The 144,179-nt window shown below is 35.7% G+C and overlaps 1 protein-coding gene and 1 pseudogene across 5 annotated transcripts; one reads left to right on the top strand and one right to left on the bottom strand.

Moving 5' to 3' along the window:
- Positions 1–23,170: 23,170 nt before the first annotated feature.
- N4BP2 (NEDD4 binding protein 2) lies at positions 23,171–100,650 on the bottom strand. 4 transcript variants are annotated; one of them, XM_081061640.1, is made up of 18 exons: positions 100,151–100,517; positions 81,447–81,784; positions 76,279–77,416; positions 73,349–73,473; positions 69,770–69,858; positions 65,719–65,795; positions 61,364–61,519; positions 57,360–59,731; positions 56,646–56,731; positions 56,072–56,117; positions 54,220–54,404; positions 51,108–51,226; positions 44,656–44,791; positions 39,414–39,602; positions 38,278–38,446; positions 33,519–33,642; positions 32,195–32,270; positions 23,171–23,685 (listed from the first exon to the last, which is right to left on the bottom strand). In XM_081061640.1, the coding sequence occupies exons 2-17, from the start codon at positions 81,673–81,675 to the stop codon at positions 32,225–32,227; spliced, it is 5,286 nt and encodes a 1,761-aa protein (XP_080917766.1). In that variant the 5' UTR covers positions 81,676–81,784; positions 100,151–100,517; the 3' UTR covers positions 23,171–23,685; positions 32,195–32,224. The 4 variants fall into 4 exon arrangements, with proteins under 4 accessions (XP_080917766.1, XP_080917767.1, XP_080917768.1 ...); XM_081061641.1 differs by lacking the exon at positions 23,171–23,685 and adding an exon at positions 79,031–79,123 and having other exon boundaries at positions 28,854–32,270; XM_081061642.1 differs by lacking the exons at positions 23,171–23,685; positions 81,447–81,784 and adding an exon at positions 79,031–79,123 and having other exon boundaries at positions 28,854–32,270; positions 100,151–100,535.
- LOC308499142 (large ribosomal subunit protein uL11-like) lies at positions 97,393–98,100 on the top strand (annotated as a pseudogene). Its single transcript has 2 exons — positions 97,393–97,406; positions 97,614–98,100. The product of its transcript is annotated as a large ribosomal subunit protein uL11-like (transcript).
- Positions 100,651–144,179: the final 43,529 nt, after the last annotated feature.

Below are 144,179 nucleotides of genomic sequence, written 5' to 3' on the forward strand. Positions count from 1 at the left end.
GCTAGGTACCACCTTCTCCATTTGCAGAGGAGAAAACAGAGGCACAGAGAGAACTTACACATTTTGTTCAAGATCACACAGGGAAAAAATGGTTCAGCTGGATTCCATAGTCCATCTTTAAATTTCTTTATGATGGTAGCCAGGTGAATTTTGCCAATGTCATTGGTATCCTTGACTACAGAATACAACTATACATTTAAATATTATTAAGTCTCTCACACGAGGTGGGTACCCCCAACATCCCAAGTCTGTTGGCCTGATCCTGAATTGCACATGGCTGGCTCATTGACAAAAACTGATTTTAAATTTCACAAGCTGCCAATATTCTCACCCAAAAAAAACAAATATTTCCATTTGCACTTTTAGAAAACAGGTCTTTGACCTCTTTTGTCTTTTTTTTCTAAGATGCCTCCCATTTCCTGCTTTAATGTATAGGCACGAATTTTAAACACATTCATTTTTAGTTGCTGTTTTTATCAGTTATTGCCACTATACAAATAAGCAAGAGGAATTTCACCCATTACTGAATAGCTGTACTGAAAATGTGAAAGACATATGTAAAAATGGCTTTCATATGTACTCCTGAATAAAGTTCTGGAAGCTGTTACAGACATATACCAATTTATAGAAAAGACATGACACCATCTTCTGAAAAATCACACAAGATTAGAATTGATATGGCTTATCAGTTCATAATCTGAACAGATGGGTTTCTTAAATGAATAAAATACATTTTATACGAACATATAACCAATACAAGGAAGTTGAAAATAAGGTGACCAGTAGTGTTTTAATTATACAGCAGTTTAAATATTTTTTGCACAAATACTCAGAATATGTGTAGATTTTTGGCTTTGAATGAATGTAGTTTTTCAGGGATTTTTTTTGATGTTATGTTTGTTTGTTTTTAAGATTTCATTCACAGTATTAAAAATGGTTAAGAAAATCAGCGGGGACTTCTTAAAGCTCAACAGAAAATAGCATACTCCTTAAGCTAGTGCTTACTTCAATAGAAAATTTATGTCTGACTTTCTGGCAAATCAAGAATAATTTGGCCATAGCTTTAGGAAGCCAGATGCAGATTACCGATTCCTTCTTCCTTACCAATAACTTCATGTCTTGGAAATACCCACTTGCTCAAATAACAAATGTTGACTCAACTAAGTAAAATTATGAATTCCATTCACTTTATTACTGATACAACCTTCATAGAGAGAACTAGCTTGAAACATCTGTGTGAACATTTGTACTTATTTATAAATTGCAATTAGGCCCATAGGTATTAAAGCAAAACAAAACATGTTATTCAGTTGAGACTTGACACCAGTTGGCATTGCTTATTAGGAAAAACAGTTATGGGCTCAGTGAAAGAGAGACAGGTAGGGCAATAGAGGCAACCACTTTCTTTTAGAAGGCACTGATTTCATTTATGTGTTGCTGGTGGCTCTGTGCTAAGAAGCAGGCAATTTCAGCTCACTATAAATCAAAAAATATTTAATGACATGAGAACATGCTCACAACATACTGACAAGTGTAGAAAAGCAGGATACAAAATTTGAATTTGAATTCAACTTGTTATATACGTATATGTAAATGCCTCTGGGTAACAAGACATGAATGATTTTTATGTTTTTCTTTTTCTGTATTTCCCAAATTATCTATTTTTAATTAAATTTATTGAGGAAATAATGGTTAATAACATTATATAAATTTCAGCTGTACAAAATTATAAGTAGATGGCTATATGTTCTATTGTGTGCTCACCACCCAAAGTCTAGTTTCCTTCCATACCACATATTTGGCCCCCTTTACCTAATTCTCCCTCCCCCTCTCCTCTTCTCCTATTTGGTAACCACCATTCTGTTGTCTGTATCTACTGTGTTTCCCAAAAAATAAGACCTAACCGGAAAATAAGCCCTAGTATGATTTTTCAGGATGACATCCCCTGAACATAAGCCCTAATGCGTCTTTTGGAGCAAAATTTAATATAAGACCCGGTCTTATTTTCGGGAAACATGGTATGAATTTGTTTTGTTAGTTCATTTGTTACTTTTTTGTTTTATATTCCACATATGAAAGAAATCATACAGTTTTTGTCCTTTTCTACCTGATTTATTTTACTTACCATAATATCCTCAAGATCCATCCATGTTGTCAGAAAGAATAAAATACCTAGAAATAAACTTAAAGCACGTGAAGGACTTGTACACTAAAAACTATAATATGTTGAAAGAAATTGAAGAAGACACAAAGAAATAGAAAGATATTCCATGTTGATGGATTGGAAGAATTAACATTGTTAAAATGGCCATACTACCTAAAGCAACCTACAGATTCAATGCAATTCCTAAAATCCCAATGGCATTTTTCACAAGAGCAAAAAAATCCTCAAATTTGTATGAAACCACAAAAGATCCCAAATAGCCAAAGCGATATTGAGAAAAAAGAACAAAGCCAGAGGTATCATACTCCCTGATTTCAAACTATACTACAAAGCTGTCAAAGTAATCAAAACAGTATGGTACTGGCAGAAAAACACACAGAGAGAACAATGGAACATAATTGAGAGCCCGGAAATAAATCATACATATATGGGTAAATAATTTATGACAAAGGAGCCAAAAATACACAAGGGAGAAAGGAAAGTCTCTGCAATAAATGGTGTTGGGAAAACTGGACAGTCACATGCAAAAGAATGAAACTAGACCACTATCTTATACCATATACAAAAATTAATTCAAAATGGATTAAAGACATAAATGTAAGACCTGAAACAATAAAATACAAAACACATAGAAGAAAACATAAGCACTAAGCTTCTGGACATTGATCTCAGAGATGTTTTTATGAATTTGACTGAAAAGGCAAGGGAAACAAAAGCAAAAATAAACGAATGAGACTTATTCGAGACTTATTCGTTTAGTATATGAAACTAAAACGCTTCTGTACTGCAAAAGAAACCAAGTTTTCTATTGTAAACATCTATTATTTATCTGAGCCAGATGGAATAACTATTCTTTTTTTTTAAGTACATTGAGGAAGACTACATAAGTTTTCTCCATAAACCCATGTCACTACATCAGTTGCAATATGATTTGTGCAATAACCAGTGATTTTGTAGCAGTTGATTTCGAGGAGAATTACTGAACCACAGCTGAAGCTTGCAAAGTCATCTTCCTCATAATTGAGCCTCTACAGGATCACAATTAGATGATTACAACCAGGTGCAAATTCCACTTCCATATAGACCCCAAAACGAGATTCCAGAGGTTTTTGCGTTCAACCTTAGAAGTCCTGTCTTAATTTTCCCTTAAAATGGAAATCATATCTGGGAGAGATATCCTAGGCTATCTAGTAGGCTTATCTTCTCATGGGAAAGATAAAGGAGTACTCAAAAATAAAAGAGTGAGGTTTCCGGGAAACTTATTCAGTGTCTGAACTGAAAAAAAAAGAGGTAGTGGGAAATGCTTCATGCTTATTAGAGGAAAACATGTTTGTGACAAGTGCAGTCAACGATTGCAAGATTTGGTTTCAAATTAAACTTGCTGTTTTCTTGTTATTATTATTATTACATAAATTATTATAACTGTGCAGTTTTTAATCATTTAGGAGAAAGGGGAATATTTTTGTAAATGCTCCTTAATAAGAGCTTTCTGTTTAAATGACACTGAAAATTATACATAAAATTTCAAGATTAGTCATAAACAAATATCTATTTTTTTACTCTTTTAACCACATAAATCTTTTATAAAGTAAAATTTCTATTAAAACACTTTTCCCAAATACAAATTTTAAGTTTCCAAATTTTTATCAAAAACAAAATGGTTTTTTTTTATGATTTTGAGCAAAACTATCTCTATGGTGTTTATTATTCAAAATATAAAATATTGTTTTTACTCTCCATAATTCCTGTCTTTTAAATAAAAATAATGAGATTGTTTTAAATGGCTTGGGAAGAAAAACATTAAATTACTAAATTTTCCTTTAACTTTGAATTTTTATTTTTCAGATTCAATTTACAACTTACAAACTATTTTTATGTGTATTATCAGATATGATCCTCACAAGATCACTGCAAAATATCAATAACCAGTTATATTATTATTTTCAGCAACCTCATTTTATAAATTAGAAAACTAAAATTCAAAAAGGTTAAACAATTTATATAAACCACACAGCCAGTGAATGCAAGAGCTCTCTAGATGAATTTACCTCACTAGCATTTTTCCTACCAGAAAATAAACTACTTTTCTCAATTGATTCATTAAAATATGACAAGAGGTACACATTGAAGAGAGACATGCAAAAAAATTGAGAAAATCTATTATTTTAAAAGGGTCATAGATTTATTAATATAAAGAGTAAGATACAAACCTAAAGTATCTATACAATAAAATTCTAATTTCATGTGAAAATATTTATTCATATGTCTGAAAGACTACAAATAATTATATCAAATAATAATAGTAATTGTCTCTGAATGGTGAAATTAGAAATAATTTTTTCAGTTATTTTTCTTTATTATTTTGCACTCTGCAAATTTTTAACCATCAGTAATGATTAATGTCTAAAAATCAGAAACATAAACATTACAAGGTATTTTTAATAAAGTGCTATAAACACAGTTTATTTTCTTCAGTGATTCTCTAATACATTTTGTTTCGCTTCAGTTTTTTGGTTTGCTGGGAATTTTTTATTTAAAAAAAGGCAGATGTGGTTTCGATGTAAAAAAAAAAAAAAGAAAGAAAGAAAGAAATGTAATGTGAAATCACAGTGCTGTATTTTGAGGACTTGGTTCTCTAGTTTAGCCCATGTAGCAATCTGGGGCAGGTTTTGAGAACCTAACCTGAAAAACCTGTGGTTTTCTTTGTTTCCGCTATAAGTCCCAATGTTTAACTGTTAATTTGGAGGACTACCTTCCCTACTGCCATTTCTTCTTCCTTGCTAAAAGAACCTCTATTGGGGGATGGGCAGTGTCTTGAATCGGGATAAATCATGCTGTCCATTCTAAGATAGTGAAAGAGAATCTTCTGGTTTCTGCCTTCCCAACTTCTCTTGCAACTATGGGTACCCATGTGACCCAGTTCTAATCAATGAAATGCTCAAGAATGTCTTCCTGAGTGTTCCTGGGAAAGGCCTCACCAGTTATATCAGGGAGACATGATCAGAAAGCACCTGCCTTCCTTTCATGCTTTGGGTGTTATTATATGAGAAAGTGATGCTTTGAGAGCTACAGCAGCCATCTTAGGACAAGTGGGAAAACCAAGAAAACTGCCAAGATGTAGAGCCAGAAGCCTGACATTGTTGACCCACTCACCACCTCTTAATTTTTATCATGTGAGATAATTAAATCCTGTATTACGTAAGCCACAGTTAATTATTCTAATTACTAGTTGAAACTGAACATCTTCTAACAATGTAATAACAAATAACGAAAATCTGAAGTTGAAGCTATCAGCATCTCACAAAATGTAAAACACTTAACGAATACCCAACCCAAATGGCCAATAGTATAGAATGTCATATAGAAGTGGTTAGGTATAGGACAGCCGGATGGCTCAGTTGGTTAGAGCATGAGTTCTCAACAACAAGGTTGCCGGTTCAATTCCTGCATGGGATGGTGGGTTGTGCCCCCTGCAACTAAGATGGAAAATGGCAATGGCAACTGGAGCTGAGCTGAGCCCTCCACAGCTAGACTGAAAGACAATGACTTGACTTGGAGCTGATGGAAAAATACACTGTTCCCCAATATTCCCCATAAAAATTTTTTTTTTTTTTTAAAAAGTGGTTAGTTATACACAATATTGTATGCAAATATATCTCAATAAAGCTGGAAGATGAAAAGAAATATTTGGGTAGATTATTTTACTGGGATATTACATGATCCTTTAAAAATAATATTTAGAAAGACCACGTGGCCACACGAGAAGTTCACGATGTGTATCTTTCATGTAAGATAACGTGAAAGAAAAAAAAGATTTGGGATTGTATATGTACTGTGATTACATTTGTGATTACAGTTCCAAAGACTGAGGAAACAAACCCAAACCACTAACAGGAATTGTCTTATGGGCTGATAGGATTGCCAATAGACTGTTTCCATCTGTTCCTCTATTTTCTAAATATTGGGCCTCATAGGTTACAATCTTTACATTAAAAAATATAAAATAAAGTAATTCATAGTGACAGGCAATATAAATCCCTGGAAGAATTTAAATCAAATATAAGAACCTGTTCGGCTCCCTATTGCCAAAATCAAACTTCCCAGCTTGGCTTTCAAAGCCCTTGAAAGTCAGCATGGGCTCTGCCTACCTTTCTAGCCCAATCTCCCACCACACATCCTGTTCCAGCCACAGCGAACAGTCTTTTGTGAGTTTGTGTGTGTTCTTGCCTCAACCTGAAAAGTCTTTCCTTGTGTGCAAGGTAAACATTGCTAGCTGTGACAGACACTGATGGTTATTCTCCAAATCCCTTTCCTCAGTAGTAAAAAACAATTTTCAACTGAACACAGTGCAGCCCTGTTTAAAACCTGTAACTACGCATCAATTCTTTCTTTCAGCTGGATGTAGTCATGTGATTTTGTTCAGGCTACTGAGGTGTACGCAACCTCTAGGCAATCTTTAGGAATGTCCTTAGTAGGAAGAGGCGCTCTCTTCTTTGTCTTTTCCTTCTCAGATGCTTATGTTTGAGCAGCCAATTTGGACCATGAAATGAAAGCCGCTGAGTTGAGCTTAGGGGAGCAAGAGAGCAGAAGGCTGGGTCCTTGCTGATTGCACTGCTGTCACACCAGCCCTGCAGCACCTACCTCTGGGTTTCATCTGCATGCAAGAGAAAAATAGACTTCTATCTTGCATATCCCACCATTGTTTTGGGTTTCCTGTCACACACAATCTAACCTAATCCTAACTGATATATTAATTTAAAAGATAAGCTAATCGTAAAAGAAGAGAGAAGGGGCTAATATTATGGTGAGAAGCCACCGCCACCAATGACTGATGGGAGGGAGGGGAGATGGTCAAGATTTGGCCAAAGAAGTTTTAAGAATAAAGATGACTAATATGAAATATTGAGTCACTTATTGTTCTCTGTTACAGTGTAATTCTCTAATGTTATCACCAAATCTCTGTAAAAATCTAATATGCACAGTAGTCTAGAGTGAGCAAGTTTTTTGCAAAATCAAGGAAAAGAGGTCAACACAGAGTAAAACAGTAGCAGAAGTGAAACACCAAAAGGCTGTACATTCAGTGGAAGCTGGAAATCAGAATTTATAATAAGCATAAGCTTCTCCCCAAGCCCAGGAAAATGAGTATAAACGCTGTATTTCCCACTCAAAATGGAATGATGTTTAGAGCCAATTTTGTACACATATTAGCATATTGTAATGTATATTTACATATATTTACATATCGTTTTTCTTTATATCAGAAATAGTCATACTAAACATATTGTTTTGCAATTTATTTTTGTTTTCTTTTTTTTTAATTTATTGGGGTGGCAATTGTGAGTGGAATTACATAGATTTCAGGTGTACAATTCTGTATTCCATCATCTACAAATCCCATTGTGTGTTCACCACCCAGAGTCAGTTCTCCTTCCATCACCATATATTTGATCCCCCTTACCCTCATCTCCCTCCCCCACCTCCCTCACCCTCTGGTAACCACTAAACTATTGTCTGCGTCTATGAGTTTTTCTCATTTGTTTGTCTTGTTCTTTTGTTGTTTTTGGTTTATATACCACATATCAGTGAAATCATAGGGTTCTCTGCTTTTTCTGTCTGACTTATTTCGCTTAGCATTATACTCTCAAGATCCATCCATGTTGTCACAAATGTTCCTATATCACCTTTTCTTACCGCTGAATAGTATTCCATAGTGTATATATACCACAACTTCTTTATCCATTCATCTATTGAAGGACATTTTGGTTGTTTCCATGTCTTGGCCACCGTAAACAAAGCTGCAATGAACATTGGAGCACACGTGTCTTTATGTACAAATGTTTTCAAATTTTTTGAGGAGAGGGATTGCTGGGTCATATGGTATTTCTATTCGTAATTTTTTGAGGAACCTCCACAATGCCTTCCATAACATCTCCACCAGTCTGCATTCCCACCAACAGTGTATGAGGGTTCATTTTTCTCTACAGCCTCTCCAACACTTGTTACTATTTGTCTTGTTGATGATAGCCATTCTGACAACTGGTGTGAGGTGATATTTCATTGTGGTTTCCATTTGCATTTCTCTGATGATTAGTGATGTTGAGCATTTTTTCATGTCTATTTGCCATTTGTATGTCCTCTTTGGAGAAATGTCTCTTCAGGTCCTCTGCCCATTTTTAATTGGGTTGTTTGTTTTCTTGTTGTTGAGCTTCATGAGTTCCTTGTATATTTTAGATATTAGCCCCTTATTGGAGGCACTGTTTGTAAAAATCTTCTCCCTTTCACTTGGTTGTCTCTTTATTTTGTCGATGGTTTTTTAGCTGTGCATAAGCTTTTAAGTTGCATGTAGTCCCATTCGTTTATTTTAGCTTTTACTTCCATTGCCTTTGGAGTCAAATTCATAAAATGCTCTTTGAACCCAAGGTCCATAAGTTTAGTACCTATGTTTTCTTCTATACAGTTTATTGTGTCAGGTCTCATACTTAAGTCTTTGATCCATTTTGAATTAATTTTGGTACATAGTGACAGATAGCAGTCCAGTTTCATTCTTTTGCACGTGGCTATCCAATTCTCCCTATCCAAGCACCATTTATTGAAGAGGCTGTCTTTCCTTCATTGTATATTTTTAGCTTCTTTGTCAAAAATTATCTGTCCATATTTATGTGGTTTTATTTCTGGGTTCTCAATTCTATTCCATTGGTCTATGTGTCTGTTTTTCTACCAATACCATGCTGTTTTGATTATTGTAGCCCTGTAGCACAAGCTAAAGTCAGGGAGTGTGATACCTCCAGTATTGTTCTTTTTTCTTAAGATTGCTTTGGCTATAGGGGTCTTTTGTGGTTCCAAACAAATTTTTGTTTTCTTTTAACCAGTCACTATGCCATGGATCTTTCCAAATAAACTCATTCTTTACTAACAGCATAGTAGTCCATCATATGGAAGTACCATAACTAATTTAACTAACCCATAATGATGAAAATACACTCTTTTGTTATTGCAAATAATGCTATACTTGTACCAAACAATGTGACACTTGAATGCAATTATGCATGAGCTATTAAGTATTCCAGTGGAATAAATGACAGGAAAAGACTTTGCAGGGTTTCAGAATAGGTATATTTTTTTATCATAGTAGATGTTACCAAATTATTTCAGAGAAGTCAGTGATGTATAAGAGTGTCTATTGGCCTGTACTCTTACCACACTGGATGTTATAAATCTTTTCAGTTTTTGTCAGCTGAAAAGTGGTATCATGCTAATTAATTATTAGGGAGATTCAGCATCCTTTCACATATTTACTGGTCATTTGTATTTCTTCTCTGAAATGCATATTTATATCTTGTGCTTGTTTTTCTACTGAATTTTTTTATTGTTTTCATGTTGTTTTAGAAAAATTGTTTAGATATTAGAGATATCAATAATCTGTCTACATACATTTTACAAAAAGTATCTCTAGGTCTGTCATTTGTCTTTTAATTTTGTTTATAGTGTCTTTTGCCATGCCCAAGGTTTTTTATTTTAAAGATGGCTCGGAAAGACTTTACACTTTAAAATGTAAACAATATTTTGCTATATTTTAGGATTTGTCATTCTTTCAAAATTATATGGCAAAAACACAGTAGTTAAGAGTTGTCTCTAGCACCAACCTGCCTGAGTTCAAATCTTAAAAGTTATTTATCTTCTGTGTGCCTTGATTTCCTCAACTGTTAATGGGGATAATATAAGCATCTATACCTCACAGGGCTGTTGGGAGGATTAAATGAGTTAGTACATGCCAGGTGCTTGGAACACTCCTTGTGGCACAGAAAGTTTCTATAAACATTAGTTACTGTTATTTTACTGTTTCTTAATGACTGTAGTTTTCCAAAATGTTTTAATATCTTATATGACCCATAAATAAACACTCCAGAAATGCATCTAATCCTTATAAATGGTCTTTACCCTTCTGCCACTTGCCCATATCATAAAACTAAAACTGCAACTAAAGACAGACAGAAAACTGAAGACTGCAAATGAGAAGGGCAGGGTGCCACACAGCAAATCAAACAGAAGTACCACCTGCAAAAATTCAACAAGTTATAAGCAAATAGAAGAGCACTAGGTAGGAATTATGTTTCAAATGTGTGTCTTGCCCGTGGGGCTCTTGAACACCAGCTGCACCAAACTGTCTTATCCTATCTGAGGCAAATGTGACATTCATATTCAGAGGCAGCTGCTTTCCTATATGTTTACCAAGTCTCAGGGACAACAAGTGTTCAAACCTCTCAAAAACTTTGTTTAGTCCTGGGCAACTTCGTGTTGTTATTTAGAGAGCGTGATCATTGCCTTTACTGAGCTTTGGAGCTGGAAGACCAAGATAGTGCATAGTTTTTTTAATGATAAAGTGTGCCTATTTTTTTTAATAATCACTGAAATCTACGCAAAAGGCACATGCTACCCTGGATACTGTTAGTTCTTATAATTCTTTAATCTCTTTCATATCTCTGAGTATATTTTTTGTGCTTAAAGCTGAAGGTGTTTTTCTTTTCTTTTTCTTGCTGAGTCTTGCAAGAGTTTTCTCTATACCATTTATATTTCTCGAGGAACAACTGTTGTGTTTACTTACCAAATCTTGTTATGTTTTATTTCTTAATTCATTCATTTCTGATTTTATCTTTCATTTGTATTGACACTGACAGGTGACAAGAAAGATAAAAACTGCTTTTAGATTGTACTCATTTCTGAGCAAACAATTCATCCCCCTGTGACTTTCTTTTATTTATTTTGTTGTTTGTTTTCTGGTTGCTTAAGTAACGTCTTTTTCTTTTTGTTTACTCTCATTCATAATAAAAGCATTTAGTTGTGGCAATTTTATTTGAATTTCAAAGGACAGGGTGATCCTGGCAGACGTCTAGGCTATACATGATTTATAAAAGTAGAATTATCTCTCAAAATAAGGCCTGTGTGCCAGATGACTGTGGAGAAAATGGTAGAATTTAGAAGTGGGAGCAGACTTAAGGAGAGCCAAAGTCCTACACTCTACAAACGAGGGCTCTGAAGACCAAGGAGATGATTTGTCTGATATTATAAAGTCTGATATCCTTTCACTGAGTCTGTGCTGTATCTGAGCAAGAAGTCTTAAAAAGCAAAGCAACGAAGAACTGTCTCTTTCCCTCCCTTCCTTCTCTTTTTTTAATACCAGATAACCCAGTATCACACAAAGAACCTAATTAACTATTTCCTTTCATTATCCACCCAAATTTGAAATAGCGTGTGAATTCTGTTTTCAACATTAAGCTTCTGCTAGGCACTGCCCCAGGCGTCCTCCTCCCCTCAAGGTTGGAAATGGAAGGAAAATTCTGGAAGGCAAAAGAACAAGGCCAACTATTGGTGACATCTGCTTTGACAGTGAATTCTATTTGCAAGCACAGGAAACTTGAGGAATTAAAGTTAACTCAGTAAAAAAATGATACGCCACAACTATTTGGGCCTTTATTATGATTCCCGTCCTCATATTTTCTCCCATTCACCATAGAGTAATTTAATTGCCTTAATTCCTACAGTTCTTAACTGGAGCTGGGGAAAGGTGAGGACATACCTGTGAGAATCACATTGGGCGATTTTTTGTTGAACTTACACGCTCTCTACTCCTTGAGAGATAAACAACATTCTAATCAAAGAATAGGGGAGATAACAAAAGATGAAAAGGAATCTAGGAATCCAGTGTTAGAAGTAATTAGATGGTAGAAGAGGGTAAAGAGGATCAAGTATATGGTAATGGAAGAACTGACTCTGGGTGGTAAGCACACATCATTATGTGATATATAAATGATGTATTACAGAATTGTACATTTGAAACCTATGTAATTTTACTAACCATTGTCACCCCAATAAATTTAATTTTAAAAAAAGAAATGGGGACAGATGTTCATCATATGACTAACAATGAAAAATTTGATCAGCATGAATGATCAACAGGAAAATAAATTACATTACAATAATCCATATTATGGAGTATTTTTATAACTACTATAATTACTTTTAATAACATGAGAAAAGGTGCACATTTTAGCTTTCATTGTAAACTGCATGATACAAAAAATATATATGTAAAATATGACCTCCACTATTTAAATGTTTTATTTATATGTATAGCAAAGAGGTTGGACAGGAAAATCAAATATTAGCAGATTGTTTTGAATGGGCTTAATAGAGGGTTTTTTAATTCTTTTCACTTTATACTTTTTCTTTTTTGTATTCTCAGTGTTGTTCTTACTCGCATTATTGCTTTTACAATCAGAAATACATCAAGAAAAGTTTATGGGTCAAAACTTCCAACCTCTACCTTCTATTTTTTGTAATCAGTTCTGGAGAAAGAAAAACAAGAGAAGGAAGACTGGTAGGAAGAGAAGGGAAAGGAAAGGAAGGGGAGAGGAGACAAAGGGAGGAGAGGAGAAAGTTGTAACTCAGAGAAAAGGAAATATTGCGGGTTCACCCGTAGGGGTGATATTCAAAACATTTAATGAGAGTCGGCCTTGGCTTCATGCAGTGAGAACACAGTTTGACGGTAACTAACTAGTGCAATCACACTGGTGTAGGCCCGCTCAGCACCCGCCTGTTTTCAAGCTCACATGACACGAGAAGGCGTTGCTGGGAATATCCTACCACTTTGAGTCTTTGACTACATTGTTTCCTTGCACAGAACCTTTCCATCCATCTCCATCTGTCAAAACCATGCTTAGGTACTTTGTCTTCCATGAAGCCTTTCCTGGCTGCCCCAGTCAAAATAAACTTCTTTCTCTGTCTCCTTATAGCCTTTCCTCCATACCTCGGATGTAGTTTTTATCATAAATGCTGCTTCATATTATAGCAATTAGGTGTCCTATTGTCTGTCCTGCTATTTCATAAATCCTGAGGGCAGGGACTGCATCCCCACAGGACCTCGCATGGTAGAAATCACATTTGAGTCCTCATCCAGCTGTATAAAAAGCAAGGACTCTTTGTCAAAGTGGGGTACTTTCCAGAAAGTCCATGTGGTTAGGGCAACCAATTATCTTTTTCAACTTTGGTTTGCCAACCTGCTCACATCCAGGATCTGAGCAATTTACTGAGGTGTGCAAACAGGTTTCCTAAACCAACCCCTCTGAGGACACAAGGGGCTCAAAGGGGGAGTTCACCTGATTGCAAGGGATGTCCTCTATGGATGGTGAGAATAGAACTAGATATAGGTAGACCTTCCTTTGTTCTGGCATGAGGGCTGGGGAAGCCAATAGGTATCATCAGGGAGGTGTCAACTGGGCATACTCTCAGAGATACCTACAGGACATACTGGGTGATGGTTTTGCAGAGAGACAAAAAAGTTCTTAGCTTTGGAATATCATCGATTCAATATGATCATTCATTCATTTCATCAAAACATTAATCCTACCATGGTCAGGCCATGTGCTGGATATTGGGAGATTATAACATATGTTGTTGGAAAGGTTGCAGTGACATGGTCACTCTCACAGACTTACACACACAGAGCTGGGTTAAATTGATCCAAACCCACTATATTCGTTTGCTACAGCTGCATAACAAAGTACCACATACTGGGTGACTTAAAAGACAGAAAATTATCGTCTCACGGTTCTGGAGAGTGGAAGTCTAAGATCAACGTGTCAGCAGGGTTGGTGCCTTCTGAGGGCTGTGAGGGCAGCATCTGTTCCAGGCCACTCTCCTTGGTATAATTATAGATCGTCATCTTCTCCTCTTCACATCATCTCTCCTCTATGTATATGCAAATTCCTCTTTTTCATAAGGACACCAGTGTATTTGAATTAGGGCCCACCCAAGTGACCCCATTTTAACTTGGTTACCTCTGTAAAGACCCTACTTCCAAATAAGATCACATTGTGAGCTACTTGGGGTTAAGACTTCAGCATCAATTTTGGGAGGACACAATTCAACTCATAACACCTGCCTATATCTTAGGAGGTAATCCAAAGCTAAACCTATATGTCATCAGACAACTTTGAACTGCTTCTCTGGCCATGTTGCCTGGGAACTGCCACTCAGCATTAGCCCTGAGAGCAAAGGCAGCAGAGATACCAATAACAACAGCAGTAGGTAAGGTAAAGATGGCATGCCCATCCTGCCAAAGGGGTTGGCAGCCTTCTCCTGGAGCTCAGCTCCTATTTTCCTGTCCTAGTCTAGTTCCTGTCCGCAGAGATAAACCTATAGCAAACCCTGACTTGATAGCATGTTCTGGCACCTCACTGTGCAGGGGCTTGCCAAGGGCAGAAAATAGCCTGAGAAAAGTGGAAGCCAGTCCTTTAAATATGCACCCCAGCAAGACAGGCGAAACATATCTAAATGTTTCTACGAAATCCCAATATAACTGATAAAATCATTAACCTGGACACCACTAAATAAAATATGCCCATCATCTTTTACGAAAAAATTAAAACTGAATTATCAAACAAGTTCCAACAAGTAATTAAATCTCTCAATTATAAAAATATATATTTCATATCACTTATTCCCTGTTCTCAATCCCTTTCTAATATACCAAAGGGGAACTACAGTAGAAAAGACATCATTAAACAAAATGAGGATATTCGAAATACAGTTGCACGTGACACACAATCTCAATTATTTAAGTTAATGCATAATTTGATATAGCTATGGAATAGGAAATGATCGCCTTTTGTAGCATCTGGCCAAAAAGATATAGCTGAAAAAAACATATGTAGTTAATAACTTCCCATTAGAGCACAAAAATGTATGAGGTCTGCTGAACTCATGCATGTATCCTTATCAGAAGTCTATCTAGCTGATTTTGTTTTCTTTTTAATCTCTAATACCACAATGAATACTTACATTGAGATGGTAAGTGTATATAAGTGTGCATAGTGAATAAGTGGGAAAAAAATTTAAGATTAATGATTGTGGGTGGATTAAAGACTCCAAGTAATCTAGTTGCTAAAATTTGATGTAAAAAAGATACAGGGGTTCCCTTTAAATCCCAAAGTTATCTGGTTAGCATTCTGAACCTCATGAGAAATGTGAACCAAACAAAAAATACATAAAGTATTACTCTCTTGATGAAATTGTGCAGGGTTCAGGGGCTAATTTCTGACATCTAGTGGTAAAGTTGTAATAAGGTCCTCACATATATGACTCAATTCTGAATTACTGCTAGCATTGGGCAGAGAAGCCATCTCTAAAAGACTAAAAAAGTAAACAGTTACCCACTGTTTACCTTTAGAGTAGAATTACTCTGTCTTCTGAACATGATAATTTCAGAGGGCATTGGTCTGTTTGACCCTGAGTGGTTCCAGAACATTAGTGAATTTCTTCGCTAACTTTGCTTAAACACTGATTTCAAGCCTTATGCAAGTAAGCCTTATCCAAGTACTCCAGACAAAGCAATAGTCCTCAGGTTTGCATTCAGACTCTTTTGTCTTCCTCTCCCCAACCTCTTCAGAGCTCTAGTGAATAGGAGAAAAACCCAAAACAAGCAAGCAAGGAGAGGCAAGAAAGGTATGAATAATTTGGTGCCCATGTAAGTGCTAACAAGTGCAGATACATCACTTAATCATACATAATAAAGTATTTCCCAAAACAAAAAGCAATACTGATATACCAAGAGGAATGTGACATTTAGATATGTGAAAGTAACCCTTCCACTACCATTTATAATTAATTAGACTTAAAAATTTGAAACCATAAAGTAGATGTCACTATTCAGACACTAGTCCCACAGGTCAGACATACACCACTGAACATTGCCAATATGATATCCTTTTAAAAATAATAGCAAAGCAAATGCAAAATTTGGGAGAAACATCCTCATCCCAGAAGCGCACCACATGAGCTAGCAAAGGCGGGGAAGCGTGCGAGTTCCGCCGGCAGCCACACCCACTCAGGCCCCTACTTCTCCTAGATCTTATCCTGCACGACCTTCCTGGTCATGGGATTCGGCGACGAGGACTAGATAAAGTGCTTCTGAGGCTGGTTCCTGCTCATGACCACGCAGCTTGAAGCCAGGGTCACCACAGTCAAAACGCCAAAGCTGGGTTTGTTTTTAATCTAATGTGACAGTCTCTGTCTTTTGATAGGAAAATTGAGCTCATTTACATTTAATATAATCACTAATATTGATTTATTCCTTCTCTCTTGCTTATGATTGCTATTGAAGTTCATTAATTTCCCTTTAATTTATATTTACTACTATGATCAAGAATAATTTATTCCCTTTTCACATTAATTTCAAAATGGTATTATGCTTTCCCATTTCCACTAGTGGTTGTCTTATTTTTAGCAGGCATCATCAAACACATTTTATTACTTGTCTATGAAAAGATATTATTTCCCCTCCATGTTAGTTTATTTCCTGATACTTTCCCTCCACCTCAATAATACTTTTAGAATGCTTTTCCTTTCCACACCCCTTCCCTCAACCCCACCTCCTGGGTTTTGCTGAGAAATTTTGCAGCTTTTGCTTCCAGGCTTTCATTAGGTAAGGCTCATTTATCTTAAGAAGAGTCTTTATTTTAACACCTATAATACACATTCCCAGTCAGTCCATCATTATCCATGTACATTACAAGGCTCATTGTTCACTCACCACTTTTTCCTTTCTACTTCTTCTCCTTGAGATCTCGGTTCTCATTAATTTGTTGTTTGAGTCCACTTAGTTTTGTCAGATGGAGTATATCAGTGATACATTCTTGGAACCCTTACATTTCTGCATCCCTTCCACCCTGGCAGGTGAACGATGCTAGCTTGGAAAGACACCTCTTAGGTCACATTCCTTTTCTCTCACTAGGTATACATATTATTCCAATGTCTGATGCCAGTCTGATCCTTCTCCCTTTGTAAATAATTTCTTCTTCCTGTCTAGAAACATAAGATTTTTCTCTTCAACTCTGGGATTCAGGAATTATGTCAGAACATGTTTAAGTATGTGCCTTTTCTCATCAATCCTGCCTAGAACTTAGTGAGCACTTTTAACTGCAAATACAAATTTTCATTTAGCTATTAAATTTGTCTTTTCCTTTGTAATTCATTCTAGAACTCATATTACTCACATATTAGATCTCCCGGATCTGTCCTCCCTTCTTCCAGCAGTTAAAGTATCCATTTAAGAATTTGAAAGGTATGTTCTTTTCCTAGTAATATCGGATCATCACACATCAGCTAAATTATCTCATTATAGCATCTGGTACTAGAAAACAGCCTAAAGTGAAATATCATACATATATTTTGCACACTAGATAATTCACTCTATCAAGTATGACATTTTCTACTATATTTTAAAATATGCACTATTAATTGTGTCTATTAAAAATATTCTAAAAGCAATACACATTTAAAAAAAAAAATCTGTTCAGACAATGAAAGTAAAATCTCCTTCTTCTATCTCTGACTCCCCTGATCCCTAAGGTGATCTGCTCTTCAGTTTCTTATAGTACCTGTCAGAAAATCTTCCTGTGTAACAGGGACAAAACTGATCACTGTGGGAGTATTCATAGTTTATTTACATCTTCCTACCTACTAACAAAAAGTTCTGATGTTTACACGCTGTCCCCTTCCCACCTCCTACATTCCTGCCTCCCCCTGCCTTATTATGCAGATAGGATAAATGGGGTGGGAGTGGGACTATTAAGTGAAAAACCAAAGAAGTTGAGGTAAGAAATTTATATCTAAAAGGCCCAGCCCTATTCACTACAGAGAGAGGGGAAAACAGAAATGGAAAGAAAAAGGGAGGGTTGGTAGATGAGGCCTAGCAGAGATATCATGGAGGGTTTTGGTGAATGGAAGAGAGTAAGAAATATGGAGTCAGAGGCTTTGGAGTATCTACAGGATATGAGAGTGGAAAAGAGAAAGACTAAGTGGGAATGCAGAGTTAAAGGGGTGTTCATACAAGCTACCATGTTTCCCCAAAAATAAGACCTAGCTGGACGATCAGCTCTAATGCGTCTTTTGGAGCAAAAATTAATATAAGATGTGGTCTTATATTATATAAGACCTGTTCTTATATTATAGTAAAATAAGACCGGGTCTTATATTAATTTTTGCTCCGAAAGACACATTAGATCTGATAGTCCAGCTAGGTCTTATTTTCAGGGATACACGGTATATTTTATATAACTTGTGTTATTCAAAAAATACAAGTGTTTCATATAAGGCCTTTGAGGAATACAAATAAAGATTAGAATTACTCTGTCTTCTGAACATGATACTCTCTGAGGCTATCTTTGGGGCCCAGGATCTTCACTCTATGTGTGGGTCTGCATTTGTGTGTGTGTGTGTGTGTGTGTGTGTGTGTGTGTGTGTACACAGAGAAAGAGATGTATAGCTTATAAGTGGATTTATCTATCTAAATATATATATATATTCTTTTTTAAAAACACAAATGGGATCGTACTGCAAGTACCCTTGTGTACCTTGCTTCTTTTCCCCTTAAACATATAGATTGATCTATTTATATCCTGCCTACTAAAAAGATTTGAGTTCGTTTATAATGAAAGCACAGGCATGTGATCTTAAATTATTAACATGACTCCAAGGACAGGAACCCAGAAATGTAAGGGCCAAGGGATAAACTATATTCAGAAGTTCTAGCAAATAATTTGATTGCATGAGTGTAATAAAAAATTAATAAGATACTTTAAAAATAGATTCCTAAGTTACCAAACGCCAGGCATTATTTTTGGAAGGAAGAAGTTAATTTTACCCAAGAAAAGACAGAACAATGAAAAAAAAAACTTAGCCCAGAGCTTTTTTAAGAAGACAGTGAGCACTTCTTACATGACAGCTCCATCCACTTTGGAGTTATCACAGAGATTTAGGAGAGTGCCATCCATTCCCAACTGTTTATCTAAACAGGGAAACTGAGATAATCCAAAATAGTTGGTGTAATTTAAGGTCTCTGGTCCTGCTCCCCACACAAGAAGGCAGGATATGGTGAGGCCAAAAAGGAACAACGGAGCCATAGATAGGCGACTCATTCCACTATATTCTCGATGCCGGCTGGTCGAGACACGAAAGCAAACATCCGCCAGTACCCCAACGAGGGATCTTCCTGCACCCCAGCCACACTGGCGGCTCGCAAGACACAGGAAGTAGGATCAAGCCATGTAATCCGCTTGCTAACCGCACTTGCTAGCTGCAATCTGCCAGCCACTTCTCTACCAACCAACCCACCCCCTAGCGTAGCCACAGCAGTTATATTAGTGGCTAATGGCTCACAGGTAACAGCTGACGACCACCCAGGCACAGCGGATGGCCATCTGATTACAGCTGACGGCCACCTAATAACCGAGCCAGCACCTTTCCACGTGAGGCCGAGAGCCTGGAGACTGCTCTCTGGGACTCTGTCCCCACACTGGGTAACTTTTTAAGCGTACTTCATTGGTTTCCATATATTCAGATGGATCAATGAACAGGAAGGAAGTGACTTGAAACAACAGTGAAGTGCCACCACAGAATTGTTTCGGGAAGACCTAAGAAACTCCATTTCCCACAGTCCTGTCAGCTACTACTGATGACTCCATCCATCGCCTACCTCCAGTAGGTACAAAATAGTAGATTAAGACAGAATAATTCTTATAAGTCTTTCCTCAGAGTGGGGCTGTGTTGAGTCAAGTCCTATCAGTGTGAAGGATGGGGACCATGAAAATTTTTTAAATTATTTTTGACATTTTGGTCTTTCATCTGACTGTCCATATCAAATGTTCCCAAACATTACCCAAAATCATTGTTTATGATCAAATACTCTGGTCCTTATGTCTAGTGGCACTTTGAGTCTTTTATGCCATTGTACTGCTTGAGTATCAAGAGGATATTATGAAAAATGGGGATTGTCTCTAGGACCACAGCTAAACAAATAAAGCATAAACAACCTGCCTTGTGTGTTTTAAAAAGATTAATCTTTTTTCCCCCACCCAGGGACTTTGTCACAGTATGACTGTGTTACCTTACTTGAAAAGCAGTACCCAAACACTTTATTTTAAATAGATTCACATTAACAACACAATTTTTTAGATTCTTTAGGGTTAATGTTAGTTTCTAAGTCAGCTTCCAGTTGTGTTTCATTTCCTTCACCTGCATTTTATTTGATGTTTGTCTCAAGAGAGGAAAAAGGAAAGCAAATATGAATTGTACTATTTGTAGTAAATCTTTGGGATTTATTGGTAAATTTATTTCAGGGTAGGGTGTTAGAAAAACTTTGTGTCTTAGGCTGAAGGTCTAAGTGATTAAAACATTTGACTTAATGATGACAGTTTGTTCACTCTTTCAAATGAAATTGCTTTGAAAACAAATCAAGAGCAGCTCTCCTTTCCTCCACTAAAGTGTTCAGGTGTGACATGCTCAGATGACCCAGCTGGATTCCAGCTGGAGCAGTATGCTACCCTTATGTTCCAGTGCTTGGTTTGTTCCTTTCTTGTATCCACCAAAGTGGACACAAACATCCACATGATCCCAAAGACATACCTAGTTAATTCTTGCTGATAGGAATCCAGAAACTTTGAAAATGGATGGTTTGCAATTACTGCCAAATAAAAAAAAAAGGGGGGGGAGGCGGAGAATTCTGATTTAGTTAAAAAAAATTTTTTTTTAATTCATCATTACTTTCAGCAGACTGACTTTCAATATTCCTCTCCACTCCATTACCTGTCACCTTCCTGGGCAATACATACACATAAATGGATGATCCAGAAACTTGGTATCAATTCTGAGACCTTCTCTACTCTTATAACCATCAACCACAAATCAAACTCTGTTGGGAACAAATATCTACATCCTAATATCTTGAAATTCTGAAATTCTCTCCCTTCCTACGATCCCTCTCCCTTCCACTTTCCCTTTCCCTCACGCTTTCTGAATCGGGTCTTTATCTTCACGACCCCTTCACTATTCACCCCCATATCTCCAGTCTATCAGCGTCCTCTGGATTCCACTTGACCTCTTACCCAGTCTGCATCTCAATCTTATATACACAGCACCCAAAATTCCTTCTCACTTCCCACACTGACCCTCTACCATACCTGTTTGCCACTCATTGCTTAACCCAAATGATGTCCCTGTTTCTCCTCCGACTCCTGAGAATTGCTGGAGAAAAATTGTTTAGGATACAGATCTCAGTCTAAAATGTGCTTCTGCTATTTATTAGCTGGAAAAGTTTGGGCAAGTGACATACTCTCTCTGAACATCTGTTCCCTAATTTGTAAAATAGGGTATATCCATTAGGGTACTTTCAGCTGTAACAGAAAACCCAACCAAAGGTAACTTAATTGTCTCCTATAACATGGTGGCTTAAGATTGGTTCCATGGTAAATTGAGTGGCTCAGTGACGTCATCAAGAGGAAAGGTTCTTTCCTTTTTTTGCTCCACCATCCTTATCACATGGGCCTTAGTTTTATCTTTTCATAGTGACAACGTTGGCAACTGCAATTCCAGGCATTACATGCAGACGCAAAGTCTTGGGGGAAGAAGGGTGCACTTCCTCTCAGGCTCTTCTCTGTATCAGGGAGAAAACTTTTCCTATAACGCTCATAGCAGAATTTTAAAGGCCCTGAGGCTTGGTCATATAGCCACCCTTTAACCTGTCACTGGGAAAGGGAAATGGGGCTGCCATCATTGCCTTTTTGACCAATCACACTTCACCCTCTTGGGCTAGATTGGGGTCAGTCTATCCTGGGCACAATGCCACCAGATACCTGAACGGTTGTGATAAGAATTCGTGTTGGGTAGGCCAGAAACTATGTCATGTGGGTAATAAAACCTACTACACAGGGTGGTTATAAACATTATATTGCATATATTTGCAAAGTACCTAGTGGTCCCTGGCACATGGTAGGAATGATGGTTTATAAATATGCCAACAAATTTTTTGACCCTCTTTCCTTCAAACAATAGAGCTAATTTTTATGGTCTAAACGTAGTGGCTTGCTCCTAACAAATAGAATTTGGCAGAAATAATAGTGTGAGAACTTCCCACGAGGTGATCAAAGGCACTGCAGGTCCTGTTCTGCTCTCATGGATTGCCCATTCAGGAAAGCTGCCATGTTGTAGGGACACTCAAGCAACCTGTGGCAAAGCCTAACATAGGGAGAACTTGAGGATTCCCACCAACAACCAGCACCAACTTACAAGCCATGCAAGTGAACCGCCACCTTGGAAGAGGATTCCCCAGCCCCAGTCAAGCCTTCAAACGACTGATACCCCAGGGAGTCTTGGCAGCAACCTCATGAAACCTCCAACCCAGAACCCCCCAGGCAGGTCACTCCCAAGGACAATAAACGTTTGGTGTTGTTTTAAGCCACTAAATTTGGAGGTTTTTACATAGCAATAGATAACTAATACAAATTTTGGTACCAAGAGGGGGTTCTACTCTAACACAAACTTAAAAATGTGGGAGTAGCTTTGGAACTTGGCAGTGGAGAGAAGCTGGAAGAACCTTGAGGACAGAAGTAGTAATAGACTTGAAAACACTGTTGAAGCCTGACAGCCTTTGAGGAGACTGCCAGGGAGGGCAATTAAGGGTCATTAGTTTACTATGACAGCCCAGGGAAAATGTATCTTGGTTTTCTCCTTGATAAATCGTTGTCTGAGCTTCTTAGACTGTTGCCGAGGGCGTATGCATCATGGTTCAACGCACAGGCTTTGGAGCCTGATTACCTTGATTTGAATCCTGGTTTCATCACCTCTTCTCTGTGTAATCGTGGGCATTGCTTAACCTTTGTGCCTCAATTTTCATCACTGGATTGTTCTGATTAAATGTTACTCAATGGAAACTTACAATGGTACCTATTTTTTTCTGTGTCCCTTGGCAGAGTTGATTACAGCTGAGGACCTGCAAACCAGGGTTGGGGTAGAAGGCAAGGAAGGCTACCTTGAACAGCTAAGAAAGGGGTAAGGTCTTTGTGGTGGGCTACCCCAGTAGGGTAGCATTTCTTAACATAGCCCACCTAAATCATCTGGGGTATTAATTTAAAATGCAGGGCCCAACCTTCTGAGATTGATTCAGGAAGTCTAAAGGAGGGCAGAAATCTGTATTTTATTTATTTTTTTTGCAGAATTTTATGGTTTTATTAAAACACAATTTGCACACAAGCTGTCTATTCATTTTCTTCACTGCGCAGCTGGGCATTGGGATTGGTGAGTCTGATGACTAGTGGGCTGCTCCTTCCATAATGGCTTTGGTGCTTTTTGAGGAGACGATGTGAGCAGTCTCAGCACAGTGAGGTTTGTTGCACATGAGCAGCACTTCAAGCTCCCTTGACGTTGTAGACCAGGAACTTCTGAAAGCCATTGGGCAGCACGTGCTTTGTTTTCTTGTTACTCCCGTAACCAATGGTGGGCTTCATGATCTGCCCTTGACTCTTCTGTGCACCCTCCTGTCAATGCCTCTGGATTTCCACCAGTTACGCTTTATTTGGACATATCGGTCTGACTAGTGCCGGATAAACTTCTTGGTCCTCTTTTTGACAATCTTGGGCTTCGCAAGTGGTCTGAGGGCAGCCATGTTACTGAGTAGGAGATGAGTGCCACCTCTGTAGGCAGCGCAGAGGAAGAGCAAAAATTTATATTTTAACTGAGAATTTTGTAGATTCCTCTGTACACTAGAATTTGAGAAACATTACTCTGAGGAAAGGGAATCTAGGCAAATGGTCCAAATATTAATCTCTTTGAACCCCACTATCTTATCTTTAAAATTAAGGCAAAGTTTTCTATTCTTCTCGACAATGTGTCTATTTTTTATTTCAATATACAAATAAAGTACATTAAATAATATGTATTTGCCATTTAGTAAAATTAATGCTCCTGAAAGATATGCTGCATTTGTCCTGGACTTGTAGTACCCCCTGGCATACCTCTACATACACCAGTTGACATGCAAACCTTTTGTGATACATACATCAACCAATTTTATATCTAGTACTTGGTTTGACAAGTACCATGAGTGTCATAAATACAGACACTTGATAATTCACTCTCTAACTCCACTTTCTTCTAATGAGCTACTGTACAGTCTGAAAAGTTTAAAACCACATTTTCTAGAACCATCTTGCAAGGTAAAAATCTAGATACAAATAGTTTTTACCAATTAGATACACTCTTGGGAGGCAGAATTAAGTTGAAAGCCATCTATCTACTGCTCTGGCTCATTATTCTAAAAAGTCATTATGGAGAGGTCAGGTTTTTCTGCGACACTTTTCTGGTGTCTGGTCACCAGCTCTGGGTATGCTGAGAGAGAGTTGTGGTGATGGTGCCTAGGTGTCCATCTGATTCCTCACCTTTTAGTTATGGCAGAGATGGCAGCTATTGTGACAGGTTAACTCTGTCTGCAGTGTCCTGGAAATCATTTCCAGAACCAAGTCTAGCATCCACTTCTCCAAATCTTCTACCAACTTTTAAAAAATACTTTTTACAATAAATATTTTCAAAAATAGACATTATAAAGTAATGAACCCCTAACTTCAACATTTACCAGCTTAGGCCAATCTTATTTCATAAATACCCCCACCCATTTCATCTTATTTTCAAGTAAATCCCAGACATCGTATCATTTTATGTAAATATTTCAGGATGTAGATATTTTTCAAAAAGTAAAAACTTAAAAAATATAACCACTGTGAGATAATAGAAAATATATATTGGGCCTCTGCCCCCTATCCCCCCACCCACCATTCCTGACAGAGCTTCTGAAACCATTGTAATTTCCTAAGTGTTAAGAACACTAGAAGCATCTCTTGTTCTAATATTTGTCTTTGACACCATCTCTGGCACAGGATTCCTAAAACCCCTGTAAATTCCTAAGTGGTAAGAGCAGTAGGAGCCTCTTTTATTCTACTGAGGTAACTCTGGGTGGGCCTCTGAATGGGAGCTGGTCACCAGGGACAAAGCCTGTAATTTTCAGCCTCACTCTCCATCCTCCAGAGAGAGGAGAAGGGCTAGCAATGGAATTAATAATTGATTATGCCTCCGTGAGGAATCCTCCATAAAACCCCAATAGTATGGGCTCATACCATAAAGCTCCTAGAAGAAAACATAGGAGGTAAACTCCTTCACATCCGTTGTGGCAATGATTTTTTAGATATGATACCAAAAGCACAAGCAACAAAAGCAAAAAATCAACAAGTGGGACCATATCAAACTAAAAAGCTTCTGCACAGCAAAGGAAACAATCAACAAAATTAAATGGCAACCTATGAAATGGAAATATCTACAAATTATATATCCGATAAGGGGTTAATATCCAAAATATACAAGGAACTCACACAACTCAACAGCAAAAACAAACAAACAACACCACAAAAAACCCACACAAAAAAACCCCAAGCAATCCAATTTAAAAAATGAGCAGAGGACTTGAATAGACATTTCTCCAAAGACATACAAATGGCTAAGCATATGAAAAAGAGCTCAACATCTCTAATCATCAGGAATGCAATCAAAACCACAATGAGGTATCACCTCACATCCATTAGAATGGCTATTATCAAAAAGGTAAGAGATAACAAATGCTGGCAAGCTTATGGAGAAAAGAGAACCCTGGTACACTGCTGGTGGGAATGTGAATTGGTGTAGCCACTATGGAAAACAGTAGAGGTTCCTCAAAAAATTAAAAAAAGAATTACCGTATGACCCAGCAAACCCACTTCTGGTTATTGATCCAAAGGAAACAAAATCAGTATCTCAAAGAGGTATCTGCACTCCCATATTTATTGCAACATTATTCACAATAGCCAATACGTGGAAACAACCTAAGTGTCCATCAATGGATTAAAAACAAAAATGTGGTGCGTATATATACAGTGGAATATTATTCAGCCATAAAAAGAAGAAAATCTTGCCATTTTCAACAACACAGATGAACCTTGAAGACATTATGCTTAGTGAAGTAAGTCAGAGAAAGACAAATATTGTATGATGTCACTTATATGTGGAAATAAAAATACTGAACTCATAGAAACAGAGAGTAAAATGGTGGTTGCCAGGGGCTGAGGGGTAGAGGAAATGGGGCTAATCAAAGGGTACATACTTTCTGTTATAAGATGAGTAAGTTCCAGGAATCTAAGGTACAGCATGCTGACTAGTTAATAATATCGTATTGTATACTTAAAAGTTGCTATAGGAGTAGAGCTTTAATGTTCTCACCATAACAAGATGATAATTATGTGAAGTGAAGGATATGTTAACTAATTTTACTGTGGTAAACATTTCACAATATATACATGTATCAAATCATCACATTGTACACCTTAAACTTATGCAATATTATATGTCAATTATATCTCAATAAATCTGGAAAATGAAATAACTCCACCACTTCATTTCTTTACTCACCCCACCTCCATACCCTGCAGGTGCTGAATCTGACCAGAAATAGAACTGCCAATTGATCACGTTCTCTGTTATTTCTCTATCCCAAAATATAGTCCTTCCTTGTGTTAAGGGATTTATTTACATTTTGTTAACTTATTTAATATTAAAATGTTAATAGTTAATTAGCTATTAAAACTCCAACAAACTCAATTTAAAATGAGATTACTTGGCTCCAGAACTTATGAAAGGTATGATTGTATAGTTATATATGTATAAAAGCTATGCATTTGAAGTGTTTAAACTTCTTCCTACAGAAAATCATTTAAACATTTCAATCAGGAGAGCAAAGTTCAAATTTACTACCTCCAAAAAGAATTACTGATGCCCTCCCTCCCGACCTGGTGCTTCCAGTTCTTTCCTATGCTGTTTCTAGTTCTTCAGTCACATATACATATTTACATATCCCTACCCTGGTTTACCTAGCTTTAAATAACTTATACCAAGTACTGAGATATTACACATTGGTGTGATTAATAAATGTTTAAGAAAACAGAAAAGCAATAATGCAAATATATTAACTAAACAGTATCACTAGAACTAATATACCTAATCTAGTTGCCACAACTGAGTTATCAGATCAAAAGTGATTCCATTAGCAGTTAAGTCATCAACTGGAAGCCCATTCCATGAGCCATGTCTTAGTAATATCAGTTGAATTTTTAAGTTAAAATATATACAACTGTGATTACCTTTTTATTATTCCTAGCACATAGTAGTCATCAACACAGGTCTGTTGAAGAAATATATCAAGAACTAATTTTTACATTATTTGCATTCAGTGATCAAAAACGACGTGGCAGAGACTGCTATTCATTCCCCTACTATCCATTCTCTTTTCTCCAAGAGAAAGCCCAAATTTTAGCTGAACAGATGGCAGTCTGAAATAGACAATTTCCCAGCCTCTCTTGCAACTACATGTGACCACGTGACTAAGTTATGGCCAATAAGATATAAGAATTGTCCTATGGCAGCTTCCAAAAATCTTCTATAAAAGATTGCTGGTTCTTGCCTATGGCTCCCTTCTTTGTACTTCCTCCAAGAGAAGGCAGATGTGATGGTTAGAACTCTAGCCACCCACCCTAGGTTAGGAAAATGAGGCCTACACCTTGAGTAGGATACAGTGAGTGGTGAGCTAAACGGACCTCAGATCCCCCAAAAATTCATGTAAAAGAGCATGCCCATCCGTCCTAGACTTTATATCTCTGGAATTTTATATTGAGAGAAATAAACTTTTGTCTTTGCTTTTGGGAAAACCCACACCAGCTTCTTTTGGATAAAGGAGGAAGGCAGATTTATAAATGACAGATTTTCATAGACAAATACTGTGGAGCCACATCTATTTCAGTTGGGAATAACAGGATATTACCTTTTTTAAGTAATTACTCTTATTCTTATGACAGATGCAGTTGCTCTATACTAGGAGTCAGAGAATCAAGGTTCCTCTGTCACTAACAAATCCATCAACTTCTCTAAGCCTTTATAAGATCCCTATGTATTATAAGACTCTCTTTAATCTTAAAATAAAACATATATGAACGGGTTCTATAGTATAAATCACTATACACCAAATAGGTGACAAGAATAATTATAAAATACCTGTGGATAGAAACTCTGTCTTACATTGTATCTCCAGTAACAAGTATTCAATAAATATTTGTTAAAAAAATATTTTTAAGTCCTTGCTAAATGAGTGAATTATTCTACTTTGGAGTTAAAGTTCAAAGGTCTTTAATATTAACTAAAGTATTGTTTGAGTCCCTTAGAGACACAACTCTTAATTTGACAGCAGTCAAAAGATATAAGGGTGAATGTCAACTACAATTTCATATACATATATGTGAAATATATATAATGAAATATATATATGAAATATATAATGAAATATTTATATGAAATACATAATGAAATATATATGAAATATGTGTATATATATTTACAAGAAGCAGAGTACAGCATTAGGAATAGAAACTGGAAATGTAATGGCTGTGTGCGATGTCAGAGGGGTAGGGTGGGGGAGGGGGGCTGTCACTGTGTGAGGGATATAAATGATAAATGTCTAACTATTACATTATTTTGTGCACCTGAAACTGATAAAAAAAAAATGTGGAAAAAAAAGTTACAAGGGTATGGGGAGATAAACCTAGCTAATCCATTTATCTGATTCAAAAGAGGACCCCTACTTGCTACAGCAAAATAATTCAACCTAGAATAAAAGTTGTGGTACAGAAATGAAATGTTAATTTCCCACTGAAATTACAAAGTTATCCATAAAATATATTTTAATATTTAAACCACTAACCCTACACATCAAATGAAGGACCTCCTCACACTGGACGGTGGCTAAAGTATTTTATTAAATTAAGCATGTACTTTGCAAATGGTTTCATAAGAAATTTTTTAAAGCAAAGTTATAAAACATTTTCAATAAAAAAGTATAGTTAACAGCAAAATTACATTTTCTTTATAGTACACATAAAAACTTTTGTTTCTCATATACCATCTGAAAATTTTATTATTTATTCTCCAACTGAAAACTGCAATGTTGTATTTTAATGAGAAGTCTCACGGCTAATTCAGTCATTTGTTAACAACAGGTTCATCATTTGGACCATAAAAGTCAACTGCTCAACTTTAAGGAAAATAATAAAATTTGTCATCATATAATGTGAAAGTCCTAAAAGGCTCTTTGGGATGTAGATGTTCTCTAGTCTTGTTTCTCTATTAAATTCTATAGAGTCATTAAATAATACTGTAAACTTGAATTATATTATTAAAATAAGCACCATTAACATACATTCTACATAAACTTTACCTTTTAAATGACACTTTTTTTTGCCACACATTTAAATTTGTTTAACATGTAAATAAAAATAAGCAATATTTAACCACCACACAGAAAAATTATCAAACTTCACTTCATCGCACAATGGAAAAGCATTTAGCAAAAAGCACTTGGAAAAAGCAGCACACATTATTTTTGTGTCTTTTTTATACATTTTGTCATTTTCTTAAATGAGAGCACAGTTAAAACATTGTCAGAGCAATTTCCTGAGTTTCAAAGTTTCCAATTTCTAGCTCAGAAATAACCAATCTTGCTATTATTATGTGTCCTTTTTCTAAGTATATAAAACACTTGAATTTAAAAAGAAAAAGAACAAAATTCTACCATATAATATGTCCTATATTTAAAGGTCGTAGAATTGCAAATAGTATGGAAACACTAATAAATTGAAAAGAACCTCAATTTGAAAATAATATAATTGAGATATATGAACAGCTAATAAGTATAAGACAACATGCTTCCATTTCTCAGTTTCAAAAAAGGAAATGTATGGACTGAAAATACTGTTAAGAGTCCTCTCTGTCCAACACCACATCCCCTGTGGTTTCACATTAGTTCTCTTTTATCCCCTGGTACACATTGGTAGGAAACTATTGAAAGATATACATGTTACAAAAACATTCCAAACTACACAAGAGTTACACTTTTCAAATATGAATACTTTTTCAAAGAGCCATTCTAATGAGTCATGTATTAGCACAAATATACCAACATCTGAAAATGGAAAATCCCCACACTAACTTTACTTTTGACACATATAGGGTTTAGAAATGGGCAGAAGAGAAAAAAATCTGATAATCACCAAACTATGTTTCCCTGTGGCACATAAGATTTAGAAATGGGAAAAACAAGAAAGCAATAATTATAGAATTTTCTTTCATAATCATGTGTTGCTTAAAGTATGCTAGGTGGTGGGGCAGGTGGCAATTTCAGATTAAACAACTTCATAAAAATACATATAATGCTTAAAATGTGCCTATATATTTATGAATGATGATTAAGAAATACCCGAGATTTACCAAAATAGAGCATAAAATTAAAGTTGATACAATAAAAAACATAGCTTTTTTTATTTGGTTTCTGCCCTCAAAAATACCTCACCTCTTGTTCTTGTTGACTGCTCCCACATTAATCATAATTATAATACTGAAATAAGTCTAGCTACAGTGCTCAAAAGCAATGTTTTTTTATAAACTGGGTGAGGAACTATAAAAACACAAAAAATGAATACGCAGCTGCACACACTCGATTAACTCCAGGTTTTAGTGCTGTTAGTCACATTTCTTACATATTAATTTATACATAAAAATATCTTGTATCATTAACTAGTAGTAGTTTTGTAAGTTGTTCAACAGAATTGTTTTATTTTTAATGTATACAACTCTTCTACACATTACCAAAAAACGTATGTTAATCTGTTGGCATTTTTTTTCTTCTTTATAACAAATTCTTACAATCTGAAGAATGTGCATAATACTTCAATACCAGTCAGTAACCATTTTTAAACAATAAACATATTTTTATTTTTGTGGAAGTAATATCAACAATATGGTTCTTTTTTTTAAAAGCATGCTTTCATGATATATAAAAACATGTTTTTGAGTTTTATTTTCATTAAAATGTTCTTTTGGGAAGCCAATCTATAATTCAGAATTCTTTCAGTAACAGCTCAATTCTATAACTCCTGATCCAAATAAATGATTTTTTAAGCTTATCAAAAAGTAACACAATTAATTGTTTGTTAACATTATGTATGTTGAAAATATTCTCCGTATCCAAAGTCAAATTTATGTAAGCCATTGTCTCATATTGAAAAATTATACTTTATCACATTAAACTTGTGTAAAGGAAATTACAATTGACACATTACCAGGACTTTTGAGCTCACTAAAAAACAAGTCAATGAAAGTTTTCTTTCAGAAAGTTGGCTCTTTTTAAAAATAGAGGTTAAAAACTTTTCAGTTTGTAAGGATTCCTTTTATGATTATATCAAAAATGTTTTCTATATTTGTTTTTAGTTAATAGGATTTTGACCCACTACAGTTTGGAAATTACATGCCTCAATATAGAAGATAGCTCTTTAGTACTGTCTTATATACCACTTACAAAGACAGTTTAGAAGTAGTTCTATATATAAGTTGGCAACAGTTGATAGATATCTAACCATTTCTCCTTCTCTGAAAACTTTTCTGCCTATGAAAGGTATAAAACTACAATATAATCTCAAACCCCAACTTTCCCCCAGAAAATGCACACACAGAAAAAAGAAACAAAAGGTTAAGAGATCAAGGTCACATACAAATACGAAACAGAACAAAGTGCAATAGCATGTCTTCCTTCCTGTAGGACATGGCAAAATAAAACGGTATTTTTTTTAATTTAGTTGTGAAATCATAAAGTATTCCAATGTCTTTGTTATCTCTTTCTTTCATTACTACTACTACTTCTTTTTTTAATACCAGTCTTTGAAAGTCATGAACCAGGTCTCAAAGCACTTTAAATACCTCTTATAGACACCTTTAGAACTTCACTAAATGTCAAATAATTAGTACAAAGATAACATTTTCTCTCTCAGAAAGAATCAGCACACTTTAAAACTTTAAAACTGGAGCTGGTAATTTTCTTGGACAATTTGTAATCAATAAAAATTTTCTTTAATATTTTTAACAGACATTTAGCATTTGACTCAGTAAAAAATTAAATTTCTCTTAAATTTTGAAAAACATCACAATGCTTTTTGTTTTACAACTGGACATTATTTCTAATAAAACACATGTTGACAGTAAAATTTACTAAATTACTGCAAATAAAACTAATTTTAGCCTACAAACCTTCACACTTCTAAGTCAAGGAAATTTATTTTACTTGAGCATGACTTTCAAGCACCCTGGTTTAATTTCAGAGAACCTGCAGAAATAAGAGAAGAGTCATTTTAAAGACAAAAATTTCAAACTGGTTAAGGAATATATCTTATAATTAATTCCAAGTGCCTATGCTAAATATAATATTTGCTATAAAAGTACTTACTCTCCTTTATTAAGTCAATATCCAGGACTAATGTGTATGCTTATATTCCTTTTAATCTATTGTCAAAATAAATACAATGCTAAAGCTGGGAGTTACTCCTCACTTAATAGTTATTATAATTTAAGATTTTTCTAAATTCTCACGCCTGAATTTGATGCTGGATCAAGGATAAGATGATATCTGCATTACATTATTTCTATGCATTAAGGCAGTCCAAAAAGAAATCTCTAATAGGTAAGTCTGATTAATCAGGCCATGAAATGCATTCAACTCCCTCACTGTGAAATTTTAAAAAACACTAGTATCTAAAATAGATCGTTAATCCTAACATGATAATGTTCTGGTCTAACTACTCCTTTTATAAAAGTACCTCAGAAATATCATCTGTTTTCATGTTCAGAATTAAAACTACTATTTTCTACAATGTAGCGAAACATTTTATTACATGACATAAACAAAATATGCTACACTAATTGAAACCAGAAGTTAGGGGGAGGAAGGTACTTAATTATATACATCCTCAGGGAATCTATAAACAGATCTTTATTCTTGGACTTTTCTTGTCATTTCCCGTTATTAAATAATAATCACTTGATGAAAAAGGACATTTCATATTTGTCAGCTAAAATCATTAATGGTATTTTAATTTATGAAGATGTATAAATTCTGACCAGAATGTTTCTGCTAAAGTTTAAACACATCTAAATTATAGCCATTTTTCCAGCACAAGCTCCCAATTCCTTCCAAAATCCACAAATATGTATTTACTTTCAAAGGAACAATTAAACAGTGACTTTAAACTATGGTGTGTGTGATTTAACTATCTTGAATACATTTTCAAAGATATACAAAAATACTTATTTTCTTTTAAATTTTAAATTTATGATAGAAATAGTTTTGTCAGATGATAACTTGAACAACAAACACATTTTTCTTTCATTTCTGGTTTACTGGACACCACAAATCCAGCAGGGAATTTACATTATAATTTAAGCACGACTTTGTGGCTGAAACCAGATGGTTAAAATTTAGTTAACTATTTTAAGAAACCGTTTTGAGAACACTCTTTGTGTTTACTATCAATATATGGGCAATTGCCATTAAATGATAACAGAAATCTATACTCACCTGAAGCTATGGCTTGTTAGGTATTTAATGACAGCTGGTTTGATTCGAGCCACTCCTCCCTGGCTGTGGTTTCCTCTCCCAGTAATCACAGAGAGATAGGGCTTACCACCATCCTGCTTAAATTCTGTTACAACAGGAATTGGAACCGTTTAACATTCATTTAAATTACATTCTCAATAGAAAACAAACCGTAACTACTCAAACACATATGAAATTATTTTCAAGGGATTTACAGATTTTTTTACTTCAAAAAGCCCCAATATTGATGTTTTTAAATGAACATTTCATCTATGCTGTAACTATGAAATCCTTATAGTAATGTACCCACTTAAAAGACTTAAGTGGGACTTCTTCCCATGTGGCAAGGGAGATTTCCTTGTGTTATCAGAATTTCTCTCTGAAATAATGATAACTACAATAGTATTAATCATGCCTAAAAATTATTACACACATGGAGTCAGGCATTGTTTTAAGTGACTTCTATTTATTATCTAAGAATCTTCACACAACAATCCTATTAATTAAATACTCTGAAGCCAGCCAGCTTTGGTCTATTTAGCAGCTGTGCTGCTAAATGCCATGATATGACTATGGACAAGTTACTTAGCCTATTTGTGCCTGTTTCCTAATCAGCATAATGGGATATAAAACAACTACTTTACACAACAGCAAGTCCACTAGTTATAGCATGGACTTCAGTCTTACTGTTGAAGATAACCAATTGTTAACTTAAGAAATTCTTCCAAATAGATGATTTTTAAATATTGAATGAACCTAAGCCTCTTAAAAGACTGCAGCTACTGCTCTGGATATGACCTTGAGAAAATCAAAGATATAAATGCTAAAAGTCAATAAAAAATTGTTTTAAAAACCTGTAAATAATGAGTTGATTTAATGAATTCAATAAATACTTGTTCCTCAGTTATAAATAGCACAAGTTTTGACATTTACATTGAAAAAGATAATGTATATAAAATATATTCTGCTCATTAAGTTTCCTTAAGACTTCAGCAGATCTACAAACAGATGGTTTTTCAAGTCTCATATTTCCAGGGCAATATTTAGCCTAGAATTTTAAGAGGATATGTTGCTCTTGCATTTTTAATTCCTTCTTTGCTTAAGATCTCCATTTCTACTCTAACCCATATCCATTGCTTCAAGCAACATTTTGTTCAAAATTCAACTCTCCCTGGGTGCTGGCTACACAAGGGTAGTCACTTTGTAAAAAGTTTTTATGCTATACAATTATTATTTGTGCATTGTTCTTTATGGATGTGATGTTACAAATAAAAGTTTACTTTAAAAAAAAAACCTTAGATCTCTTACCTAACTATAATTTACTCTCATCACTCCTTCACTACTACTCCCCTCATCAGTTAGATCAGTCTTTTATACCATCTCACCTTTCAATAGTTCACTTAGGGCTCTGAAAATGTTCTCTTTGAATCACACACCTCAAATAAAGTTGGTGTTCAAAGGACGTTTGTTGAATGAATTAATATATACGTTTAGCTTCCCAAATTTCAGGTTATTCCTGCTATTTATCACCTTCTAAAAGTCCTATTTAACTCACTTTTAAGCATATCCCAAATTTCTTATCATTTCAACTGTAAATATTTCAGTATTTCAGAAAAAAACATAACCATAATGTTACCATCATATCTTACAAAATTAAAAACTGTTCATTAATATCATGTTTCTAAAAATAACTAAGAAATTCCCCAAATAGTCTCAAAAAAAATGTTTTTACAGTGATTTGTTTGTATCAGAGTTGAAACAAGTCCACATATTATATTTGGTTGATATATTTCTTAAGGAACTTTTCATCTAAAGGTTCTCTCTTCCTCCTGTGTTTTTCTTTACAATTTGTTGAAAAAATTGTATTATTTATCCTGAATTTTCACAGTCTGGATTTTGCTGTGATGGTGCCATTTAACATGTTCCTCTGTTCCCTGTTAAATCCCTATAAAGTAGTAGTCAGATCTAAAGGCTTTGTCGGCTTCAGGTTTATTCTGAGGCAAAAATACCTTGTAGGTGGTGGTGTATATTTCAATCAGAAGGCACATTTTTCTTAATTCACCCACAATTTTGACAATTATCTTTTATGATTGTTATAAAAGCAATTCAAGGCAGAGCCACAGATTTTCCCCTCGACACATTTCTATTCACCAATACTACCATCTGGTGGTTACTGACAATAACTACAGGCCACCATAGGTGGCAGCAATATGGGCGTTGGCTTCCAGAAAGGGTTTGTATCTTGAGTCTCACCAAGTTATCACCTTACACAAGTTAAATAACTTTTCTTGTAATTATTTTTATTGATACAAAATTCACATACCATAAAATTCACGTATTTTAAAATGCACATTTCAGTGGTTTTTAGTATATTATAATAAAGTTGTGCAACCATCAACACAATCTAATTCCAGATTATTCCATTATCTCAACAAGAAATTCTATACTTGTTAGCAATCACTCCCCATTCCCCCCTTTCCAATCACCAAAAATTACTAATCAGTTACAAAGGGAGAAAAGTACGTTTACATAGAGAAATCTGACAGAGTTCCACCTTAGTTAAGAAATCAAACTTAACATCACTGATAATGGAGCAAAGTGACCATATAGATCTCTTGATGTGTTCAACAAGGATGACTTAATATCACCTATGCAGTTATTTTTACCAAAAAAGTTGTAAATTGAATCTAATCATGAGGAAACAATCAGACAAATTAAAAGTTGTAGGACTACCAAACAACTGGCTTGACATCTTCAAAAGTGTGGATGACATGGAAGACAAAAAGGCAGAGGAACTATTCTGTATTACAGGAGGCTACCGACATGGGCAATCAACTGGACCATGTGATGTCTGAGCACCCTGTATTGAGGGGGACAAAATGACACAACATCTCCATACAACGGGAGAAATCTGAATATGGCTTGTATATTATTGTAATAATGATACATGTCTTAAAAGTGATAATGGTATTGTGATTATGTAGGAAAATGAATTTGATCTCAAGAGATAAACATGCTGAGGTATTTAGAGGTAAAGCACCACAATGTTTAACAACTTATTTTCAAATGGTTCACCAAAAAGCAGTTTTAGAGAGATTAAGCAAATATGACTAAATGTTGACACCTAATCAATCTAGGCAAAGGATACATGGATGTTTACTGTACAATTATTTTAGCTTCTCTGTAAGTTTTTAATTTTTCAATATGAAAGGTTAGGAAATAAAGATAAGAGCACACATGTTGACATGCAAAATAAAGCTCACTGAAACAATATAACTAAATATCCACTGACAGAGGAATGGATACATTATGATGTATTCACAGAATACTACACAGCAGTTACAGTAAAAAGAACCAGCTCCATCATGATGAGAAGATCTTGAAAACTGTATTGGGTACAAATAAAGTAAGTGGCTTATCTGATGACATAGTGTGACACTAAATATGTTCATTTTTTAAATCTCACAAAAGGAATACTATAGACTGGTTATGGATGAATGTACATAGAGTAAAGGTATTTCTGGGCAGGAAGGATATAGACCAAATAGAAGGATATTGATTTCCACTAGAAAGGGAAGGAAAAAAGAGAAAAGGATTGAGAAGAATACAAAGGGAGGAAAAAAAATATATATAAAACATTTAGGGTAAAATATTACCACCTGTTACTTGGATTCAATAGTACACAGGTATTTATTATATTACCCTATAACCCTTTCAACATAGTTTTTTATGATAAATAGATGAATTTTCAACCTTTTATATCAATCATAATCAAGTATTTAATTAATTACAAGTGACCTATGTTGAACTAATAAACCTGTATAAAGTATAGTGTCAAGCTTTCTAAAATATACATAAATTAGCCAGAACAATACAGCTGTCAATCACAGGGCAGGGCCATGGCGCCACAAGGTAATGGCTGAGGCACGGAATGCTACACCTCCACAATAAAAAGGAAGATGAAGAAAAAGCCAAGTTGCGAGTATTCAAAAATACTATAGTAGGAATGAAAGGAGATGACATCTAGTATTAGAGTCTGGGGTGACTAAGACAGATGGAATTTTCTATGTGCTACCAACTAATCATGAAAAAGAAACAAGACACTAAACCAACAAGATACTTTAATGTATGTGAAATACATAATATTAAATGGAAGCATAAAAAAGAACTTCATCCAAAGCCCTGGGATGAGGTAAAATTTAGGTAAGAGACAAGAAGTCACCTTTCCTACTGACCTGCAAAGACAGAATACAAGCAGAAAGGGAGAAGGGGGCACCATCATAACACAAACACTCAAAAATTCTGCCTTTGTGATAATTCTGTAAAAATCCTATCACCTTACTTACTTCTGTATTTTGTTACACATCTATTGAACAACTGACATCTAATAAATTATATTAGCTTTCATAAATGTCTACTGAACAAAGATGTGTAATAGTCCTGAAAGGTCCCATTTATAAGTCTCAACGGATTCTCAGATTACCCCAGGCCCTCCCTTTAACAAATACAACAAAGGAATACAAATATAACTGAAACAGGGAAATAAAAAAGGAACCTTAATGGCCATGCCAATGACTATTCTTCCCTAAGAAGATTCGCTTGAAGAACAAGCGTAATACAAACATCTCTAAGTGTGGCACAAATCCTCAGCCATACATTCAGACTCTCTTGAATGTGTAAGTTATATCAATAGAAGTAGACACATTTTTGTACTGAAAATTTGTCATTTTCACGGTCCTACCTTCAGTTTTCTGCTGTAAAACTGCCATCAAATGTTCTATAGCTTCATCCACATGTAGGCCATGGAGGTCTAAAACGTTCTGGGGCAGCAGGGAGGCATTGACTTTCTCAAAGATCTCCATGGCAGCAAGGTGATTGGCTTCTTTCATTTTCTGCTCATGGAGACTACCCTTTAATTATAAACATATCACCAGTAAACTCTTGTGATATTTCCTACTCACTAGCAGCAATGAGGAAATCAACAGTGTCCCAAATGAAAGTTAGAACAAAAAAGGGAACAACAAATCTAAACAATTTTTAAATGCAATGGGCTAATAATAATAAGCAAGAATGCACCAAAACTTAGGTGAATTTCAGTGGATTAGTAATATACTAAATCATCATTGCTAACACATTTTCTAATCCAAAAATCATCGAAAAGAGAACTTAAATAAACACCACCCATCTCAAGAAGGAATTCACTGGTTGGTTTATCTTTGATGATCATGAGTCTCATCCTTTTCAACACCTTGTAGTGACCCCTGAAGCCGTCCCTCAAGGTTTGCTATTAGAGCGTACAGGGTGACATCAGTTTGATACTTTTCTCTGCTCAATCACAAAAAAATAAGCCATACGGAACCACAAAACTAAAAAGTAAATCAGACAGGTTTTTTGTAATACCATACCAAACGAGCTCCAGTAGAAATTTTACTTCCCTGAAAGATATTAATGTAACTTTATTTTTCTGACTATAAAAGTGATACATTACTAAAAATTCAAACACAATATAAGGCACAAGGTAATCCCACCCTGAGATGGCCAATATTAGCATTGTGCTATCTTTCCTCCAGAAGATTTCTATTTGTTTAGGAGTGGTATTAAGTGAGAAAATCTAACCTACAAGAAATTATGGACTGTCAGAATAAACTGCAATTCATGTAAGCCATAAACGCAAAAGCAAACACAGAAAGTTATGCGTTTCAAAGTACGTGAAATTCTCAGAACCATATATTTCTCATATATTAGGATATCTTATGACATGTATATAGTCTATATTCCCCATCTTAACTTAATCTAGTCACAATATGAGTATCATCTGCTTCAAGATTATTCAGACATCATAAGTGACAAAGGGAAAAACAACGTTTTCCTCTTTACCTGCTGGGCATAAAATGTGGCAACGTTTTTTTTCCCCATTCGATACGCTTCTTTTGCCTTGCTGTAGCATTCTATTCTCTTCTGCTGGTGCAAGAACGCTTCTGCCCTATAGTCATCATACTCTGGATACTCAAAATCCTGGAAGGATGGTTCACTTGGTATTTCTTCAGACTCTTTTGATTTCTTTGCCTATAAGATATTACACAATAAGTAGAATACTAAAAAAGAAAATAAAGGCTTTACCTTTAGAAAAATATATGTGTAAACTAGGCTCTCTACTATTTTTTCATCTTTCTTCTCAGAAAACAGAATCTTCCCTAGTAAGTCATGCACTTAGCGACTAGCATTAATTTTTTCATGCCATTAAGGGTACCCCCCCTTCTTTAACCATCCTTATCCTAGAAGCTGTTGAAGTTTTCTAAAATTATCAAACTATAATTAGGTCACCAAATCAAGCCAAGAGAGAATATAAGATATTCAAAAAATTATTCTAATGCAAATTTTTTCAAATTTTAGTTTGTAAATCCATTTACTCAGAGCCCAGTCACTGAAGGTAGTGATGGTATACTTCAATCTATATTTTTAAAAAAATAATCAATAAAATAATTGAATAATATTCTTTTTAAACAGAAGGGCATGTGGAGTGACCATGCCTGGTACATAATCAAAATCATAAGTGGGTCTGAAGCAGTTTTCTATTAGTTGACTACCAATTAGCTACTATGGTTGTATTGTTTTTTTTTGAGCTTTTTGAAAAATCATCTATCAAGTAATTGTTATCCAGAACAGACCCTTAGTTAAAGAACCAAAAGTAACTAATTTAAAATACAAGCTAAAGGAAATAATAATTATGCAAATTTCCCTCACTGCTCACCACCAAATAGAAAATTCTATTTTTCTGAAGAAAATTCTCATACGGTATATCCAGATGTCACTAAAATATCAAAAGTCAATGTTAAAAAACAACAAAATATAGTGACTTCTATAACCAGTTTGGCTTTTCATATATCCCATTCTCCAAAGCAGTTTGCAGAAAACTGCTCACAAGCAACAATCTGATGTTTCTTAGCGTATCTGTCACTAGGGCGGAGGTTGATGGGAGATAAAACACTATGATTAATTTAACTTTCTTAAAAGTTAGAGCCCACTGGCCCATGTGGGAATCGAACCGGCAGCCTTCGGAGTTAGGAGCATGGAGCTCTAACCACCTGAGCCACCAGGCCGGCCCAGGTATCTTAAAAGTTTAAAAGAATTCCAAGTATCAGGTACCATAACCAAGTAATTTAAGTAACATTTTATGAACACTCAATCCCCCAAAAAAACCCCAGAAATGTAATTTTCAATTTCTTAAACAAATCATACTTTTCTGATATAATTAACTGAAAGTATATCAGCATAGGTTACTTGTTAAATTTCTAAAAACTGAAAATTGTCATTAAATTAGAAATATTATGAAGGATTATAATTATAATGTACTCTATAATACAATCCTTAATAAAATGCCAATTAACATTTTATGAAGTATCATATATTAAAATTATAAAACATTTTATGTATGTATTACATAATATATATAGCTAACTGATATATATTTTTCAAATTTCCTGCCTGTGAATGGAGTTCAGAAGCCAAGAAAGGTTGAGAAAAAACTTGTCTAATATATAACAGTAATTGATTGTATAACTTTTCACTCATTACGTTTTGTTTACTTTGTCCCTAGAATTCTAGAGGCTTGAAAAAGTTAATGACAAGGGGGGGAAAATAAAATAAAGGCATCACCATTCTCCTAACTAACTCATTACCAGAGTCAAAAAATCTATAAATACACAATTTGAATACAGTTTACTTTTGTAATAACTATCCAGCTTATTTTATGAAAGAATACAAGGCTCCTTGTCATATAAGAATATTCACAGGACCTACATCCTTATGTCATTCTCACCAATACTTACTCACAAGCTTGTTTCATATTAATGCTTAAATATTCAATGAGTGTATGGTTTGCATTCCTAATAAAATTCAAGATTTTGTGGGGAGGAAATAATAGAAATGCTTTTTATGACTTTCGAAAAGCCCATCGTGCCTAACACTACGAACACAAATATTTCACAGTATTAGAGTCTCTGTTGGTGTTCATACTAAAAAATGCAAATCACATTTGGTTCTCTGGAAAGAGATCCTTTATTTCTAATTTTTAAAAAGAAAAAAAACAGTATATAATGAGACGCTTTCTTAAACAGCTACTTTCTTTTAAAATAAAACTTAGATTTATTTTTATATCCATTTCATAGTGATGTGGTTTACTATAATTTCACCTAATTATTGCCACTTATTCTCTCGAAAGCATGATGAACTATAATACCAAAACCATTTCCTATGGTAACAAACTCATAAATTTTATTAACGGCTAAAGGGAAAAAGCAGTAGTATTAAAACACAGTTTAACATGGTAGTTTTTTGAAAACAGATAAACGTCACTGGTACCATGATATTCCGCTTTAGTATCTGTGGTCCCTTAGGGTTCTGGGATATCAAATACAGACTATTCTGCTCACAAATCTAAAAAGATTTTTATCAATGTTATGACACCTGCCTACATTTTGTGAGAAAGGCTAAAAGTAATCTCCGAAATAACTTAAAGTTCACATTTTGGCCAAAGTTTACCTAACTAACAAAAAAAATCTCCTTTTCTGATTCCAACATTTTCCAACCATCTCCCACTTTAAGCAAGCACACCTTCTCCCTATCACCTCTATCACCATTAATAGACCACAGCGCCTTGGTCTATCAGCAGGAGAGAAAAGAAGTACTCTTCCCAGTTTGGCCTTGAAGGTCTCATCATCAGCTCACATACTCTCTGCATCTTATACTGCACCCATCTATCCATGAGGAACAAGGCATCAGTGACATCACTCACTTGGTTCCTGCCCCATCAACAGCTAAGTCACATGAATACCAAAATTACCTACATCCTATGTACCAACTAAGTGATGGTGAAATAGTCAAAGAAAAAAGGGTCTTATTAGTAAGAATGGTAAGAATAGCAGGATGATAAAGTTCTGTTAAAAAAGAAATCCTAAAGTTAATACAAGATTGATATACAAAATGAATTATATTTCCATGCATTTGTAATATACATTCCAAAAATAAAATTAAGAAAACAATTCTATTTACAATAGCATCAAAAAGAATAAAATACTTAAAAATAAATTAAACAGAAGACATGCCAAACTTAATACTCCAAACTATAACACACTGTTAAATGAAACTAAGAAGACCTAAATAAATTGAAAGATACTCCATGTTCACAGATCGGAAGGCAATATTGTTAAGATGGCAATACACCTCAAATTGATCTACAGACTCAGCACAATCTCCATAAAAATTCCAGCTGGCTTCTTTTCAGAAATTGACAAGCTCATCCTAAAATTCACATGGAAATGCAAGTGGACCAGAACAGCTAAAACAGTCTTGAAAAAACAAGAACATAGTTGGAAATTCATACTTCCCAATTTCAAAATTTATTACAAAGCTACAGTAATCAAGACTGGTACTGGTGTAATGATAGACACAGAGCTCAATGAAATAGAATTGAGAGTCTAGCAATAAATGTACAGTCAATTCATTTTCAACAGGATGCTAAGAAAATTCAATGAGGAAAGAACAGTCTGCAACAAGTGGTGCTATGACAACTGGATATGCACATGCAAAAAAATGAACTTGGACCTGTCTCACACTATATACAAAAAATTAACTCAAAATAGATGAAAGATCTAAATGTTAGCACTAAAACTATAAAACTCTTAGAAGAAAAAAATAGGTGTATATCTTCATGACCTTCGATTAGGCAACGGTTTCTTAGCTATGACACCAAAAATATAAGCAACAAAAGAAAAAAGATAAATTACACAACATTAAAATTAAAAACTTTTGTGCTTCATAGGACACCATCAAAAACGTGAAAAGACAACCCTCAGAATAGGAGAAAATTATGCAAATCAATCCGATAAAGAACTTTAATCCAGTATAAAGAACTGTTACAACTCAAAAGTAAAAAAAATTTTAATGGACAAAGGATACATATTTCTTCAAAGATATACAAATTGCCAATAAGCACATGAAAAGAGTTCAATGTCACCAGTCATCAGGCAAATGCAAACCAAAATCACAATGAGATACCACTTCTGTATTAACCATACCTTTTATTTCCTGTATTCTGACGATTTGACATCCGGGGACTTGCTAATAACTCCTGGAGAAACAGCACCACCACCCTAAGGCTAATTAAATCCTAGCAAACAACTCACCTGCTAGTGTACCTTACATATGCAAACCAACCAATCTAGAGCCCATTCTCCCAATCACCTCCTTTTGGGGTTCTCACCATTTAGGCCACCATCCACATACCCTAATTACCAAGCCAGGTACCAGAAAACTAGGGACAGTTCGCATGCCTCAAAGCTTACTGAAATTATTCAAACTAGCCAATCCTAACCCTGCTTACCCTGCCTCACCCATTCCTTCCCACAGAAACCACAAAAAAGGCTCTTGCCCACATTTTCACCCTACTTCCCCTGCCTCCTGACCAAGCCTGGTACTTCCTCATGTGGCCCTGGTGGTACACCACGCATCTTGTTCCTAGGGATCTGTGCATATAATAAACTTCTTTCTTCATGACTTTTCCATATCCGGGTGTTTTACCATAACTGATTAAAACAAATTCCAGGTTGTATACTTGAAAACTTCACACCCATTAGGATGGCAATAATCAAAAAGACTGATAATAACAAGTGTCAGAGAGGATGTGGAGAAATTATAACCCTCATACACTGCTGGGTATGAAACATATAAAACAGTGCAGCCACTTAGGAACAAAGGTTGGTAGTTTCTCAAATGGTTAAATATTTCTGCCCACATGTTTATAGCATAAGACCCATCATATTACCAACCCATTGCTATTAAATTAAGCCTCATAGTCTACCATGTAGAGTCCACACAAGAAAAATTACAGAAATTCAAGTGCTTGCCATTCAGAATGACAATGACATTAAAGGAAAAAACATAATCAGCTACAAAGTCATTATTTTGAGTAGACACACATTCTAAACCAAACATGCTAGTGGTGGTTAACTTTGCAATCTAATCAAAATGGTGAGAAATAATCATTAAATTACTTAAATAAACCAATTATATTTTCATATACAATATTTACCATTGTAGTAAAAAATAAGTAACTCTATACCTTCTTCTCCTTAGACTTCTGTGCAGTATAAGTGACATTCTCATTTTGGTGAACAAACTCTTGCGCTACAACTGTTTTTACAGGGTCTCCTTCAAGAACACAGTTTAGAAATTGCACTGTGTGTTCTAATGAATAGCTGTAGAGAGTTTAAGTACAAATATAATGTCAATAAATGAAAAAGTTATGTGAAAATATTAACATAAGCAATCCTTCAAACATTTTAGAAAAATATAAAAATTGGCTCACATTTAAATTTTAAACATTGAAATTAAATGCTCACTGTGTATCTCAGACTCAAGAATGACCAGGGGGAAACTGTCAAGTAATATAGGCTCTCAAAAACTAATTTTAAAAAAGAATACCAAAAGGTAACATATTGAAAATTAATTCATTTTCTGATCTTTTATTCCAGGTAGATTATCCATAACAAATCTTTGTTTCATCTTATCACCTATATTTCTTAAATCCTTTATCGGATTCACATATGGTTTCAGTTTCCTTCAAACATCAAACACAGACAGCAGATCTTTAAATCGACATTTTTTATTTTGTCAAATTTCACTTTTTACTTATACCATGAGGTTTTAGTCAAAGAAACTAAACAAGGATACAGAAAAGAAAATGTAAAACACTATCCTACTCTCACCTCTAGATTATTTAGGCATGTTTTCATGGTGATACTATATTATCTGTAGTATGAAATTCTACAAATTGACAGATTATCGAAACACTCATGTTCTAATATCTGAAGAAATTCATTCCAAAACAAATTATAAATGATTTTATACTGCTCATTATTTCAGACTATTTATGCCTCTGATTTCTTCCAGTGGCCAGATAATGAAGAACTGACCACTAAGGAATAGTTTTGAAAATGTGATAACTAGTTATCTAAAATAATGTGATATTTTGCCATTTTCCCAATTATTAAAGATAACCCTTGAAGAACCACCATTTGAAACTACCAGTTCCACTTTAGCCCTCTCATCTTCCTGTCAGATATGCTCAACACACAGGGTTTTCTAAGGGCTGGAAACTACCAGCAATTACCCGCATCCTAACTAGCCCTTAAAAATCACCCAGCTTATCCACCTATGGGGTTGGAAATCAGTCTCCATCACTGGTGTTGCTCGAGGGGCACAGCGCTAGAAGACTATATACCTCAGGCATATATTGCAGTAACTGAAACCATCTACCCTTCTTACTAGGATGAAGCTGAAGCTACTGCTAACTAAGAAAATGACCCATTTGTTGGCCATCAAAAGGAGGTGATCAACCACTTACTTATGCTGAGAGGCCTGACTGACCAATCATACCGGGCATTCCCAGGAAGAACTCACTCAGTCCCCTTACCTTGTTTAGGGAACCCCAACTGAATTGTCTTACATCAGGCCATCTTGCCCCAGGTTCCCAAAGAAGAGAGTTGCCAGCACCCACCCCTAACCCCCAGACCCTTGTGAGATTTTAACACATAACTCTTAAGAAAACAGCAGGTTACGTAGCAAAAAATAAACAGGGAAATTATGGATGGGAACAATACCATTAAAAACTTGATTTAAGTGACATATTTAGAATTCTGCAGAGAATGTTATTTTTTCAAAAGCACTTTCATGTAATATTTATAAAAACTAATCATATTAAACCACAAAGAAAATCTCAAATTCCAAAAAAGTATAACTCTTCCTGGCTACATTCTCATACCCCAAAACACAACAACAAAAAATAAACAATAACCCGCCCCGTACCACCATCATCAAAGCCATCAAGCCACTTACAAAATTAAAAACTCTTGGATAAATGAGAAGATCAAACTGAATTAGAAAATAATGAAAATGAAAGTACTGTATAACAAAATCAAAACATTATACAGAGAAAAGTCATATCCTTAAATGTATTTGTTATTAAAGACTAAAAGGAAACAAACTAACCAAAGAGTTGAAAATATATCAATAAATTTTAAGAGAAAGGAACCATCAAAAATAAAAGGGACAATCCTTTTTGCGCACACAATTAGAAAAAGCCGGCTATAAAATTAGGCAGAATTAATGGGTTGGAGGGGGGGAACTGTTAGAGACTGTCTCAGAACTTAAAAAGGCCTTCTCCCCTAAGCTAACATTAAACTATGTAAAAGGATTTAGATAAATAGTTCAACCTATGATGTCATTTAGGGGTCAACCCAATTCTTTGAGGTATTAAAAATGGCTGTCCTTATTTTAAAAGGGGAAGATCATTTGCAGCTTACAAAGACAGATATAAATTGTAAATGCCTCCAGGGTAAAATCTGAATCCATTGTTCCTTTAAACTAGTGAGTTTTTCTCATGGCTAAACCGTCTCTGTGTCAGTGTGTGTCTACATATATGTAATGTTGTAAATGTGAGATAATTTTCTACCTCCAGATGGTATTGTTAAAATTAATTTAAAGGCAAGCACTTGTAAGAATTGGGTATTCTAAAATTCTTGGAAATGTAAAGTGACTCAAGAGCTTTTCAAGTTCACGTGATCTAAGATTAATCCTTAGTAAATAGAAGCTAGCTTAAGTTTCTTGGTTTAAGTAAAAGAGACTTTATTTTGCCAAGGTTTTACAAAAATAAGTCCATGTTAATAATTGACTTTTATGCCTATGAAATGTTTCTAGAGGTTATAAAATGTTTTCATTAAGTCTGCCAAGCTAAAGAATGCTGATTGCTTACTTCTAAGTTTTCATTAGACATTGAGGTTTTAAGGGTTAAAATCTCGATATATGGAGGAAGAACTTTGCAGTGTTTCAGAAGGGCTTCTGGGACACCTCAAAAGATTTGAAACTGCATAGGAAGCATTGTAAAATAAGTGATGAGAACGTCTAGGATATATTGTATGGGTGAACAATGGTTATAAATTGAACAAATAGTCAGGGTTATGGGAAACCCAAGACAGCCGGTTGGTTCTTCCCTGCTCCTTGGCTCCCCATTTTTCAGTTTTTGCATTCCTTCATGCATCACAGTGCATTTAAGCTGGACTTACATGCACTGGAAGCTGACATTATTAAAAGAAGATATCTTACACTATTGCCAAGGTTTGACAGAGTCACTTCAAGAAAATGCCAAGTTGGTAACTACTTCCTTTCACAGCGAACTCCCAGGAGACGAAGACTACCACCTGGCGATTTTATTTATTGGAAAGGACATCAAATAAATTTAAGACATTCTCCAACCTCAATGGAAGGGACTTTCTCAGCACCTAACCACGAAAGGACATTTAACCCTGTGTACGGATATCAAAGTCTCCTGGAAGACAAGAAGCCGGCCACGCGAGAGACAGACAGCTATCACAAGGGATTGACAAGAACTGTATACCTATGAATTGATATTGAACTCAGAATCCATTTTTGATTGTCTTTATCTATCTGCTAATGGTATTAGTCATCATAATGGTTATATTTGTTCTTTGGGTTTTTCTATATAGACCAACTGTTTATGATTACTGAACATGTATAAGATAACTATTCACAGTCTTTTATGGCTTACTTAAATGTTATACTAGATGCCAAATAAAGAAAAATGAGACAGAAAGCAAAACTCAGATCATGATAGTTTACAGCACAGAAATGATCCAGAGTATTTATTCCCAGTTAAGTTCATAAGATCTGACTGCCTTCCACTCACCCATGTAATGCTCTTCCCATTTGGGGAAAATTCGGCCTCAACTTAGATCCTATGTTTACAAAATGCCCCATCTCCAATGGTCAACAAGACAATGTCAACACTGAGACTTCCTAGGAATAAGCCTTCCTAGAGCCCTTCTAGTGCTATGAGACCACACTATCCGATCAAAAGGTTGGTCCTCGATGCATCCTTTGGATTGATTTATAACCAAAACGGGGAACTGTGGATGAAAAAAGGGGATCTATGGAAAGTAACCTCACAGGGTGATCTGATCATAAATTCCTAACTGGGCAAGTCACGGTACGTAGTCAAATCCCAGGCATATACCCTTTTAGTAAAAGGTTTAGCTTTGCTTTAAGCAAGCTCTGTCCATTGTTTCTATGCATCTAGGTTAACACACTTTTGAAATAAACCATAACCACCCTCAAGAAAGCCCGTATCTTGCTCTCCTATAATCCAATACCTGCCTTGCTTTTTTCCCACTTCCATGTACTCTCTTCCTTAAGTTCCCTCCTTAGTTTCAAATGCATAAAAGAAGCTGCAAAACTGTTACTTTCTGAAGCATTTGAGATCTTGCTCCCAGAATGTCTCATCAGTTTGGCTAAAATAAACTCAACAAAAAATTCAAAAATAAATATAAATAAAAAGAAATCATTAAAAATAAAAGCAAAAATAAATGACTAGAGATCATAAAATAGACTCTGATCAATAAACCAAGAGCTTGCTCTTTAAAAGGACCAATCTGATAAAGAGCAAAAACTGAAAATGGAGAAAAGAATATTAGGAAAGAAAAAGGAATATGATCAATTACAAAATAATGTTTTTAATTACAAAAGAGTATTATGCAACTTAATAATAAACCTGAAAACCAAGGTAAAACTGATGATTTTCTAGAAGACAAACTACCAGAAAAGACTGAAAAAAATCAAACATCTGAATAAAGCAATAACCTTATAAAGATAGTGAAAGGTTCTCAAGGCCTTTTCCCTGAAAAGGCACAATCCCAGAACCTTGCAGGTACTAACTTATTTTAACTTTCCAGAACATAGAGAAAAACAGCAGTCTTGCTAGGTTATTCTATTAAGCCTAAAACCAAATAAAACCCTGAAACCAAAATCTGACAAAGATAGTACAGGAACACTAATCGCATTTCATTACTGTTGCAAAAATTCTGAAATCAATTCCTACATTGCATTAAAAGAAAAAAAACAAAACTAAAAATCTAAAGGTAAAGTAGATTTTATTCCAAAAATCTATTATTGTGATTGACATGAAATATACTAATAAACTGAAGAAAAGATCTATTTCAGAAGATTTTCAAAAGATTCCAAAAAGGTATCTATTTAAAACAACTCTTGCTAAAATAGTAATTTAAGAAATATATCAGATTGAAAGTATATATTATTCAAACCAGAAGCATTCCTAATATACCAAACATCTAAAAATACTATAACACTAAAATAATTAAAACAATACGGTGGAAAGCCAGACCCAAACAAATAGTTCAGTGGAATCGAAGAGTCTTTAAAAGAAAATGTACATTTAGGAATGTAGTAATTAGTGGTATATTTAATATCAGTGGATAAGTATGATCTATTCACCCAGTTAATCACTTGGAAAACAATTAAGTGAAATCTCTAGTTCATACCATACACATAAAAGTGTTAGATAAATTAAAATATTTTATCAATTAAAAATACAGAAGAAAATATTTTTATAAAATTGGTATAGGACAGAATTCCTAAAAAAAACCCGTAAAACTCAGAAACAATAAAGGAAAAGATTTTCTGATAAAACATAAGAAGTAAAACAAGTATATGACCAAAGAGACTATACTGGGTTAATAGATAAATATCATAGCAGGAAAGATAATTATAATCTATAACAGACAAAGATTACTATACATAATATATAAAGAGCTCCCACATATCTAGAAAAAAATATAAACAACCAAAAGGAAAGCAGGAAAAAAGTAACTAAGTAATTAATAGACAAATAAATGAATGAAAACAGAATTCAACCTAGTAATCAGGAAAATAAAAATTTAAATAACAATGAAATATTTTTCCCATCAGATTGGCAGGCATTTCTAAGAGTATTTTTTTAATTTTTAAAAATTTATTTTTTTAATTACCATTGACATACAAAAGATTCTTATTATCCAGCGCAGGTTACATCCTCAGTGCATATAACTAATAGAGAAAGTATCTATCAAAGGACATTTGGCATTAGCTATAAAATTTTAAATGCACACACTCTGAACCAGCAATTTCACTTTTAAGAGCTAGTCTACAATAGTATTCACCCATGTACCCAAAATTGTATATTCAATGATGCTCAGTACAACGTAGTTTCCAATTTTTCTCATAGTCAAAAAGTTCCTAAATAGAAGCCCATTTAAATAAATGACAGTAATTTAATAAATCACTTTAAGAATACCATGGAATACTCTGTAGATTTTTAAAAGAGCAGATCACTAAGTATAAATAGGAAAAATAAATACCAGCAAAACTACAAAACAGTTCATAAAACACGACATCTTTTTTAGTGAAATACATATTTGTATGCAGATACAAAAACAAAGAGGTACACGTACATGTACACACATTAGTATGTACAACTGCTATGAGAAAAAAATGGAAGCATATGAACCAATTGCCAGAAATTGCTTACTTTTTACATTGTGCACATTGTATTAACTAATTTATAATAATATACCTATATTATTTTTGTTATCAGAAAAATATTAAAATGTATGATATGACATAGTGTGACAGCACAGTAGAAACTACAATCGTTCTAGCACTCACTTGTGGTCCTTGAAAATGTCCACCAGAAAATTTTGGTTAATGGCTGGAAATATCTTAAAGAGCTGCTTCTCCTTTAGTTTAGTGGCACAATCTTTTTCAAACATAAAGGGCTCTCTTTTCTAAAACAAAAAGATAAAAATCATACTTAAAATGGAATTTATAATATTATGCTGGTCCAAAAGCATGGTTATTTTGTTGCAAAAAGACTAATAATTTAAAAGCAATCACAGACTTTCTTCACTGATTAAAGGCTAAAATTAGTAATATAAGTATTTTGTACTACTTATTTATATCCCATTTTTACAAAGTATTTGAAGCTGTTCATAAATATATACACATATACACACAATCACACATATACAGATATAAGTGTGTATGTGTATATAAATATATACATACATACTCACATATACACACCAACACATTCAATTTATATTATATAAAAAAGGATGAAGAGATATATATGAATAAATAAACAGGATATAAATAAATGAAGAAGTCAGAGAATAGAAAAAATAAAGGTAAGAATACAGGATATAAAGCTAGCAAGTAAAATTAGTATATAAATGCATGCCACAAAATCCTGTATAATTGCTAAAGGTGGGCCACAAATTCAGTTCTGACCTTCTTAGTGGCCAAAGCAAAGGGGGAAACAAAGATTCTCAGTGTCCATAAAATAAAAACAAACCAGTTGCTCAGGAGAAGTACAGCTTTTTCTGGTACTGAGACCTGAGAGAAATTTCTCCCATGGGTCCTCATAAAAGGGACACTGTGTGATGCTGTGAACAACGTCCTCAAAAACATATTCTCCTCAATGGGCAGAAACTACAATGTACAAATAAGTTGCAAATTCAGGTTGACAGAAAATCTTAAAATTCACAATTTTTTAAAATTTCAAACATTTACTTCAAAATAACTGTATGAGAATTGTTACTAATTGTTATTTTTTTCACAAGTCATATTTGGAGCTGTTCAAACTGCCAAACCAGAAGAACTTTTATAAAATGTGCTGTTTTAATCCTAACCTAGGGTTATGGTAAACATTCTGATAGTGATTTCTAACTCTAAGACAATTTGCTGACATTGTGATATAACTAAATAATACTTTTGTTTGCTACAAAGATCCTAATGTCTGAAAAATAACTTATCAGATTTCAAAGGTGACTCTGAAAATTCCTAAAAATAAAAATTATATAAATCTAGGACAATCCTAGAATAGTTATTGGTTTTGAACCCTAACCATATTTAGGCCATTTATAACACCAACTAACAATAAAAGAGGAACCACAATAGGTGACCACCTGACCAGTAAAAGACTCGTAAAGTTCAACACATTACACATTATAAAAGTGACAGACATAGCCACCTCAAGAATTAAAAATATTTCATGTTTTATTTAAAATATGCATTACGATCTGAACTTACAAAAAAATTCAGCGATCAGATTTACTAGCAAACTACCAGGTCATACAATTTCTAAATTTCAAATTCAAAAAACTAAAACTTATGACCTTAATCATCTTAAAATTAATTATTTTATTTACGTATTTTGCCTAAAGCTTATTTTAATATTCTTTGCTTTAAAAAAACACAAAGTATTTTTCTCCTTTGGGGACAGAGCGCGGAGAAAGCATAAAGAAATTCTCTTACTGAAGGTCTGCCTAAGGGGGAATCCTTGGGACTAAAAGAATACAGTTTCTATTACCCAACCCATAGAAAAACAAGCAAAATCACTGACAGAAAAAAAAGTGCATTAAGTTGGGAAGTCAAAGAAGCTCATTTGTTTATTAATTTACTGAGAGATTAACAGGCAGGTTAGAACTGTAAAGATAAGTTTCAGTAGTGGAAAACGGCATTTCAACAAAAATGTCATATCGTTTGGGCATAAGTTCTAGGCTTTCCCAATTTTTTTAAAAAAAATCCATTTTTCCAATTTGTTATATATATAAAGAGGATGTTTGAAATACTAATTATAAGATCCTACTGAAGAGATTGTTCCTTGAATTATACAGAGGGTGCCAAAAAAATGTATACACATTTTAAGAAAGTAAAGCTGTATTAAAATTGTAATACTCAATATATACCGATATCAAAAGATGAATACGAGTCATGTTTGACTTCTGCAATTACAAGAGGTGCTCAAAGTGGTTACCATCAGCGTCCAGACACTTCTGATTACGACGAGCTACTGCTTGAGCAACATTGACCAAGGTGTTCACTTGGGTACATTTTTTTTTGGCACCCCTGGTATAAACATGCAAAGATGGGAATGGTAGCATAGTTCCAATTTAACCAGAAAATAAATATTAAGGTGGAGGAATCCCATCATTGCCCTTATGCCCCAATTCTACGTATTTCAGCCAAAATAAAGGTGTCCCTTTGAGCAGACAAATGAGTAAAAAAGAAAGTAAAAATGTCTTACTAAGAGTTATTTTTTTTTTACTTGAGAATTGGACTAAATAACCTTTAAAGTCTTTTTTCCTTATTAATTTTAAATTCTGTAATACAACTTTTCAGAATTTCAAAAAAGGCTAAGAAGAAATGCAAAAGGAATCAAATTCACTATGGCTTCATATAATTAGATATATGGAATAATGAACAGAAATAGATAAAGTTCAAAGTAAAGTTTCTGTTTGAACTTGTTTAATTGAAAAGTTAGATAAGAGTATTTAATTTTTAAATTCAAATTGTTAAATTTCTAAAATTTTCTCCAAATAATTTTGTTTCAAAGATGGATACTTCTTTAATAACAACAAAAACATTCTTATTGCTAATTTATGAATGAAATTATCTTTAAATGAAAGATTTTGTTTCTAGAATTAAAAAAATTACATAAATGTTAAAAGCTAAGAAATATGCAGCTCAATCACCTGAAAAACTAAATCTAAAACAACAGACTAGTTTACCGTTATAGAATATCAACTAATTTCCAGAAGCAAAAACCTCCAATTTAAACTGTGTTTAAAACATTTTTCAATTTTAACATTGAGTTAATCAGGTTAAAAGAAGATTCCAGACTAGGAAATATATAATCAAATGAAAATCACAAAGTAAACATACACGATCAACCTAGAGTCAGAGACAAAGGCTTAATATTTATACTAACTCATACCAAATCGTGTTTTTCCTGTAAGGCAATTTCTTCTGACATTATTTCTCTGAGAGAAACTTTTTTAGTTTGAGTATTCCAATGATCGATTTCAGATGCTGCTAAAGTCTTCAGTAACTTTTTGCCTGTTCTCTGAGATGATTTTTGTTCAGTATTATCAAGACCAATATGCCCAAGCAGGGAAGGATCTATAAAAGCAGTATAAATAGTGTCAGACCCTCAACGAAAAATGTACAAATTCAGTATTATACCCTCTGTTACATCTACCTCAGAAAAACCCAAGAAATATGGTTTTTCACTTTTCACTTATAATGCAACTCTCAAGTTTCAAAATACATCTTTACATAAGTGCAAGCAAGAAATGACATGCAAATGTAGGAATATTTCAAATGAGCAATGATCTGGGTATCATGGTAAATCAACTCAATTCTTCCCCCTCTTTTTCATATCACATCGACACACAGAAAATAGTGACACATGTATACACCAGTAAACAAAGAAGTGGCAGCCAGCTCGAAGTGACCACCTAGATCAGCTCTGGTCAGCTCTGCCCAGCCACTGCAAGGACTGAAAGGATCAGTATTTTGGCAAACCCACTGGAGGCACACAATAAAAAGTGAGCAAATGATATTCAACATAAGGAACTGAACATTCTAAGAAGTTCACAATAACAAGATTTAATGTGCAACACATCTCTAAGGGATATCAACACATTCTGATACATTCCTTTGCTTTTCAGGAGAAGGGGGGAAAATAACCCAGCAGATACTATCATTCACATAACTCCCACGCCCCTGGGTATGTCCAGCTCTCAAACACCTTAAGCTCTCGAAGCTACCTTAGGAGCACAGGTCTGAACTAAATCACTTCCCAAGAATCTTCAACCTGCTGCAGTCCCAGTGTGGAGTAAAGAAAACAAGTATATGTAGGAATTCATGAACAAAAGGAAGGCCCTTATGAATAGGTCTTCCAACCTGCACTAATCACTGAGGACAATATTATCTAAGAGAAGTCTTCTGGAATCAAATATTTTCAATTTGGCAGATGTACCAAAAAAGCAGGCTGACTTTTGTGCTCTAGTAATACGAACATTAATAAAACTTTAGAATAACCAAGTTTTTTGAATCAATTTTGAATAACCTATATTTCTTAATATTTCAGTGATGCTCTCAAACACATGAACACTTGACTGCTCTCAAAATAGAACAGATTTCTTTCATTCAGAGCAAAATCTTAACAGGAAACACCTTGACTATATGTCTTATATTAGCATATCTTATGTGTTCCACAGCACTTGTGAAAGCTAAATAGTATTATAGGGTATTTTTTTCTTCTCTATGAAAATAAAATAAAACATACTTTTGAAAGAACTTTTATCTGCAAATCAAAATGCTTAGGTAACATATTTTGTGGGAGTGTTAGTTAGGACAAGGGTTTCAAGGTCTGGGCTGTTTTTACTAAATGCTTTCTTGCTAAATGTTAAAATGAAGCACAGTATTTTGCAGATGCAGCAGTAACCAGGATGAGTTTGACAAGAACCCAACCAGATAAGTGTACACAGCTACAAAGAAATCAGCATGTAATTGACCAAACAGTGCAAGTGCATGCAAACAATGGCTAAGCCTCCCTTCCAGGAGACAGAGCTTTGGATGAGAATCCCTTCTCATTTTCTTGCTGCAAGTAAACAAAACTATCTAATGACAACCACATCTCATTCTTGAATAGAACACCCCAAGGGACGAACCCCTTGAGTTTGGTAACAGAAGAATATTTAAAATAAGTTAAAATTCATACACATACACACACGTTTCATTATCAAAACAAGATCATTACAAGTAAAAACATGTCCTTTTACCTCGCATAAACTTGCCACAGGAAACCTCTTCTTGTCTTTGTCTCTCCTAAACACAAATGCAGAGCAGGATTAACAAAGAAGGATGCTTTAGAAAACAAAATTATATTATTTTTCTTTAGAAATCATCTCTCCTTGTAAAATTATTAATCGTTCGTGTTAAAATCTAAGTAAAACAAAATAGATAAATAAAATCATAAATTATGAGTACATCCACATATTTTTTCCACTTATTGAGCTCTAATGCTATTTTTTGTTTGTTTGGGTTTTTTTACTGTTTTTGAAAATTAATCACTACTGCAAGTCTTAAATTTAGGGAGTAAAAGCTATGGTATTTTTTTTTCCCTTAAAAGATCAATATATTGAGCTCGATCGATCATTAACTATATAATTTAGTCAGTCTAGAAATAATCTAAAGTACTGGAAAGAGGAAAAAAATCAGTAATTTGTTAAGTGGTAAAAGTTCATTCTCAAAGTCAACATGCAATAAAACTCTTTCCTGTAACAGTATATTTTATTGAAGGAAAATGAAAAAATAGACACAAAGAAGCTCTTTATAAAAAAGAATCCTACCAACCATTATAGATTCTTTCCATTTCTCATGAATCACTTTAGCCAGATTCAGATCTATATGAACCACACAATCCTCAACTGTTAGAGACCCTTGTAAGGGGAAAGAAGAAAATACACTCATTACTCATTATACATTTATAGAAAACGTACTCAACTACTTTATGCATCATGATACTAACTTGTATTATTAACTACTAACCTATGTTTCTTGTTCTAAATCTCTTGGAATATTTTTGTTTATGCACTATATCATTGTTTTCACACTTCTTGGCTGACGCAATTATACAATGCTTCATATATTTAAGTTATTCATGTCCATTAGTCTAAATAAATTTAATTTATTCATTAGTCAAGACTTTGTTTGTAAGTTTGTTCTAAGTAAGTTTGTTCTAAGAAATATATCTTGCCTTAAATGTATCTGGAATAGCACCAAAGATTCAAAAAGGTTCATCTGTGTAAATAAGTAAGAGGTAAATACCAGAGGAAACTTGATACACACACACGCACATTATGGACACAAACTCTATATAAATACTCTAGTTCTTCAAATTATATTTTCAAAAATCCTCTCCAAACATGTTGTGTCAAAAATAAGGTCGGCAACACAGATTACTTTTACATCTCAGTTAACATATAAAATAACTTTAAATTGAAATAGAACTCTCTATATTCTATTTACATAAAAACACACATATAGGTAAATTTACTTTTTCCTTACCTGAATCAATACCAACAGGGCCAAATAATTCATTGAGCTGAAAAGCCAGTTCAGGGGGTAATGCCAGTTCCAGACAGTCTATGGTCAGAGATTTGGCCATCACTGGCGTGGGATTCAACATCTCAGTTTTGTCGTCTTCACTACCTCCAGCTGACAAAGTATTCCCTGCCATTAGAATATTTTCCATTTCCTGTTCATCTTCATTCATGAATTCTTCCATGTTTGGAAATTTCACATAATCCTTTGGAAGACTTTCATTTTTCTTTATTTCAAAAGAGTCAGTAAAATAAATTTCTTCATTTAATTCAAGATCTGAAGTGCTCGATACAGAGTTTAAAATATCAGGTAAGTTCAAAGAATGAATACTATCTCCAATTTCTGTAACTTCTAGATTCTTCTCCACTTCACTCACATCTTGAACAGTAGTAGGTTTTAATGTACCTGAAAAAGACTGGTTAATGTTATATAAACCTGAAAGTTCTGCCTGACTCTTAGGAAGTGTTTCATTAGTATTTTTCAGATCTACAGTGCCATGAGGAAACACACTTGTTATTAATCCAGGTTTTTCAGTAGTTATAGCTCTTATTTCTGCCTGCTCTGAGTTTCCCTTTTCGGAATCACTGGTAGACTGTACATTAGTGTTAGTGGTAACAACTGCATGGCTAAATTCTGGCACAGAAGAATTAGAACACTCTAAGGTTCCTCTTTGGCTAATAATTTCCTTCAAATTCAATCCCAGAGAAAATGGCCCAGTTTGTGCTTCATCATATGATTTTTGGATATTTTCAAATTCAGTATCCTCACATAATTTAGTTTCAGAATCCAACAAAAGGCTTGTGGCCCAAATAATATCTTTGTTACACCTCTCATATAAGTCTTTAAGGGCTTCTAATGAAAAGGATCCAAATAGTTTACAAAGAATGTTAAGATTTTCAGATTCATCAGCACTGGTAAGCTCACTTTCTTCAACAAATGTGCTCTTATCATACATTACCCTATACGGAATTGTTTCTTGAACATCTAATTTTGAGTTAATACTGAAATCTTTTGGTTTAAATCCATCTAATCTTCCTATCAATACTCTCATAGAATCTGAAACACTAATTTTATTCTTTTCTATTTTCCATAAGAGAGCAAAATCCTGTGGTTCAGTCTGTGTACATATGTTTACTTCTATTCCAGGGACTTCTTTAGGCCTTCCTTCTGGAAATTCAGCTAAAGTTTGTGGTTCTACTACTCCAGGAATAGTTGGAGCACTATTGGTAAAAACAAAAGACAATGTGTGCTGCCCATGGTTCTTTTCACTGGGACAAGTCTTATTCTCACAGGTCATTTCACCGGATCGCATTTCAGAACTTCCTAAAGTACAGCTACCCAACGTTTTTAGGTCTTCAGGGCTTGTGCCCCAACAGGCCTCATGTGCTGTGGATAAGGATATTTCACTCATATTGTCATTAGTTCCAAATTCTAGGTTGGGTTCATTTAAGCCAACCTTTGGCACTCTTGATCTGTGCTCTCTCTGAGCTAAAGAATCAGATAAAGGCCAGTCTCCCACAATGTTGAATGAGTTTTCGGTATTTTTATAAGAATCATAGTTACAGCTACTGAAAGATTCTGAAGCATCACACTGTGACCTGTCATCCTCTTCATTTTCATGTGGAGATCCTCGTTGCTGGATATGATCTCTATTCATAGAGAGACTGTTATCTAATACTTTGTGTGATGGTAGGCGATTATACGTGTCACTTTGTACAGATAAAGCTTTTTCAGTTTTTCGGTTCCTTTTTGTCCTCTGACCAATAGTCTTATCAACTGGCCAATCACCAACAAAATTTGATAGCTCATGTTGTGGGCACTTTTCCAAAGTTGATTTGCTTTTTTGTTTTCCAAAGGTGTTTTTCTTTACCATTGCGCTTTCTTCCAATATTTCTTCAGGTGAAGAGTTTTCATTTTGAAGTGGTATAGTATTTGAAAGATCACAGACTTCCTGATTATTATCACCATAGCTAATGCTAGGTGACACTCCTTCTATGAAACTATCTGCATCAGTTTTACTATACTCTTTTTCAGAAATCATTTCTATTTGCTCTTCTTTTTCACTTTTGTCTGTTACTCGTGCTCTGCTTTCAGAATCAGAAAAATACATTTCTGGAACTTTCTGAATGAAAGCACTCTGAATGTTAGGATTCGTATCACTTATTTCTTTTCTTCCTTTGTTTAAATATGCATCAGGAAGACATGTGCCATTCTCAGGTAACATAGTTTCTTTGGTCACTTCAAGTTTCTTCTCTTCAATGAACTCTAAGTGCTTCAAAGATGAGGATAAAACATTTTCTTCTTTTTCAGAGGTAATATCTTCATTGTCTCTTGGGCTGTAAGATTTTTTTTTAAGTATTATAAGGAAGTCTCTTAATGTTACCATTAATATTATGATTTAAATTAAAGAAGCATTTAACTGAAATACAGGGCATTTAACTGAAAGAGCACTTAACATTTATTTATTCTAAAAAGTACAGAAAAAAACTACATTAAAATTATAAAAGCTAATCTTGATCTTTCCTTAATACACTATGGAGTTCCTTTGTAACTCCAACATCTAGCGTAACTACGCTTGGCATACAGGAAGCATCAAAACTTTTTTTGAATTGAATAAAAAGCATGAGATTTTCGGGTGAGGTGTTTCTTATGCATAAATATTAAAGTTAAGTTTCTAAATTTGTTTCCAGATGAGGACACTCCATCCTTGGCTTCTTTCCTACCTATTTAAGCTTAATATATGTGAAACTAAGTATGCCTCTATACCACCTATCCGTCATTTGCTACAGAGGAAAACGCTTAAGCTTCATTTACAAAGTCAGAGTCAACTAACTTGATATGTACAATTAAGAGAAATGAGAGAAAGGGAGGAGAGCTCTCATTTGAGATGTCGCTTATTAAATTTTTAAAAAATATCTGCGATGTTAATTTCAGACTCAGGGCACTTTTACCTAATCACTACACTTTCAACTTCAATGCCTTTTCCTTATTCAGTTTGTCAACTAATCTTCCTTCCTTTCTTTCTTTATTCCAGGTACTCTCAGAGCCCCACCTCTCTCATGAAGCATTTCTCCAAAATCACATCTAGCACTGAGTTTTCTATATGCCAGATGCTATTCTAAGTTCCTTAAGTGTGAATTCATAATCCTTATGAGATCCTTACGAGCAAAGTATTATTATTGCCATTTTAGAAATGAAGAGATGAAGTATAGAGAGATTTTTATAAAGTTACAGATTACAAAACTTTGGGATTTGAAGCCAGAAAATAGAGCTCAAGAGCCCATGCTCTTCACCACTATGCAACACCGCTCTTCAATGTAAGGGCATTTATACATTTTCTCTTCCCAACTCCCAATTGCTTTTTAATAGAGCTTCTCCATCCCTTACTGTCACAAAACAGGGAGATTCAGACCTCTCTATATATTTAAGGTTCTTCTTTACTCATTTATTACATTGTTTACATGTCCTAAATGTTTAACAGAATCAGTACTATCCTGGATTGCAAATTTTCAAAAGGCTATGACTTTTATTACTTAGTAAAACTATATCATTAATAATTAAATTTTACAAGACTAGCTTGAAAGAGTATTTTTACTAATACCTAAGGAAATTAAGTGATGTGACTTATGCAAAACAATATAGAGGAGATAAGGTAACTGATAAGTACTAGAATAGCAGGAAGTTACATAATGAAGACAGGAGTATTCATAGTATAAACATGGACCCGCAAAACCCTGAGGACAATGAAAAAAACTCCCATGTCATCAGTCATATAAACTTTTACTTCTTTTGCTAATCATATACATCCTGCTTCAGGTAAGACTACATATAAAGCCCTACAAGTAACAAATATCTAATCTACCTTATTTTTAAAGTTATTTGACAGTGATTTCACAAGATCCAAAATTATCACATTTTTAAAAATTAAGTTTCCAATTGAATGTTAGTACATAGGAACTTTAACCTACCTAGAACTTCTGTCCTCACAAGAATATGCACACAACTCAATGCGTTCAATTTTTTCTGGAACTGAAGAACTCATGATTATTGGCACTGAAACAAAACGTTGATAGTGTTCCGACATTCTTGTTATTTTTTCTTTGCTTATCCCATGAATATTACGCCTATTTCAGGGGAGAAAAGGATAGAAGGAATATTGGTAATTAAGTTTTAAAAAAAAGTCAGAACATATCATGTCAAGAAAAACAATAATATATTTCTAACAAAAATGTCAAAACTGGTTTATTTTAATTAACAATATATGCTATTTGAATCTAATTTTCATTTTATTTAGGATGACTTAAATTACTATTTTCTTAATTGTTCCATATAATCTTTTCTAAACACTTTAGCAACTTGGGAAAAAATGACCAGACCCTAATAACTTTAAGAGAAATTATTCTCAAGCTCTGAAAAAAAAACAAAAAATCTCATAAGAATATGACCATTGTTTCAGGCTTTAATTAGTTTTAAATAGCAAGTAAAAAAATTCCCCTACAAAGGCTTTTACTTATGACAGTATGGCAGGACTAGAACAAAGGGTCCTCCTGTTGCAATAAAACTAAATCCTAAGTGAATTAAAGCAAACATATATTTTAATATTTTAAGTTCAAGCAAAGAAAAAAAAATTCCTAGTACCTGAAGTCTCTGGATGTCCAAATATGAAGTTTGTTATATTTGTGCTTTTACTCATGATGGCTTATTTTTTGTGTGTGTTTTTCTTCATTAGTTTACATCTAGTGGAACCTAATATATGGGAATCTTTAGGCCTTAAAGTAGGGATGCTTTCATTCATACAGCATCTGAATTTCCATCTTCCAGGAGGCCCAATGGTATGCTTTATTCCCTCAAGGGTCCTGTCTTAATGAAAACATCTCAGTTGCAACTCTTCTATCTCAGGATGGACCGAGGCTTAGTGTCTGGATCCCAGGGTTATTATTAGCATTTGCCACCTGGCAAGTTTGGCTTTCATATATACCTACCTCGATCTTGTCTGGGTTCAGATCACAGAGAAGCAAAGAGATAGAAAATATGAAAGATAAGTTAAGGGACATAGACATAGAGGACAGAGCAAAAAGGTCTAATGTCTAAAGGTCTATATGTCTAATCCACGTCCCAGAAAGAGAAAAGAGAGTAAATGAGACAGAAGCAATTTAAAGAAAAATAGCTGAGAATTTTCCAGAACTGATGAAAGAAATCACCCTGATCTCAGAAGTCCAACAAATCCCAAACAAGATAAATAATAAGAAACCCACAACTAGAAACATAGTAATGAAATTATCATTCACCAAAGATAAAGAGATGATACTAAAAGCAACCAGAAATTTAAAAAACATAAAACAAAAAACTAGTCGTCTACAATGAAACCAACTATTAGAATTATAGCTGACTTAACAAAAATGGAAGTCAGAAGAGAATCACAAACTGTCGATCTCGAATATATACAACCATCAAAAGTATCTTAAAAGAATAAGGGCAATAAAACATAGTTCAGGTATTGAAAAAAAAAAAGTTTGACATGAAGCAGGCCTACACTGTAAAGGAAATCCTAAAAGATAAATGTTAGGCAGAAGGAAATTCCCAGATGAAAGGTCTATGATGAAAGAAAAATTAAGCACAAAGCAATAACTACATGAGTGAAAACAAACACTATCTATACATTCTGGACAATCACAGCATGTAAGTTGGAAGGGAAGTTACGCGTCAGAGTTAAAATGTTTAAAAGTCCTTGTATTTGTGAGGAGGAAAGTGAAGAAAATGGTTTACCTTTAAAGTCCACATAGTAAAAATTTTAATATAACCATTACAAAAATACAAATAGTATATAATTTCCAAATTAGCAAAGAAGGAAAAAATGAGTCAGAAGAGTTGCATTCAATTAAAAAAAATCCAAAATAAGGCATGATCGGAGACAAAAATTCAAATACATAATTTTCTGGGACAGGAAAAAAAAAAATCCCAGAAAAGGTGAGATACATAGAAAACACACAGAATTGGACAGTAAGAAACAAGACCAATTATATGAATAATCAAAATAACTGTAAAAGAACTCAGCTTATGAGTTAAAAGCCGAAGATGAATAGAATGCATTTTTTAAAACTCAGCCATACTGGTTACAAGAGATACACCTACACATAAAGATAATGAAAGGCTGAAAGTATGAAAAAAGAAATAACACTCAAATACTAACTAAAAGGAAGCTGGTGTAGTACTAGTAGTATTAGACAAATTAGACTTTATAATAAAAATTAATATTAAGGATAAGAGAAATCACTAGACAAGGATAAAATGTTCAATTAATTAGAGTGATATAAAAATCTTAAACTTTTATGCACTTCAAAAAATATCCTCAGAATATATAAGTGAAAATAGGCAGAATTTTAAGGAGAAACTGACATATTCAACACAATACAGGAAGATTTCAACACACTACCCACTTAGATTTCCTCACCTTTCTCTTAAACATTAATCAAACATTTTTTAAAAAATAAAGCTATAGGAGATGTGAGCAACAGAATTAACAAGCATGATTTAATGACATTAACACAATATAACCAGTATATATTCTTATCAAGCAAACATGAAACATTTATTAAAAATTTGACAATGAACTAAGCCATAAAAAATGTCTTTAAAAATATCAGGGAATTAGCATCACACAAACTGCACAATCTTACCTACTGCAGGTAAGTTGAAAACCAGTTTTAAAAAAAAATAAAGTTAAAAACCATCTGTTCAGAAATTTAAAAGCATAGTTCTAAATAACCCAAGGGTTAAAGACTAAAGTTAATCATAATATAAATTAGAAAATAAGTAATTTTAAAAAGTATTATATTAATATATTAAAGTTCTGGGAGAAGCTAACATAGTATCGCACCCAGGAAAATTATAACAACAAATCCTATTAGAAAATGACCTAAACTTTCAGGTAAAGATTTTTTAGACTAAAAGAATAAACAAAGGTATTTTTTTCTTGAAAAAGCAAAGAACGTATAATAAGACAGAAGTAGACAAGATTAAATATGAAACAAACTTACAACAAAAAGATCAACAAAGCAAAGAGTTATTTGAAAAGGCTAATAAAAAAAGAAGATACACATAAACATACTAGGATAAAAAGGGGAAGGTAAGTATGACGCAGCAGAGATGTAAAAGGTAAGAGAGTACTATACTTATTAAGCATTAATAAATTTGAAAACTTTTGTGTAATGGAAAAATTTCAACTAAATCTTCTCAGAAAGAAAAGAACCAGATCCAGACAGTTTCATCAGTAAATTCTATCATTCAAACTTACATAAATTCATAAAAGAGGAAAAGAAGAAACACTTCCCAACTAACTTTATAAACCTAAAACCATGATACCAAAGCCAGGCAAGGCAGGGCAAGGAAGAAAAACTTGTAGGTCAATCTCACTCTTTTATACAGATAACGTATTAAAAGAATCAAAGGGATATAGTACTGATACATGCTACAACATGGATGAACCCTGAAACGTTATGCTAAGTTAAGATTCCAGGCACAAAAGGCCACATATGACTCCATTTATATGCAAACTCCAGAATATTCAAATCCATAAAGAAAAGCGGATTAGTGGCTGTCAGGGAAGGGGGGAATTGGGAGTGACTTATGGTAGGTTCGCGGTTTCTTTTTAAAGTGATGGTTGCACAACATTGTGAATACATTAAAATTAGGTTGTCCTTTACTTAGCATAGAAATTAGTTAAAATTACCAACAAGAAAGTACCCTGACCAAAATTAAGTTATGGCTATCTCTGAGGAAGTATAGAGCACAAAGAAAAACACATTGTATGTCCATGTCCTCAGTAACATTTTTATTCAAGTCAAACAATCAAATAAAGAATGGTAGGAAGGGTAGGGAGGGAGGCTGAAATACCTGGACAACGGGACATTTGGTACCTTTTTATCTATTTATAACTCCTCACTTTCTTCCAGTATTCTAAGTCACTAGGCAGCTACAATAATTTGTTCCTCCCAGTAGCACATGGTTCAGGTATGCCAAACCTAGGGTCTGTTCTAGTTTCAGATATTGACATTATATTATTAAGTAATAAAGTACGGACTATGTAAGACAATTGGAATTTTTCTGTTAGTTAACTCAATTTTGGAACAAAAAGATACAAATTCATAAACTGAAAAAAATGGTCTATAGGCAATACAAAATTTGTTATCAAATTTTAAATAGCAAAGTTGCAATCTAATCCATTTTGTTTCATTCATTATTCATAAGGGGGAAAAAAATCTAGATAGACTTTCTATCACTATCATGAAATAAAAATATATGTTAGATACTCTCCAAGTCATACCTTGCAAGTTCCTTTGGTTTGAACTTCCACCATGTGTCCGGTTCCCGGAAAAGGACTTTATATTTATGTTTTTGAGACTACATACAAAAAAGACAAAAGCATTTAAAAATAATTACTTTTATGAAATTGAATTCAGTATATCCAAATTCATAGCACGTTAAAACTAAAAGAACCTAAAAGATTATCTAATCTTGAGAAAGTGTGTTAAACTGGTAAATTAATCTCTTTGACCCAGCAATTAACTTTTAGAAATTTATGCTACTGATGAAATACTTACGTAAGAGTGTGAATATATATACACACCAGAATACCCAGTTCACCATTATTTGTAACAGCACAAAAAAAGCAAACAACTCAGTAGCTTATGGACTAGCTAAATAAAGGAATGAGCAACCATACAATGAAAATATACGGTAATTTTTAAAATTTTGTATGTATTAATGAGAAAACATCCTTAATATAAATTGCTAAGAAATTTTCAGCTGGGTAAAAAGAAATTACACATTTGCACATGTATAGAAATCTTCTGGAAATATTCTCAAAAACACTATTAGAAGTATCTACCTCAAGGGAGAAAGATTTTAGAACATCATTTTTAGGGTTTGACATTTTTATGTATGACTTTTATAATTTTAAAGCTATTTTAAATAATATCTCATTTTATTTCTCAAAACTCTAATACGACTATAATCTAAAAAGCCAAGCCCTAGACTTATGCACTAGATTCATCTCCTCTCCATTTCAAGGATAATTTCAGTAATTTTCCCCTTTCTGAGGCATCACTAATTTTTCCCTCCTTCCTGAATCAATCCCATCACATTCAGTTACTTTTGCCATCTTACTCTTAACCCCACCTCCCCTGCCAGCTATCTCTCCATTTTCCTGTCCCCCTTTTACAAAAAATGTCTCAAAATTATTATATTCTGTCTCTAATTCCTCTCCTTCTAGCCCCTCTTAAACCCACTCACAATGGCTACTCCACTGAAACTGGGCATCAAAACCATGAATTACTTCCACATTGAAAAAAATGCTATGGTTAATTCTGCACTCTTTTACTTGACCTTCAGCTGCATCTATCACATTTCATCATCTCTTCTTACACTTTTCATTGCACCCCACTGCTCTTCCTCCTATCCCACTGCATGGGTGTTCAGTCTTTTTTGCTGGTCCCTCTTTTTCACCTAGACCTCTTCTCACAGTAGGATGAATGCCCCAGACTTAGTCCTTGGTCCTCTACTCTTGATCTACACTCATTTTCTCAGTAGTATCACTCCATTCACTGGCATTAAATATTATATCATCCATATGGTAATGACTCTCTAACTGTATCGTTGGCCCAAAACTCACTCTTGAACTCCAAACTCGTAGATCCAACTACTCGTTCCAATTACCTATGTTTAAATTTAACATAGTCAAATCTAAACTTTTTGAAATCCATTATCCTACACCCACCACAAATCCCATCATATGACTGTTTTTGGAAACAGGGCCTGTAGGGAGGTAAATGAGGTCATAATGTTGGGGCCCTGATCTGATAGGATTTGTGTCTTATAAAAAGAGACAGCGGAGAACTCAGTCTCTATACTATGTGAGAACACAGCAAGATGGTGGCCATTTGGAAGCCAGGAAGAGAACTCTCACCAGAAACCAACCCCGCTGGACCTTAACCTGGGACTTCTAATCTCCAGAACTGTGAGAAAATAAGCCAATCTGTGGTATTTTGTTATGGCAGCCTGAGCTGATCAATATAACTTCCATGTCACTCAAGGTAAAATCCAAAGTACTTAAGTGATCTATGAGCTCGCTCATAATCTGCCCTACCATCTTCCCAACCACAATTACAACTCTGACCTCAACTCCTACTACTGATCCCCTCAGTTTTATGACAAGCTGCCAAAAGTGGTCACTGCTACTATTGACAGAAAAGCCCAAACGTCAACCCAGGAAAAGTAGGAAGTTATATAACATCCTGTAATGAGCGTATTCACTTCCATGTCCTCACCTCAGCACCAAATTTCATACAAATTATTCCAGGCCTAGCAACAGCCTGGTCTCTAATTACCTAATAGGTGTCATGCAGTTCTTAGGATCAAGGTTAACTATAAATGCACACACAGGATAAAAAAAAAGGGAGAGAGAAACTATGAATTTAAAGACCTTTTTAATTCCTACATCAATAGGCAAATCTTAACATGTTATACTAACTGAGAGGATTCTGACTTATATCAAGTTCTATGCTAGCCCACAGGGAAGATATATATATTTAAAGCAAAGTGACAGTTTTGTCAGTTGCCACTAAGCATACTTGACTGCTCCTTATTGAACCCCAACTCACTACCTAGCTACTTTTGTAAATGATATTCAAGATAGGAATAGTTATCTCCAATCTATTCCACTCCCCCACAGCTTTCTTTATCTCTCTACCAAAGAAGCAAAATGTGATCTTCCTTCTCCACGGTAATTCCTGTTACCTAAAAAATGAGTTTGGCACTCTATGACAAGCAGGAGTCCTTTATACTTCTAAGTAGCGTTGGGAAGAGCCAAGGAATCAATGCTGAAAAAACAGCTTTATATATAAGAAAAAAGGGAAAGGAAAACATAGAAGCCCAAAGGCTAAATGAAAAATCACAAACATAATAATTTGGGGTTTTCTTTGTTCTGTAAGCAGGAAAACAAAGTGTTAAAGAACTTTCTAAGATGATAGTAGGAAGCTAAGGAAAACCTACAGAGAAGTCAAGTAAGGTTAATGGGGAAAGCGTGCCCCTGTGGTGACTATATTAGTCTAGAAATTAGGAACTCTTTAAGGCCAGAAAGCAAACCAAATTTCAGTTCCCAATACACTAAAAACGAGTCTTTTTGTTTCCTCTACTCCCCTGCACAAAAGTAAAATCTCCTTTGTTTTCAAAGGACACATAATTTTCTTCAGAAAGATGAGGAATCAGACCTGCAAAATAGCACAAGAGCATTAGGCACAGCAAAGGGGATGTGTTGGCTAGATGTGTTGAAGACATAAAAGAGGAAATACTATTAATTCACTAAAGAAGCATAAATTGAGCTCTCATCTGCTGCCCATGTGCTAATCTTGAGGGAATAAACCAAACAATACCCCATACTCACAAAAGCTTCATTCATCAATTTACTCAAGGAAAATATATTTACTACATGCCAATCATAGTGCTACACCCTGAAGATTCAATGATGAATAAAACAACGATCCTACCCTCACGAATATATACAGAGGGTGCCAAAAAAATGTATACACATTTTAAAAAGAAAAAAACTGTATTAAAATTATAATACTCAACATATACCTATAACAAAAGATGAATACAAGTCATGTGTATACATTTTTTTGAGCACCCCCGGTAGATGACCTAGAGCCAAATGTAGCCCATCAGCCAGTATTTGTACAGACTAGAAGCTAAGAATAGTTTATATATCCTTAAAGTTTTGTTTAAAAAGAAAAGAAAAAAGGACATGCAATATACTGTATGTGGCCCCCAAAATCTAAAACATTTACTATCTGGTGTTTTATAGGAAATACTTAGCCAACCCATGGCCTACTGATAAAAGCAGTGTGCTTAACACTATGACAGAAGTAAGCCAGGGTGGCATTAAAGCAGAAAGATTGCCCAACTCAGCTTTTTAGTAAGTTAATGTATGCTAACTTCCTGGAAAAGGTGACATCAAAGCTGGGCAAAAAAGGAAGCTGGCAAATTGGGAGAAATGAGAATAGTTGAATTTATAGAATTCTGAATTTCTCAAAATAGCAAAATTTCAAAAGAAATTTGGGGAATAACAAAGAACCACCAAATTTTGATCCTGCCAAGTAAGAGCAGTAAGAAATAAATATTTGAATCCCTGGACGTAAAACCCAAAAAAATTTAGCTTTATAGAAAAACTATCCCTGTTTTTCTCATTTTGTTGAAGACCAGAGAAAGTTCAGTTATAGACCGTCCAAGGACACTTTGCTTGAGATTCACTTATGTAATTAACATCCCCAGTAATTTCAAACCCATTATTATAGACTTATGACAATTATAGTACAAACCAAAGCAACATATGGCTTCATTTCCCATGCCTGTAGGTTTGTATTATCTATTATTATAGGAGATACCTTCTTCTCAAATGCTTCTTTTGCTGAAAAACACAAACAGAAAATAATTTTTAACAATAATATTAAGTGTTGCCTTGATATTTTAAAAATTTGATCTTTTCATACTTTGAAAATCACAGTATATGTTAATTTTACTCACAGCTCTACTTCTAAATAGCACTTATGAGTATATGAAAAATTAAAGTACAAGTAAATATTGAATAATAATTTGAATAATACTAAATAAATACTAAAGTTATAATCAGAGAAAATCTATATGATCTAAGTTTTATGTGTATGTTACATATATAAACAGCACAAATGAAAAAAAAAAGTTATCAAAAACAGTATCATGCTAAAAGCAACAGGGTATCCTGGATAACATCCTGGAACAGAAAAGGACTTTTGTAAAAAAACTAAAATCCAAATAAAGTCTGGAGTTTAATAGTAATGTACCTGAGATACTATGATATATAATTAGAAATATATATTTGGTCTTCATCCTGTTCCTAGCACAGAGCTTCTAAAACCCTTAGAATTTCCCAAGTGTTGAGAGCTTAAAGATATTTCTTACTTTAATAAAGTGACTTTTGGACAGGACCTATGGCTTTGGGGTTGTTTTTCAGTGCTAACCTAATGATTACAAGGATGGAACTTTCAGCCTCACCCCAAGACTGCAGGGGAGGGGAGAGGGGATGAAGACTGAGTTCAGTTGTCAATGATTTAATCAATCACGCCTATGTAACAAAGCCTCCATAGAAAACCAAAAGGAGAGGGTTTGGAGAACTTTCAGGTTGGTAAACAAGTGGCGGTGCACACCTGGACTGAAGGTCACGGAAGCCCCACCCCTCTCCCCGTACCTTGTGTGCACCTCTTCCATCCGGCTGTTCCTGAGTTATCTCCTTTTATAATAAATCAGTAATCTTGTGAGTAAACAAAGCTTTCCTGACTTCTGTCCTGATTTCTTCCCTGACTTCTGTCCTTGGACGGGAATCAATCGAACCCAAGGAAGGGGTCACTGGAACCTCCAGTTTGTAGCCCATGAGTCAAAAGCAGGTTTATGACTGACATTTAAAGTAAAGGGCGGTCTTGTGGGACTGGGCGCTTTACCTGTGGAATCTGATTCTATCTCTAGGTAGATAGTGTCAGACTTGTCCTAGAATTGCTTGTTGGTGTGGGGAAGCCTCCACACATTGCAATTGGGTCTAGGAAACTTTTTCAGTACCAATATTAATTTCTTAGTCTTGACAAACGTACCATGGTTATATAAGATGTTAATATTAGGGGAAAATGGGTGAGGGGTATATAGGAACTCTATACTGCCTTTGCAACTTCTCCATACATCTAAAATTATTCCAAAACAAAGTTTAAAAACAAACAAAAAATATAAACACCAAAAAAAACAAGACGTAATTATTGAAGTAAACATTATTATATACTGTTGTGCAACAGATTTTCTTATAAAACTACCTTTTTTCCAAGAAATTAAACAATTCAGAAAATTAATAATGAGCCATAATAAATAAGCCTTATAAGAAAATTATTTGGAAGTTTTAAAAGTTTTGTATACTCTCTCACAACTCAATAATAAAAAGACAAATAATCCAATTTAAAAACAGCAAAACTTGAACAGTTTTCCAAAGATAAACAAATGGCCAATAAGCACACAAAAAGATTCTCAACATCATTAGCTATCAGGGAAAAGCAAATCAAAACCACAATGAGATATCATTTCACAACCACCATTACAGCTATAATCAAAATGTCAGAAAATGATAACAAGTGTTGGTGAAGATGTGGAGAAGTTGGAACCCTCACAAACTACTAGTGGGAATGTAAAATTGTGCAGTTGCTTTATAGAACAGCTTGGCAGTTCCTAAAATGTTAGACATAGACACGTATGTTCACAGCAACATTATTCATAATAGCCAAAAGGTGAAAAACAACCCAAATGTTCATTAACTAGTGAATGGATGAATAAAATATGGCATATCTATAGGATGGAATATTACTTAGCCATAAAAAGAAATGAGGTACTGACACATGCTACAACATGGATGAATGTTGAAAACATTATGCTAAATGAAAGACACCATTCACAAAAGACCACATAGTATATGATTCCATTTATATAAAATATCCAGAATAGGCAAACCTATAGAGACGGAAAGTAGTTTGGTAATTGCCAAGGAGAGGTTGAAGAGAAACGAGGAGTGACTGTTAATTAATACAGGATCTTTTTAAGGTGATAAAAATGTTCTAAAATTGATTGTGGTGATGGTTGTACAACTCTATACTAAAAACAATGTGAATTATTTCTCAATAAAGCTGTTTAAAAAAGAATTCTGCCTATAAATTTAATACTATTATTGCTGTGGTTGTTGCTATAGTAAGGGCATGTTGAACCATTGCTAAGCATTTTTCATTCTGATTTAACTTTAACAACAGTCCTGGGGGTTAACTATTATTATGTCCTTTCACAGATGAAGGCTGGGCTTGGAATATAAATAACTTGCACAAGATCGCAGTGAGTAACTGGCAAATCCAAGATTGCTCTTTACCATATCATATAGTTTCCTTTATTTTTAGTTGTGTTGACTTTTTTTTCCATATTCCTGAATTCTCACTTTAATATTTAGTTCAAGAAGGAATACAGAAAATTTAAACAATGTCTGAAGACAGTAAACTCAAGAATCACCTTCACAGTGCATGTATCATGAATGGGTAAGTAAAATATTGTCTATATGTCTTAATAAGAATTCCCCATTCGAAATCCAAACTATTCACATAACTAAACACTTACTGATAAAACCATCTTCAGTGAATAGGCAGTTGCACTAATAAAGATTTTAATGTTTTACCTATGATCTCCCTGCAGATTCAGTTTGAGGAGAGCCATTTTTACTCTTACATTAACTTCCATAAAAATTATGCCAACCTAGGGAAAACTAGTGGTTAACAATGTAAATTCCATTTTAGGAACAGGAACCAGAGCATACCAGATAGCTATACCTATCTTGAGTTATTCTGAAACCCAAGTAGAAAACACGATTTATTTCTGACAAGATCCCCATTGATTAAATGAAACTTAAACACGACGTGCAGTGTTCTAAGCATTTTACAAAAATTAACTCTAATCCTCATAACAGCTCTGAGGAGATAAGACTACCTCTTTTACCTCTTATTATATAACATTAAGATGTGTTATAATTTTATGTATACGTTATATAGTTATATAAATTAAAGCTAATTATAACTAAAAGCTACATGTCTCTCAAAACACAAATACTAAGAAAATGTTTTCTGGGGTCAACCCGGTGGCTCAGGTGGTTGGAGCAGTATGCTCCTAACGCTGAGGTCGCAAGGCTCATAATACCAGCAGGGGCCAGGGAGCTGTGTCCTACACAACTAGACTAAGGAACAACGGCTTGAACCGGAGTAGTAGGTGGGGAGGCGGGAGAAGGGGGCGGGGGGGAGAAAATGGTTTCTTTATATTACTTTTAATATTCTCTGGAATCGGATATTTATTCTTACCACGATTCTGGTTCCATTCATGTGCTTCTCCTAAATACTTTACATCAAACTGATACTGTCCATTTATGTAAAAATAATCATCAGTACTAAGAATGACTCCACTCGGATTGTCCTCTTGCAAAGTCCTGTGAATGACAAATGGAATTATTTTCATTAATTTTTCTTCTAAATTCTCTCTCCTAACTTTTACAAGGTCATAATCCCAATAAAAAATTCAAGTATTATTATTTAAAAGCATGAGAACATGGTCATATTCAAATAAATCATACTGGGAATCCTCTAAGCAGAAGTTTAACTCTCAATACAACTGACCTAAGATAAGTCTATTTTTCTTTATGTAAATTATTTCAGAAAACATTTTTAATGTTATAAAGTCATTCATCATCAGCTATAATACAAAGGTTTGAAAATTAACAAATTTTTTTTAATTAAATTTATTGGGGTGACAATTAACAAATTTTTAATTATCAAGAAAACCTGGTAACTGAAAATGCTTCAGAATCTCACCACTCACAGGCATCCCCCTAATCTGGTCACTTGATACACACTGATCTACTTCACCTCCTCTAGTGCAAGGTCTCTTCAAGGTAGGCAAGTACCTTGATATTCAACAGATCTTCAAAAGTAGATGAAGCTCTTTGTATATTGCTGTAAATTAAGTGAGTATGCAAAAACACCCAATATAAAATGTTAACAGACTATTAATTTAATCTGTAAAATTATACATAGTTAAGATAGTTTTGGGGGGTTTTTTTGGACATCTCTCTTTCTTGATTTTGGAATTTATCTTCTATTTAACTGAGGTACATGTAAAAACGAAACAAACAGAATCTACGAAAATAACAATGCTACTATTCTTGACCATTTGTAAAATATCATTATTTATCCTCTCCTCCTAAAATATGTATAAACATATCTAAAGCTAAAACATATCTTTTGAATTTAATTTTTATTAGTGTCTACTACTAAGTGCCAGGCACTGTTTTAAGCACTGAGCCTACATGAGTGAACAAAAACAGTAAACATTCTTGCATTCATGGAGCTTACATTCTAGTGAATGCTCACTTGATCACACCACCTTCTGAGATTCCTACATTTATCCTCTTTTATCTCTTTAAGTTTCCCCTTCCCTGACACTTCCTCTTTTCCCTTTAAACATGAATATCTCAGCTATCTTTAAAATTTTTCACCACACTTTAAGTATACCTTTCAACTATTACCCAGCTGCTCTCCTTCCTTTAACTGCTTTACTATCAAGGTTTCCTTTACCCTTTGTCCTCTACCTTCACAGTGAAACAAAATTGTTTTTAAGACATTTATTCATGACCTTCTTTCCAATAAATACAAAAGCCTTTTTTCACCCCATTTTCCTTGGGCTTGCACACTAATTTAACACTGTGGACCATTCTCTCTTAGAAAACTCAGCTTCTATGTCTCTGAACTTCCTGGCTATTTCCCTCTATTCATTCAAAAAAACATAAGTAAGTTCCTACTTTGTGACAAGCACTTCTTTCTCTTCCCATTTTCTAACTGTAGCTGCCTCTGGCTGTAAGGCCCCTGAAACCTAGTTCTTCAAATCTGTGTCACATTTTGATTACCTTTTAAGGTATCGCCTTTTGTTCCAATCTCTATCACAAAATATAATATCATGAATGACTGCAATATACATAATATAAAGTTGAAGTGATTTATTTTTGTTATTAAGCCAATGAGGAAGAGCCTATAATATGTCTACAGAAGAACATGCTTATAAGTCTATAAGCAGAATATGTGGAAATTTACTGGGAGATAAATCTGGACAAAGAAAGCATATCAAAAATCAACTGAAAATGAGCTCATCAACGACATTCTCAAGTATATACCTACATAGTCACTAAGACTAGATACAACCAGGATCAAATAAGAAAGACCCAGTTAAGAATAGAAGAGGGAATCGAACTGGCAGCCTTCGGCGTTAGGAGCACGGACCCTGCAACTATCAATGGCAGCCAGACCTGAAGCTGAGCTGCGCCCTCCACAACCAACATTGAAAGGACAACAACTTGATTTGGAAAAAGTCCTGGAAGTACACACTGTTCCCCAATCAAGTCCTGTTCCCCTTCCCCAATAAAAATCTTTAAAAAAAAAAAAGAAAAAAGAAAAAAATAGAAGAGGGCAAAGAGTTAAAATCTGAGGAAAACAAAAGAACTGGCAAATAAAATATGTATAAATCTTCTGGAAGTTGAACACTGAGAAGCATGGGAAATACTTTGAAAAACAATGCTCTTTAACAAGTGCCACTGAAAACACAACAAAGTTGCCTCGAACCCTGACTCCAGTCTCTCAAACCAAGGCACCCGCAATCCACCTTAACTACAAAAGGTACACAGATGGATATAGAAGATACAATAATTGAGGGCACCATATTTTGCAACAAATAAATCACTGAAAATTTGAAGTTCTCTGACTAACAGTGACTCCTTTTATTCTTTCTTCAAATCATACATTTCTAAAACCATTGTTTAACATGCTACAATCCAAAATTTCCAACTACCGGTAGAATTCTTATATTTAAGACTTCCTTGAATTCAAAATCAATTATGGCTCTTTAACTCCAATCAAAGATGAACTCCTCTTTCCCTCCACTCAAATAGTTTTCTTTCACATAAAGCTGTTTCTGTTGATTTCACAAACTCACAATCTTGGAATCATCTCTAATTTTTTCTTCTGTTCTGTCTCCCTCAAATTATCAAATTATCTAAGATGAAAAATTCAATAAAAATGGTGAAAAAATAGTGAGATGAGCCATAAAGTCAGAAAACAATTAGTAAAATGAACACTTTAGGGGTTACTAAACATCTCTATTCAGCAAAAGCACATATTCATATTCTCTGCTATAAATGTTCAGGTTCATGCATTATACTTTGTTATAAATCAATTAAACCTCATACCTTGCCAAAAAAGATTTTCCTGATCCCGGGAGCCCTCTGAGAAGAACAAGAACTAGTCCAACATAAGATGATGTCTTCTTTCTTACAGTCTGAGCCACTGGAGCTTCCTGTATTTGATAAGCACTTGTTCCCTCTTTATTTCTCCATACCTTTGTCGGGGATGTGTGAGAAATAACGGGGGGTGGAAACGTATAGTTGACCGGCCTCCAGTGTGCAGCTGTGGTTACAACAGGAGCTACAAAGCCATGGTTTCCTTGAAAGAGGTCAAAAGCAGGAATCATTGGATTCCACATGGGTGGAGGTGGGGGAGGTGGCAGCAGTAGGGGGAGAGGGGTAAGTACTGGGCAGTAATTCACATCCTTCCCCTTTGGTGGCAGTTCACTGTGTTTGTGTGGCTTGAAATTGAATTCTTCAGAAGGTACAAACATATCAGAGATAGAAGCAGATTTCTGATCCCCTCCTGTACCTAGCAAACCAAGTCCTGGATTTTGCACAGTAAGGTTTAAAGAAGCGTGAGGTTCACTGGCATCCAAATCGACAGGGGCTTGAGAGAATGGAGCCTCAACACGCTCAGATGCTAAAAGCTCTTGCTCTCTTTGACTAAGATTGCTACCATCCACCACACTGTCCTGTACTACATTTAAAGAACTACTGAGAAGAGAATCTTCCAAAGTGTTATTCTTTATAAAACTTTTGGACTCATTTGAAACTGAATGCGAAGTTAAGGGGTTTGAACTTAAAGGAGAGGCAGAATTCTCTAAATTTTCACTGTTTAAATCCATATTTTGTGTAGAAAGAATGGTAGTCGTACTACTTGAATCTGAATTTATAAATGCACTCGGGTCACTAAAACTATTAACATCTTGCAAGGGCAAAAATGAGCATCCTTGGTCATGAGAAGAGTTTAGTTTGTCAAAAGCATTCTGTATTAAGGAATCCAAGTCTTCAGTTAGCTGCATGTCCAAAAATGAATCCATTTTGGAATCTTCGCTCTCTTCTTCAGGAGGACACTTTTCCATTATTTCACGTTCTGCTGCACTTACTTGGTTCTCAGAAACAATGAAGCTTTTTGAAGACGATTCTTTTATCTTGGTATCAGTGTCAGATAATTCTAATAAACAATCCATGGCATTTTCAACTGTACAAGAACAATAACAAAATATATACATATATGTATTGAAAATAGTAAAATATAATTTGATTAAAATATACATATAATTATATTGGATTTTGCATTGAATAAAATATAGAAAAATTTACAAATATTCATTTTTTTAATGAAGTTTACTAATATACCAGTCTGTATTAGTGAAAAGTCTGAAAAACGGAGACATTCAATATTATTACTTAAAAACAGTAACAAACTAAGCTAATAAACTGTCATCAAGCAGATATTCTCTGATGAATTTATTGATCAAATGTAAAAACACCTGTAATTGTATGTTATTTATAAAGATCCCAAAATTAGTTGATTTATTCAACATTTACCTACTACATATCCCTTTAAATATTAAGTTTCTGAAGTATTCTTCTAGTAAATTTAATTTGTTTATGTGATCCACTTAATAAAAAAAATATGTAGGAGGAGGTACTACATTATCAGACATACCTTATACAAAGATGCGTAAGACATTATTTTACTACACTTAACGGATTTTTGCAGATTAAGTAGTACAAATTGCCAGTTATAAAGAGAGTCACAGGGATGTAAAGTACAGCGTAGGGAATATAGTCAATAATATGGTAATAACTACGTATAGTGCCAGGTGGGTACTAGAATTATCAGCGTGATCACTTTGTAAGGTATATAAATGTCTAATCACTATGCTGTGTTGTACACCTGAAACTAATATAATATTGTATGTCAACTGTCATTGAAAAGTAACTTTTTAAATAAAAAAATTTAATTTTAAAGGATTTTTGCAGTCAATTAAAGATAATTACATTAGAAGACAATAACAATATAATATAGATTAAATAATGAACGCTTTTAATAATATACAAATGCTATAGAAGCTTCACAGGAGAATAAGGAAAGGTGACACGTGAACTGGGACTTGAAGATTAAAAAGAAACTTGTCAGACACAGAGTGGAAAGGCAAAGCCAGTCTTGAAAACACAAAGTGTGTTTAAGGTATTAAGAGAAGTTGGTTGGAGTGAGGGCAAACAGTAGTAGGGTGGATAAGAGGAGGAGATAAAATTAGAATGGGAGATCAGGTGAAATTCGGAAAAGTCCTGTATGTCATGCTAAGCAGTATCAATTTTATTTTAGAAGGGAACTTGAAGAGAAACTACCTGTCATAGCATTTGGGCTAGAAGATTTATATGTATCACTTCACTGAATCCTCAAATACTATTATGAAGTACAGTGTTCCTAGAAAATAGATAAAGAAAATGAAGTTCAAAAGGTACATTAACTTGGCCCAAGTCACACAGATAATAAGTGACAGACCTAGAACGGGTATGTCTGACTCCAATGCTGAGCTCTGTTATAACACAAATAGGGAGCCATTCGAATTGTTAGGCATTTGAAATTTGGGGCTTTTGTGTTTTATTTTTGTGTTTTGTCTTGTTTTCTTTTAAGGAAGATAAATATGGAAACAATACGGCTCAGGAGGCAACAGCTCTCATCTGGAGTTAGAACACAGCATTTAAATCCCTACTTGCGGGCTCTGACACTTGGAACAAGTTACTTAACTTTCCTAAGCCTTGATTTTCTTATTTGAAATATGGGGATAATAAAAGTACCTACCTCATAAGGTTGTTGTGAGGATTAAATGAGATAATCCATGAAAAAGTGCTGTGCACAAGGACTGGCAACTAGCAAGCACCCCATTAATGTTCCCTTAAGGAGAAAAACAAAGATGGATTGGAGGGGGCAAGCCTGGCAGAGATCAGTTAGGAGATTATAGCAATATCACAAAAGCTAGAAACCCTAACATAGAAAAAAGAAAAGAAAGAAAGAAGGAAGGAAAGAAAGAAAACACAAGAGGTATTTCTATGAAAAAAATATATATGTACATGATAGAAAAACCACAAAAGATCAACCAAAAACAATGTCTATAAAATAAAAACAGTATTATGTTAAAATAAGTAAAAGGTCAAGATATAGATCACATAAAATAAAAGTCCTTGCACAGATTTTTGGAAGAAATTAAAATCATAGTACAAAACAAAAACACATGAACAATTCACACAATACAAGAATTAATGAGCAATCACATACAAAAATATGTTCAACTTCCCTTTTGATTTAAAAAAAACAAATTAAGGAAACTAATAAATAAATTAATTAATCAAAAAAAAAAATAAAAAATAAAAAATAAAAAAAATAAATAAAAAAAACAAATTAAGAAAAGAGATAATTTTATTCCTATTAAAATCTTAAAATAATACTACACAGTGCTGAAAAGGCTATGGTGAAACCACTATATGTAAAAAGTGCTGGTGGTATTACAAATTGGCACACCTCCTTGGTAGGCAATACAGCAGTGTTTCCAAGAATGGAGAACTGTTCTTACCCACGACATAACAAATAAAACTCTGAGACTAAGAAAATAAGCCAAAAAAAGGAAGATTATTTGTACCAAGTCATTCTCTGAAATATTAATTATTCATGAAAAACTAAAGATATAAATAACAGATCACAAAAACTCAGTGGAATATTAGAAAGCTATTAAAAACAAATATAAAGATTGCAGCTACATTGGAAAAATGCTTATGTTAGGTTAGGTTTAAAAAGCAGAATACATGAAGTGAGACAGATCTGGGTCCAAATAAGTTAGTAAGTAAATAAATAAATAAATAAATAGCAGAATACACAACTTCATCAACACTACTATTCAAACTACTCAAAATATCAGCATATGAACAAAGTGTAGAGAAGATACTAAAAAAGAGAAATATGTCTTTTGTTAGGCTTGGGGATACTATATTTTTATTGCAATTCCTCATTGCTATATTAGTATATATGTAACAAATAAATTTTAAAAACATCAAAATTAAGAAATATTGAAGTCACACATAAAATTCTATATATCATCATTTCTGAGCATCATGTGGATTTCTGAAAACCAGTTTTCTGCATATACCTAACAGGATAAATAAGACATGCTCACATCACAGATTATGTAATGAATAAAAATGGAAGCTTATCATGTATTACCAAAACTTCCCAAATCTAGAATAATTTTATCTTTTACTACTCATGGCCAATAGCAATACTAGCATAAACATTTAATTTACTCATCCAGTCAACTTTGGTAATTCCCCCTCAGTCTGCAAATATACTTCTAAACAATTTATTACGAGTCATAATAACTTACTATATTGAAGACTTTACCAAACATATACACACCCCCTTAATCCTCACCAAATAAGTAATATGTGGTACATATTATCATTTTTCTCATTAACAGATAAGAAAACTGAAACCCATAGAGGTTAAGTGGCAGAGCTGGAAACCCAACCCAGGTTTCTTGACTCCAAAGCCAATGTTTTGAAACCATACTATTCAACTAGCCTCAACTCTTATCAGTTCTCATTCCCAAAATTGTAATTACCTTTTAACTCAGTAAATGTTTACTAAGGTCTATCAGTCATTTGCTATTTTAGGGGTTGTGGATACAACAGTAAAACAAAAGTTTTTAAAATCTCTGCCTTTATGAAGCTTACATTCTAGGATAGTTCTCAACTGGGGATGATTTTAACCCCTAAGGGGGCAGATGACAATATACAGAGGCCTTTTTGATTGTCACGGCTGGGGATAAGAGGGTGTGCTACGGGCATCTAGTGGTTACAGGCCAGGGACGCTGGCTGAATATCCCATGATGCACAGGAGAACTCACAGGAAAAAATTTTCCAGCCCGAAATGTCAATAGTGCCAATCTGTTGTAGAAGGAAAAAAATAAATAAAACATAGACAATGATATCTATACACACATCATACATTAAGAACTGTACATTTCTTAAAAGCAGAAACTATGCTTTATTCTTCTTCATATCGCTCATATTTGCAAACCTAGAACCTTTCCCCACAGCAGATGCTAAGTGATGAAGAAAATAGAAATACGGCAGTTATTTTGCTGTATTACTACTGGTCATGGCATAGCACTTCATATGAAGTCTTCTTATAAGATGCAAAGCATTCAAACTAAGCTTTTTCTCACCTTTGAAATCACATTCAGAAAGCATCAAATACACTACATCGGGATCCAGATCAGAAAACATCTCTGAGAAACTTGTGAAGAGTTCTTCCTGATGGACTTTCGTCTCACACAGGGAAGGAAGAGTCGGAGTTGGTGTCTCATGACTAGCAATACTGGATACGACAACTTCCTTAGAGTTTGTAGTCTTCCGGAAAGGATTTCCCCCAAGATTTTTCCTTTTCCTTGGCATGCTGACTTCCAAAACTAAAATGTTTCCCTTTTCTAAGATGTTTAATATTTAAATCATACCTCAAAGAAAACAGGGTTAAATATCTTGCACAATCCAGCAGTAATAGGACCTAAAATAGAAAGCAAGTATAATCACTCAGACTATATAGTTATAGTTATATCTCTAAAATCGGAATGTCTTTACTCAACTCTAAGGAAGAACTATCAACTCTGGCAGCAAAGCCAATAAGCAAATAATTTCTCTCTCTTCAAAATATTCAAGTTTTGCCAGGATTGAACATGTTAATAATTAAGATATCAACAAAAGTAACATATCTTCAGAATAGTAAGTACACTGCTTTAATACCATTATTTCTTTTAAGGAATAAAATCGTAAAACAGTACTGAAGACCCACATCTGGATGTTTAGCAGGCAAACTTAACATGTCCAAAACCGAAAGATCACCTCCTTCAAATCTGCTCTTCCCAGGCTTTCCCATCTCAATTAATGCAATTCTATCCTTCCAATTGCTCAGGTCAAAAATCTCAAATAATTCTCGACTCCTCTCACCCCACATCAAATCAGTAAGCCAAGTTTGTCAGTACAACCCTTAAAAAGTATTAAGAATATGATCAGTCCTCACCATCTCCAGTGCTTACCACAGCCTCTTGCCTGGAACACTGGAATAGTCTCCTATCCGACCTTCCTGTTTCCACCCTTGCCCCTTCAGTCTATTTAGCACAGAGTGACTAAGTTAAGCCATAGGTCAGATCATGCTTCTCTTCCACTAAACTACCCACTGACTTCCCATCTCACTCAGGGTAAACCAGTCCTTAAAACGGCCTATCACCCAAACACTTGTTACCTCGATGCTGTCATCCCTAACTCTCTTTTTATTGCTTATGTCACTCCAGCCATACTTCTCCTTGTTCTTCTTCAAACACATCGGCCATGCTCCCACCTGGGATTCTTTACATGTTGGTTCCCTATACCTGAACTACTATTCTCCCAGCTATTGTTTCCTCATCACCTTCCTATCATTACTCAAATCTTACTGTCTCAGGAAGTCACTCCCCCAACACCACATCCTTTCTCCCTTATATAAATTTTCTCCATTAAGATTTATCACCTTCTAAAAGGTGATAAATTTGGGGTTTTTGGGTTTTTTTAAGGAGGGCACAGCTCACAGTGGCCCAAGCAGGGATCGAACTGGCAACGATGGTGTTATTAGCACCACGTTCTAACCAACTGAGCTAACCATCCACGCCAGTATGTGTTTTATTTGTTTTACTTATTTATTGTGTTTACTACACATGTTTCAGTAAAGTGTAAGCTCTACAAGGGCAAGGACTCAGCTATCTGGAGGACTCCAGTCTACATGCTTTCTCCGTTTAACATACGAGGTCAGACAATTAAGTTCGTGAACTCATCCTAGAAAAAGTGCTACATACCTCATTGCTGAATATCACGATGGTCACCTTCGAAGTATTCCCCTTGGGAAGCTATGTACCCACGCCAGCACCTAGTTCACCCTTCAAAGCAATTTTGGAACTTTTTTCCTGGAATGGACATCAGAGCTGTTGTCGGATTACCCTTAATGTCCTTAATGTCATCAAAATGTCTTCCTTTCAGTATTTCATTTATCTTTGGGTAAAGAAAGACATCAGATCAGGTGAGTAGGGACGGTGTTCCAATACAGTTATTTGTTTACTGGCTAAAAACTCACTCATAGACAGTGCTATGTGAGCTGGTGCATTGTCGTGATGCAAGAGCCATGAACTGTTGGCAAAAAGTTCAGGTCGTCTAACTTTTTCACACAGCCTTTTCAGCACTTCCAAATAGTAAACTTGATTAACTGTTTGTCCAGTTGGTACAAGTTCATAATGAATAATCCCTCTGATATCAAAAAAGGTTAGCAACATCGTTGCAACAAGTTCACGAATTTAATTGTCTGACCTATAACTAGAAAGCCCAATTGTTTGGAAATTAAGAAAGACACTTCTACATACGAGTCAAAGAAGAATCCACTATGTTAATTAGACTATATTTTGAACCAAATAAAAATATTATATATCCAAACTTATGAGATACAACTAAAGTCACGCATAGAAGAAAATGAATACAAATACATACTTAGAAAAGAAGTTTGAAAAATCAGTGATCTAAGCATCCAATCCAACCAGTTGGGGAAAAAACAAAAACAAAACAGCAAATCACAATCAAAGTAACTAGAAAGAAGGAAATAATAAAGAGCAAACAGAAAATAGAAACTGAAAAGATAGTACAGGGGATCAACAAAGTCAAAAGATGGTTCTTTGGGAAACAAACAATTCTTTCAAAAAAAAAAAAAGCAAAACACTATTAATGATAAATCCTGGCAAGAGTGATCAAACAAAAAGAGGGAAGGCAGAAATAACCAATACTAGAAATGAAGAAGAGGATATCACTATCAAGCCCACAAATATATTTTTAAAAAGCGACAAGAGGATATCATAAACAATTTTATGCCAATAAATTTCAAACTGTAAATGAAGTCGACATATTATTTTTTTGAAATACAAGTCATACCATAGCTGATATAAGAACCAAGATCTGATCGTTCTATATATTTATTAAAGAAATGGAATACGTAACTTCAAGTCTTCCCACAAAGAAAATCCTAGGTCTATATGGCTTCATCAATAAACTCCATGAAATAATCTCTAATACCAGTCTTGCACAAACTTTTCCAGAGAATAGAAAAAGCGGAAACATTTCCCAACTCATTTTTTGAGGCCATCATAACCCTAACACCAAAACCTTACAAAGATATTAAAGAAAAATTGCAGGTATATAGACCAGGTCAAAATGGCAGAGTAGGTAAACGCTGAGCTTACCTTCTCTCACGACCACATCAAAATTACAACTAAACTACAAAACCACCATCGTTGAGAATCTCCTGAAATCATGCCTTACAACTAAGGACATACAAAAGAAGCCACCTCAAGACTGGTAAAAGGGGCCGAGATGCAGAACAGGCTGGTCCCACACCCGTGTGACCATTAAAAATCAAGAGGGATAACTCGGCTGTGGAGGTCCCTCCCAGAGGAGCGAGGGGTTCCAGACCCTTCCCGACCCAGGGTTCCAGTGCCAGGGAGAGAAGTCCCCATAATTTCTAGTGAAAACCAGCAGAGACTATGGCTCTGTGAGACAGAGGACAGCTGGAGTCCCAGGCATTGCTCTTAAAGAGACCAGCATGAACTTACTCATGGATTCACTAGCTGTGAGCTCTAGCACTAGGGCAGCAACTGGAGAAGCAAAAGGGACACATGGCGGGGAACTGAGTTGTCTGGCTTCAAGACAAGGGCTAGAGGGGCAGCTTTCTCCCAGACTGAGGAGCTGGCAAAAGCCATTGTTTCCTTCTTGAGCCCTTCCCCTTCCCAGCGTGCAGACCCAGGCAGTCATATCTGAGTCTCCATCAAGGTGGTTAATATGGTTCTTTCACTACACCCTGGTGATTCTGAGATCCCACCTACCCAACTTTCCGGAACACCCAAACTGCTTCCAGTAGTTTTTGTTGTTGTTGTTGTTGTTTATTTTGCAATAAAAAAGTTGTTTTTTATTGCGTGCCTTGGCTCATGCTGCAGACTCTCCTAAGGCCTCTCAAAGGTTCGCAGAACCCACACAAGCAGCATCTGGCTTTAGAATGCCCCGTATCTCTGGCTGAGCAGCACTAGGCCGAGCACTAGCAGCAGCCAGCCTTGGTTCGAGGCTTGGCCTCTCCAGACACTTCCAAGCACAGCATGGGCAGTAGCCATTTGTGGATTATTTTGTGACTCCTGCTGGGTGGCCCCATGTGGGGCACAGGCTGGGGTTGAACTTGACCTGCTGTGGTCCCCTCCCAGGTAGCCCTGGGGCTGGCACAACCAGTGGCCAGCTTTGAAATGAGCTGGAGCATCACCCAGCCACCTCAAGGACGACACACCCAAGGGGCAGATTGGGCAGGCACCAGAGCTCTGCTGAGGCAGATTCTGCTCTGTAGAGTCAGCCCTGCATTACAACTCCTCCACAGCAGTCAAAGCCAGTCCTCAAAGCCAATGAACCCAAAAGTCAGTCCCTCCCACTGACATGCAAATACCAAGGCTCAACTCATGAGGAGGGCACACACGACCCACAGAAGGAACACACCTGGAGTGTGCAACTCAGGTGACAAGCAAGACTGCACCACTGAGCCCCACAGCACACCTACTACATAAGGCCACTCTACTAAGATCAGGAGACATAGCAGCCCTACCTAATACAAAAAAACAGACACAGGGAGGCGGCCAAAATGGGGAAACAAAGAAACATGTCCTAAATAAAAGAACAGAGCAAAGCTCCAGAAAAAGAACTAAACAAAATGGACACAAATAATCTATAAGACACAGAGTTCAAAACACTGGTTATAAGGATGCTCAATGATCTCAAAGAGAACTTAAAAAAAAACATAGGAAACATAAAAATGGAAACAGAAAACATAAAAAAGAACCAGTCAGATATAAAGAATACAAGAACTGAAATGAAGAATCCAGTACAGGGAATCAACATATTAGATGAAGGAAGAAACGGTAGCAAAAAACACCCAACCAAAACAGCAAAAAAGAGAAACCAAAAAAAAAAATGAGGACAGTTTAAGGGGCTTCTGGGATATCAAACGTACCAACATTCACCTCAAAGGGATACCAAAAGGAGAAGAGAAAGAAAGCAAAGAATTAAAAATCTATTTGAAGAAATAATGACTGAAAATTTCCCTAACCTGGTGAAGAAAATAGACAATGTCCAGGAAGCATAGAGAGTACCAAACAAGGTAAAACCGAAGAAGCCCACACCAAGACACATAATTAAAATGCCAAAGGTTAAAGACAAAGAGAGTATCTTAAAGAGGCAAGAGAAAAGCAGTTAGTTACCTGCAAGGAAGCTACTATAAGACTGTCAACTGACTACAACAAAAACTTTGCAGGCGAGAAGGGATTGGCACAAAATATTCAAAGTGATGAAAAGCAAGGACCTACAGCCAAGATTACTCTACCCAGCAAGACTATCAGTTAAAATTAAATGAGAGATATACAGCTTACCAGACATGAAAAAACTAAAGGAGTTCATTACCACGAAACCAGTAATACAAGAAATATTAAAGGGACTTCGTTAAAAAGTAAAAAAAAATAACATAAATATGAATAATAAAATAGCAATAACTATGTACCTATCAATCACTTTAAATGTAAATGGCTTAAATGCTCCAATCAAAAGACAGAGGGTAGCTGTACAGATAATAAAGCAAGACCCATAGATAGGCTGTCTACAAGAGACCCACTTCAGATCAAAAGACACACAAAGTAAAGGGATGAAAGAAATACTTCATGCAAATGGCAACAAACAAAAAAGCTGGGATAGCAATACTTATTTTAGACAAAACAGACTTTAAAACAAAGGCTATAAAAAGAGACAAAGAAAGACATTTCATAATGATGTCTTATGAATTCAAGCAATGAATTCAAAGTTATATAACCCTTGTAAATATTTATGCACTCAATAGAAGCACCTACATTTCTAAAGCAAATAGTGACAGACATAAAAAGAGAGATAGACAATAATCTAGTCATAGTAGGGGACTTCAACACCTCATTGACATCAAGCATATATCTTCCAGAGAAAATCAACAAGGAAACAGCAGTCTTAAATGACACATTAGACCAGATGAATTTAATTGATATTTTCAGAGCATTTCATCCCAAAGCAGCAGAATATACATTCTTTTTAAGAGAACATAGAACATTTCCCAAGATATACCACGTTAGGCCACAAAACAATTCTCAATAAATTTAAGATTGAAATCATACCAAGCGTCTTCTCCGACCACAATGGTATAAAACTAGAAATCAATTACAAGAAAAACACTGAAAAACACACAAACACATGGAGTCTAAATAACATGCTACTAAACAATGAATGGATTAACAATACAATCAAGGAAGAAATCAAACAGTACCTTGAGATAAATGAAAATAAAAACAAAACAACCAAAAATCTACAGGACACACGAAAGCAGTCCTAATCAGGAAATTCATAACAATACAGACTTACTTCAAGAAACAAGAAAAATCTCAAATAAACAATCTAATCCTACACCTAAAGAACTAGAACAAGAACAGCAAACAAAGCCCAAAGTGAGTACAAGGAAGGTATTAATAAAGATCAGAGTGGAAATAAATGAAATCGAGTCTAAAAAAATACAAAAGATGAATGAAACCAAGAGCTGGTTCTTTGTAAAGATTAATAAAGTTGATAAACCTTTAACCAGATTCATCAAGGAAAAAAAATGAGAACCCAAATAAATAAAATCAGAAATGAAAGAGAAGTGACAACCAACACAACAGAAATACAAAGGATTATAAGAAAATACTACACAAATTGGACAACCTGGGAGAAATAGACACATTCCTAGAATTACGCAATCTTACAAGACTGAATCCAGAAAAAAACTGAAAACCTGAACAGACTGATACCTACTAACAAAATAGAATCAGTAAGCAAAAAACTCCCAACAAAGTCCTGAAAAACAAAAAAACAAGTCTTGGACCAGATGGCTTCACAGGTCAATATTAGCAAACATTCAAAGAAGTAACACCTATCCTTCTCAAACTATTCCAAAAAAATTAAGAGAAAGGAAGGCTTTCAACCTCCTTCTATGAAGCCACCATTACCAAAACCAGACAAAGACATTATAATAAAGAAAATTATAGGCCGATATCCCTGAGGAACATAGATGCAAAAATGCTTAACAAAATATTAGCAAACCGAATTCAGCAGTACATTAAACAGATCATACACCATAATCAAGTGGGATTTATTCCTGGGATCCAAGTTTGGTTCAATATCTGCAAATCAATTAACATGATTGATTATACTACATACATCACATAAACAAAATGAAGGATAAAAATCATATGATGATGTCAATAGATGCAGAAAAAGCATTTGACAAAATTGAGCATCTATTTATGATAAAAACTCTCAGCAAAGTGGGAATAAAGGGAACATATCTCAACATAATAACGGCCATAAATCACAAACCCACAGCTAATACCATAGTTCCCTGAAAATAAGATCTAACTGGAAAATAAGCCCTAGCATGATTTTACAGGATGCTCGTAATATAAGCCCTACCCCAAAAATAAGCCCCAGTTAAGACTGTCAGCCAGATGGACGCATTTAGTACATATGTTGCAACACACGACAGACGTGTTGAATTATAAAATAATATATAATTACATATAAATAAACACTATTGTTGACATTAATACTTCAATGATAATATAAATTATAATTATTTGTAAATACCCAAGCAGGTGCCTTTGGACAAGAGGTAAACGCCTATGTAAACAGATAAACTTGAGACTTATTGCCGAATGACCAATGGGAGTACAGACACAACGCATGAATAACGTGCGCACTTGATAATGAACGGATGTGGTTGCGTCTAACATGAATATTCATAATTCAATACATCATGTGTTGTAACAGACATACTTAATGCACTCGTGTGAAATAAAGAAACGTTTTCAGAATTTTGGCGCTTGCAATTTTCCGTCGCTTTTGTGTAGACCATCATTCATAACTGTCATTTTTGTTGCCATTCCTGTCTCATAAGTCTTCAATTAACGCTTGATTTAATGGTAGATTTAAAGGGAATAATATTTTGACCCCAAGACAAGATGAGTGCAAAAAGAAGCTATTCCATCAAATACAAGAAAGAATCGTTGAGGACTCCCATGGCAAGAATCTTATGGCTTTCTGCAAAGAGAAGTTGGATCTCCGAACGGAAACTTCAGTCAACAGGTGGACGAGGGAAATGCTAAGAAGCGCAAGTGTGGATCAGGTCGGCAACCATTATTTCCTGAGCTGGAAGACATCATCTGTGAATGGATTTCTGACAGGAGAGCAAAGGCTTTGGTTGTGCACAGGGCTGATTATCCAAGCATTTGCCCTTGCAATGGCAGCACAGTTAGAAATAGTCCCAGAAGAATTCAAAGCATCTCAACACTGGCTAGATGGTTTCCTTCAGAGATATGAACTGTCTCTAAGATCGACAACACTATTCCAGCTGGAAGATACTGAAGTTATTAAACGTGCACTTGCATTCAAGTCCTTTGTTGATGGTATCGACTTTTCTAAAAACCAACTCTCCAATGATGGCTATGGATGAAATTGCAGTGTTTATGGATCTCAAACAACAATTGATCAGAGGGGTATCTCGTCCACCTACTACATTCCCTCCACTGATTACAAAAGTGCACGTGTTACCTATATTTTGGCAATTAGTCTCGATAGAAAGCCCCACTTTTAATCATCACTAACGGCAAGAAAGATAAGGTTGAACGTGTTTTGGGCATTTGTGTTCTTGAAACTGAAAAAGCCTGTGAAACATGCAGTTATAAGGAAGTGGGTCAATTTAATGCTTCCACTTGTTTTGCAAGGTGGCCAAAGAGGTCTGCTAGTCTGGGATTCAGCTAGCACTCACCGCGCTACAGACATGAAGAACTTCCTTGCAGAGAGAATAGTTCAAATAATGATTCCCGCAGGAATGACTGCCTATCTCCAGACTCTTGATATTGCAATAAACATCTGCGCATGGAAATCAATGACTACATTGAAAATAGGATGGAAAGAAATCAGCGTGGAAACTTTGTGAAGCCTCGCCTGCAAGAGGTTGTGACTTGGGTGAAGAACTCATGGGATAAAAATCACTTGACAGCTGTGTTGCCAATGCACTACGAGCAGGCCACCTGGACAAGAAGTGCTCATTTAAGGTGAGATCTGTTGCTGGACATGAGAGATTGGGGCCAATCGTTCTACAGGAAATGGAGTCACAAAAAATTCAAGACAGAAATCAGGGTATGGAGAGTTATGATGATGTTCCAGAAGAAGATGACATGACTGTGTTTGAATAAATGTAGATTTTGTACGTGAATAAATGAATAAATGTAGAATGTCGTACACGATTATTCATGTAGGTTGTTGTACGTGGAAAAAAAGACATCACCTGAAAATAAGCCCTAATGCATCTTTTGGAGCCAAAATTAATATAAGCCCCGTCTTATTTTCGGAGAAATACAGTATCATACTCAATGGGGAAAAGCTAAAAGTATTCCCTTTAAGATCGGGAATAAGACAAGGATGCCCATTTTCAGCACTTTTACACAACATAGTACCGGAAGTTCTAACCACAGCAATCAGAGAAGAAATTAAGGGCACCCAAATTGGAAAGGAGGAAGTAAAATTGTCATGATTTGCAGATGACATTATACTACATATAGAGAACCCCAAAGATTCCACCAAAAAACTATTAGAACTAATAAAAGAATTTAGTAACGTAGCCGAATACAAAATTAATATCCAATAATCAGTTGCATGTTTATATACTAATAACAAAGTATCAAAAAGATAAATTAAGAAAACAATCCCATTTACAATTGCATCAAAAAGAAATAGAATACTTAGGATTAAATTTAACCAAAAAAGTAAAAGACCTGTACTCAGAAAATTATAGGACATTGAAGAGAGAAATTAAAGATACAAATAAATGGAAGCATACCATGCACATGGATAAAAAGAATAAATATAGTTAAAATGTCCCTCCTACCACAAGCAATCTATATATTCAACACAATCCCTGTCAAAGTACCAATGGCATTTTTATAGAACTAGAACAAATAATCCTAAAATGTATATGGAATCAAAAAAGACACTGAATAGCCACAGCAATCCTGAGAAATAATAACAAAGCTGTAGATGTCACACTACCTGATAATCAAATTATACTACTAGGCTATAGTAATCAAAACAACATGGTATTAGCGTAAAGCAGACACATAGATCAGTGGAACAGAACAGAGCCCAGAAATAAAACCATGTCTGTATGGTCATTTAATCTATGACAAAGGAAGCAAGAATTTACGCTGGGGTAAAGACAGTCTATTTAATAAACGGTGCTGGGAAAACTGGACAAACATATGCCCAAAAAAATGAACAACCACCTTCTTATGCCATATACAAGAATAAACTCAAAATGGATTAAAGAGTCAAATATAAGACCCAAAACCATAAAACTCCTAGAAGAAAATATAGAAAGTAAACTCTCAGACATTAATCTTAGTAATATTTTTACTGATATATCTCCTTGGGCAAGGGAAACAAAAGAAAAAAATATGGCATTTCATCAAACTAAAAAGTTTTTTCACAGCAAAGGAAACCATCAACAAAACAAAAGGACATCCTACTGAATGGGAGAAGATATTTGCCAATGATACATCTGATAAGGGGTTAATATCCAAAAATTATAAAAAACTCATATGACTCAACATCAAAAAAACAAACAATCCAACTGAAAAATGGGCAGATGACATAAATAGAATTTCTCCAAAGAGGACATAGAGATAGCCAACAGACATATGAAAAGATGCTCAACATTACTGATTATCAGAGAAATGCAAATAAAAACCACAATGAGATACCATCTCAATCCTGTCAGAATGGCTATCATCAACAAACAAGTGTTTGCAAGGATATGGAAAAAAGGGAACCCTCATGTACTGTTGGTGGGATTGAAAATTGGTGCAGCCACTATGGAAAACAGTATGAAGGTTCTGAATGTCAACTATTACATATATATGGTCATGGGATGTAAAGTACAGCACAGGGAATATAGTTAATGGTATTGTAATAACTGTGTATGGTGTCAGATGGGTAGTTGACTTGGTGGGGTTAACATTTTGTGAGGTGTGTACATGCCTAATCATTATGTTGTTTTGTACATCTGAAACTAATAAAAAATAAAAATAATTAAAAGAAAATAAAAATATTTCAGCACCTGGAATACTCAGATCCATAATACAGGGCATATATCTTTTCCATAAATAAAGTACCTGAAACTAATTTTATAATCAGAAGAGTAGTTAAGAATTATAATGGATATTCTCTATGTCTACTCAGAACTCCTTCTTCTCCTTCCCACCCAATTAGTGGTCTGTTTTCTGCTAACAGACCCCTGGACATATAAATGAGCACATCACATGACCTAGGCATGTGAACTAAGCATAGTACTTCATCCCCCTCAGCTGCAGGAATTTATCGAGGGATGGGTATGTGAGCAACTCTATCTAGAGCCTCTGACATGAGGCTCTAAGTAGATAAGCCTGTGCTGCCAAGAACCAGGTCCCACTATGCAAAGAAGCATATCCACAGTAAAAGAAATGACACCCGTATGCATAAACTGTAAGTAGAGGAAGGCTGTAACTATGGGCAAGTTTCCACCTTGGCCATAGTTACACATACAATTTGTTACGTATATGGTTATTGAACCAGCAACTTTTCCCTCCATAGGATATCTCAAATTGTACCTGTTACTTGCAATCCAACAAGTCCTAACTAATAGAGAAACTGAATAGGTGGAAATTATACATCAAAAGATGTATTTCAATGAAGCTGTGTGGGGACAAAGCTCCAAAAAGCAGTTTCCAGGCTCTCGGCCTCACATAGAAAGGTGCTGGCTCGGGTAGTAAATGGCCATCAACTGTGATCAGATGCCAGCAGCTGTGGCTAGTTGGCCGTCAGCTGTAACCCGTAAGCCATTGGCCATTAATATAACAGCTGTGGCTACGCTAGAAGAAGATTGGGGGCTAGCAAGAGCGGATTGCAGAGAGGTGGATGCCGCCGGTGAGAATATAGTGATATGATTCCCCTACCTATGGCTCCGTGGGTGTTCCTTTTTGGCCTCACCGTGTCCTGTGTTCTTATGTGGGGAGCGGGAGCGGGGACCCTGCAAGACAAGCTGTAAAAGAGCCTACCCAGTTTGCCTTTCCCTATTTAGAAAACTTTCATCTATTAGATATAATGCCTCTTTCCTTTCTCTACTAGGTAAATCCCAAAATTACTATTTAATTCCCTTTTTAATATAATTGTGCAAATCACATCATTTTTTAAGATAGCCAATTTACCTCTTTCTTTCATTTCACCTTAACAAGTACATGGTGAGATGATAAATAAGCAAGAAATTACAATGTGATAAGAGAATATAGAGTTGTAGGGAAACAACTAGGAGCATGGAACCCCTCCCCTTGAGGTATCAAAGAGGGCTTCCCCACAGAGGTGTAACCTCAGCTGAGAGCTGAAAGACAAGTATGAGTTAACAAAACCAAAGGGAGGAAAGAAGGGAACTCCAGAAGGCATTCCAGACAGATGGAAGCTTCTGTACTGAGGCCGAGATTTAACTAACTTGGCACCTCAAGGGAGAAATGCAAGTAACTGAATATGATTAGTGCATTAAGGGCAAAGAGAGAAAGTGACAAAGGATGAAGCGGTAAATAGAAGCCAAATCCTGAAAGCCAAGTTAAGTGCAGACTTTTCCTAAAGGCAATGAAAATCCACAAAAAACGTTTTTAGCAGGGGAGTTATATGATAATGTGTGAAGACAGATTACTCTGGCTACAGTAGGAAAAATCAATCGGACAAAAAGACTGGAAGCAGGATAACCACTCCTGTGACTACTGTAGCAATCTAGGTGAGAGATGTTAACCATGGAGTAGGACGGTCGCACTGGGGATAAAGAAAAGGCAGAGATTCAAGACATAATAAGGAGAAAGGAGAAAGAATCAAACAGGGCTCAGTGATCAATCAGAATGTGAAAAGACAAGGAACAGCCCATGTTTCTGCCCAGTTATTATTAGCAATGTGTACTATTCACTGAATTCTTATCATACATACTGTATCTCGTTTAATCTTCCCTTAGAAAGACAGAAAAGTTTTTTATATTTTTGATTTAAGGATGGGCAAGGAAAGGTTGATAATGAGTACAGTTTCAGATATGCTGAGTTTGAAGTATGCGTGCATACGTCGAGCATACAAATGGACATGTCATGAATACAGATGCTGAGTCCAGTTACCAGGAAAGAGTTTTGGGTTAGAGACTAGAGAATTAACATACTCTAGAGACTAGAGCAAACAGACAGAAATATTTTTACAAGTAAAATATCTCCTTTGTTCATGCCAATATTTATTTAATACCACATACGCACAGTGTTGGGACAAATGCTAGATTCAGTGAAGCTTGGTTACTAGAGGGAGGAGGTAGCTCAATATAGGGGGTGCCAAAAACATGTACACACTTTTTAAGAAAGGAAAAAACTGTTATTAAAATTATAATACTCGATATATACCAATAACAAAAGTCATGTGTATACATTTTTGGCACCTCCGGTATAGTGCAGGGGTCCAGAACAAGTCACCCCAAGATATGCTTCTGTGGTCTGTGGATTATTTTGAGCTAAAGGTATATAGATGATGTACATATTATAGCTGCTGTATTATAGAAATGTGTACTTGAAACCTATGTAATTTTACTAACCAATGTCACCCCAATATATTTTATACAAAAACAGTAAAAAATAAAGGCAGCTGAGACCCTCCAGGCTCAAAAGAAAGTTCTGCCCCCGCCCCCTTTACTACCTAGAAGAATTTGAATTAGGGGACTTGCCCATGATAAGAGATTTTCAAAAATAACCTCTTCTGACCTACCTATATGGTAGGACAAACTACTACTTACTGCACATTTGTTATTATCATCCTGCAATGACCTTCTGAAGTTCCAGGTGCCTTACTTCATCCTTAGCTCAGAATGTCATATATACCTCATTTTTCCTTTGTCTCTGAACCTCTCATGTATGTGGGGTCTCTGACTCGCTCATGTATATGGGGTTCCCATACACATGAAATTAAATTTTATTTTCTCCTGTCAATTTGTTTCATGTCAATTTGATTATTCAACCAGCCCAAAGAACCAGAGGAGCGAAGGGGGGATTTTTCCCTTTCCCCACAATAGCAATAAGTGCATAATGAAAATACATCAAAGATTCAGAAGTAATACAAAGAGTAAGTGATTATCTCTTCTGGGAAAAGGAAGGATGACTAATAAATACCACCTAAATCTTCAAGTAGGTTAGCAGAGAGTTTAGGGAAAGAAACACAGGGAAAACAGTGAAGACACTCCAAACAGAAGAAACAATAAATTCAAGGGCAAAAAGGAATTTTAAAAAACAGATGCCCTGCTTCAGAACAGAAAAAATAAATATTATTCACGTCAGAATCCCAAGCTAAATCTTACATTTAATGAGCAGATGTATAAAAATGTTAAAAAAAAAAAAAAGACACATGGGGGAAATTCACCCTACTAAATACCAGAGCATATTATGAAAGTAACATAGCAAAATTAAATAAAATTAAGTGGTACAACTACAAAAAAAACCAATAAAAGATTGAAGAACTATTATAACAAGCCAAGAGTCAAAAAATAGTCTTACCTATATCTCAAAATTTACATATAATAAGATAGATTTTCTAAAACAAAAAGGGAAGAGAATTTTTTAATATTGTTAAAATGACTTAACAGTAACTTGTAAAAGTTAAGGTGGTATCATACTTTATGCTAAAATAAATTCTGATTACAGGGTTAATTTTTTTAATATATTTTTTAAAAAACTGATTATCACATCCGTAGAACAGTGAAATTTCTTAATTTGGAAGTATGAAGCAATGACAGAAAAAGAATGATAAATTCATTTATGAACATTTTAAACTTCCGAAAATTAAAAGTAACCAAAAAGTAAAACCACAAACTAGAGAAAAACACTTTCTAGGAAAAAACCATAACCATATGCTTGGGTCTTGCTCAAAGGTTTAAGAAAAAGTTAGACCTAACAGATGATTAAAGGATATGAAGAGACAATGCACATTTAGAGAAATAGTGCCCACCATCAGTTTATTATGGTTTAGTGAAATGGTACACCCAGAGCCAGTGCTGAGGCAAGTGAAACATGTGGGTTCTTTGATCCAGTAATTCCACTTATTAATAGTCATAAACATCTAGCTGGCTTAGCCAGTTTATTCCCTCATGGAAGTTAATGAAACGCTTTTAATTTCTGAAGTTATGCGAGTCTGGGTAGCACAAACTGATTAATGTCAATCTAGATGTACTAGTAAAATAATCTCTAGAGGACAATGCTAAGATTCTTCCAACACCATGCCAACCTTCCATCTAACATATTTTAAAAACTTCAGTACAATGTGGATAAGAAGGAACTTAAAAGTAAATTCAATAAACCAAAATTCAGAGTAACGTTAAAATCTGTACATGGTTTTATATAAGCAAGTTGAATTACTCATTGTAATGTTTATATAAGCAGGTTGAATTACTCAGGTAACAAACCAATATAGTAGTCCTCCCTTACCCACAGAAGATACATTCTGAGACCCCCCAGTGGATGCCTGAAACTGCAAATAGTGTCAAACCCTATATATACTGTTTTTTCCTATACATACATACTTATGATCAAGTTTATCATTCCGAGACCCCCAGTGGATGCCTGAAACTGCAAATAGTATCAAACCCTATATATACTGTTTTTTCCTATACATACATACCTATGATCAAGTTTATCAATTAGGCACAGTAAGAGATTAACAACAATAATAATATAGAACAATTATAATATACTATAATAAAAGTTATGTAAATGTGGTCTCTCAAAATATCTTACATTGTACTCACCCTTCTTGTGATGTGAGATGACAGAATGCCTACATGATGAAATAAAGTGAGGTACTCAGAATGGCACACAATTTAAAACTTAATTATTTCTGGAACTTTCCTTTTAATATTTTTGGACCATGGCTGACCACAGGTAACCGAAACCTGGGAAAGTGAAATTTCAGATAAGGGGAGACTACTGTACAGATATATAAATGGCAGCCATTTTTATTACTACAAGAATGGGGGTGATAAGGATGACAATGACAGTCTGAAAAATATTATATATAGTTTTAGGCTTGGAGGAGGCAAAGGTGCAATTTTTTTTAGCCATCCAGAAATTTGGGTTCGTTGATACCAGCTGCTTCCATCATGCCCAGAAGTTCAACCCCAATGAGATAAAAGTCGTGTATCTGAGATGCACTGGTGGGGAAGGTAGTGCCACATCTGCCCTGGCCCTCAAGATGGGGCCCCTGGGTCTCTCTCCAGGAATGTGTACAAACCTGATGTCATCAACAAAGCAACCAGTGACTGGAAGGGTCTGAGGGTTACAGTGAAACTGATCATTCAGAACAGACAGGCCCAGATTGAGGTAGTACCTTTTACCTCTACCCTCATCAGAGTCCTCAAAGGACACATTAAGCACAGTGGAAAGAAATATCACTTTTGGTGAGATTGTCAACATTGCCCAATGGATACAACACCGATCTTTAGCTAGAGAACTCTCTGGAACCATTAAAGACATCTTGGGGACTGCCTACTCTGTGGGCTGCAATGTTGATGGCCATCACCCTCATGACATCACAGATGACATCAACAGTGGTGCAGTGGAATGCCCAGCTAGTTAAGAACTACAAAGGCAAATATTTCAATTAAAGATCATTTGACAACCAAAAACAAAGTTCAATCTCTTTTTTAATTCCTCATGTAAACTATTTCTAAAAGCATTTAACAATAACATGTTAAGATTTGATGCTTGACCTTACAAATTGAAATTCTTCCCCAGACTTAACAACGTTCGTTCGTTTGCAGATAAAAAGCTGAAGGGAAGGAGAGGAAAGGTGGTAGCTATTTTTTAAAATTCATATTGACAATTAAGTGGTTACTGCTTTGCTTATCAAAAGATATGCAGAACCATAAATAATCATGAAGAAGGAAACAGATTTTAAAACAAGGAAAATCCTCAGATAGTTCTTAAAAGAATACACCTACACTGAAAATATTTAGCCCCGGTTATGTACAAGATATTATGTCTAAAAAACAAAAAACATTCCTATACCATAACTTAAACCACTTTTTCTATGAAGTCCAGTACACCCATCCTGTTTACTCTTCCCCTCAAAACTAAAGGCAACACGTACACAAATTGACATTCAAAAACACTACATACTGATTTGTACTGTTTTGTTTTATACATTAGTCTTTTTTCATGAACTAAACTGTAGCCTCCTTGAAGAAAAGCAGCCATAACTTTCCCATTCATTACATCTTCCCCACCACTGCAGCCCCCCATCAGAGCACAACCACTTAAATAATAAAGGTTCTGCCATAACAACCAAAAATTGTTGATTTAATTTATGATTTTTAAAAATAGATAAGGTAAGAAAATTCAACCATGCTGATTACAAAAACACAAAATACATGACGTTTACATTTCAAGTGTGCAAAGATTCTTTATTGAAACTGAAGGACGAAGAGTTAAAACGAATTACAAAAGACAGCGTGGGGTTTGAGAGAAAAACAATGAATAACATCGGGACGAAAAGGCTGACTGCTGGAATGAAAAGATAACATTTTTAAGAAATGGGAGAAGAGAGGCAGCTGCAAATGAGTTTTGTGAGAGGTCAGGTTGATCTCCAGGATTTTCTTCTCTGAGCTCAACCAATCCCCACCTATTCTGAGTTGTAACCAGTCTCCAGGCGAGAAGCGCTTCTTGATTGGCTTACAGATGTCGAGTAGAAAAACCAGCCAATCCTGCCTTTCAGTCACAAGTGTGCTATGGAGACATTACAACCACTGCAAGTCGAGAATGTGTACAAACCTGTCAGTGCCATAAATATCAGATCCTATAATAGTTCTCAAGTCTGTCGCAGAAAGGAAGATTCTTTAAAGACAATACTTGAGCGTGATCTGGCCTCTACACTTCTATTTTTATTACGCTAGCTCTTTATGTGGGGGGAAAACACGGCTTTAACCAAAAGAGCATAAAGAATAAACTGTCCCTGGTCACATGACTCCCTATGGAAAACGGATTTCCCCACGGATATCTGAGAGGATCTGGATGACAGTGGGGTTCAAGGAGGGTCCCGGTGAGGATCTAAGTTGCGCTGGGGGAGGCAGGTGGGCACCAGCGTCAAAGAGGCACACACCGGGATGGGGAATGTCGCCCTGCAATGTCCAAAATCGAAACGTGTGGCGTGAAAGGCTGTTTAGATTTTTAGAAGCGAGTAAATAAACGGCTTTGCTGGGACTACGTGCTCTGGAGGTTGGCCCGAAGTTCCAAGAAGGCTCTGCCTGAGAAATGCCGGAGGTGCTCCGAAGGACGCGAGGTCAAACCCTTGCGGGAACCGACCGGGACGAAGCCCGGGGAGGGGTGGGGGGAAAGGGGTGTGTCTGGAGCCTGGCGGCCCGCCAGGGCCTGGGAGGCCGAGGAAGCGGCCGGGACTCCGGCTGGGCGCCAGGGCCCGCCTCTCGCCGGCGCCTCACTTCCCTTAGGTCCGGGCCGGCGGGCCGAGCTGGCGGCGGACGGAGCGGGTCCCCCACGTTGGGGGCTTGGGCTATCTCTGGCAGCGCCGCCCGCCGCTACCTCGGCTTTGGGTTTCTGCTCCGCGCCCCGGGATCCCTTCCCTCCCGGACACTCACTGCGGACCCGCCGCCCTGCCTCCCACCCGCCTTTACCTGCTCCTGGAGCGGGCAGAGGGCGACGAGGCCGGGGCCGCGTCGTCGAGTGCGCAACGTGGCGCAGTGGGTCCGCCACCTTTTCCCGCCGCCGCCACTGCGCTCTCCCGAGCGGCGCTGGGCTGGCGAGAGCCGTGATCGCGCGAGCGGCGGAGGGCGGGGGGGGGGGGGGTCGCGCGACGAGAGCCGAGTGGGAAGACACTGCCGCTCTCCGTCTGGCCCGGGAAGCGCAGCCTTGCAGCAGCCCGCCGCGAGGGGGCGGGTGGGCGGCCGAGTGGGGAGGGGTCTCGGGGAGCAGGGAACGGCTGCCACGTCGCCCAGGTGGATCGCCGCCCTCTGCCTCCCGCCGCGACCTCTAGTTCGTCCCGGGGCTCCGCCTTGGCTCGTCGACCCGCCCCGCGGGGCCGGACCCGGCGACCCGGCGACCCGGGCCCGCGGGCGCCCCCTCCTCTCCAGCTCCTTCAGGGGACTGAGTCGGGTCTGTCGGGTTCTGCCGCACTGGTCCCGTTCCCTCCTGCCCCCTAAAGCTCGCCCGAAAGCCTGACGTGTGTCTCCTTTCCCTTGGGGGGGAGTCCAACGTGGAGGAGCAGGCCCTTTTCAATGTGTCGGGTTCCTGGGGAAGGCGGGAGCCGTTTTGCGCTGGTGAACAAGGCGAAAGGGGGCCCGCAATGTCCGCCTCAATCAGCGGCGCAGTAAACCACAGCTGCTTCTAGCCCTCCTTACTCTCTCCCAAGCCCAAAAAGCAAAACAAACACAAGGTCGCACTCGCTGGTCAAAGCAGGGGAGGAAACGGGAGCCGAGGCGGGTCCCGGCTCCAAGTTGGGAGAGACCACACGGCCTCGGCGTTACCTAAGTGGGCTGCTGGCCCCGGGCGCGCAGAGCCTCGGCGGCGCGCAGACCCGCCCGGGAACGCGGCCTCGGCCCCTCTGCGCGTTCGGGCGGCAGGCACCGCGCGGCTGCCCGCAAGCCGGGAGACAATGGGACCCACCGCCCGCAGCGCGGTCGGAGGACGTCAGGTTCCCACCCGCGCTGCCCAAGTGCAGTGTGGCGGAAGCATAAAAACGTGCGCGTGTTGGAGCGTGGTCACTGACCTTTGCCCCACTTAGAGTTGCAGTTTTCAGATGCCAAGGGAAAGCGAGGATGTGTTCTTCGTTTCTTGTGATCACTGTTTTATTGGCCCGTCCCCCAAGCCTGCTCCATTTTATCTACCTAAACGCTGCTTTCCTTGGTTTGTTTCTTCTGTGCTCTGAAGTGAAATATTCAGTATTTTCAGGTACACGAATTTTTTCACCCTTGCTTTCTGGTGTTGCAGAAGTGATGGGTTTGCTTATCCGTTTTTTCCTCTGTTCCCCTCTGCAATTTTTATTCAACCTTCAGTGTTTTTCATATAAAAATGAAATCGCTTCCTGGCAAAGTATTCCTTTGCATCTCAGAGAGACTAGCTGTCAATTTTATTATAGTAATTGCTTTAAATTGAGTGGAAATTTAGGAAAATTGCAAATGCATTTTTATCATTTAGGTCTAATTGAAACATCTACTCACACATCATGAAAACATTCTAATGGTGTTTTGTTTTGCTTTTTAGAAACCAGAAAAAATTTAAGCAGAGACCTCTGGATCGTAAATTTTCTGATGAAACCTACCACACAGAGAAAAATTCAAAGGAAAAGGGTTTTTTTCCTTTTGTATGATTTTTGTGTGTGTGTATTTTTAAAGATCCCGAGTCCTCGTGTTAAGAAATTACAATGCAAACACCTTTATTAGTGATTTTACTAACTTTAAAACAGCAAAAAACTTAATGAAGTACCCAGAATCTCAAGATATAAATACTATTGCTGAGGACCTAGTATTAGCTCTGCCTTTGAAAAGCCATTAAAAGAGACTATCTGCCACTTTACAAATGAAAGAACCTGTCCAAGTTTCAGAAATAGCCAAAGTAAAACCAATGAATCGTTGAAGTAGTAATTAGTAAAAAGTTATAGCACACACACCAAAAATACATTTTGCAAACCAGGAGCACTCAAGCTGAAACTTAGAATGAGGAGAAGGGATATATTGTTAGAAAGCAGCTTGTACAGTAAGAAAACAAGCCACCGTTTATTCTGCACAGTAATTGTTTACAATATTAGAATTTTCAGTGGTTACCTCACATCAACCTTGGGAAACAGTTATTTGTTTAGGATTTCCAGAGGCATAAGCAAGAAATGACCAACGTCATGTTAGTCTTGCAAAACAAGTTAAATTAAGCTTTATCTGTATGACTAAATTGGTTCTGTCTGCTCAGGGAACTTTCAAGGTTGACCTCGGTTTTTTACTTTAACAAACCCTACTAATTATAAACTTCAAACAAATCTAGCAAATTAATATTAATTTTGTTTACCTGAATTATGTTCACCATGGCCATAAAAACTGGCATATAAATTCTTGATTTTCCTTTGAACATTGTTACTGATTCATCCCATCTTAAATCTGAACAATAAGAAATAAAGTGTTGTTAACATTGGAAAATATATTTCAAGCCACCAAGACATCACCCAGGCTGAATTTTTTTTTAAGTTTGCTTACTACACTATAAAAGAAAAACATCAATACTGTAAAGTTCTGAAAGACTGACTCAAATGAAGAACAAAGGAATCTTTACACAACATTTACAATGCCAGCCTGCCTTTGTGAATATAAAGATTTCTTCCTTCCTTATTGGTTTAAATTCTAAGCCAAAAAGAAAAGTACAACACATCTTTTAAAGGATGAGATATCAGCATTAGGTTGAAACATTGGATAAATGGATTGTTTATCACGCTCATTCTCATTCAGGACCATGTATCTTTCAATTTCAAAGAAGAAATTTCAGAATCTGTGGATTCTTCAGTATCTTTACACACGTTAAAAACCAGGTGCTACTCCTGATCACACTGCTCTCTGTAATCTTCCAATTGGTTATTTACAATTAATGTTTAATTTTCTAAAATGTCAGATGAATCTGAAGAATGACAAAATGCCTTCCAGTTAACACTTTAAATAAGATGAAACTTGGCATGTCTTTAGGTAGACAGCTGGCCTTTAAGGGAATAATAAGTTTATGTTTTGGAAAATGTCTTGGATTTTTGTAAATAAAATAGCCAATGCATTATAAATAAATCTTCTGTGTCTGTCTGAAGCCACCTTTGGTCTATTCAACAGCTAAATTCTAAACATGATTATTTATGTTTAGAACATAACTATGATTTCCTCCCAATCAAACTAATCTATGCCATCTTTGCATTCCTTTGATTTTGACTTGGAGCATTCTGTTTAATTATGATTATTTACATATTTATAATCTCCCTTAGTAGATCATCAATTCCTTGAAGGTAAATTCTGTTTCCCATTTAGCCTTGTATTCCTCACTGCCAAACTCAGAACCTTATACAAAATAAACACTTCATGGATATTTGGTGAGTGAAAGAATGAGTAAGAATTACTCTATGACACAGCATATGGCAAACCAAAAGTATGTCTGTCTCAGGATTTTTGCCTCCTCTACATAATATCTGATAAATACTTGTTTTCATTCTTTTTTTTAATTAAAGTTTATTAGAATGACAATTGTTAGTAAAGTTACATAGGTTTCTGGTGTACAATTCTGTAACACATCATCTGTATATCACATTGTGTGTTCACCATCCAGAGTCAGTTTTCCTTTCATCACCATATATTTTATCCCTTTTACCCATAGAAATGAGTGTAAGGAATTTTTATAAGACATTATTTGAGCTCACCTGAGGACAACTGCTAGGAAGCAAGATCTCAAATGCTCAAATAACAGTTTTTATTTTATTTTATTTTATTTTATTATTTTCACTTGAATTAAGGAGGGACCATAAGACAGAATACATGGAGGAGAAAGAAAGATGAGGGATTGGATTACCGAGTAGTAATGAGATTATGTGCTCTCTTGAAGGTGGTTGTATTTCAAAGGTGTATTAATGTAGAGACACAAAAACAATGGTAGAGCTTGCTTAAGGCAAAAAATAACCTTTTACTAAAGAAGTGATATACCTAGGGTGTGACTACCCTACCACGACCTGCCTAGTTAGGAATTTATGATCAGGTCACCCTGTGAGGTAACTTCCCATAGAACCCCTTTTACATCCACAATTACCCCTTTTGATCATAAATCAATCTGAAGGATGCACTAACGACCAACCTTTTGGTAGCATAGAGTGATCTCAAGCACTAGAAAGGCTCATTCCTAGGAAGTTTCAGTATCAACATTTTCTTGAAAGGATGGGTTGCTGGGGATGGGAGAATACCATAACCATGGGATGTGAGTTGAGGCTGAATTTTCCCAAAAAGGGAATGGCAGATAAATGGAAGGCAGTCACGTCTTATGGACTTCATTGTGAAAAAATAATCATAATCATTTCTACGCTATGAACTATCTGAGTTTTGCCTTCTGTTTCATCTTTCTGTATTTGGCATGTAGTATAATATTTGCATAACCATAAAAAGAGTATTAACAGTTATACATCTTCAGTAGCCATAAACAATTGAATCATATAGAAAACGCAAAGAACAAAATTGACTATTATTATGACTGATATCATTAGCACACAAGTAAGGATAATCAAACAAAATGGTTTCTGAGTTCAGCATCAATCCTTAGATATACAGGCCTTGTCTTGGGATAGCTGTCTACCACTACTGTCAGCAAGGTCTCATCTTAGAGCAGTTGGTGTCCGTTCTGGGGTAGAGCTATGTGTCATAGACAAGGGTAGATGTCCACTTGTGGTTTAGGCATCTGATAATGTCCCTTTTAACGAGGTTGAAGTCAATACATGAAATCTACAGTGGCAGTCAATGGTCCTTAAGTCTGTCATCCAGGAGCTTGCCAAGTTCATTCAGCGCAAACTGGGAAGCCAGTGGGTCACAATGGGCTCGTGCTTATACTTTACACCAGGTGTGGGTCCACAGTGTGGTCCTGAGTGGGCTTCTTTGGAATCCCGCTGAATGCCAAATAAATGTCTGTGTAAGAATGGTCAAACCTGTAGGGAATTTTTAGAAGAGTTTATTTGAGCCCAAACTGATGACAATGGCTGGGAAGCAAGACCTCAAATGCTCCAGAGAATGACCTGTTTTCATTCTTAATTAAACTTAGAACAGCATTGTGCAAAACCTTCACCGAAAGAAAGTAGGACCAACATATGCTGGAACTCCTGTGTTTTTCAATTTTCAATCGGGTAGAAACTGGATAGTGGATAATACTGCTGTTATCTAAAGTAAATAAGTATCAATGGGCTTATCTTTATAAAGATTGCTTTACTACACTCAACAATTGCTGCAAGGTCTGTGGCCTTGGGAAAATTAAGCTCTCTAAAACTCAGTTTTTCCCTTCTCTCAAATGCATGCATTATATCTGCTTTCTGAATAATTAAAATAATGAAAGCATGTAAAAATGAGTTTGAGTAGATGTTAGGTAGTTATTACTTGCAGATATTAGTGGACTCAAACATGAAGAAAAACTAATTTTCTTTTTGCAGTTATTTATAAAAGGCAGGCATAAAGTGCTGTTTAAAAAATAAATAAACATCCTGACGGAATGAATTGGATACTGAAAACCTCTACCATGTGGAGACAACTTTTAAGAATTGAATAGATCTTATGTGTTCTTAATACACATATACATAAAAAAGGTGTGAGGAGATGGACGTGTTGTGGTAATCATTTCATAGTGTATATCAAATGATCACTTACACTTTAAATATGTAGAATTTTATCAATTATACCTAAATAAAGCTGGGGGGGGGGCAAGAATGAGGGAAAAAAGTCAGTCTGCTATTGATAAACCAAACAATAACAAAATAAACAGGCGAACAAAAAGCCTAAAACAAACAAACAAAAAAATTAGGACAATGATGTCATTCCAGGATGAGTGAAAACTTAACAATAAACCAGATCTGACTGTGTCTCTCTCAAAAACTTCACGGTTCCCCACAACTTATATTAGCTTTTCTCAAAATTGTAATAAGCATAGCGTGTTTCCCCGAAAATAAGACCTAGCCGGACCATCAGCTTTAATCCCTTTTGGAGCAAAAATTAATATAAGACCTGGTATATATTATGTTATGTTATGTTATGTTATGTTATGTTATGTTATGTTATGTTATGTTATGTTTTACTATAAGTAAAATAAGACTGGGTCTTACATTACTTTTTGCTCCAAAAGACACATTAGAGCTGATGGTCCGGCTAGGTTTTATTTTTGGGGAAACACGGTAATATGAGAAAGTACATAAATGAGGGGTAAATAAATTATACATTTCTTTTAAACTGAAGGGCTTCTCAATGCATTCTGTTGTGTTTTTTTTAATAAATTCTCAGAGCTTTTAATATGACAATGTGCATTATGAACTCTAAGACAGGGATATAGTATTAAATATTTCCAAAATTACTTAACCAAAAATCCTTTCTACATGGAGAGTATATCTCAGGAGGTATAATTTTATATCACGCTTTGGAAGGAAACACTTGTCTACATGTTTGAGGATAAAATCCAAACCCCTCAGCTCATGCTTCCAAATCCCACCACTCCTCCTACAGCAGGGATGCTCTTGAGAAATTTATCTTTGTTTTACCCAATTTTTTCATAAGTGAATGGGCAGGCATGAGGCTGTCTCCAAACTTGACAGGGAAGGATAGAAATGGGATTGGCAAAAAAAAAAAAGTATTAAAAAACAAACAAACAAAAACAACAAATAAAAACACCTAAGAAAACTAGAACTGCAGAATGGCAAGAATAGCTTTCTCCTGCCTAGGATAATTATTCTGTGAGTATGATAGCAACATAGCTCTGTGTCTTTGTGAGGCATTGTTACAGGAAGTCATCCTTCAGTCCAGAAGCATATTGTGGTAGCTCCAACTTTATGTAACTACAAGATTTCATGTCATTTGTCAGTAAGGAAGCCTACATCCTATAACCATATCTGGTGACATCTTTCTGTCAGTCATATTACTCTTCCATTTGTGACAATCACACATTTCCCAATACATCCTACTTCCAATGAGGTTGAGCCATGGCCCTAGTCATTCCTTTTCACTTATCTATATCTTTACAAACCCAGCTCAAATGCCCCTTTTTTAATAAAGTTTTCCCAGATGCCCCAAATATAATGAACTGCTTCTTCCTGTATGCACACAGCAGTTTGTATGTACACACCTCTCTTACTCATTTGCAATGATGACTATTTGTTGGTGTATATCTTCACTAAAACTATGAGCTCTTTTCCCCTAGACAAGGAGAAAATGTTCTCTATACACTGAATTGTTATAAATCCCTTTTAGGGTACCTCCTAGCTCACAATTTCCCCTGTAGTTTTACTCACCCCTATTCCATTGGGGGGACTTCAGGGTACTAAAAAAATGACTCCACTTCTCTGGCCACAGTTAGTTACCAAAGGTGGATGTCTTTATCCAATTAGCCCCTTCCTGAGAACTTTTAGAATGGGAACAAAGACAAAAAGCACCATTACTAAAATCAAAAGAAATTGTATACGAGAAAAAATACAATTCATACCAGAGACAAAGAACTGATTCGTCTAATATACAAAAACCTAGAAATAATAAGAAAAATACCAACAACCCAATAGGAAAAATAAATGATTAAAGCATAAAAAAGATTGCTCACAGGAAAAAAATTACTCTTAAAAATCTATGTATATTTTTCCTGGTTTTTTATTGCAGAATTATTTGTAATAGCAAAAAATTAGGGGGAGAGGCTAAATTTTTACCAGTAGGAAACTGGTTAAATGTAGTATATTACATCTAAACTTGGGATCCTATAATATTAAAGAATGATGGCACTCTCTAAGTGCTGATACTGTACAAACTTAAGGATAAATTGCTCAGTGAAAAATGTATATATGGTATACTTCCATTAGTGTACAAAAATGGGGATAGGAGACTATCTATATAGATAGACATATTTTATCACATATATATATATAAATTATCTCTGGAAGGAGATGGAACAAACTGGCATCATTGGTTGCCTTTGAGAAAGAGAACTGGAAGGAAAGGAAAGGGGCTAAAGGAAAGAGGCTGGAAAGGCTTTTCACTGAACTTTTTTTGCACCAAAAGAATCTGTTTGCTATTTTTTTAAAAATACCATTTAAGTAAGAATAAAATATTTGGGATTCTAGAGAGATTCAGTTTCCTTGTGCAACTAAGTCTCTATGAGATTAACTCAGAAGTTGGGGGAAGTTTATTCTGCGTAAGGCCTGAGGAGCAAAGGAAGTTGTCCTAGAGAGAAGTCTGAAGCAAAAAAGCAGAGAGATTGAAGAGATGGAGAGAAAGTAGATTGTGGGTTCTCAACAATTTGGTTCTAGTCTTTCCTGGGGCCAACTGCATCCCTCCCCTTGGTTTCTTTAAAATATTTCTATATTCTTATAATAAATGTCCCCTTTTTTGGCCTGAGCTAACTTGAGTTGTGTTCTCATAGGGGCATCCAAAGAGTTTAACTATTATAATAGATTTTCTGTAAATGCTTGTTAAAATGAGATGTGAAGTTCTTTATAATGAAATCCATTTGGGTTCTGAAAATTTGTAAATTTTTTTAAATCTCTCACGTGAACACACAATGTGATTTATAGATGATGTAATACAGAATTGTACACCTGAAATCTATGTAACTTTACTACAATTGTCACCCCAATAAACTTTAATTTAAAAAAAAAAATCTCTCACATTGAGAGAGGGCAAGTAGGCAAGTTCAAGAGCATTCCGAAAGACATGTACTCTAAGGTAAGGTGGTGTTTGCTGATGGAAAATATAAAGCCTCATAGTACATTCCACCTACTAGACTTTCCTCTCAGTCCCTGCCTAAGAACTGAGAGTTTTCAATTAATGTTTGGTGATGGCCTGCCTGAGAGGCAAATTCTTGAATTTTGCTAATTAGGATAGAGTTTGAGGATTAGAGAACATTTTTGTTGGTTTGGTTTAGGCTGGTTTGTATCATGATAAGAAAAGCATTAGGGAATAAGGCAAGCACGCCAATCCTAGGGTAAAGACTTTGAGTGATGATTTGAGTATAGTCAAATATGAGTTTCCAAGACCTAGGGCTAGTTAACACTTTGAGGCTAACCCTTTCAGAAAGCAGTGTTCATGTCTGTTCATGTTTTCATATCTTTGCCCATGTTTTCAAGTTCTATGACTTATTGTGTATCCTTCTTCCTAGTACTGAAAAGATAGGAAGTACCTAGTAGGAAATTTCTAGAAGGCCCAGGATGGTATTTGTAAATTAAATCCCTTAAACAGTCTGCAAATGAAGTTAAATATAGTTTGTATGAGCATAGTATCATAATGCACATTCCAAGAATTGCAGCATAGAAGCTTCACATATATTTACGCACCTTTTATATAAGGTGAATTTAAACAGGACGATGAAATTATCTCTAATGTGAAATAAGTCAGAATAATTGCATATAAATACTAAGGTGTAGAAGAACACAATTTATTTCTATCATTGAAATCCCATTGAAAAATTAGATACCATTATATAAATACTAGGAACTATTCTTCATTCAACCAATATTTCTTGAGAATTTATTATTAGAAATATTGTAAAAGTGTTAAGAGCTGATCGCTCTTCTTCAGGAATTTTGTTGTAATTTTTCTGAGATAAGATATACAGATGCAAATCATTATCATGATTATTTTTACTAAGAGGAATAGGCTCATGATGTGGAAAATAATATTGGCTTTTAAACTTAGTTAATATTTTTAATTCTTCCAAGTTAATGTATGAGCTCCACAAAGGCAATTAACTGTTCCCAGTCTCAATTTCCTCAGCTGTAAAATGGGGATAAGGATGCTAATCGTGGAGGACCATTGAAAGGATTAAATGAGACAATATGGATGAAAATAACCTAAGTAAATGCTTGGTACATATCAGGAGCTTGATAAATATTAATTTATTCTCTAACTGAATTGAATGGATTATATATGTTTTCTAATTCATTTCTATTCATTCAAAAATAGTAATGCTTTAATTCTATTATCAGGGAATTTTAAAATTGAAGTGAGTTAAAAACTTCAATCATTTTAAGAATCAAAACTTTTATAGCTTTAAAACTGAAACTTAAAGAAATATCCAGGGTTTTAATCAGGTAAGGGAATAATTAGAATATCATTATTTTCCTAGAAAAATGTTATTTGTCATTGCAACTTGCTATCTGAATGTAATAATGTCATGTAACATAAGTGACTTTTTAATATGTAAAACAGTGCCAGATTTTGCTTTAGTTCCCGTATAAATGTGTTTCGAAATATGTCCTACATTGGACATTTGTTTGTGGTACGGAATAAGAATTTCTCATTGCTTGCTTGGATGGATTGCTGCAAAAAATCTATTCTAAATCAGAAATCAATCATGATTTATAGGGTGATGTCAAAGAGTTTCCTCATTTTTCTTTTGACTAATTGCAAAACATAGAAGGGTTTGATCTGCATGGAGCATAGAAAAGGGAAGTTAAATAATATTTTGTCAGAGATTGACTAGCATTGATCAGGGTAGCCTTGCTCAGTACACAAATTCTCCATTCTCTTTCAATTTGATTCAGTAAATATATATTCCTGTGATTTATGTTGGGGTCTTGAGGGATTCCAATAAATAGCATTGTTCTTCTCTGCCCAAATTGAGAATAAAGGGCAAGCGTAAGGTAAATAACAGCTCAAATATTACCTTGAACTGACGGGGCTAACTGGAAGATGTAATTCATCAGAACCAAATTGACCTGTCACCTGAACCCCTGAATTAGATAGACTTCCCCACCCTGTTCTACAGGCAGCACAGGGCCACATTGTGTCTTGTGGGGGGCCATAGGCACTTCTGCCTTTATGGGTCCCTACCTCCATTTAAAAAAATATATATATATATATATATATGTAATATATATTCATATATATATTTTATATTTTATAAATATTTAATAAATATATATTTAAAATTCTATTTTATGACAGCACTGATACAAATAAAAGTATATTAATATCATATTTTTAAATATTTTCTTTGACCTACGAGTTCATTTTTTTCCTTCTGATTTTAAATTAAAAGAAAACATCTTAAGGGCCCCTAAAAGTATCCTGGACCCTAGACACTGTGCCCCCTGTGCCAAATGGGGAAGTTGGCTGTAGGCAACACACGGGACCAAGTAAATCTTAAATCCAAAAGAAGTGTGTACTCTAAGCGCAGTCTTACTTAAGAAAGAGAAAAGAGAGGAAATGAGGCAAGATGCCTAGGTTGTTCTTCCTGAATTTACCAGGCAGATGTCACTCTGCATGTGGGATGGGTAAAGGGATAATGAGAAGCTAAGAGTTACACCATTCTAGCTCAATCCACATGAAAGAAATATCAATAGAGAAAAAGCAACCCTCTCTTACTAAGTCTGTCCTTACTACTAAAACTTTGCATTCAGTTATCATAATTTGATAATCCTGGCCTTTAAGATTACCTAGCTAACTCTTCTTGCTCCAGATTCCAGCTTACCAGAAAACTTTCTGATTATAACTATATGTCTTCCCATATAAATTTTCCTACTGAGAAAGAATGTATCAAGCAGCGGATAAGAATGAAATATGCTCTCTGGTTACATTTATCACTGTAAATTAATAAATTAGCATTCTGGTTTATATATTATTCTTACAAGAAATTGGTTGGCATGTGACGCCATGAATTCATTTAACTCATTCATTTAACTGACTTGACCATGTTACTGAACCAGAAAAGCTGAGGTTCAAAATCTGAACCATTGGTGTCTTAATCTAAGGTAAGGAGAGAACCTCACCTCAGTGGTCAGCATTTTTCTTAGCTGAAGTTCAGTTTTCCCATTCCCTAGCCACAACAGAACCCTCTGCCCTCACACTGCTTCTAATAATAGTGTGTTCTTAAATTAGATGGAGGTGGGGGGGGGGGAAACTCTGGCAAAATTTTTTCACAACTATTATCTTCTTCCAGTTCTATCCAGTGTCAGGGGATTAAGAATATATTACTTTTCTCCATGGCTCATAATTAGGGAAGCATTAATCATTATCAGTTAGTACTGTATAAAACAAATCATATCCACTACAACAAATTATTCAGTGAACATTTTTATTTGGTCTTAATGATCTCCATGGCCAGACAAGATGTCATCTTGGATCAAGATCAAAAAGAACTGGTGACAACAAAGTTTATAATGGAACATGTCGATGTTATATTCTTTCCTTAAACATATATTAAGAGCCAACGATGTACTGTTCAGTATGTACCTAACATAACTGGAGGCTGGGGAGCATTATCCAGCTGCGTGTCCAGGAAAAAAAGGAAACAGATTTTGGTGAATATATATTAATTTCTAGCTCAACAACTGGGATTATTATCCCCATTTTCAGAGGAAACAGAGGACAAAAAGAATAAGTAACTTGCCTAAGGTCATATCTAGAAATCATGATAAACCATGTTGTAGTCATCTCTCGAACCCAAACCTGTTCAGTTCAATAGCATTTATTGAGTCCCTATTCTATGGCAGGACCTGTGATGTGTACTGAGGGTACAGACATCGACTTCTCTGGAAGAATTCCATCAGCTTTCTGCCAGCAAGCCAGTAAACCTACCTGCATGACCACTCATGCTTTTTGCCAGCCCTCTTAGTTCTGTGGAAGAGGCATAGCTCCTCCTAACTAAAGCTACTTTTCCCCTGTATTCTAGAGCCCACCCCTCACCTGTAATCTTTTTTGTTGTTGTTGTTTTGAAATACTTTGACTTCAGAAAATTTACAAAAATAGTGTAGATTTCATGTATCCTCTTCACCCAAGCTTCCTCATGTGCTTGTATTAACAATTTGCATAACCATAATACAATCAAAATCAGGAAGTTACAATTACTACAGTACTATTAACTAATTCAGATTTTACCATTTTCCCCCTAATATCTCCTTTTCTGTCCCAGGATCCAATCCAGGATCCTATAGTGCTTTTAGTTGTTGTGTTTCCTTAGTCTCCTCCAAACTATGACAGTCCCTCAGTCTTTCCTTATCTTTCATGACCTTGATACTTTTGATGAGTATTAGTTGGCATTTGGTAGAATGTCTCTCAATTTAATTTCTCTGATATTTTCTAATAACTAGATTGGAGTTATGTGTTTTTGGCAAAAAAGCACAGAAGTGATACTATGTTCTCAATACATCATATCAGAGGGTCATGATAGCAATACATCTTATTATTGATGGTATTAAATTGATCACTTGCTTAAGTTGATATGTACCAAGTAGTAAAGTTAGTATTTTTTTTCCTTTGTGTTGATAAATATCTTGAGGGACTTACTTTGAGACTACGCAAAAATCCAGTTTCTCCTCAAACTTTCACCCATTGATTCTACCATCCATCAGTGGATCTTGCATGCATCAGTTATTGTATTTGCCTAGCAGAGATTGTATGTTTCCCTCACTCATTCAACACCTATTAATTGGAATTTTTCTGCGAGGAATAGTCATTCCTTCTCTCTAATTTTGTGTTTAATTACATTTATGTTAGTATAGAAACATGGGTATTTATTTTATTCTATGGCTTATAATTCAATATTATCATTATGATTTTGTTTCTCAAATTGTTCAACTCTGGTCATTTGTAGCTCTTCAGGCTAGTTTATTTGGTGTTTTGACATGCCCACTTCCTTTTTTGCGCACTTTCTGGTACTACATGATGTTCCAGGTTCATACTGCCCCAGCCCTGAAATCAACCACTTCTCCAATGAGCCTCTGCTTACTTTTATTAAAGAATGTCATTTAGGAACCAATCTGGGTGTTAGATGTACTCATTGGTACTGGGGTATCATTGCTCCTAGACCCTCTTAGTGAACAGAGCTAAGGAATTATATGTATGCATGCCTGTATATATGTATGTGTGTATGTATGTATATTAATGCACACATGCATACACATTTACATTTATTTCTATCAATCTATGTGATATATGATAGACATACATGTGGACGAAAAAGGGGTTGTACAGTAAGTAACCTCACAGGTGATCTGATCATAAATACCTAACTGGACAGGTATTGGGGACAGGGGAAGTGTTAGGGTGGATAGAATAATTATTGGGGATAGATAGGTTGTTCATTTTGTGCTTTTGAATTGTCATTTGATTTTTATGTTGTTGGTAGATGGGAATATTGTTAGGGATGTGGTGTACGTTAGTCGTATATAGAAATACAGGTTGAGTAGGGCGGTAATGACTATTAGGTTTGGGAGGATAATGCTGTCATTTGTCAGGCATATAACTTTTTAGTAAAAGGTTTATCTTTGCCTTAAGCAAGCTCTATCCGTTGTTTCTGTGCATCTAGGCTAACACACCTTTGAAATAAACATAATCACCCTCAGGAGAGAACATAATCTTGTTAACTATCCTGTAATACAATCCCCTCCTTGCTTTCTCCCACCTTTGTGTAATCTTCCTTATGTTCCCTCCTTAATTTCAAATGCATAAAAGAAACTGCAAAACTGTCATTTCTCCAGAGCTTTTGATATCTTGCTTCCTGGCAATTGTCGTCAGTTTGGGCTCAGGTAAACTTTTACAAAAATTCTTTACAGGTTTGAAAGTTCTTACATCGACATATATAAAAAACCATGGATTTATTCTGACACCATTGATTCCAATCCAACACCACAAGGTTTATTCTAGCACTTTCCTTTCCTTATTTGTAACTTCTTTCTCCAACAGTGAGAAACCTGGCTCTCATTATCTGCAATACACTCATTTGTTCAAACCTAGCTTACACATAAAGTAATTAGAGGATACTAACCCATACTAATCTGAGAAACAAATTTACTAAGTACAGTATTTGTGTAGGTTTTTTTCTTTAGTCTTACAGAATCTAGTCCATATATTGTTCACTTGTATTTTTAATATTATTTTATTGCCTTATTATCAGCATTTAAATACCTCAGCCCTTTCCCTTATAAAAAACAGTTCTCACATCCCATATTGTCCTTCCACTAAATCACTTGAATATTTCTATATTCACTATTTCCATTTCCTCCTCTTATATTCACTCTTGAACTCACTACACTCTGACTTCTTCACTACTCTGCCTCTTACTAAAATCATCTCTAATCTCTGTATTCCCATAATCAGTAGACAATGTTTTACTTGATCTCTTAAAACATTTTGTTCCCGTTGTTGAGTTCTCTCTTCTCTTGACATTTGTGGTTTGGACTTTCCCAGTTTTCCTGCTACCTCTCTGGTTGATCCCTTTTATTCTTTACAAGTTCCTTTTCTTATCCCTAAACCATTGATGCTTCCCTGATCTTTTTTTCAGTACCCTCTTCCATTCTTACTGTATAACTCCTGAATGGGAGTTATGATTTTTTAATTACTAACTGTTTGAAAATGACACCAAAATCTAGAAATACAATTTAGATATTTCCAGTGGGCACCAGAATTGTATATTCAAATGCCTTTTAGCCAATCTTCACTTGACTATCTCATATGAACTTTGGACTCAACATATTCAATTATCAACCTGTCATCAGACCTGGCTCTCCTCAGTAAGTGTGTTTTCAAACACTTTTTAAAATTCTTTCCCTTCAGTTAGTCTAAAACTTCAGATATAAATGAATTAATCCTTTTTCATATTTTGTTTCATATTTTATTCAGGGATAATTCTGAAATGTGACACATATTGCTAAAAATGATACTTGTATTTAAATCATATTTGTCTAAAATCAAATGGAAATTTACATTATAACAATTTCAGAGCAGGAAAACACTTAGTTTTTTTGTAGCAATGAATTCTTTGCATTCAAACATCTCCCAGTTTCTCTCAATGTAAGGTAATTAAATATATTTATGCTCCTTTTAGATTATATTCGTTTCAGTTCTAGAAGTTAGAAATTTATATATTTAAATTTTGTTTAAAGTACCAACTATATGAGGAAAATCCATCTTTAGTGTTCCTTTAGTTTTATTTGCAATGTGTCCTGAAGTTACCCAACCCAAAGATACCTAGGCTTCATTTATGATTTTTCTCTCTTGGTTACACCCTTTGTACTACTCATCAATAGGTAATCAATTTCCAAGTGCCAGACATTCTAGCTCCTACTAAACCCCATTTCTCTTTGTTTTTGCACTAAGCTCTATTCCAGGCCACCTCTCTCTTTCTTGTATCACTGTAATTGACTCCTAACTGGGTTTACTTCTCTATTCTTGCTCACCAACAAACAATTAGCTATATTTCAAATAGAGCATTCTAAAATGTAAATCTGGTTTGGTCACTTTCCCATTCAAAACTCTCCCTTTTGTGCCTCAAAAGACATCAAGAAAGTGAAAAAACAACCCACAGAATAGGAGAATTTGTTTGCAAATTATGTATCTCATTAAGGACTTGTAGCTAGAATGTATAAAGAATTACTGCAATAATAATAAAAGGACAAATAGCCAATTTAAAAATGGGCAAAGGGACCGGCCCAGTGGCTCAAGTGGTTAGAGCTCCATGCTCCTACCTCCAAAGGCTGCCGGTTTGATTCCCACATGGGCCAGTGGGCTCTCAACCACAAGGTTGCCAGTTCAATTCCTCGAGTCCCGCAAGGGATGGTGAGCTCCGCCCCCTGCAACTAAGATTGAACTCGGCACCTTGAGCTGAGCTGCCGCTGAGCTCCCGGATGGCTCAGTTGGTTGGAGTGCGTCCTTTCAACCACAAAGTTGCTGGTTCGACTCCCACAGGAGATGTTGGGCTGCGCCCCCTGCAACTAGCAAGGCAACTGGACCTGGAGCTGAGCTGCGCCCTCCACAACTAAGACTGAAAGGACAACAACTTGACTTGGAAAAAAGTCCTGGAAGTACACACTGTTCCCCAAAAAAGTCCTATTCCCCTTCCCCAATAAAATCTAAAAAAAAAAAAAAAGGGCAAAGGACCTAACCAGACACTTCTCCAAAGAAGACATACAAATGGCCAATAAGTACATGAAAAGATGTTCAACATTATTAACCATCAGGGGAATTACATTAATCATGTGTTTCTGATGCTTTGACATTTGGGGGCCTTGCTGACTCTGAAGCACCTGCCCCTCGCATGGTGAGCCAATTCTTAGAAATAGTAAAGGATTTGCCTGCAAGAATGTCTTTCATATGCAAACCAATCAATCCAGAGCCCATACCTCTAACCACCACCTTTATTAGGTTCTTAACATTCCAGGCTACTATTTCCTTACCCTAATTACACCAAGGTCAGGTACCAGACAACTAGTAGTCCATATGCCTCAGAGCCTGTGGCAATATTCAACCTAGCCAATCCTAACCCTGCTTACCCTGCCTTGCCTATTCCTTCCCACAGAAACCACAATAAGCTCTTGTGCACATTCTCCTCCCCTCCTGACTAAACATGGTGCTTCCCCTTGTGGCTCCCTCTACCATGGCATCGTGTGCCCACTCCTCTTGGGATCTGTGAGTATTACAGGTATCTTTTCAATGGCAACCTGATCTATTGACTTTGGCACAATGGAATAATAACAAAACCTACATTGTAAAACAAATGCAAATTAAAAACACAATGAGATGCCATGTCACACCCACTAGATGTTATCAAATGGGTGTTATCAAAAAAACAGACAATAACAAGTGTTGACAAGATGTAAAGAAATTGGAATCTTTATATATTGCTAACAGGAATATAAAATGGTATACAGCCACTTTGGAAAATAGTCTGTCAGTTCCTCAAAAAGTTAAATACATGAGATCTGACAAGTTCGCAAACTTCCCACTGTGCGTTTACATTGGCAGCGCTGTACAAAGAGCTCGGTAAGATTTCATAACCTTGGTACATCAGTGTATCACAGCTGTGTTCATGTTGATGTGTGGTGGTGTCTTGCTGAGTGGTGTTCATTATAGTTGTTGCGTGTTTTTGTGTGCCATTGAGAGAATGTCTGAGCTTGAATTAGAGCAATGAACAAACATTAAATTTCTTGGTAAACTTCGCAAGAGTGGAAGAGAAATCAGGGACATGTTAGTCCAAGTTTATGGGCATAATGCCGTGAAGAAAACAGCAGTGTACAAATAGACTACACATTTTTCTGAGGGGAGAGAACGCATCATTGATGTAGAGAGGTCAAGGCAGCCAGTAACGAGCAGAACTGACGAAAACATTGCAAAAATTCATCGATTTGTGCATCAAAATTGTCGGATGACTGGGAGAAGCACAGCAGACCAAGTAAACATCAATAGAGAAGCAGGGAAATCTTAACTGAAAATCTTGGCGTGAGAAAGGTATGTGCAAAAATGGTCCTGAAGGAGCTCACTGATGAACAAAAACAAAGGAGAGTCGAAGTTTGCCAAGACATTTTGGAGAGGCAAGATGATGTTTTGGGCCGTGTTATCACTGGTAATGAAACATGGGTGTACCAAAAGACCCTGCAATGTAGTGTCAAAGTGCACAATGGAAGTCAGCCAATTCTCCATGACCAAAAAGTTTCTATCAGTCCAAATCAAGAGTCAAAATAATGTTGCTAACCTTTTTTGATATCAGAGGGATTATTCATTATGAATTTGTACCGACTGGACAAAACAGTTAACCAAGTTTACTATTTGCAAGTTCTGAAAAGGCTGCATGAAAAACTTAGATGACCTGAACTTTTCACCAATAATTCATGGCTCTTGCATCACGACAATGCACCAGCTCACACAGCACTGTCTGTGAAAGAGTTTTTAGCCAGTAAACAAATAACTGTATTGGAACACCCTCCCTACTCACCTGATCTGACGTCTTTCTTTACCCAAAGATAAATGAAATACTGAAAGAAAGACATTTTCATGACATTCAGGACATCAAGTGTAATAGGATGACAGCTCTGATGGCCATTCCAGAAAAAAAATTCCAAAATTGCTTTGAAGGGTGGACTAGGCACTGGCATCAGTGCATAGCTTTCCAAGGGGAGTACTTTGAAGGTGACCATAGTGATATTCAGCAATGAGGTATGTAGCACTTTGTCTAAGATGAGTTCACAAACTTAATTGTCAGGCTTGGTATGGCTATCATATGACCCAACAATTCCACTGTTAGGTACATAACTCAGAGAAATGAAAACATATCCACCCAAAGTTGTGCATGAATGTTTATAGCAACATTGTTCATAATAGTCAAAAAGTGGAAACAACTCAAATATCGATCAACTAATAGGTACAATGTGGTATATCCATGCAATGGACTATTATTCAGCCATAAAGAATGAATATTGATATATACTGCAACATAGGTGGAACTTGAAAACATCATAAGTGAAAAAAGCCACTCACAAAAGACCACATATGATTCCATATGTATGTCAGGCCTAGAATAGGAAAATCTATAGAGACAAAAAATATATTAGAAGTTGCCTAGGGATAGGAAGGATGAGAGGTAACAACTAAGGGATATGGGATTTTGCTCGGGGGTAATAAAAATGCTCTAAAATTGATTGTAGTGGTAGATGTACAATTCTGTGAATATACTAAAAGCCATTGACTTGAACACTTGAAATGAGTGCACTGTATAAAGCTGTTAAAAAAAAACACAAAAAACAAACAAAAAAACCCACCTCTTCAATAGCTTCCCACTGCCCTTAAAATAAAAACAAAATCACTAAAATTAACAGGGCAATTAGGAATCTGGCTCTAGTTAATCCTCCTAATGTCATCACTCACCAGTTTTCATCAGTCATCATTCTCCTCCTTTCACTCTAATTATATCCACGCTGAAAGTTTTTGTCATTTCCTTAAACATGTGTGATATTCCTCCTTTCAAAAAGTTGCAGCCTAATTCTGCTCCCCTTAAGATGGGGTAAACTTAGTGACTGACTTCTAATCTACTTACAGAATGTGGTAGAAGTTACGATGCATAACTTCTAAGACTAGGTCATAAAAAGCATTGTGGCCTCATTGCTTTCTCTTGGATCACTGCTGTTGGGGAAGCTGACACATTTCAAAGATACTCAAGCAGGCCCATGGAGAGACTCATGTGGTGAGGAAATGAGACCTCCTGCCAACAGCCATGTGAGTGAGCCATCTTGCAGGCAGATCCTCCAATCACGCTTTGTCAAGCTTCCAGATGCCTGTAGCCCCAGCCATATCTTAATGGCAAGCTTGTGAAAGACCTTGAGCTACAACGACCCAATTAAGTCACTTCCAAATTTCCTGACCACAGAAACTGTGAAATAATAAAAATTTGTTTCTCAAGCCATCAATTTTTGGAGCTTAAAAATAGAGAACTAATATAATATGACACGCTACTCATTATTTCCAAGCCTAACATCATAAGATGTTTAATCTACCTCAATAACCTCCAGTTACCCTTATCCCTATCAATTTCAAAATCATTTTTCCAGGCAGCCTTAACTATTGATTATGGCTTCCTGTTACTTGCTACTATACAACATATACCCATTTAATTACTTGTTTGTACACTCCACTCATTTCAGTGGATCCCATATGGGACCTGTCTTTTTGACATTGTGTCCCTAGCAACTGCCACATGCCTGACATACGGTAAACTATAAATAAATATTTGGAGAATGAAGAGTTAAATGAATGAATGACTAAACTGGGGGAGATATAAGGAGATCAAATAAATGTAATGGGAGAAAGTACCCATGTGTGCAGAGGCTATGAGAGCACGAGGAATGGCATTTCATTCAATCTATGTCACCCCCTTCCTGTGTGACTTTTGGCAAGTTACTTAATCTCTCTGTCTCTTGCTCTCTCTAAAGGACAATTTCCTTATGCATAAAATGAGGATAATAACAGTTCCTACCTTATAAGGTTGTTTAATTAATAAGCTAATATCTAGTAGAAAAAAAAATAACAACTGGAAATTTGGAGAAAAGCTCCATGAGAAATTAATGCCTGGGTAGAGTCCCAAAGCCTGAGTAAAAATCAGGCAAAGAAATGTGGGGGAAAATCTAGGCAGAGAGGAAAACAGAAACAAAAGTTCAGAGCACAGAGGTAGAAAAATGCACGCAGAAAACATCATGAAATTCAGCATCACTAGAGTATAAATTGCAAAAGAGAGGAGGAGCAGAACATGAGGCTAGTTATATGGAAGGCTTCCTATTTTATAATACACCTTTGGAATTTATTCTGAAAAAAATTGGAACCATTGAATGGTAATGAGTTGGTCATACTTGCATTTTGAAATATTGTTCTGATTGACTTAAAAGTCAATAATCTGCACACCCACTAAGATGGCTATAATAAAAAAGATGGACAATAACAAGAATTGGCAAGGATGTAGAGAAATTGGAACCCTCATACATTGCTATTGGAAATATAAAATAGTGCAGCTGCTTTGGAAAATAGTCTGGCAGTGCCTCAAAAAGTTAAACATAGAGTGACCATTGGATCCAGCAATTCCACTCCCAGATATATACCCAAGAGAAATGAAAACGCATTTTTTCATCTCAAAAATGTGTGCATGAACAGTAATAGCAGCATTATTCATAATGAACAGAAGTGGAAACAACCCAATATCCATCAACTGATGAATGGAGAGATAAAATGTGGTATAGCCACATGAGGGAACCACAAAATTTGGCCATAAAAAGGAATGAAACATTGATTCATCATGCTACAACATAGCTTGAAAATATTATGCTAAGTGAAAGAAGCCAGACACAAAAGGCCACATATTATATGATTCCACTTATACTCGTTTGTAAAGTCTAGGATAGCACATCTGCAGAGATAGAATGTACAGTGGTGGTTGCCTATCACTAGGGCAGAGTGGAATAGAGTGACTGCTGATGGGCAAGGAGTTTCTTTTTTAGAACATAAAGTTCCAAACCTAGATTATGGTGATGGCTGCACAACTCTGTAAATATACTAAAACCACTGTATATTTGAAATGGGTGAATTATGATATGTGAATGACATCTAAAAAAATGTTTGTTTTTTCTGAAAAAGCCAATAGTCTTTCCAATAGGCGACTGTGTTGCATGGCTATTTCCATCATTATTATTTTATAGCTTTCTCTAAATGCATGTGACATGTGCCATAAAAGGGTTATACATATTGATTTACAATACCGCTTTTTAAAGCATTAAATTTTTATTTTTTCATCCATTTTAATATAAAAATTTGCAAAACAGAAAATGGTTTTTAAAAGTTTCCAATCTACTCATGTTCTTATTTTAGTATTATTTCCATCATAGTGAAATTGTAACATTTCCCAGGGCACACTGCAACTATAAGGATCATAGGAGATGAATTTTCCATGTACAGTTGGTACTTTAAACAAAACTTAAAATAGATAAGTTTCTGACTTCTGGAAACAAAAGAAATATAATCTGAAAAGAATAGGAACATGGTATTGTTTTGAGTTCAGAAAACATAATGTATGTATTCAAGAAGTTCATTGTTACAAAAATGTTTTCTTGCTCTTATAGTGTTATAACAAATTTTTATTTAATTTTAGACAAATACAGTTTAAATACTAGAAGGAGTATAGCTTTTAGCAATATGTGTCTATTTCAGAAATATTACTAAATAAATTTGGAGGAGTAATTCATTTATATCTGAAATCTTAAACTAAACCAAGGAAAAAGACTTTTAAAAAGAGTTTAAAAGCAGTGCTTCGGGCTGGCCGGATGTCTCAGGCAGTTTAGAGCTCCATGCTCCTAACTCCGAAGGCTGCCGGTTCGATTCCCACATGGGCCAGTGGGCTCTCAACCACAAGGTTGCCAGTTTCATTCCTCGAGTCCTGTCAGGGATGGTGGGCAGCGCCCCCTGCAACTAGCAACGGCAACTGGACCTGGAGCTGAGCTGCGCCCTCCACAACTAAGACTGAAAGGACAACAACTTGAAGCTGAATGGCACCCTCCACAACTAAGATTGAAAGGACAACTTGGCTTGGAAAAAAGTCCTGGAAGTACACACTGTTCCCCAATAAAGTCCTGTTCCCCTTCCCCAATAAAATCTTTTTTAAAAAAAAAGTAGTGCTTCCCTGCTCATTAAAAAAATAAATAAATAAAAAACATATGTAATGCTTGAAACGGAACCAAATAAGTAATGTGACAACTCTTGTAAAATGCAATAAAAATTAATTACTAGAAAAGGAATTAAAAACAAAAACATCAAAAATATAAGCTGACATTTTTATTATTAAATTCAACAAATTCTATAGCAATTCTGTCAAATTGCTATAAACATTTCTGAATGCTTGTTCTCAAGTTCCTTGATTATCTAGGTGGAGACTAGTAATACTAGTTCAAGAACTAACTCTAGTCTCGTCCACAGTGCACACTCTGAGAGGTTGTCATCTGCCTCAAGGGCATGATATGGCAAGTAAGGTGAGGTAACCACTGTGTCTTTATTCAGCCACGGTACCTCGATGGCTTCCAGACAGAGCGTCCCCAAATGGTTAGGACTTCCCATCAACACACAAGGACTGAGAGTGTGTTCTTCACTGTGGCCGTGCCCAGTGGTCTAAAAGAGATAATTAAGACAAGAATTCAAAAGAATTTTAAAAATTCACTCTCATTGTATCATAGTGACCAACCAAAATCTTATCATGAGCAAGGGAGTCTCCTTCTGTGACTCCGCCCATGTGTTATTGTGGGTGTAGAAATACATGAAGAATTTTCACTTCTTTTACTTCATCTCAAGGTTGTTAGCAGAAAAATCCACATCAGAAGAATGTAGAGGAAATGCTTCCGATTCTGTTGATGTCACCTCATCTTAGCATGAAAAGCGGTGGAAATGAATATTACGGCAACGCCACACCTGTCCTTTTACATTTTACAACATGTATCAATAAAGCTCTGGCATCTCAATTATAGTGGGAGGAACTCTCAATAGAACCCAATTTTATATTATCCTAGAAGAGACCAACTCTTGCTATGAACAGAGACGACTCAGGAATATGTATGTAGGGCCTCTTGGAAAAGCAGACTGGAAGGGTGACCGGGATTTGTCTTGAAGCTGCAAGTTTGCGTCCCAAGCAAGCTGCTTTTTTTTTTTTAGATTGTATGTTTATTTATAGTGGTTTACTTGGGGAAGGAGATGTTGTTGATAAATACTATAATACCATCCCCCCAGGACCAGGATTAGAGTGAAGCAAGTAAGTCACTCAACTCGGGTGTAAAATTTAAGGCGTGCCAAAAACCTGTCATCAAATTAAATACTATTTTAATGCATTATTTTAAAATATTGGTGCCAAAACCCCCCAATGAACAAAATATCAAAATTTTAAATAAAGATAGACTCAGTATTACTAATTTTCTTTTGTGTCTCAGGCTCCATGGTAGCGAGGCACAGCACTGCGTGGCACTGCCACTGAGCAAAGAGAAGGGGCATACAGGACCGCCTTCAGGACACTCCCGTATTTTTTTTTTCCCAAGTGTTTGGACAGTGATGATCACAGCAAATGCCAGGATGTCACCTCCACAATTTCCAGGATTAAGATGGCTGAGCACTGACCCTTCTAACCTTTTCTTTTGAAAAAAAAATCTCCTCCAAACACAATCAGATGGAGAAACAGAAACACAAACCCCATCTTCAACAAACCTGGAAATATCTGTACCTGGAAACCTACAACATATGAAGACAAAAGCAGGTGGAGGAATGGCGACTAAAGTAGAAGAGCAGAGGAAGGACGAACTTTGTTGGAGCACACCCTCAAGAAGCAAGACAACTCATCCCAGGAAGGATTAAGAATTGAAGCCTGTACCCTGAAAGGCGGGGATAGGAATGGGCGTTGGAAGCAATGAGGGGTGTCTGAAAAGACTGGAAAAGCAGCATGTAGCCCTCCAAGGCCCTCCCCCACTCCCATCAGTCGAGGCAACCACCCCTCTCTCACTCCCACAAGTGCTTTATCTGGGGAGAAACAACCTGAGAGGCTTCTGGGGAGCACCAGGCAGGAAGACGGCAGGAGTAAGGATTGAATGCCATTCTGCATACCGAGCTGCGAGATTCGTCAGTACCTCACCTCACCCTGTGCTACACCGCCAGCAGCTAGGCTTATCCTTCCCCAACAGCAGATTAGAGACGCTCTTTCTCTAGATACACTAATTGCTACACAGAAAATACCTACACACACTGATATTTGGGGGACCACACCCACACCCACACGCTGCCTAACTACCTCCTCAATCTAAAAATAAGCCCACAAACTGACAAGACCTGCCTGGGGAACACAGAACTTTCAATCAGCTTTGCCGTGATTCATTTAAAAATCTGAACAAACCAAGGATCCCCGCATCTTTGAGGAAAGATTCCAACGGTAAAGACAGAGACCAAAACAAATAAGCCAGAAGGGGAAAAAAAGAACTCAGCGGGAACAGATAATGCAGACAGTAGAAGAAAATTTCAAAAAGTAAATTAATATTCTTGAGATAAGATTTTACACCCATGAAATAAGACTAGAATTCTAGTCTAGTCTTAGGAAGGGAGGAAGGAAGGAAAGAAACAGAAACAAATGAAAGGAAAAATTAGAGAACAAAAGGTGCTTTTGAAAATAAAAAATGAGGGTGAAGTAAAAAAGATAATAAATTATCTCCCAATAATTTGGTCCTATGAAAGTCTCTTGGAACTCATATCCAGTCCCAGATAAAGGCAGTTAGAAGCAATGCGACATTGACTGAAATGATGGTTCTACCTTTCCATTAAATTGAGTCCTGAATTAGGAAATTTAATTCTTATAGAAAAATAAAGTGAACATTCTTGTAAAAAAAAAAAAAAAAAAAAAAGATAATAAATTTAAAAGATCTATCTAGGAGGTCCAACATCTAACTAAAAGTGTTCCCAAAAGAGAGAACAGTGGGAACAAAATTTTCAAGGAAATAGCACACTATTTCCCAGAAATAAAGGCCAAGTCTCTAGTTTAAAAGAGCTATTGAATATACAAATAGGGAATCATTATGTTTTACACCTGAAATTAGCACAATATTATATGTCAATTAAAACTCAAACATGAAGAGCATATTGAGTGCCCAATGTAATACATTTTAAAAACAGCAACACCAAGACATATCAATTTGAAATTTCAGAACACCAGAATAGGGATGATTCTAGAAGTTTTCAAAGAAAAAAAAAGACCACATACAGAGATTGGGAGTAAGAACAGTATTGAATTTCTCAACAACATTGGATGCTGGAAGACAATGGATCATTAGTCTCAAAATTCAAATTTAAACAGCAGTTTTTAACTTAGATGTATTCAGACACGCCTAGTATCAAAATGTTTATCTTCTTTGCACCCTTTGTCAGGATGCTATTGGAGGATGCATTTCCTCCAATACTCTCCAAATAAGAGAGTAAATCAAGAAAGAGTAAGTCGTCAGATCTAGGAAACTGGATCTAGTCCAAGGATGACTGCAGTAGTTCTAGAAAGAAATCAGTACAGATCCACGTAGGAGGGCAAGCACCTCCAGGAGGGAGATCTATATGGGAGGAAATGGCAGTGACAGTGGAAAATAAAATTCACAGGCATTTTACAGAGGGAGGGTGTGGGAGGAGGTTCTTTGAACCTAGTCAAAGGTTTAAAGAAAACTAAGGGGGGGGGAGGGAATTCACATCATTATTCTATACCTTTAAGCTCAGCAGTAAACAATATTTACATGGTAGTGGTACTGAAAACTCTGGAAAATCAAGGAGGAATCCCATATTTTCCTAAATAAGAAAAACTTTGATGCATAAAGATGTTTTTTACAGTAATTAATTATCAAATATTGAAAACAAACAATCTGAATATCCAAGAGGGGAATCGTTAAATTATGACACATCACTTGATGGAATGTACATGAATAACATTACAGTCTTTCTGCACATCAAGAACTCATTATAGAACCTGCTTTGAGAGCAGCTTGTTAGAGTGAAAGGAGGAATTGAGAAGAACATGAAAGCTGCTTGTGTGTTACTGTCGTGGGAAACTAAAACTGCCTTGTAGAAATATCAATCTATCAGGAAAATCCCAAAACAGGCAGCTTCAGAGCCCCACATTGTTAGTATGTAGTATTGTCGGTATGCAGTAGGAAAGAGAAGGCAAATGTTTTGGTAAACTGGTGTCTGGGTGGCTTTGGGAAGAAAGACACAAGTGTCAGTAATATAATACCACCATCTCAAAATGGTACAGCCTGGAAAGAGACAGGTGACTAGGGTAACAGTAACCTACCTCAAGAGTGACCTGACTCATTGTGCAAGAGGCGACAAGTGGGCAAAGATCTTGGAGAAAACTCACATTCCCCTTTACTTAGGACAAGCTCTTTAGCCAATCAAAGACGCTAACCTGCTACCCCAGCAGCTCCGGGCTGCTCCGGAACAGGGTGAGCGAGGCAAGGAGCCAGGGATCCTTGGAAAACCTGCTGATGCCTCCAAGCCCCAGAGCCCCAAAGTCATCTGCCAGAACGCTGAGCCTTATGCTGATAGATGATTTTGACAGAAATGCCCTAAATGCTTGAAAGTCTGATCAACTTTGGCTCTACGTTACCTCCAACCCCAAAACAAGGCAAAAACACGATATGAGAAGTACAAGAGTTTATATTACACTTTCTTGTCTTAATTAAGACTATTTTGAAACAGAAACTGCTCCAACTCCCTTCAGTCAAAGAAGAAAATTAACTATAAGGATACAGGGGACTCTCTTGAACCCATGGGTTGGAAATGTAGCTGGGGGACGCAGAACAGAAAGCTGTCACAAACCAGACCAAATGCCTTCTTAGTCTCTTAGTCCCTCTCTCTCTCTCCCTCTTCCCCCCTCCCTTCTCCTCCATTTCCTCCATCTCTCTCTTCCACCTCTCTCTTTCCTTCCCCCTCTTTCTTTTCTCTCTCCCTTTGTTCTCTCCTTGGCTGCACCTCATTTTTTTCCCTCTCCCACCCACTGGCAGACCCTGAGAGGTTGTTTGTCTCCTGCTTAGACTTCTTTTACTTAAGAAAATTGTACCACACTCTGTCCCCAATTCTGAATACAATTCTCCATAGTTTATCATATCAACCACTTTTAGCCAATATTGTGAACTCACTGGCTCAATGGAACCTCCCTGGCACCAGTCTGGCAAAAATCCCAGCCTTGTATCACTGCAATCGTTCATATTATCTATATGTGTACCTGTGCTGCTGTGGACACCACGAGAAAACCATACTGTGCCAATGGTGTCATGGGGACCACTATAAATTCCTGGTCTCCAGTCTCCACTGGGGCCTCAGCACTGCCCAGGAATTCTGTGGCTCTCCTTCTGCTCACACACCCATTCTTCATAGATCATGGACTTCGCCAGTCTTCTGACATCTCCAGTCCTACTGCCTCTCCCTCACTACTAGCAAATTCCCTCATCATTAACTTCAGAAAGAAAAATAATAATAATAGAAGATTATTAGAAATAATAAAAGATAGGAGTAATAGATAATAACAGAAGAGATACACCTGAAACTAATATAATATTGAATGTCTTAAATTAAAAAAAAATGTTTAAATAAAACTGTTAACTCTCACCTCGTAACCATGCTTTGATCTTTCTCCTATTAAACAGACGGCATGTCTTCCCTACCTGAAGCTAATCCCCTTGCAGTCTCCTTCGGCCTCCTCAGGATCTCACCCTACTGATTATCCCTGTCTTAGGATATTACTTGCTGAAGACACACCCTCAGCCTTTCAACCCCTACCAGCTAACATTCCTTTTAATTTTTAATTTAAGTAAAAAAGAAAAGTGTGTCTTAAGCACAAACTGTTTTAGACGGTGTGCTGGAGAATATTGTGATTATTGTGATGAACCAAACAGACATGGGTTTTCTGAACTTTCCAGCCCAGACAACAGTCTTTGAATAAAGAATTACAATTCTGATCTGTGTTACTTCACGGGAAGGACAGGGTGCTGTGTAATATATAGCAAGGAAATTAAACCTTATCTGGTAAGGTAAGGCCTTCTTGAGGCAGGTGAAATTGAAAGCTGCCACATAAGGCAAGTATAAGAAGAATTCAATAAGAAGCAAGAAGTATGAATTCTATGCAGTTCCAACCAAAATCCTCAGAGATTTTCATGAAACTTGACAAGCTGATTCTAAAATTGGAAAAGAATAAGGTTAAGAAGAGCCAACATAATTTGAAGAGAAATAAAATGGAGAAACTTGTCTTATCAAAAACCTATTATAAAACTATAGTAATTAAGACAGTATGATCTTGGCACAGAAATAAAATTAAAGCAATGAAACCCTCTCTGGCTTTGTTTGTGCTTTCCTACTCATCCTTCAGGACACAAAATTAGTATCTCTGTCTCGAAGAAATCTCTGAAGGCACCCTCCCTCAAAATCTTGACTAGGTTCCACCTTGTGATGCTTCCTAGCACTCTTACTTCCCCAATACACAACACATCTACTCTAATACCTGCCTCCCTCACTATTAGGACAATTACTTGTTTTCTGCTATTCTCAGCCTACGGGCATTCCTTTAAAGGAAGACTTAAAGTATTACCTTATCGGTAGTATAAAGACAGTACCACCCACCCCCACCCACTTCTTGACTTCCCACCCACTTTCCCTCATTTACGGAAGACTTTAGCACTTTTGACTGCAGTCATAGTCTCCTAAAGCAAGCCAACTTTCGGGGTTTTAACATCTACAAAGACAATCCATTCAAAAATTGACTTTGCAGTTTCTTAACATCCCCTTTGTTCAACAGACTTCCTCACTCCACTTCAGCCTCTCACCCTGAAGGTCATAAGTCTTCCTTCAAAATCATAAATTCAATCTTTCTACTGTGGAAATAAATGAATATTGCCTTAATGAGAAAAAAAAGAGAGGCTATTTATTCAAAGCTTGCTATAGCAAAAGAGTCAGCCACCATCATTTGCTCTTGGCAGAGACTCAAAGGCAAGCAGGAAAGCTTTTTATAGTAAGAGAGATAGGGGAGAGAGAGAGAGAGAGAGAGAGAGAGAGAGAGAGAGAGAGAGAGAGAGAGAGGCTTCAGGTATGCCCTGGTGGTTTTAGGAACAGGGAAGCTCGAGGCAAGCTAACTAGAAATGGGGCATCTTATATGATTGATTTAGGGAGCACATTTGGTTTTCTCTTGTTCTGAGCTGGAAAGAAGGGCCGATAGATAGATAGATAGATAGATAGATAGATAGATAGATAGATAGATAGATAGATAGATAGATAGATAGATAGATATCGATAGATAAACTGGCAGTCATTGACCAAGCCCTGATCATATACGGTTTGGCCATAGTCCTCTAGTATATTCAGTCTTTCACTATTCATTAACAATAACCTTCACTCTTTCCCACTTACCTGCTCAATTATTTCCACTTTGATGATTCTTCATCTTACATTTGGACTTACGTATCATCTCTCTTACTGTATTTTCAACTTCTCCTACTGGGTATCTTCCCTCAATATTCAGATAAGTTGTAGTCTTTCCCAACATAAAAAACAAAAACAAACAATAAAAACCCCATCTGAACTCCATTGCCCAATCTCCTAATTCAGGTTCCGTTTCTCTACTACCCTTTGCAAGCAAACTTCTCAAATTTTTCTATACATGCTTTATGTTACAGATCCACCAGAAGCCTCATTCTATCTTTTCTCTGTCCCTATCCTGAAGCAATCATCATTCTAAACTTGACGTGTATCATTATTATCTTTGCATGTATATAAATTTTACCATTAGGTTTAACTATATTTAACTATAGGTTTAATATTTGATCATTTTGAACTGTAAAATAAACAATCTCATTTTGTTCAAGCTCATATAAATGTATGTAGCTCTAAACAATAGATATACTATGATTTTTTGTGTTAAAATTTTACACAAATATGTCATAACAAATATATATAGCAAGTAAGTTATGGAGCCATGATAAATATAGGCATTCTGCTCTAGAGTCCATGCTTTAAAAACTCTAATATGGGGCCAGCCCAGTGGCTCAGGCAGTTGGATCTCCATGTTCCTAACTCCGAAGGCTGCCGGTTTGATTCCCACATGGGCCAGTGGGCTCTCAACCACAAGGTTGCCGGTTCAACTCCTCTCTTCCCGCAAGGGATGGTAGGCTCCACCCCCTGCAACCAAGATTGAACACGGCACCTTGAGCTGAGCTGCTGCTGAGCTCCCAGATGGCTCAACTGGTCGGAGCACGGGCTCTCAACCACAAGGTAGCCAGTTCTATTCCTCAAGTCCGGCAAGTGATAGTGGGCTGCACCCCCTGCAACTAGCAATGGCAACTGGACGTGGAGCTGAGCTGCGTCCTCCACAACTAAGACTGAAAGGACAGCAACTTGAAGTTGAACGGCACCCTTCACAACTAAGATTGAAGGACAACTTGACTTGGAAAAAGTCCTGGAAGTACACACTGTTCCCCAATAAAGTCCTGTTCCTCTTCCCCACTAAAATCTTTTAAAAAAACAAACTCTACTATGTTATATTAACGGTAACAAGAAACTTTTACAAAGGAAAAAAATGAATAAGCTTTAATTTGTTCTAAAGAAAAATATTTTCAAGTACATTTTCCTGGTATTCAAATATATAATATACATAATATTATGTATAATAAACATAGTAATGTTTAAAAATATACATTTGATTCACTAATCTACTTCTTCTTCCTTAGTGAAAAAATCTCTGATTTTATCTGGGCACGAGGCCACCCAGAATAAAGACTACATTTTCAAAATCCCCATACAATTAAGTGTGGCCATCTCTAAACTCTGGAACAGTGAGAGATGTAAGCAGAAGCTATGTGTGCAACATCCAGAAAGTGTTTTTGAAGGGAGGAGGTAAGCATTTCTCCTTTTTGTCCTTTCTATTGGCAGGAATGAGGACATGATAACTGGACATTAAGCAGCCATCTTGGGTCATGAGGTGAAAAACCACATCTTAAGTCTAAGTAGAAAGATAACCAGATCTTAAATCTGACTAAATAGTAAGATAAGAAGAATTACCAGTCCAGGAATACCTGCCTCCAGAATTTTTCTACATAAGACAAAAACGAATTTCTCTTTTCTATAAGCCATTTTGGTTTTTCATTTGTCACAGCTGAACTTAATCTTAGTTAATACTCCTTGCCTTTACTTCCCTTCCTTTAATCTTCTTTCTGCATATGTATTTCCCTTATTCCCTGCTATGTGCCAAGCAAATCTACTTTACTATTTCTCTCCATCACTTTCCTTGCTTTTTTGTCCTTATTCCAATAAATGTTTATTGGGCAATGCTGTCTACGGACAGACCTCAGAGAGATTGTGGGTTTGGTTGTAGACCACCGCAAAAAAGTAGTCATAATCATTTGGTGGAAGGTCTTGCCTTCAATTTGTAAAACAATGCAATATCTGTGAAGCACAATAAATCAAAGCACAATAAAACAAGATATGCCTGTACTAGATTCAGGAGAAAAAAAATTGCAGAAGATTCTAACTCTGCTGTTTAGGCATTCATTGTCTAATTAGGGAGCAACTTGTAAGCAGGTGTAATACAACGCAAAAAATATTATAAAGAGACATGTACGAAAAGCTTGGAGAGAACTTGAAGCCTCAACTCATGTGTAGACTTCCCTGAAAGCTTTCCCTGACATGATTAAATTACCCTTTTCTGTACCCCTTAGTAATTACCATACTGAATAATCCCCCAGGATTTTTCTGGAACTAAGTCTGTATGTTTCAAACAAGAAGCTTTTATCTTCCTTTTTTTTTCTCTTTATGTCAACCGTCTTTCTCCTTCTCTAAAATGCTCAATGTTACAGTGGTCACATAACAAGGATGGCATGAAATGGGTAATACCAGTTCCATGGGCACTCTCTTTTCCTTTTGGACTCAAAGACCTTAAAAAGGATGTGGATGTGAAATTGATATTTGTAGATATCATCAAGAAGCCTTAAAATATTGCAGGATGATAGAAAACTTGCAAATGTGCAATGCGAAAATGTGTAGGTTTAGAATCTTCTAATTTTTAAAATTGTTTGCTGTCTATGTGTGCCGTGCATATGTCGTCAAGTACTCAGAGGACCAAAACCTCACCAAGGACACCATCTGTGCCTTCATGGAGTAAATGTACTTAATAGACTACAGTCGACTATAGGGTAAGGGCCAAAATAGAGGTTAAAAGTGCTCCTCGAACAGGTGATGGCACATTTAATTCTGATTTTTGAAATATATTTACTTACATAATTATTAAAATGATAAAATGCCCTGGAAAGTTTTAATTATTTTATTATGAAATATTGCAGACATAAAGAAAGGTATAAATATAAAAAGCATACATGTACCCCCTACTCAGCTTAAGAAATAAAATATTACAATGTTGAGACCCTCTGAGTGTTCGTGCCTATTCTTAGAATTTCCCACTCTACCAAAAGGTAGCCTCTATCCTGAAATAAATGATTATCATTGCCATGTGTAGGTTTATGTTTTTACTATATTCATGTGTCTCCAAAGAATAATTGTCATTGTTTTAAGTTGTATATGATTTATATAAATATATATATCTTGTATTTTTCTGCAACTTGTTTTTTTGCTTATTACTATGTTTTTGAGATTTATTCATGTTGATTCATGTAGTTATACTTCATTCCACTTACTTGTATTTTGAAAGATCCTAGCATCTCAAAACTCGGTTATAGTTTCAGAAATCAGAAGAATGGTTGCCTCTGGTAGGTTGGAGCAGACTGGACACAAGGGTATTTGAGGAAGATGGGAATGTGCTTTATCTTGTTTTGGCTAGTGATTACTGAATGTATATTATTGTCAAAATTCATTGAATTTAACACTTAAGATCTATGCATTTCATTGTATGCAAATTTTATCTTCAAAAAAATTAAAAACAAACAAGCGAGAACAATAAAAAGAAAGTCTAGTCTCAGGGATTTTAATTCAGTAGGTCTGTGGTGGGAACCAGCATATGTACTTATTTCCACAAAGTTCTAGAGTAATTCTGAGGTGGACCCAAGTTGAAGACAACTACCCTAGAATGATGCAAAATTGGGGCGGGAATTAGGAAAAAAGTCATCTGTCAAAAACCTAAAAAACTACTCATGGTATTCTCTGTCCTCCCTACACTTCTTATAGTGAAGAGGGAGTTGGCATATTCTACAAGAGTAAGAAACAGCAGTGTTTGACCCCAAATCAAGCATAATGGCAGCTAGGCCTGAATGCAAGAAACTTAAGATGTTTGCAATTTAATAACGGATACCTGAATTAGATTTAATTCTTTCTCACACATTGGTGGAGGCACAACTAGGAATATATCTACGTCTTGCACATTTAAGAGCTATGCCTCCCTGAATTACCTAGTCTTCCTCCCATTCTCCCCTTTATCATTTCTTTGTTCTTCTATTTTATGTTCTTTTCAAAGTCAAATCAAGGAAAGTTTCCCTCAGTTCACTCTCTACATAGGCCTTGATTTTTTTAAATCTAATTTTTGTCTAATTACAGTTGACATTCAAAATTATTTTATATGAGTTTCAGGTGTAAAACGTAGTGGTTAAACACATATATGAAATTTATGAAGTGATCCTCCCTCTAAGTCTAGTACCCACCTGGCACCATACATAGTTATTACAACATTATTGACTATACTCCCTATACTGTACTTTACATTCCATGACTATTTTATAATTACCAATTTGTACTTCTTAATCCCTTCACATTTTTCACCCTGCCCACAACACCCCTTCCATGTGGCAACCATCAAAATGTTCTCTGTATCTCTGAATCTGTTTCTGTTTTGTTTTTTCATTTTGTTCTTTATTCTACATATAAGTGAGATCATATGGTATTTGTCTTTCCCTGCCTGACTTATTTTACTTAGCATAATATTCTCTAGGTCCATCCATGTTGTCACAAATGGTAAGATTTCGTTCTTTTTTATGGCTGAGTAATATTCCATTGTATATACCCATGTACCACCTCTTCTTTATCCAATTGTCTATTGATGAGCACTAAGTTGCTTCCATATCTTGGTTATTGTAAATAACACTACAATGAACATAGGGGAGCATATATTTTTTCAAATTAGTGTTTTGGATTTCTTTCAATAAATACCCAGAAGTAGAATTGCTGGGTCATAAGGTAGTTCTATTTTTAATTTTTTGAGGAAACTCCATGCTATTTTCCACAGTGGCTGTACCAATTTGCAATCCCACCAACAGTGCATAACGATCTCCTTTTCTCCACATCCTTGCCAACAATTAATGTTTGTTGATTTACTGATGATATCCATTGTGACAGGTGTGACGTGATATCTCATTGTGGTGTTTATTTGCATTTCTCTGACTATTAGTGACATTGAGAATCTTTTCATATGTCTATTGGCCACCTGCATGTCCTCTTGGGAGAAATGTCTATTTAGGTCCACTGCTCATTTTTTAATTAGATTGCTTGTTTCTTTGTTTGTTTTTGGTGTTGAGTTGAGTGAGTTCTTTATAAATTTTGGATGTTAATCCCTTATCAGATGTATCATTGACGAATATCTTCTCCCATTCAGTAAGTTGTCTTTTTATTTTGTTGATGGTTTCATTTGCTGTGCAAAAAAAACTTTTTAGTTCGATGAAGTCCCATTTGCTTATTTTTTCTTTTGTTTCCCTTGCCTGTGGCAACATGTCAGAAAAAAATATTACTAAGAGCAATGTCAGAGAGTTTGCTGCTATGTTTTCTTCTAGGTTTATGATTTCGGGCCTTACACTTCAGTCTTCAATCTATCTTGAATTTATTCTTGTATATGGTGTAAGAAGGTGGTGTGGTTTCATTTTTTTTTTCCATGTCCAGTGTTCCCAACACCATTTATTGAATAGACTATCCTTACCCCATTGTATATTCTTGTCTGCTTTATCATAGATTAATTGACTATATAGGCATTAAGTTTATTTCTGGGCTCTTTCTTCTGTTCCACTGATCTCTGTCTCTGTTTTTATGCCAGTATCACGCTGTTTTGATTACTTCAGTCTTGTAGTATAGTTTGATATCAGGTATTGTGATACCTCCAAATTTGTTCTTCTTTCTCAAGATTGCTGTGGCTGTTAGGGGTCTTTTGCGGTTCCATATAAATTTTAGGATTATTTGCTTCAGTTCTGTGAAAAGTGACATTAGTATTTTTATAAGGACTGCACTGAATCTATAGATTGCTTTGGGTAGTATGGACATTTTAACTATGTTAATTCTTCCTGTCCATGAGCACAGTATATGCTTCCATTTACTTGTATCTTCTTCAATTTCTTTCTTCAATGTCTTATAATTTTTCCAGTACAGGTCTTTTACCTCTTTAGTTAAATTTATTCCTAGGTATTTTTTTTTTGATGCAATTGTAAATGGGATTGTTTTCCTACTTTCCTTTCTGATAATTTGTTATTGGTGTATAGAAATGCAATCAATTTCTGAATATTAATTTTGTATCCTGCTACTTCACTGAATTCATTTATCACTTCTAATAGTTTTTTTGGTGGAATCTTTAAGGTTCTCTATATGTAGTATCATGTCATCTGCAAATCATGATAGTTTTACTTCTTCCTTCTCAATATGAATGCCTTTTATTTATTTTTATTGTCTGATTTCTGTGGCTAGCCCTTCCAATACTATGTTGAATAAAAGTGGTGAAAGTTGACATTCTTGTCTTGTTCCTGATCTTAAGGAAAATGCTTAGTGAACACTGAGTATGATGTTACCTGTGGGTTTGTCATATATGGCCTGTATTATGTTGAAGTATGCTCTCTCTATTCCCACTTTACTGAGAGTTTTTATCATAAAATACTGAATTTTGTCAAATGCTTCTTCTGCATCTGTTGATATGATCATATGATTTTTATCCTTCATTTTGTTTATGTGGTGTATCACATTAATTGACATGTTGGTATTGAAATAACCTTGCATCCCAAGAATAAATCCCACTTGATCATAGTGTATAATGTTTTTAATGTATTGCTGAATTTGGTTTGCTAATATTTTGTTGAGCATTTTTGCCTCTCTGCTCATCAGAGATATTGGCCTATAATTTTCTTTTTTATAGTTTCTTTTTCTGGTTTGGGAATCAGGTTAATGTTGACCTGGTATAATGATGTTGGGAGCCTTCCCGCCTCATGAATTTTTAGAAATAGTTTGAGAAGGATAAGTATTAATTCTTCATTGAATGTTAACTAAAACTCACCTGTGAAGCCATCCAGTCCAGGACTTTTTTTTTAAGGAGTTTTCATATTACTTACTTAAGTTCATTAGTAGTAATCAGTCTGTTCATATTTTCAATTTCTTCTTGACTCAGTCTTGGAATACTGTATGTTTTTAGGAATTTATCCATTCTTCCAGATTGTCCAATTTTTTGACATGTAATTGTTCATAGCAGTTTCTTATAATGTTTTGTATTTCTGTGGTGTCAGTTGTCATTGCTCCTCTTTCATTTCTGATTTTATTTATTTCTGCCCTCTTTCTTTTTTTCTTGATGAATCTGGTTAAAGGTTTATCAATTTTGTTTATCTTTTCAAAGTACAAGCTCTTGGTTTCATTGATCTTTTGTATTTTTTAAGACTCTATTTCATTTATTTTTGCTCTGATCTTTATTATTTTATTCCTTCTGCTCACTTTGGACTTTGTTTGCTGTTCTTCTCATTCCTTTATATGTAGGGTTAGATTGCATAGTTGAGATTTTTCTTATTTGTTGAGGTAGGCCTGTATTGCTATGAATTTTCCTCCTGGGACTGCTTTTGTTGTGTCCCATAAGTTTTGGGTCATTTTGTTTTTTATTTTCATTTGTCTCAAGGTATATTTTGCTTTCTTCCTTGATCTCATTGTTGACCCATTCATTGTTTAGGAGCAAGTTATGTAATCTCCATGTGTTTGTATGTTTTTCAGTGTTTTTCTTGTAATTGATTTCTAGTTTCATACCATTGTGGTCAGAGAAGATGCGTGGTATGCTTTCAATTGTCTTAAATTTATTGAGACTTGCTTTGTGGCCTAACATGTGGTGTATCTTGAATAACATTCTACATGCACTTGAAAAAAATGTATATTCTGCTGTTTGGGGTGAAATGCTCTAAAAACATCAATTAAATTCATCTTGTCTAATGTGTCATTTAAGTCTGCTGTTTCCTTGTTGATTTTCTGTCTTGAAGATCTATCCCTTGTTATGAATAGGGTGTTAAAGTCTCATATTATGACTGTTAATATTTCCCTTTATGTTGTTTAATAGTTGCTTTATTTAGATGCTCCTGAACGATGGAAATATCCTGTATCTTAATAATGGTGGTGGTTACATGACTGTTTACATTTATCAAAGCTCACTGAATTATACAGTTTAAGTCAGTGAATTTTATTATATTTAAGTTGTACCTCAATAAAACTGATGATAAAAAGTGGTCTGCTATTAGTATGTTCCTTGCAAAACACAAAAAAACTTCTCTGAGGGGACATACCCTTAACTCAAGCTTCACAGGATTTCCAAAAATAAAGCCTAGCTGAACATAAGATTACCACATAAAAATTTCAAAACATTGAAGGGAACTATTAGCCTCCATTAATAAAAAAAAAAAAGAATAATCAGCAAAAGGAGACTCACTAGGATCACAGATAATTAGACTATTCAGTAGACATTATAAATTAAGTATATATTAAAATTATAAAGATATAATAAAGAATTAAAAACATTAGAACAAAAAAAAGACATTATTGAAAAAAGACCAGAGCTTTCAAAATAACATTTTCCCCTCAACAAAAGGAGGAGGAAGAGCAGGGGAAAAAAGAAAGATCATAAGCAGAATTTCTAGAAATAAAAAAAATGCAGTCATTGATTTTTAAAATTATGGACAGGTCTAACAGCTGATTAAATTAGCTAATGAGAGCTAAGGAATTGGAAAAGTAAGTGATCTAGGGAAGACATATAGACTATAGCATACAAAGCTAGTGAATGAATAATATAAAAATTTAAGAAACATGGAAAATAGAGCAAGAAAATCTATTTCTAATGATTGTTAAGAAGCAGAGAATAGAACAAAATAGAATATTCAAAGAGATACTGACTCAGAATTTTCCAGAATCAATGGATGACAGTGAACAAAGACATTTTAACGTCTTTCAAGACTTCAAATAATAACCCCTCTTAACCTTCTTAATTTTTTCCTGTCATCACTCCTCCAACTTTATACTTCACTCATTAACTAGGATAAACAATACAAGAGGAGAAGCAGCTTGCTTGTGGGAATGTCAGGATTACAGTCTTATTGTAATCAGTTGCAAATCAGTGTTTTCCTTTGAACCGCTAACAGTGCATGCCGTTGCCTCTGCCTGAAATATAACGTTTTATTGATGTGCCACTATACTGGTCACATTTTTTATTCAATATTCTAATGAAATAGCCAAAGCCTCCATTTTGTGGTTAATGGATAGTTAATTTTCTTCCAAGAGTTTCTTTACTAATGATACATCCAATTATCCCAGGAGTTTACTCAGGTCTGAGAACAGTAGCCTCAAAGAAACCAGAAAGCCTGTTCCATTTGCTCTTCATGGGTTGCTGGGTCAGCCATAGAGGGACCCAGCAGATTCCCAAGGAATCTTGGGGGGCTGAACCTCAAATAACCACCCATGAAGCTGAAGGTCTGCTACCACTGTCATAGCTACCTCTCTAACTACTACCATGGGTCAGCAGAAAGGCACTGGAGGCTCAGAGTCACATTTGTCTAGGTCTGTGCCCTAGGACGTGTTACCCCTATCCCTCTTCCCACAATCTCAATAGCTGTTCCCCACAACCTCCTTGTGCATTTCCTGTATGACCCTACATGTGGGAGGGTCAAGAACAAAATGAGAAGTTTCTTTCACTCCTCGCTATAGTTGGCCCAAATCACCACAAACCCAGACTCCCAACACTTCATTCTTCACACATACACACACACACACACACACACAGCACAGAGAGGGCCAGGATTTAGCCACTAAATCCTGATAATTCTATTTCCTCCCTGCTCTTTCTTCTAAATTGTACTCTGTTTTTCATCCCTTCTATAACCACCTGGCCTCAGATCCTAAACATCTCTTATCCAGACTGCCACAAGAGTCTCCCTGCCTTCACTCGCCATTCATACCACCCTGCTCACTTCCTTGTCACTGCCATACCCCCTTACTCTCCTCAATTCCTTTCAAGCTATCACTACAGGGATCTAAATTTCAAAACTGATTATGTTCTTCTCCTGATTAAAGTCACAATATAGTAAATTAGAAAGAGGCTGATTTAGAGCTGGCATGTCTTGGTTTCATGGCTTACTAGCTACTTAGCATCTCTGTCTTTTAGTTTCCTATCCTATAAAACAGATAAATAATAGTATTTATTTCATAAGATTGTTTTTAGGATTAAATTATATAATGTGTGTGAAGTTCCTAGCACAATGTCGGGCATTAGTGAATACTCAAAGTAATGGTAAGTGTCTGCATTTCCTCTCTTTTTCCTAATCACTTGTGATTAAGTCTGAACGTATCATGACATAAAAGATGTCTGCAACATTCCTAGCTCTAAAATGGAGCCGACTCAGTCACACATAGTCTTCCTATCTCTGGTGTTCACCCAGAACATTCTTGTTCTTGTTGTCCGAGTGTTTTTATTCTTTGACTTCTTACCAAATTTACATCAGACTTCTGGGTCTTTCTGACCTGGTTGGAATCATTTCACCACCCAACTAGTCTCAGGCCAACTTCACTTGATTTTAATTCTGCATTTTTATGTGATTTTTATGTATTTGAAGCTTTAGATTAAGGTATTCTCATGAAACATCACTGTCTGGGTGTAATCTAGACTGAGTTCCTCTCCTTTCTCCTGACCCCCAATCTCCACACCCCCAGCATGCCCCTTCAGTTTTACGGATTGGACATAAAGCCCTCCAGTATCCCTTCCTGCCTATGTCACACTGTCTCCCTCTCCTATATGCCAGTGATTCTTTTTGATGTTTTATATTTATCCATACCATTTTCTCCCTTGCCCACCCAGTAAACTCTAATTTAAGACCTGTTTCAAACATTTCTTCTTTGATAAGGGCTTGCTTGACTCTCTCCCTTTTTCCTCCCCTGAAGGACAAGCATCATGTCTGATTGTACTGGGCCAGGAGTGTAGTTGGAGCTCAGTGAATATTTGTTGAAAGGCAGCCCCTGAAAGGATTGGTCATTAGTCCTGGTTCCTGGATCTGTCCTTGCTGTTACCTTTTCAGATACCCAGGTCTTCAGTTTTTTCCTTTGGTTCTGTAAAGAACTCTGATACATTTGACAAACTCTTTGTTGTTGTTGTTATTTTGCTTAAGTTAGTTAAACTTATGTTATGTTGCTTGCAATTATAGATTCCTAATGATACAAGCATATACTGCTTTTATAATGAGAAAAATGTTTTTACAGTGAAAATATAAATAGACTCTATTTTAATCAATTATTCTTTGGGCAGCTGTTTTTTAGGAAAGTGAGACTCTTCACATTCACCTACTATGGGAGAGCTGCAATTTGAAGAGGGTTTTCAATAATGAAGTGAGGGCATAAGAGATAGGAGGCACAAGATGTCTGGCTAGGTCACTGTGGTGAAATGCACACACGGAAGGCCACACTGGGGGCCTCTCTGGGAAGAGAGTACATCTAACTGCTTTCGGTCCCTCAGTTGGCATCATTGGGCGAGAGGAGGTAGTTCTCCCTGAACTTATGGGAAGCAGGCCCATCATCTTTAAAAATCATTCGTGCTCTGCACAAAACAGCTTCTCAAAATGTTCACTAAAAATTAGATTTTAATCAATGGAAAAGACCAGAGTGTCCAGAAATAAACCCATGCCTATATCGTCAATTAATCTATGACAAAAGAGGCAAAAATATACAATGGGGAAAAGACAAAAATATGATAATAACTATGTATAGTGTCATGTGGGTACTAGACTAACCAGGGGGATCACTTCGTAAATTATATAACTCTCTAACCACTACGCTGCACATCTCAAACTAATATAAAATATTGAATGTCAACTGTAATTGAAAAAAGTTTTAAAGGGAGGAAAAATGGTGAAGTGGAATAAGAAGTTCAAATTTCCAGGTATAAAACAAATAAGTCATGGGGATGTAATGTACAGCATAGGGAATATAGTGAATAATATTTTAATAGCATGGTACGGTGTCAGGTGATTACTGGACTTACCACGATGACCACTTCTTTAGGTATATAAATGTTGAATAACTATGATGTACACCTGAAACTAATGTACTATTGTATATTAGCTATATTTTAATTAAAATCTTTTTTAAAAAGAGAGTATTTCCATCATTCAAAAAGTTCCTTTGTGTCTCCTTGCAGTCAATCTGTTTCCCCAACTCTGGCCTCAGGCAATCACTGATTTACTTTATGTCACTATGTTTTTTGCTTCTTGTAGAATTTCATATAAATGGAATCATACAATATCTACTCCTTTGTTTCTAATAATTTCATTTAGCATAATCTTTTTTATACTGTTCTATGTTGATAAGTGTATTAGTAATTTACTCAGTTTATTGATATTCTACAATTAGTTTAACTATTGCATCAATTGCTGAACATGAAGATTCTTTCCAGTTTTTGACTATTCTATATAGAGCTGCTATGAACATTTGTATATAAGTCTTTGTGTAGACATTAGTTCTCATTTCTCTTGGGTAAATACCTAGAAGTGAAATCCCACCAGTAATACATATATGACGTCTGACAATTAAGTTCACAAACTTGTTGCAATGATGTTTTTAATTTTTTTTTTAATTTATTTTAAATTACTTTTTAATTTTTTTTTAATTGGGAACTGTGTTTCTTCCAGGACCCATCAGCTCCAATCAAGTCGTTGTCCTTCAATCTAGTTGTGGAGGGCGCAGCTCAGCTCCAAGTCCAGTTGCCATTTTCAATCTATGTGGTTGCAGGGGGAGCAGCCCACCATCGCATGTGGGAATCGAACTGGCAACCTTGTTGTTGAGAGCTCGTGCTCTAACAAACTGAGCTAACTGGCTGGCCCTGTTGTTAACTTTTTGAGTATCAGAGGGATTATTCATTATGAATTTCTACCAACTGGACAGTTAACCAAGTTTACTATGTGGAAGTGCTGAAAAGGCTGCATGAAAAAGTTAGACGACCTGAACTTTTTGCCAACAATTCATGGCTCTTGCATCACGACAATGCACCAGCTCACACAGCACTGTCTGTGAGGGAGTTTTTAGCCAGTAAACAAACAACTGTATTGGAACACCCTCCCTACTCACCTGGTCAGGCCCCCAATGATTTCTTTCTTTACCCAAAGATAAAGGAAATATTGAAAGGAAGACGTTTTGATGACATTCAGGACATCAAGAGTAATATGATGACAGCTCTGATGGCCATTCCAGAAAAAGAGTTCCAGAATTGCTTTGAAGGGTGGACTAGGTGCTGGTGTCGGTGCATAGCTTCCCAAGGGGAGTACTTCGAAGGTGACCATAGTGATATTTAGCAGTAAGGTATGTAGCACTTTTTCTAGGATGAGTTCGCAAACTTAATTGTCCATATGAGAGTTCAGTTGGTCTACATTCTTTTTCTAGGATGAGTTCACAAACTTAATTGTCCTCTTATGAGAGTTCAGTTGGTCTACATTCTTACATTTGGTATTATTAGTCTTTAATTTTAGCTACTCTAGTGTAGTAGTATGTCATTGTGATTTTAATTTGTTTTTCCCTAATGATTAATGATGTTAAGCATATTTTCATGTGCTTATTAGTCACTCATATATCTTCTTTTGTGAACAGTCAGTTCAAACCTTTTGCCTATCTTTTTTTATTACCTATACTGTTTGTTTTTTTAATTAAGTTGTAAGAGTTTTTAAAAAATGTATTCTAGGTACAAGTTCTTTATCAGATATATATTTTGAAAATATTTTCTCTATGGATGTGGCTTCTTTTGTTTTCTTAACAATGTTTTTCAAAGAGCAACCATTTTTAATTTTTATGAAGTCCAATTTTATAATTTTTTCTCTTTTATGACTTGTGCTTCTGTGCCTATGTAAGAAATATTTTTTCCAACTCAATTTTCCTTTTGAAAAACAGTCAAATATATGGTGATGGAAGGAGAACTGACTCTGGGTGGTGAACACACAATGGG

Source organism: Rhinolophus hipposideros, assembly GCF_964194185.1.
Source record: "Rhinolophus hipposideros genome assembly, chromosome: 1".
NCBI lineage: Eukaryota > Metazoa > Chordata > Mammalia > Chiroptera > Rhinolophidae > Rhinolophus > Rhinolophus hipposideros.

What these genes read in the sequence shown, in the direction of transcription:
- N4BP2 (XM_081061640.1), bottom strand. Translation starts at nt 81,675, where the DNA reads ATGCCAAGGAAAAGGAAAAATCTTGGGGGAAATCCTTTCCGGAAGACT. An exon ending in TGAAGCCATATGTTGCTTTG is followed by an intron (nt 65,796 to 69,769) that starts GTTTGTACTATA and finishes TTTTGTATGTAG; the next exon opens with TCTCAAAAACATAAATATAA. An exon ending in CCACATTTTATGCCCAGCAG is followed by an intron (nt 38,447 to 39,413) that starts GTAAAGAGGAAA and finishes TTATAATTAAAG; the next exon opens with GGTAGTCTCCATGAGCAGAA.